The sequence below is a fragment of the Mus musculus genome, chromosome 2 (assembly GCF_000001635.26).
Source record: "Mus musculus strain C57BL/6J chromosome 2, GRCm38.p6 C57BL/6J".
In the NCBI taxonomy this organism is placed as follows: domain Eukaryota; kingdom Metazoa; phylum Chordata; class Mammalia; order Rodentia; family Muridae; genus Mus; species Mus musculus.
In genome coordinates this window covers 180,238,794-180,360,743 of record NC_000068.7, presented here as the reverse complement: position 1 = coordinate 180,360,743, position 121,950 = coordinate 180,238,794, and the positions used below count along the sequence as shown (strand labels likewise).

Genomic DNA, 121,950 nt, shown 5'->3' with positions numbered 1-121,950 from the left:
GTCTCTAGGAGCTGCTCTTTGACCACATCTCCTGGGGCCACACTTACCATTATGGTATCTTCAGGTTATGGAAGCACATCCCAGGTGAGGTGGGATTTTCAGTGTGTGACAAATACCCAAAAGAAATGATTTAAAGGGAAAGCTTTGTTTTTCTGGGTGTGTGGGGTTTGGGGTTTTCATTTGGTTTGTCGTTGTTGTTGTTGTTGTTTATTTGTTGTTTTGGGATGTTTTGGTTTTGAGACAGGTATCTATGTAGTCCTGCCTGTCCTGGAACTCTCTATGTAGTTCAGGCTGGCCTTGAACTCAAAGATCCACCTGCCTCTGCTCCTGAGTGGTAGAACCAAAGGCTTGAGCCACCACACTCAGCCCGTATCAGAGGCTTTCATCCATGTTCAGTCTCCATTGCTTTCACCTGAGATATGATGGAGCTTGAGGGTGGAGGTTCCCCACTCCTCACAGTCGCCAGGAAGCAGAGAAAGCACACTTGTCCCAGCAGGCTTCTTCCTTCTCCCGGTTTGTTCCATTTTGACCCCCAGCTGGTAAGAAGGTGCCACCCGCACTCATGGCAAACTCCCCTGACTTAGTCAGCCCCTCCAGAGACAGACATGCCCAGAAGTGTGCTCCACTAACTGCCTATGCGTTCCTCAATCCAATCGATCAAGCTAGCAATCAAGATTTAGCCGTCTTCTAGGAGATGTCTCAATTGGCAGAATGTTAGCAACACAACCGTGAAGATCTCAGTTTGATCCCCAGAACCCAGGTCAAAGGCTCAGCATGGCAGTGCACCCCTGAGATCTCAGCAGCAGGGCCCTAGAGTTCCCTGGCCAGCCCACTACCTAACTAGGGTCCCAGGTCCCAATGAACCCTATCTCAAAAAGCAAGGTGGACAGCTGTTGTCCTAAGGAATGACACCTAAGGCTCACTCTGGCTACTGTGTGCCCATACACACATGTGCACATGCAACAGGAGTGGCACACACACAAACATGCACATGTACACATGAGAGAGAGAGAGCAAGAGAGAGAGAGAATGGGGAGAGAAAGAGTGAAAGAGAGAGGAGGGGAGAGAAGGGGAGAGAGAAGAGAAAGCAGGAGAGAGAGGAGAAACAGAGGAGAAGAGGGACAGAGAAGTGGGGAGGGAGGGAGGAGGGGGGAGAGAGATATGCTCTGGCTATATCCAGTCTTCCTGTCCTTTATTGGAAACAGGGCCCAAGCTGGAAGCTAGAAAGAAAGGAGGCCCCATGTCCTAGAGGTAGAGCCATGAATTTGAGAGACCGGGATGGACTTGTCCTGAGAGGCTTATGCAGGAGAAAGCTCTCCTACTGAGGCAGAGAATTGCCAGTTTTCCCTTTTGCATGGAAAGCCACATGGCTCTAGTGGGACTCAATGCCCACATTGCTCATCTTATGAACAGCAGCCACCACTTGAGGACTGGCCCTGCTGAAACCTGCTCCTCGCAGTCCCCAGGAGCTACCAGCTATTAACTCACTGCCATCCTCTGGCCGTTTGTGGTGCTGCCAGAATGCTAGGAGGGCTGGAGCTGCTGGATGTTAAGGAGTGGCCACAACCTTCTACAGACATCCCCAAAGCTGCGAGCCTATTGCACTCATGGTTTTCATCTCTGGCCACGCACTGACAGCTCCATCCCTCCCTTCCTGCCACTGTTGCTAGAGGCAAGCCAACTGAGGGATGTAGCTCTTTACCCAAGAGCAAAGGCTCAGCCCTTAATCCGACCCCCAAGGGGAAGCCAGGGACAGCTGAAAGAAAGTAGGGAGTGCAAAGAAGAACAGAGGGGAGGGAGCAGACAGAGCCCCAGGTAAGAGGGGTGGAGGAAGCATCTTAGAGATGGAGTCTGAGTTCCAGTGGAGACCAGGAAGGGCTGGTCCTGAGAGACTCTTGCAGGGGACAGCTCCCCCACTGAGGCAGAGAAGTGCCAAGTGTCTCTTGGCAGAGAAGACTGGGACTCAGCTGCAGCTCAGCGGTTGCAGTCTCAGCACCGACTGAGCCCAGGGTGACCGACAGGCTAGGCCGGCCTCCAGGTACTGCACCAGCCCTGCAGCCCCAGCTCTGCAGCCAGCACAGCAAGGAATTCTCAGAGCAGAGGTTGGAGTTGGGGGAACCAGGCAGAGCCTACAGGACTCTGCAATGTATGAGACACAATGTGGCCCAGCAGAGAGGGTGTACTGTTAAGTCACCAGGCACACAGCGAACAGAGAAGGTACTCATCAGGGCTTCTATGCCACACAAGCTACTGGAACCTCAGGACAGTGTCCTGAAGGCTGCCAAGACAGCCACTGGCTTACACAGCTCAGGTATGAATTATAACTAAGCATGCTCACTGCCTGCCAGAGGTGGGACTCATGGCCATGACCCTCAGGAACAAAGGTAGACATATACCTGTGCACACCTGTGTCCCAAAGGACCCATTTAGAGCATCATGGTATACACAGAAGCAAGTGTCCATGTCTATGCAGTCTTCCCCCATAAGCACATGTCTATGCAGTCTGCCCCTTCCTGGTTGCTGCAACCCCACTGAAACTTGTTACTGGGCCAACGGCCTAAGACCACCAGGAGGATCGATGGACATTCTTTCCTAAGAAAGCATTGTCCAGTCTCCAATACAGAGAGACTGAGGTATAACCTTGAGGGAGCAGCCAAAAGAATCCAAGAACCCAGGTTGAAAACCAAGGCTGGAAGACACACACAGATAGGATCTGGGCCAGTTTTCCCTATAAGCCAAGAACAGGGAAGTATCCAATCAAGGAAAACTCAGAGAGCCAACCTTCCCATGAGCAGAGCCTTTGAAGGAGGCCACACAGGTAGGAGAGGGAGAACGAAGGTCTGAAAGAAGAGGGATAAACTGGGGCTCTCCCTTCTTGGTACAGGTCTGGCCTGCTTTGGAGAAATGTTTTAACAGAAGCCTGGTGTATCTGGCTCGCACAGAAGTTCCTTAGACAGTTGTGGCCAGAGGGCTCTGAGCTTGGCGGTGCAGAGCCAAACATATCAGCAGTATCTGGAGAGGGCATGAGAGCATCCGGTTGTATGTATTGGTTAAGAGTTCCTTTGGCTCAATGCTGAGAGTGTCTCTGGGTCCCAGAGGGCAGCCAGGTCCTCTTCAGGATGAGGACACGGTTTCTTTCTGCCATCTGTCTACAGGACACATGGCAGAGGCTCTTTTCCTTGGGCTTTTGAGCTAACGGAGACTTTTGACAGCAGTGGCTTTGGCATCCTTCCTTTTGAGGACACTGAACTCATGTCTCTGCTTCATGCATCTGAGCAGAGGCTTTGGGCCTCAACCCAGCCATGAGTGTGAGCAGCAGTCTGAGTGTGAGCCTGATGAGTACCCTGGTGTTTCTGAGCATCTGGGCCCTGGCCCCTTTCTTGTCATGTATGGATCCCTGCTTTGAATTGTGGCTTATTTGGGCTGTGTTCTCTGAAGAAAAAAAAAAAAAAATGCCTGACCTAGGGCCAATCAGCATAAAATGGGACAAACTGAAGAAGACTGTCAGTCAGCAGGCAGGGGTGTGGGGCCTTTCTGCCCAGTGATCCCACTAGGCCAAGTCAGGGTGGAAGACTGGGTAGGAATCGGTGCCCCACTCATGTGGAACTGCTGGGCCCTCTGACTCACGTCTGCCCTAAGAGAAGTTCTGACCACTCTGGGATACGTGGGGACACCCAGCCAGTGTGCACCTCCTACAGAAGCCTGCACTGCCCAGCCTCCCCTAGCAGAAGAGAAGCCTGCTATGGAGGTGACCCTCACCCACAACTCCTTCACCCTGGCGTTTGCTGATGACAGGAGTCTCGGCAGCCGTCTGCATGGAGCCACTGACCAGGACGCGGCTAGGCTTGGCCTGGGAATTGCTTCGTCAGGAGGTTCTTGTACAACCTACGAGCCTGTTGGAGCTTCGGCCAGCACAGTGAACATCTTGGGGTGAGGAAGGGGATGGCAGCTGGCCTGATGCATCGGGCCTCGCACAGCCTGTGGAGAGGAATGGAGGTGCTTAAGCCAAACTCTCACTGTGTGACAGAGACCCTCAGGGTCACCTACCCAAGATCCAGCCCTTACCAAGACCCAGGGTAGGGCTCACAGCCTTCCTCATAATGCTCATTCCAGCCCCCTGTGGGCACTCTGAGCAGGATTGTGATGTCTACCCCCAAGCAAGCTGCCCCTTTGACCTCAGTGTCCTCCCTAAGCCACCCCGGATCAACATCATCTGTATCTGTTATTGTTAGCTCTAAGGATGGCCTCAGCTTTTCCCAACTTTGCCCTCTCTGGGGCCATTGGATCAGTGTGCCTTGCTGGACGAGGTCACCAGGGAAGTAACTGTCTCCTCAGTTTTTATTGACAGAGAGCTCTAGGGTCAGAGGACCCAGCAGGTTTACAGAGTCTTAGGGATATAGAGTAAAGTCCCTGAGCCCTGACAGTCGCCAAGGAAAAAGGAAGGGCAACTACCGTTCAGTGAGCAAGACGCGGCCCCAGCCTCTGAGCCTCTGCCAGCACTGACTGGAACATACACGAGGGTATCTCCTATGGTCAAAATACACTCAGAGAAGTGCAGGGTGGGACTGTGTTACAAGGTAAGGAGCGGGGTTCAGCAAGAACCAAGAAGTAAAGGGTAACACAGCCATACAGCCCTTCTAGAATCAACCCTGGGCTCAGGTTTTCACTGTTCAGACACCAAAAGGCCACAGGCAGCAGGGACAGAACAAGGCCACAGCCCATTCCTTGTGATGTTGGAGATGGGGTTGCAGAGATGATGGTGACAATGGTTATGATGGTGATGACAATAGTCACAGTGGTGGTGACAATGCTGGTAATGATGGTAGAACTGGTGGTTATGGCAAAGGTGATGGTGGTGATAGTGGAGGTGGTGGTGGTGATGATGGTGATGGTGGTGGTGACGGTGACATGATAATTGGGGTCAGAGCCAATCTGTTGGAAAGTAACCTCAAGAGAATAAGTACCTCCCCTTTTTCCTGGCCTGTTTCCGGCCTGCTATGTAAGGGCCAGTGTCAAATCCCTTAAGGGTCTTCTCAGTCCCAGTACTGTCAGGGTGTCCTGGGGAGTCTCACTCCTGAGCGTAAGATGACAGCACAACCCTCCAGGCTAGCAATGGGCAGTGACCACACGGGTGGTGAGCACACAGGCAGCCCTCAGGACACTGCAAAGGCATGAGGGAGTCTAAGGGTGACAAAGGCAGAGGAGACGCAGATATCCCATCGTGTCCTCACTTTCCATGATGTAGCCGCATGTTCTGCGTGGGGCCAGGAGATGCTAACCCAGCTGGAGGACAAGGAGCCTTCTTGCCCAGTGTTCCAAAGGTTGGTGTTTTCTCCACCAACCCACTCTGTGCCACTCTGGACCTAGGAGCCTATTCAAGCCCACATGACCAGTGCCCTCCAGAGCTCCCCAACAGGGAAGCAACAGGCACGTCATACTCACTCCCCCTCCCCACAAGGCCGCTCCCACCCCTGAGAACGCTTGGCCCATCCAGCTGCCTTATCTTGTCTCACAGTCAGACCACCCACCAAAAGCCCAGGCCAGGAGCCAGAAGACAAGATACAGCCCACCGTCCCCACCAAGCCCACATTCCCATTATATCCTGACTCTTGCTGTCTGTGTCCTCTGCCTGACAACTCACACCTCTGGTATCAGGGGGGCAGCATCCAGAGGACCCGAAGGGTCTGCTGATAAGATCGCAGCCTCCATCCAGAGCCTGAGAGGTCTCTGATACGGTGACAGGCTGAGAGGGATGGGATGCCATTACACAGGACACCTGGGGCTTGAGCGGTCCAGAGAATAGAAGCCATGTGTGGAAAGACCTGAGGCAGAAGCACACTTAGCCACAGACACACCCTCCCCCGCCTGGCAACAAATCCCCCCTCCCGGTGGTGTCTGGGATTTAGCTCTGCCATTCCTGATAACAAGGAGCCACCTATCAAGTAGGTGACCAGACTGTAGACTGTGGGAAAGTCATCTGAAGAATCTCATCCTCTGCAGACAGGCAGCCTGTGGCGTGGGACGGCTCCGGGTGGTAAGCGCGACAGATTCCCCACATTCAGGGGGCCTGGTAGTTTCCAAATTTTAACTGTAAAATGTTCCCATGGGGAAGTGCCTAAGAGGCGGGGACTCGGTGACAGGGTCTGTCCTAGATCAGGGCATACCTCGGTATGTTTCAGGCAGGTCAACCTAACACTGCCCACACTTGGTCCCAGGGAGCAAGGCTGTTGGTCCATACACATCCTTGCATATCCTCAGAAGTCAGGAGGCGACCACAGAGCCAACAGGTAACTAGACAGCCAGTTCCTGGAGGTTGTGATGGGAAGTTGGGGTACGCAGCTCATAGCCAAGGCTCCTAGCAGGGTTAAGCAAGGAGTGGAAGGAAGTCCGCCACCAGAAGAGAGGGGTGGCCAAAGGATCCCCAGGGAAATGAAGGAGGGACCTGTGGGACCCTGAATGTTGGAGCCTTCAGAGCCTTCCCATCTACTCAAGTATCTTCTTCAAGGAAGGGTTGAGGGGCAGTATACTGGAGGCCCTGTGCCCTCTGCACTTTGCAAGATCTGGGGACCTGAACCAGCAGAACACTTTCTGCTCAAGAGAGCTGACCCTGCTGGGCACCTCCTGCCAGACCACTGTCTCCCGGGATGGCTCTGCACGCTGTGCTTTTCCCTCGTTCTACTTCCAACACTGGAGGCCCCACCCAGGCCAGGTGATCCCCACCCAGAGCCAGGAGAGTTGGCTCTGCCTACCCTATCTACTTAGAGGCCCTGAGGCTGCTTGTGTACCTGGCCTCATTTTGGGGGCTCTCACTAGGGCACATTTGTGACTTAGAGCCACACCTGGAGTGAGAAAGACTCAGGACTCCTCAAGCTGTCGCAGCTGTCAGATACCACGAGCAAAGGCACATGAGCCACCCAGAATCAAAGAGAAGATTCTGGTCCTGGAGCTACATGAAGAGTATCATGTAGCCAAGAAGCCCTAAGTGCTACATCACGGGCCAGTTTTTAGTAGGACTGGGGTTTCTGAATGACAGCTCCAACCATAAGGAGATACCACTTACTCACACCACCACCAGCAGACACATCAACCTAGACACACACACACGCACACGCACACGCACACGCGCGCGCACGCGCACGCACACGCACACACACACACACACACACACGCACGCACACGCACACGCGCGCGCGCACACAGAATAGTAATCACACACTATGCACTGATGCCTCCAGTGGCATGCCTCAGGCTGCCCCCTGTTGGTGAGATGTTGCACTTACACCAGGAACACTCGCCAGCCCCTTCCAGGCTTTTGAGCAACCTGGTAAGGATCCACACTCTCCATTCTGAATTTTGTGACACTGTGGGGCACTGCTGTGAGCCTGCTTGCTCTAAACATCTCTGCCGTCCAGGTTCAGGGGCCTGGAACCCTCCAGACTACACCCCAAGGATGTTCGCATAGCTAAAAATGTTTCCTTCACACAGTGCTCTATAATAAATGAAAAGCTACAAAAAGCTTCCTAAAATTTTCCTTTTGTAAAAACACAGGCACCAAAGGGATTGGGCTGTCTGGCTGTACTTCAGAACGTGATCTGCATGGTAGCGTGATGGAGCACACCTGTAATCACACACAGCTCTGAGGCAGGAGAATGGTGAGCAAAGCTAACCTGGACAACCTAGTGAGACCTTGTCTCAAGAGACTCAGGTCCGGTGGCTCATATTTGTAATCCATCACCGTGGAGGCTGAGGTAGAACTGCAGGTTTGAGGACAGCCAAGGCTACAGAGTGAGACCCTGCAGCAAAAACAAATAAAAGAAAACTAGGCTTCTGCCTGCAACCACCATGTCTGAGAGTCACATCCAGGGACCTGAGCCATCAGAATGTGCAATCAGGGCCACACTGCTGGACCAGCATATTCAGACTGTCTCACACAGTGTTCCCAAGGGCTAGAGTGCACCATACAGGACATGCAGTGAAACTCTGGGGTTGAAACTGTCGCTGAAGGAGTTCCTGGAACAGTCTGCAAACAAGATCAAAAAGGAGGATGTGGTACTGGCAAACAGCTGTCCAGGGAGGGAGAGCCAGAAGGGTGAACCAGACCTTTGGTCTCTTCCCACCTTGTGAGGATGCGGTCACCCCACCCTATCCTCATCAGCCATCCTCTGGATGACTCCTCGTCCCAGAAACTGCCTGAGCCAACATTAACTCAGAATTCATAGTTGGGTTCCTACCACTGTAGACAAAGACGAAGTGTGTCTCAACGCTGATTTGGGGAGCTGGGCATATAACTTAGTGGAAGATTGCTTGCCCAGCATGAGTGAAGCCCTGGGTTCCATCCCAAATATTAAATAAATCAGGTGTGCTAACACATGCCTGTAATAAAAAAGATCTCTGATTCTCCCTCCTAGTGGTCTCCTGGGTGATCCCCCCTGGTGATCCCTCTACATGGAGCTCCGACTTTCAGTCACCCATAGTGACTGTATCTGGCACCAGTCTTGGGGCAGGCAGATGTGCACCCCCTTTTCTTCATTACTCTCATTGCAAAGCTGGCTTTGTAGAAAGAATGGTTCCTCCTTCAGCCTCCCCTAAATGCACTTGGAAGGAATAACAGCAGCGGAAAAGTCTATGCTGAATGCAAGCAGGCCCCTCAGGCCACACCACCAGGACCACAGCAGAATGCTCAGAGTGGCAAGCACTAGACAGCGAAGGAAAGGTCTTGGGTTTCCCCAGGCTCGGGCTTTTTCCCTGGACCCTTCCTTTCTTCCTTCTCTGCAGAGCCCTGGGTGGGTTACACTGAACGTCACATAGATTCTCCTCTCTGTTCAAGGCTGTCTCTCCTGCTCCTCAGCTCTCCTGCTTTAACACAGAGATCCTATCTCCTGCTTCAAGAATTCAACTGCTCGGGGCTGGAGAGATGGCTCAGCAGTTGAGAGCACTGACTGCTCTTCCAGAGGTCCTGAGTTCAATTCTCAGCAACCACATGGTGGCTCACAACCACCTGTAATGGGATCCAATGCCCTCTTCTTGTGTCTGAAGACAGCTACAGTATACTCATATACATAAAATAGATAAATAAATCATAAAAAAATTATAAAAATTCAACTGCTCAAAGATGAGGTATGTATTGGCGCTACTCCACCATCCTGCCTTCTGGGTCTGGGTGAGGTGGAAGGGTGTTTGGCTTCCTAGAGGCAGGGATGAGACTGGGACTCAGCAATGCTGGAAGAAGGAACAGATATGAACATCATCCTCTGTACATATACATGTAACTACGGTTGCACGGATGTGCCCTTGGTACACATGTAATAGCAGCAGAAAGCAGAAACCTGCTTCCACGTCAGCTGCCTGGTGCCAGCGTGAGATGCAGCCATCAGGAGGCAGGATGGTCTACTGCCTCTGTGTGCTGCTATCCCAGCAGTGTACAGTGACATCGAAGCTATAGCCTGAAGTAGGCATTCATGGATGAAATGTCTACGGTCATGAAGTTTCTAAGACAATGTGTACATGACAAGCTGGCTGTCAACCTTCACGGCTAGCCTTGGGGAGAAAGAATTATGAACAACTGGCATTCAGCTTCCCTTTGCTGTCTGTCCAGAGGGGAGCCCTGCATCCCCTAGGGTCCCACTAGAGCCTATAATAGCCAAGACAGCTGCCACATGATAGGCAGGGCTGGTCGCCTGCTCACATCCTCCAAGAACCCTAGTATTATCTCCTAACTTACATTTCAGGAGGGCAATGTCACCATAGTCAGTGCTGTATGTCCCTGGACATTTCTGATTTCCATGCTGGCCAAAGTCAACATGACTCCTCATGTGGTGCTGGGTTTCCAGTCTTACTCTACTGCCCCCTGGTGGTCCTTCTGAACCAAAGGGGCTTCTGTGAGGCATCAGGAAGGCCAGTGCTTCCTCAGGTATTGAATACCACAGAACTTTTGACCTTGGCCCCTCCCCTGATGGACTTAAAGACTAGGCAACATTCCTGATTGACCCCAGGCCCATCTTGATAGTGTCATTAGTCCAGTCTTGGTGGCGGATAGTGAGCTGACCTCCCCATTCCTATAAATCCCAAGGTGTCCAAGACAGGTCTCTAAGTAGAGAGGCATCAAGATATTCAGGACAGAGTCACTGCCTGCTCCTTTCTGGGCAGAAAAATGTGGCAGTGGGTGGTATAGTACTGCCCACCTGGGTGTGACCCTTGAGAGAGCAGCCCCCTTGCACAGCTCAGGACTCTTTCCCTACCCACCTTCCTTCTTGCCCTACCCAAACACAGCAACCAAGATCATTGCAGCCATGACGTACCCTCCTCATTTCATACCAAAAAAATGAAGATTTGTATCTACACATTCTGGCTGCAGTTGCTTGGACTTAACATATATGATAAGTACACATAAGCAACCCAAAAAAAATTCAACCAGGGAATTCCTGCAGCTGACAAACACCTTTACTAAAGTGTTTGTACAAGACTAACTCAAGTAAAGAAAAAAATCAGTAGCCCACAAATGACAAATGGCCTGAGAAAGGAATCAGGAAAACAAGATCCTTCATGATAGCCACAAATAATGTAAAATATTGGGTAACTCTAACCAAGCAAGTGACAGACTTGTATAACAAAAACTTCAAGTCTGTGAGGAAAGAAAATGAAGAAGCTATCAAAAGATGGAAAGATCTCCCATACTCATGGATTGGTAGGATTACCATAGTAAAAATGGCCACCCTACCAAATCTACAAATGCAATACAATCTCCACCAAAATCCCAATGCAATTCTCTATAGACCTTGAAAGGACAATACTTAACTCCATGTGGAAAACCAAAAAACCTAGGATAGCTAAACCTAGGATACTCCTGTACAATAAAAGGACGTCCAGGGGCATCACATCCCTGACTCAAGCTGTACCTCAGAGCTATAGCAATAAAACCACATGGTATCGGCAGAAAAGCATTGGCTGATCAATGAAATCAGTGAACACCTGATTTTTATAAAGAAGCCAGAAATACACAAGCGAAAAAATTTAAAAAGCATCCGCAATAAATGATGCTGGTCTTACTGGATATCTGCATGTAGAAGAATGCAAATAGATCCATATCTATCACTCTGCACAAAACTCAACTCTAAGTGGATCAAAGACCTCAACATAAAATGAGATACACTGAACCTAATAGAAGAGAAAGTGGGAAATAGCCTTGAACGCATTGGCACAGGAGACAACTTCCTGAATAGACATCAATAGCACAGGCACTAAGATCAACAATCAATAAATGGGACCTCATGAAACTGAAAAGCTTCTGTGAAGCAAAGGACACTGTCAATAGGACAAAACCTACCGAATGGGAAAAGATCTTCACCAACTCCACATTTGACAGAGGGCTAATATCCAAAACCCATTAAGAACTCGAGAAAGTGGATATTTTAAAAACCAAATAATCCAATTAGAAGGTGGAGTTCAGATCTAAACAGAATTCTCAATGGATAAATCTCAAATGGCTGAGAAACACTTAAAGAAATGTTCAACATCCTTAGCCAGCAGGGAAATGCAAATCAAAGCTACTTTGAGATTCCATCTTACACCTGTCAGAAAGGCTAAGATCAAAAACACAAGTGACAGCTCACACTGTTGATAATGTGGGAGGAGTAAGGAGAACACTCCTCCGTTGCTGGTGGGAGCGCAAACTTACACAGCCACTTTGGAAACAGATATGGCAGTTTCTCAGAAAATCGGGAATTGATCTACCTCGAGACCCATCGATACCACTCCTAGGCATATACCCAAAGGATGCCACATCCTACCACAAGGACACTTGTTCAACCATGTTCATAGCAGCCTTATAATAGCCAGAAACTGGGAACAATCTGAATAATGGATAAAGAAAATGTGGTTCTGAGAGAATTCCTCAGCTGTTAAAAAAAATGACATCATGACATTTGCAGACAAATGGATAGCACTCAAAAAAAAAAATCCAAAATCCACCCTGAGTGAGGTAACCCAGACCCAAAAGACAAACGGTGTGTACTCACTGGTAAGTGAACATTAGCTGCTAAATCCACAGATCATACTCCAATCCACAGACACAGAGAAACTCATGGATCTTCTTGGGAAGGGGAAAGAGCTTTGTAGGTGGACTGGGGGTGGATGGGGGTGGGAACAATAGGGATCAGGCTGGGGGAGGAGAGTTCTGGGAAAGGCGACTGGAATTGGAGGGGGTATTGGAGAGGCAATGCAGAACCCTAGTGCTGTGGAAATGCCCTGAGGGTGAGGGTAATCCTAGTGAATTCTGCTAGTAACAGGGAATACTGAGTCAGAACTAGCTGTCTTCTTTAACCAGGCAAGGCTTCCAGCCCTGGGACTGAGACATAACCCAGCCATAAATCCTTCCGCGTACAATCTGTCCTGCCTGCGAGACATGCTAGGGTAATGGTGGTGTAGAACTTGTGGGAATGGCCAACCAATGACTGGCCAAGTTGAGGCCAACACCACAAAAGGGAACCCACAACTGACAGTGTCTGGAAGGCCAGGAACCAGAGACTGGACAGCCCAGAGACTCGGGAGAGAACCAAAAACGACTGGCAAAAAAGACAATAAAGTAATTCCTAGTGATACTCTGCTATCCTCATAGATCAGTGCATGGACCAACTGTCAACAGAGGGATGCTTTCCAGCAACTGACGGAAATAAATGCAGAGGCCCACACAGCCAAGCCAACCAAACATCAGGCATGGCCAGGGGAACTCCAAAGAAGATGGGAGGAAAGATTGTAGGAGCCAGAGGAGTTGAGGATGCCACAAGAACACAACCCACAGAACCAACTAAGCAGAGCCCACAGAGGTTCACAGAAACTGTAGCAACAAACACGGACCCTGATGAGACTGAGCTGGGTCCTCTGCATATACATTATAGTTGTGTAGCTTTGTGTTCTAGCAGAAGACACAACAGTGGGAGTTTTTTGCCTGCTCTTGGGGCCCTTTTCCTCCTGTTGGGTTGCCTCATCCAGCCTTGATATGAGGGTTTGTTCCTGATCTTATTGTAACTTGTTATGCCATGTTTGGTGGGTATTCATGGAAAGCCTGCTCTTGGGGGGGGGGGGCATAAGAGGAATGGATCTGGGGGAGAATGGAAGTGGGGAAGGAACTGGGAGGAGTGGAGGGAGGGAAAACTGCCGCCAGGATATAATGTATAAGAAAAGGGAGGGAGAAGGAAGGCTAGAAAGAGGGAGGAGAAACGTGGCCCATCTGTCTCCTTCCACGCTCAGTGCTCAATGATACTGTGTGGCCCTAGTGAAACTTGCTCTCGCATTTTCCATGGGGCTGGAAGCCCACTGATCCTAGGACCTAAAGCCTCGTGGCTAGCCAGCTGCAGGGACCTCCTGGCAACAAACCTGACTCCCCAAACCCTGCAGGCCCCACCTCTCAAGGAAATGTTCAGTATGGCCACCAGGGGGCGCCCGTCGCACACTAGACACTACCAAACAAAAGCAGGGCCACAGGAAAGGCCTCTCAGCGAAAACAGGGACCCAGAGTGCTGCTTGCTATCTAGCTGAGCTACCAGGTAGCAGGACTCTGCCTGGGGGTTGAGATGAGAACACCCCAAGCTCCATTCTGCACTGTTCCCACCCAACCAGCCCAGGTGTGTGCTGATTCACCTCACTTCGGGGTGTCCATCAGGAACACGCTCCAAGAGGAAGCCTCCAAAGCTTATCAGAGTCCTGGAGACCTACTAGGTGCAAGCATGGCCAGAGCTGTCCCTTTGTGTAGAGTTACCCAGGCTGACCATGGAGTAGGGCCCACCATCTCCTCTCACTGCAGAGAGAAGGGGTGAGAACAGGAAGTCTGTAGAACAATTCAGACCTAAAGGGCCAGGACAGCTGAGCCCCATGCAGAACCAGAACTGGGTCTTCCTCTGCACAGTACCCTCGGCCTTCTGTGCAAGACCTGTGGGGAGGCTCGGTGGCTGATGGCCAGGATGGTTTTCATAAAGAAAGCACAGTCCGGATTCTAGCCTGGACTGGGCACAAGGGAAGCCAGCAAGCATGCAAGGAATCCTCTGGGCTTCAGCTACCAGAGTCCTCAAATCGGCACCGCTCCCTCAAAAGTCTTCTTCCTGCGTGTGCGCGTTCTCTGCCAGGTGTTCAGCCAACATCCTCTGTTTGTCTCCTTGACAGAGGGCCAAAGGGCCCCTCAGGCCTTAACCTATTCCCATCTGCTCAGGAGGATGAGAAGGGACCCTCACCAGACAGTGGCTGGGCTAAAGTGAAGGTGCTAGGGGCCAGAGCAGGCAGGCAGGGCTTCTGGAGAAAGCCACGCCTGACACAGATCTCCTCACCCACTCCAGAGGCTACAGTTTCCTGGGGACCCAACCTACTTCCCAAAGAGGGCAGTTCTGACAGGTGGGTGCCAACGTAGCCCATCCTGACACTCTGGGCTGAGAACTACTCACCGGCATGCCTGACCCTTGATATCTGCCAGGGACCCCAAAGGCCCTAAGAACTCCAGGTACCTCTCAGGTAATGCTTGGGGGGGCGTTGAAATAACTCCTACCAATCAATTGGATATGCAGGGTGGATTCAGATTTCTGGAAGGTGCTACTGTTTGACATTAATTATCAGACATTCATAATAATGTGTTCCAGGAAGTTCCACCGCTATATTTAGTCTGCTGGTTTTCCATGCCAGCCAACATTTCCCGGAACCTCTTTTAGAGAAAGGAAGTGAGCCCAAGCCCCTGGTACTCTGTCTGTGCACATAGGCCAGGGCCAGGGTTCCTAGAAAGAGCCCTCACTCTAGAGATCCAAGGCCTCGGCTTCCCTTCCTCTGAAGCTGATATTAACATGCCCACACTCACCCACCCTCTCACCACAGCATTGCTCCATCAGCTGATAAGCTCAGTAAGCAGTCTCCGGGCCTACAAGATGGGATGCCAGCCCAGGGCATCTTAGCTCCCCAACTTTACAGCATACACACACACACACATGCACACATATACATACATACGCACGCACACTCACACACACACACACATACACACATTTACATACACACACACATGCACACATATACATACACACACATGCACACGCACACATGCACACATATACACACACATGCACACACATACATACACACACACACATGCACACATGCTGTCCATACTCACTCTTAAACATCTGCAGCCTGGTCCTCAGAATCTTGGAACTAAAGCAAGGCTGCACAGACAGACATCCTGACATCCTGAGATGTCAGAGTGCCCACTCAGACATGGAGGAGTCAGCAGGAGGTTTAGGGTCCCACTCAACATAACCTCAGATAGGTCATCTGCCTTTGCGGGGGCCTTGGTTTCCATTCTGAGGGTCCCCAGCAAACTGGGTGACCTGTGATGTGTGTGTTGTCTGATGGGGTTGAGATTCTTTAGTTTTGTTATGCATGCAAGTTCTTTTATCTGATTCTGGGGGTGCTGAACAAGCTGCATAGCCAGTCTGAGGCCTCTAAGTTCCTTATCTGTAAAATGGGGGCAATAGCAACCTCTCCTTATAGGCAGAGTAATTGTTCTCCAGATATCCCGGAATTTGTTAACAAGTCACCTAATGTAGTCTCCCCACCTTAGGTGGCAACAGAATTTCAAAGGTGTGACTGTTTAGGGCATTGAGAAAACAGATAATATTAGCTCAACCATGGCCGAGGCTGCAAAATGTAAGTAGGGGAAAGACACCACACAGGGCCTATCTAGCCTTCTCAGGACCCACCAGGAAGTGCCTAAGCTAGTCTGGAGACAAGGTAACACGCAGGTGGGGCTCAAGGCTGGGTGTCAGGGCAAGTAGGAAGATTAAACTGTCTTAGAAACAAGCTTTCCCCATGTAGGCCAGGCTGGTCTGGAACCTGTGACCCTCCTGCTTCAGCCACCCCAGTGGGAATGACTGGCAGGTAGCACGGCTTCAGGCAGGAGATTAAGTTTCTATGAGGCCCCAGAGACTGAGAATTCCCTAGAGCAGTGGTCCTCAACCTTCCTGAGGCAGAGACCTTTTAGTACAGTTCCTCGTGTTGTTGTGACCCCCAAGCATAAACTTATTTCCATTGCTACTTCATAGCTGACATTTTGCTACTGTTATGAACTGTAATCTAAATATGTGTGTTTTCTGGTAGTCTGACACCACCCCTGTGAAAGGGTCATTTGAGCCGCCAAAGGTTGAGAACTGCTGCATCGAGGCTCCCTCACATGATGCCCCCTATTTACTTAATTAGCAAGAGGGTGACAATGATCACCAGAGCACACCCTCCCTAGGGGCACCTCAAGGGCGCTGGCCTGACTCTTGCTCTTCTGGGAGCACAGATTTTCCTCTGCCTGCTTTGGCCCACAGTGAGCAAAGTTCCCTAAGTTAGGATGCAACACAACCCCAGGACTCAGTTTTCCTAGGAAGGAGCAAGGACAAGGGGAGAGAACCAGGCACACGGGGTTCCCTTGGCAAAGGAAGGGCTACAAGGCAGGCATGGGACTGGGAGGGACAAGAGGAGGGGCCACAGGGCAAGTGTCAGCAACAGACACAACTATGAGGAGCAGGGACGTTAGTCTGTGCAACCTGAACGAGTTGCACCTGGAGGCTCAGCCGGCTCTGCGAATGGGGGTCCACGGTAACCTATGAACTGCAACCTCCACTGAAGCCCAGTGCAGCCTGGGATCTCGAGGATACTATGACGGATGGCACGGTGCTGTCGCTGCTGCATGTAGCTCCCTAAAGTTGCTTTCTGGCCTGGAAGGACCTGCCCTGCCCCAAGACTTATCCTTTTATGGCAGAATATAAGGCACCCTGTAGATCACAATCCCATCCCACCAAAATCCTTTACTCAGCCAGGTCTGGAAGGGCTGCCATGAGGACACTGAGGCAAGATCTGCCCTAACGTCAGCAGAAAAGAAGTATCTCTGAAGCCAGGCTACAAAATCAGCTCGCTCAGATCTGGGAGCAGTTTCCCAGAGCATGACTGGCCACTGCCTCCTGGGAACTGTGCCTAGCAGGCTATGTATGCCTCAGCAGGAATCTTCATCCAGGCTGTACTTCCTATGAAATGAGAGTCCCATGTGCAAGGGACAGCCTCCGCTGCTTACTCTCCTACCCTGGGACTCAGCTTCCCCTGAAGTAGCAAATGAGTGATAAGGGGTAGGAGGTCCAAGTGGTGGCTCAGAGCCAGCCCAGGCCGTCCTTTGTGGAAGACCTACCTGGCTCAGCTGCAGGGAAGGGTAGGGATCTTAGGAGCTCTAGGGAACCAGCTGGGATGCTGGGCCATCACCCTGACTTTATGGCTGGGTGATCAGTGAGTCACCACCTGTTCCAGGCTGTACCATGCGCCACCTCTCAGGGAGGACCCTCGCCCTCCTGCTCCAACCCACCCGCGCCCAATTGCCAAGACAAGCCCTCCATTCCATCTGCATTTGGGGTGCCGCAAAGGTCAGAGCCGTCTGTGCCGGGAAACGCCTTCTCACTGCCGTGGCCCAGGCTCAAAGTCCACGGCTGCCTGTTTGCTGTGCCAGGGCATTTTCCTGGGAGGTGTCGGTTCTGGCAGAAGAGGCAGAAGCCTACAGGCAACGATGAGTAGAAACCAAGTACGGGATCTAAAAAGACCCAGATGAGATCCACAGAATGGGCAAAGGGGCTCTCAGTCTATGGGCAGTGGGGTAGCTGATGTAAAAAGGCTTTACCCATGCAAATGGTGAAAAACACAGCTAGCCCTGCTTCCTTGCCAACCCTGCGTCCTCCAGCATTTTGGAAGGGACCCGATAGCCTTTACTAGACAGCACAAGCTGCTGCCATCCACAGAAAGCCCATTTGTGGGAAATCTATCAATGTTTCCATGCAAGTGTATAGAAACATGGCTACAGAAAAGGAGGGGTTAATTCTACCTTGGACTCCTTCCATCTGGATCCCACGGGGCTGGGCCTGGATGTCTAACTGAGACCAGAGGATTATCAGTGGGAACAGTTCTATAGGGTTTCACCAAAGCAGAAGCAGTTATCAGGCTACAGGCAAAGCCAACAGAGGAAAGACTCACCCTTCCACTCCCTACAACCAAGTGTCTCCTCCCAGCAGATCCTCTGTGAATCCCCTGCCAGGCTCATTTACACAGAACAAGCTTCTCTTCCTGAATGGATGGAATGAACCCTACCACCAGCGCCTGTCATTTTTCAGTCCCTGAGAGGACAAAGGAATAGAGGCCTTCAGCAGGAACCAGACTTCAGAGGAGACAAATTGACAGATCCAGCACAACTTCCACCCAGGGCACCAGACAGCCCTGCCCTGAGCAGAAGCAGCTCCAGGGCAAGGTGAATCACATTTTCCATTTCCAGCTCTGGGGACACAGTCTGTGTGGCATGGCCCAGAGAGACTTGCAGTCCTGCTCAAGTCCTGCAGCAAGTGGTCCAAGCTGCAGAGACCGAGACAGGACGCTTTGAAAAGGGGAAGTCTCATCAGGAGAGATTTGCCTTCTCAGTGAGATGTCTGAGCAGAGGTTGCATCAAAGGAGTCCCATGGGAAAAAGCAGGCAGCAAGGAATGGTGGGGCTTTGCAGGGCAAAGAGTGGCCTCTCAGGTTGCTACAGTCATGGCTACCAGCTTGGGGGGGGGGGGTTGTTTGTTTATTTGTTTGCTTTGTCTTGTTCTGTTTCACACGGCTGAAACTAGCATTGACTTTTCCAAGAAGCCCAGGATGATCTCAAACTTCCGGTCCTTCCTCTGCCACCTCCCAAGTGCTAGGGATCTCACAGTCCTTGGTTTTGATATTTTTATTTTCTCATAAACCTTTCCAGTTTTTAAAGCAAAGTGGAGCACCTATCATGACTGCCTGTTTGCAAACTAGCCTAAGCAACAGCACGGAGGCATTCCCCAAGCAAGGTACAGGAATGGGTGGGCTTCTCTGCCTCACAAAGACCCCTACAGTCTAAAAAGGCAAAACTCCCTGTCCCTCTCCCCACAGCCCTCCCCACCATGACACCTGCGTTTACCTCCCTGTGCCACCACACACCTTCACCTCCCATGAGGTTCAGGAGGTGCTCGATACTTCTGTGTGCTCACTGGGTGTTGCCACACACACACACACACACACACACACACACACACAAGCGTAGAAAGACTCTAGGAAAGAAAAGCTTGCTCACCCTGGGCCATAGCAGAGACAGTGGTCCCCAGTGAACACGCTGGGTGCCGGGCATTCCTCTCAGCACCCAGAGCCACCAGCTAGAGAAGCCAGGCCACCCGGGGGGGGGGGCTCTTTCTGCTTGAGCCCCAACTGACAGCTGGTGTCAGCGCTGGCGCCACCATGTCAGTGGGATGGGCCCGTTCTTCAGCTAGCAAGATGCCAAAAGCTCGCTTATCTCTCCTCCAAAGGAAGCTGCACCAGGCAGGGGCTCCAGGCCTACGGGAGGTGGGAGGACCAGGTTTTCTAGTAAGATTCATCTGCAGAAAACTGTTTTGTAGATTTCCAGTTGCAGCTGTAGCTGCTGGTGAGAAATTCCTCCTCAGGAGAAAGGCAACTTCCAGACAGGGTTCAGAGGCAGGCACAGCCTGGGACAGACTCTAATGGTGGCTGGGCAAGGCAGACATCATGGAGAACAGTCAGGGAGAAATGACTACCAGTCTGTCAGCCCTGGAGGTGGAATCACAACCAGGCGACTACTTAGTGAGTCCTGGGTAGGCTGGATGCACGAACTGGGGCTGCTCTGAGGACATGAATGGCCCAGTGCTCTTGCCTGAGAGTTCAGCAAAGAGCTTGGCGGCTCAGCTCTGTATCCTCCCTCCCAAACCTCTACATGATGGAGCTCAGACAGAAAGTGAAGCCACAAGAGGGCTTAGGGCACTTCTCACTGAGTGTCAAAGACAATATGCTCCCTCTCTGTTCAGGCTGGCAGGCCAGTCTGCCTGGCAAACCCTGGCTCAAGCACATTCTCTCTCTCTCTCTCTCTTTCATTATGTGCTTTGTGTGACTTTTACAATGTCTACAGGCAAACCATATAAGAACACTCCCTCCCCTCATCTTTCTTACCCAGGTATCCACACACTGTTTATTTTAAAAGAAATAATATGTATATACATAGACACATATACATATAATATATATATGCACATATAATCCAGTCACATATGTACACACACATGTGTTCTCTCACAAGGATACACAATCACCTATGTGTGCTGCTTGTACATGTACATTCACATGCCCACACACACATATGTCCAGACTCACATGAATGCACGTCTGTAGACACACACACACATTCTCAACACACACACTCATATTCATTTAACACACTCATATCTACACACTCAGACATACACTCTCTCACACACTCTCTCTCTCATACACACACACACACTCTCTCACAACACATTCTCAGTCACACACACTCTCACAAACACTCACACACTTACACACACATTCTCAGTCACACATACACACACACATTCTCAGTCTCCTCTCTCTCTCTCTCTCTCTCTCTCTCACACACACACACACACACAGAGTTAAAATGAGAATAAAAGGCAGGCATCTGTCCCTCAGCCAATCAACCACCCTTCTTCTATCTAGACTACTCGGCGCTTCGGAAACCTTTTAACTTCCTCGGGTTCACATCCCAAATCTCCACCAACAGGAGTTGGTTGATGGCTTCTGACACTTCCGGAGTCAGTACACTAAGCAGACACAACCAAAATACGATAAACCCCTGCTCCTGGCCCTGGGGACTGTGGTCTTGAGGGACAGGAGTTGGTGGGCTGTCCTCCTCCACAGACCTGGAAAAAAGCAACGAGGCTCCCAACAGACATCGTGGAGCCTCCTTAAAGCACGCAGAAGTTCAACGCCCAGTACAACTTCAGTCAGGAGCCCGAGTCCCTCTGTGTAGAATTCTTGGGGAATAAAGTGGGAGGCGATCAGAAGGCTGTAGCTTCCTCGGCTCCTTCACAGATGAGGCTAAAAGCAGAGAAAAGAGAGAGGGGGGAAGGGAGGAGGGAGGGGACGGAAAGAAATATTTACAGATAAGAGAAGGCTGAAGTACCCTGTGTACTATGTGGCTAGCACCACTCTGAGCGCTTGCCCATTGCCTGGCTGCACTCAGATCTGTACCCCTTCTCCCCTCCCCCTAGCCGGACCAGCTCCAGGTCTAGCCAAGTAAACCTGCCCAGAAGATTTAGTAAGGTCAAGAAGTAGAGGAGGCGGCTTGAGTCCTTTCCACCAGGAACAACCTGACTCAACTCACATAGTCTGCCTTGCCACAGCCTGGCAATGCCCAACCCAGCCCTGCATAGGCCAGTACAGGCCAGCACAGGCCAGCTGATCACCCCCAGACACTTGAACATAAAAGTGGGAGAGTCAAATCCATTTACATTATAAGTTATCGCCAAGGGTACTCACCAGCCCTCTTTGCATCCCTGGGATAGTCTCTGAGCACCTGGCAAAACCTGTCTCTCACTGTGGGGAGACAGGGGGTCCTTGATAACTGTGGGGGACAGAGGATGCTCACTGGGGTAGTCCAGTTGACATGTGGGCTCAAGGTGCTGCTGACACACCACAGTTCACCTAGGTAGTGGAGACCGTGCCCACACATTAGTGAAAGAGACTCTGTATGCCCAGCAGTTAAGTCCTCGCTAAACCTATGCTACTTCAAGACCCGGCTGGTCCTGAGCTGACTGGGGAGTATCCTAGGCTGGAAAGCCCCCCCCCCAAGTATACAAATAAATTAGCATTGCTGTGCCTCACTTAAATTCTGGCCAATTTTTAGATTGCTGCAACTGCCCCAGACCTCAAAGCCTCTGGGTCACTGGCTTGCCATGTTCTACATCATGCCGTTCACCCAGAGCTGCAGACAGCTCCCGGGGAAGAGTCTCAGAATGCAACAACCAACAGCTCTCCATCTCCCCCCGGCCCTCTTAGCCGCCAAGCTCTAAGACTATCCAGATGGCATATTATGGAAGAAACGTCTTCACCGACCTGGCACCTGGTAGGAAATGGGTGTTTTAAGTGGCACTGTACACAGCTCCCCTTTCACGGGTACCTGGGTAGGATAGGCTCTCGGAAAGCGTCAGTCCCTTCCTAGGTCACCCTAATGCTGACCAGGAGATTCAGCCATGAGAATCCTCAGCTTCTCCTATGGACCTCCAAAAAGCTCTACAGACAAGATAGCAGAGTTGCCCTTTCACACAGGGTCACCTTGAGGGCTAAGGTGAGGTCAGCTGGATTCCCAAGCATCAGAATCTCTCAGGTGAGTCAAACCTTGTTCCTAGCCCATCCACTAAAAGCATCACACCAAGCCCCTCCTACTGCCAGATACAGTGTGCCTGGTGATGGAACCTGTTGTCCCCTCACCTATACTGCCACTCAGCTTTAAGGTGTCCTTCCTATGTGCACAGAATATTTATCTATTGGGGGATTTCACTGAATGTCTGCTTGTCCTCACATTTGGGGAAAGGAGCTGAAAAAAATAGTGGGGGTGGTAAGCTAGCTTTCTGCACCCTAAGAAGTGGGCAGCAGTACTCACTGAAGGTATAGCCCTGCATGCTGGAGGCCTCCCTGGACCCCCAGGCTACCATAGGAAGCAAAGGAAGCCCCCAGACTTTTTCACAGCAATCTGATCTCTCACAGAGCAATGGGGTGCCCGTGGGTGGACCTGGAGGAGCCAGTCCAGTCCCAACTCTGCACCTAGGCAGCCCTGCTTTCAGGGGTTACCCTCAGGTTAGACTAAGGCCACCTCTGTTTGCACTCAAAGCCTAGTGGCCACAAGCATCATGCCAGTGAGTACAGGCAAGGTGTGTGCACACAGGGCTCCTCCACCTGGAGGCAATCATTAAAAGGTCTCCTGTCCCAGGTTATTCCCACTGCAGAGGGCAAATGTCCCTAAGAGCAAACACGGCCCAAATGCGATACATACCCCAGACGTCTAAGGGCCCTCTAGGGAGTCAGTCTAGAGGCCCTGACGCCCCCTTATCCCTTAACAATAGGATTGTTTTCTTTTCCTTCGATAAATGTGTCTGCATTAACAGTTCCCAAGCTCGAGGTGGGGGGGGGGGGCTGTTGGGCAAGTGACAGCTGCAAATGAAACCCAGATCCTGTCAGGCTGGCAGGAGGTTCCTCTCCCCGTCCTCCAACTTGGCCACTCAGGCTCTCTTAATCCGGAGATCATGGATTAAACTCAGTTCAGATTGGTCACAGGGTCACGAACACGCCAACCCCCCATCCCTCTCGGAGAATATGGGATCCTTATCTCAAAGAGCTGTCCTTTCTCCTTACCTGGCTCAGTCAGGTCTGCCTGCTAGGCCAGGGGAGCCCGAAAGACTGGCTGAGGCTCCCACCTGCCTAACTGCCCTTCACTCTGGGGCCAGGGCTTGCTCATTCTCCCACCTGACCAGAATCAATCAGCCTCTGCCCGGAGCCTGTTGAGGGCCTGCCACATGCACACCTTACGGCAGCTGCACAGATGCTTAGTCCCACCAATCCCTCCCTGAAGCCACTGTGAGAGGTAAGTGCTATTATTACACAAAGAAAAAACGGCTAGCCAATGAATGCTGTAAAGCCTTGCCACAGCAAAGCTGAGTCCCCTGCAGAGTCTGGCTGCTTCCTGTCCGTGCTCCATCCTGCTTTCCTCAAAGCTGACTTTGGGACTCTGAGTCTGCTGAGGGGCCTGACAGAAACACCTAACAATCTGTCAGTGGAATGCTTGAAATGAGCCATGGGAAGTTATGTGGACCCTGGGGGTGTGTGTAGGAGTTTGGTGAACAGTGAAGAGAGGAAACTCTCTTTTGGTTGGGGAATAGCAACAAGAAAGTCCTGTGGATAGAGAAACAACTACAGGGCTGGTGGTTCCCTCCTGGAACTGGTAGGCGGGATCATGGCATCAGAGCTGACCTCTGGGGGAGGGACAAGATGGAGCTAGAAGGACCTAGGGTTTGTGGTTTGATCTGAGACTTCGCCTTCTTCTCCTCAAGCAGAAGGATCCAGTTAAAGGGTCAGATATTGTCACAGCCAGTGTCCCACCACTGTGAGGCAACCTGATCTGGGCAAAGGACACCCTGCAGCCACTTCTGCCCCTACTCTCTGAAGAGATGAGCCTACTTCCCTGTCTAGACCTGGGCACTGACAGGACTGCCTCTGTGGGACCGAGGAGCCTGAGAAGGGTGGATTTCCTCCCCTTTCCCATATCTATAGAGACCAGGAGTCCCTTCTCAATTCTTCATTTGTCTGAATCAGCATGTTGAGTTATCAGTTGTGTGACTTTGGATAAGTTAGTGTTGTTCCTCTGTGTGTAAACAGGAATAACTTCATCTGCCTTATTAAGACTGAGGCAACAATAAAATGTGTCACAGAACAAAACCCAGCACCTGTGTCCTGTGGTTCTTTCCACCTTGTGGACTTTACTGAGTTTATCCCACCCAAAAAGCCCAAGTCCATCTAGGTCCATCCTTGCAGGACCCTAGATCTACTACTGATTATCTGGGGAGAAGAGGATTCCGTCCCCAGCAAGTGATTCCCCTCACTTTTCATCCTGGACTTGGTGGAGTACATGGGGAAATCTTCCCATTTCATTTAAACATAATCAGGAGGAAGCTGGAGTGCCGTGCTGCCCACTGGTCAATGCCAACTGCACCCAGCAGTCTCCCAAGATGGGCACCTGGACGTCCTTCCTGCTCCAAGACGCTTTGCAAAGAGGAAGACCTGCACAATGGAAGCCTAAAGAGTTCCGAGGAAAAGGGATGCCAAGACTGGAGACCCAAGTATTGCGCATCCCACAGAAAGGAGAACCATGAAGTCAGTGCTGGAAGCATCAACCAAGAGCCCTGACTCAGCCCCCACCTCAAGGAGGGAGGAAAAGGGGAGGCCAGGAGAATGCAGTGGGAGGTAATTTGAAGCAGGAAGCACTGGCAAGCTCCCCTTCCCACGACTACCCGAAGTCAGCTTCTGCTCTGCACCTCCATGGCTCAGATTCTGGGGCCTGTGTCAGGACAGTCTGTACCATCCCCAGGCCCAGGGTGCCCCCCTCACTTCCACTTGTGACTCACAACTAGATCTCCACACGCTGAAGAGAGCAGGTTGCGTGGACACCAGTGTGCAGGCAATGTTCACTCCTTTCTGACTAATAAACTAATCCCGCGCTGAGCGGCAGAAACACTGGACACTGACTTCAAGGTTAGTAGGTGTATTTCCCTTATCTCAGGAGCTCCTGCCTCACCCACGTATCTGTCTGCAGCACCCGGGGGGGCCAGCATGAGAAAGTGAGAAACATTCGCTGCCATCTTCGAGCCCTCCGGGGTTGCTGCACCTTCTGGCCACTCTTCATCTGGAACTCCTAGTAAGGTAAGCCGGAGGACATAAGTCACAACAAAACTGAGCTAGGTGCTCTATCATCAGTCTCTTGCTGAAAGAGACTCTTGCCAAGTTCCTCAGCCTGTGAAAGCCGCGGGACTTGGAGTCTAACAGTCTTCAATTGTGGCCTTAGGACTCTACTCAGAGTTCGCTGGCGCTGGTCAAACAGCGAGTGGTCCTCCTTGTTCAAAAACTCAGTACTGTGGGGTTCCTGGTGGACTTCGAGTCATTGCTGATGAACAAAATACCCAGTGAGAGAATAGCAGCCTGAGCCCTGCGGTTGCCATTGAAGCTAGATTCCCACGTAGGTTCGGGCGTATAGGGGGAATCAATCGCAAGCCAACTTGGCTCCAGCACCTTGTGTCCCTAGATTCAGAAGGGCCTCAGCCACAGGACACTAAACCAGCTTTGGGCGGGAGCTCGGAATAGACGTGGGGCGAGGACTGGCACCCGTGACCGTAGCAACAAAGTTCTAGACGGTTCAGAGCTGCTGCTGTCCCAGGAGTGCTCGCGCTCAGCCTCCTCCCACCCCCTGTTTGTTCGGGCTCAGCCGAGGGTACGCGGGCGAGCTGTGGTCTCAAAGCCGGACAGCAGAGCCTGTTCGGGTCACGTGGCCCCGCGGCTGGAGCCCCGGCGCTGACCCTGAGCGGAGGGAGGGACCGACTAGAAGAGAGAAGGGGCGGCACGGCGGGGGCGGGGCAGCCCAAGTTCCCGGGATTCCCTACAGAGCGGCTCTGTGGAGACCCAGTCTACAACCCACCGGTCACCCTCCCTGGGCCAACGCCGCGCCTTCCTGTGAGGGCTTTGGCTGGCGATCTCTGCGCAAGGCAAGGACCTCGTTCCTAGGGTCCTGCGCCTCATCTAACCCTGTCATTCCACCCAGAGGAGCCCGGGACCTGCCCTGGTGAACCGACTCAAAAAAGTGGAGTGCCCAAGCGGAGCAGCAGCACCTGCCCCGGGCGAGCGCAAGAGCTGATGGAGGGGGCCCAGTGATCCTGCCCTAGACGTCTGCCCGTCTTTCTTCTCTGCAGGTCAAGCTCGCGCGGGGAAAAAAAATGTACCAAAGCTTGGCGTTAGCCCAGAGCCCCGGCCAGGGCACTTACGCCGACTCCGGAGCCTTTCTGCACTCTTCGGGAACCGGCTCCCCGGTGTTCGTGGCACCCACTCGCATGCCCTCCATGCTGCCGTACCTGCCTTCGTGTGAGCCGGGCTCGCAGGCTCCCGCGCTCGCCGCGCACTCCAGCTGGACACAAGCAGTTGCCGCTGATTCCTCAGCCTTCGGCTCCGGAAGCCCGCACCCGCCAGCCGCACACCCACCGGGAGCCACCACCTTCCCGTTCGCTCACAGCCCTCCGGGGTCGGGCAGCGGCGGCAGCGCGGGGGTCCGGGACGGCGGCGCCTTCCAGGGCGCGCTGCTGGCTCGCGAACAGTACCCGACCCCGCTCGGGAGACCCATGGGCGCCTCGTACCCCACAACCTACCCAGCATACATGAGTTCCGACGTAGCCCCTTCGTGGACCTCCGGAGCCTTCGACAGCAGCATCCTGCACGGTCTGCAAGCTCGCCCTGGTGGCCTCCCTGGCCGCAGGACCAGCTTCGGTGAGTACCGGGCTGGGGCTGCCCGGTGGACCTGGCTCTAAAACTAAGGCGCGCAGCAATAAACCCGCGCGCTACGAAATGCAAAAATCCGAGATGCGTTCTTCTGCAGTCAGGGCTTTTCTGCCTAGTCCGACCACGCAGATTCCCGCCTAGAATTGCTAGGACACAGGAAACTTCATGAAACACAATACGATGAAAAACGCTCGATACAGAATTCTTTTCTCAGCACAATAGCAAGAAAATAATATATTTCTGCTTTTCACCCGACCAACCCCCCCCCCCCAAAAAAAAAGCATTCTGGGTTATGTCGATTTGGAACCTACATTTAAAAAGTTTTCACGGGAAGTTTTGGAAAGTATTTTTTGGTTTTAAGACAACCTAGTTCCAAACTTAACAGCAAACCTCCTGCTTCAGCCTTCCAAAGTGCTGAGTTTACAGGCATGAGCGGAGCTGAAAATGAATTTTATAAAGCTTAAAACAGCGATTATTTGATAAAGTCACCACAGCCATCTTGTTCTGCAACGTTCCATCTTAAGAGTTCCATACCTCACAGGAACATAGGTTAGATTGGATTCCAAGACTGTTGATCGTGGAATCATTTGTCTGGCTTTCTGAGTATTTTTTGAGGAACAGACACAGCAAAGAGGGCCAAGCTCTGTTTGCAGCCTCTGGGCCTTGTTGAAACCATGCCTCCAGCTACTTGGAAGCTTGGGCCCCTGATTCACAGCCCCAGACAGGTCTCAAGCTGACCTAGTACAGTTAGTGGGACAAGGACAGCCCCTGTGCCTTTTACCCACCTCCAGCCAGTAGATGACTGATCCTCCCTGCCCTGAGCCAACGTCTCACTGCTTGCATATGTGTGGTCCCTTGATGTCCCTGTGTCTTGTCTTCTGAGGGAGGACAATGGTTGATCCCACAACAAAGCTGGCAGTAGGCCCTTGTAGAATCTCAAATCTCTGTCTCCCAATCTTCTGACCTTGAGGCCTGTTCTCTTTTACACTGGAGATCCTTGAGTGGGACAGGGGAGGGAGAGAAATAAGGCTCTACCATCCATTTCCTTCTGCCTGCTTCCAAAATGTATTAAAAATAAAAAGGCTGGTGTGGAACCTAGTTAAGAAAGGGACCATCTCAGGCATCTACCTTAGAGTGTGGCTTATTTACACTCTTGCCTTATAAAAGCAGCCCTACCTAACAAATTTCACTGAAAATTAAATATGACTAAGTATATAAATAAATAAATCGCTCTTTAAATGAGTAAGTTTAAGACACTATAAAAGGAGGCCAAGCATAGCAGACACCCTCAGGCATCCTGGTGGGGCAGAGGCCCCAGTCCACAAGCTTCTTGTCCCCACAGTACCTGACTTCTTGGAGGAGTTCCCTGGTGAGGGCCGGGAGTGCGTCAACTGTGGAGCCCTGTCTACACCACTGTGGCGCAGGGACGGCACCGGACACTATCTATGCAATGCCTGCGGCCTCTATCACAAGATGAACGGGGTCAACCGACCGCTAGTGAGGCCCCAGAAGCGTCTGGTGAGTGTGGCAGGGAGAGGGCCAGGGCCACAAAGGGGATAAAAGGACAAGCTGGCTCCTACAAACTCAGCAGTGTCTGGGTTCCTGAAGGATGGATTAAAGATGGGAGCACAGGCACTGGAGGCTACCCAGGGCTCGGATTGGGCCAGGCCAACTCATCTCCTCTTGGAGTTTGAAAATATTCATGGGACTGTCAGGATCCAGGCAAGGAGTCCTGATAGGGCCCTGGCTCAGGTCTCACAACCCACTGCAACATTGTAACCTTACAGCCCATTGCCGGTTACTTGGTACTTGACAAACAAGATATGTTGCAAAGCCACTTGCTACTCATTCACAGAATGTCTCAGAATCCGTTTTGAGAATGAGTCTGCCCTGGATACATATACACAAATACAACCCCTGGATACAGTCTCTGTGGGACCCTGAGGGAGCAGTCTTGCAGTAGGACTGTGTTGGTGGTAATAGTAAGTGGCAACCTAGTCCTGAGTATTAGAGGTCTCAAGGTGATTCAGCACAGATAAGGCTGGGGTGCACTGATGCTCGTGTGTGAGCCTAAATGACAGGGTCTTTGGATGTGTGTTCTTGGGAAACATTTTCTGCCTATGCTTCAAGGGTCTCTAGGAAACCAGGCTTCTGCCCTTTGCTTAGCTGGATGGTTAAATCTTATTTTCACTTTTGGTTCTTTCCAGTACATGGCAGCACAGGTGTTGGGGATGTCAGGGTTCAGGCTTGGGTCGCCAGAAGTTTCTGAGGCAGGAAGTATCTTTGCTGTCATCTCACAGGCCAAGTTATAAATATGTGTTTAAGTTGGAGTTGGCAGCTTATGCTCTTGCTATGAAGACTATGGTGGGTTCGTGGGTCTCAGACCTGAACAGGACTAGTCCTGAGTACCAGGCCTTCCTATCTAAAAATGTGAACCCCTTATGAGTGCCAACATCTCTGCCTGGGAGCAGGCTTCTTACCCTCCAAGTTTCAGAAGGCCCCATGTCCATAACAGGCAGTGCCTGAGGACTGGGCCCAGCCTGTCGCCTGTGTTGAAGGTGGTTCTGAGTGCATGAACTTGGGGCTGTACATCTCAGTGTTGTGGGCATGAGAGGCCCTGAGATGGGAATAAACTTGTGAGCTCCAGGATACAGGTAGGATACAAGAAGGGGACTAATGGCCAGGTGTGGTGGCACACGCCTTTCTTTAATCCCAGCACTTGGGAGGCAGAGGCAGGCAAATTTCTGAGTTTGAAGCCAGCCTGGTCTACAGAGTGAGTTCCAGGACATCCAGGACTACACAGAGAAACCCTGTCTCGAAAAAAAAATGGGGGGGGTGGGACTTAGGGAAGTCATGCTTTCCTTGAGCTGGGGTTTGGTATCTGCAGGCCCATTCTGTCCAATACTTTGCTTCTTGCCATCTGAGGGGCCACCTCAGAGGCTACTGTGCCCTCCATGAGCTGCCCACCCTGGTCCCTGTGACATTCACTAATGAGGAAACCATAGAGACACAGCCCAGTCATGGAGGACTGCACCCAAGCCTGAGTGCAGTCTCCCCAGGCAGCAGACCTGCCCTGTCTCTTGCTTGACTCTGCCCACTCTCCTCTGTGCCAGGATCTGCACTGGACACTCAGACACAGAGATAAACAAGGAAGAATCAGGCAAGAGTCCCTGTCTGGTCTGGGGTAGAGGGATGTGGGCCCCTGGCCCCAAACCACTCCTGTCACCACTCATACTCCCATCTCAGTTTTCTGTCAGCAGACAAGGGACAAAGTTAGACTTAATCTGCTGTGTCTTCTACAGAAGAGGGTACACTTGGACCCTTTCGAGCCTTGGCCTATCCCCAAAGCTCCAGTTGGCTCTCTCAGCCAATCTTGGGTAACTGCGTTCTGGGCAAGGAAGCCACTCTGCAACACTTTGTGTTGCAGTTTGCATTTTCAAACAGCTCCCCTGCATACATGGCTTGACCCCCAAACAGGGTTCCAGCCACAGTCCCTGTGTGTATGCCTTAGCAGGGCTGCCTTTGTCCTCTCCGATGCATGGAGCCTGGCACTTAATTTTGCTCTCCTTCAGGTGAACAGCCATTAAAGATGAACTTCTCTTGAAAAGAACAGGAGAGAGAGAGAGAGAGAGAGAGAGAGAGAAGTGCATCCAGGAGAGCCTGCCTGTTGCTGGCATAGACAAAGAAGGACAGATAGAGGGTGGAGGGGGGTGTTGAGGTGGCATTGGGGTGTGGCAAATGGGAATGTGCCCAAGTGCTCAACAGAAAGAGAAGGTTCAGTCGACCTGGCTCCTCAATTTTCTGTGGTGCCTTGACATGTCTGAACTTCCGTTTTCCTTCTGGGCAATGACTGACAGTTGTGAAGTTTGAGGGAAAGGCAAGCACTTCTCAGGTAGTTATGTTTTCCTATGGTTTTAATTTTATGAAAGTAAAAGATATTCACCATGAAAGATTCCAACATGGTTTCCAGACTTTTCTCTTGCACTTCTGATCATGTGGAGATACCGTGCACCTTTCTCCTGTGTATGGTCTGCACATAAGACACATACTTTTACTTCTTACCTGCCATGTCTCAGAAGGTTCCCATAGTTCCTAGCTGGTTCATGGAAAAAGAGAGGCCAGAGGCCAGGGCTCCCCAGAGTCTAAAGGTCCAGCAGGAACTGACAACTGCAAAGTGCCAGTCACCTAGTTAAGTGTGACTTCCAGATAAAGATGGATATCTTACTAGTCATATTCTAGGTACTGCTGAGAACACTCTTATAGCTGCTGTTCTAGAACTGTAGTTGAATTTTCAGTCCTGAACCATAAAGAGAACAGATGGGGATGGGATCAGATGTACTATCCAAAAGGTACTGTCCAAAGTGGGGACAGAATGGTACAGTCTGATGACAGTAGTGTCACAGCAAGGCTGGGCTGTGAAGTTCAGGAAGGACTTAGGGTCCAGGTGTTTAGATGGAGCTTTTGATAACAGAGACAAGATCCCATCACACACTGAACTGTGAGCAGTGCAGGAAAGGTTCAGATCTCAGGCAGCTCAGGAGACATTGAGCTTGGTGAAGACAGTTTGGCCTTCTGGGATGATTCCCCAAATGCAGCACAGGAAGCCCATTCCTTGCTCCCTCACCAACTTCATTAGTTAGGCCCAGATTTCTGTGCTCAGCTTCCTCTCTAGCTCAGGGCCCAAGCTCCCCAAACACAGGGAAGTCTGAGGTCTCTGGTGGGGTTCAAGTGTGTGAAATCAGGGGACTCCAGGCACTAAGCACAGCAAGGGTATATACACATAACAGATAGGACCCTGCACCCTCTACTCAATACTCTGGGTACTGGGGATATTGTGGGATGTGTGGGGTGTTGTCAATGTGTACTCTGAGCTCTTGGGAGACAGGTTTGCAAGTTGATTAGCAGGACCCTGAGAGTTAACCTTTGTGCCTGACCAGGCCTGACTTCCTCAGGACTCTGTGGCCTTCAGGACACTGATCCCAGACAGAGGTGCCGGTTAGATCAATCTGGCTATTGATCAATAATCCATAGCTGTATTTCTACACTAGGCCTTCCTGGGCTCAGAACTCCACAACTAGACTCTGATTGTCTGTTACATCTCAGGGATGGGAAATGCCCAGAGGTGAAGGGATTGGTCCTAGGACCAGAAGGCCAAAAAGTCAAAACTTTGTAGAGCAAAGGACATTGTGTCCTGCCAGATACGTCCATGGCAGACCTTAAGCCTTCAGCACCCAAGCATCTCACTCAACCAGAATGGCCTGATAACTGCTGAGTCTAGCTTCCATCCATCCTGTTAGTTGTCGTTTACTGCCCCAGAGGCCCCCAAGTCTGCATCAGAGTTCCCTAATATCTGGGCTCACCCCAGTTCACTTGCCCCACAGTCCTCATCCCGAAGATCCGGCCTATGCTGCTCCAACTGCCATACTGCCACCACCACCCTCTGGAGGCGCAACTCGGAGGGCGAACCAGTGTGCAACGCCTGTGGCCTCTACATGAAGCTCCATGGGGTGAGTGGCAGGGAGTATCTACCTCTATCTAGAATCATGTGGTTGTCCCTCTTCCCAGAGAGACAGGATGGCCCCTGGCCCCTGGCTTGAACATGTTCAGGAAGTGTTATACAAGTGTTGACTGTCTGCATACCCACTCCTCTGGGAGACCAAACTGTTACCTCCATATCTACTGTACAGACCTGACCACTGAGGTTCAGGGAGCTCGCCAGGGCTTTTCAGCCTAGGATAGATGCTGGACTCCCAAATCTTGCCCTCTCTGAACTCCACCCCTGCCAACTGTCAGGCAGATGGCATGGCACCCAAGGGAGGAGCTGACTCAACAGGCCTGTGCCTTTAGGTCAGCCCAGCATCTAGGAGGGGACTGGCTCTCCAGGGTAGTTCAGGAAGGTGACTGTGCAAGGGTCCGGGGGTGAGAAGGGACAGGGAGCAGCCACCAACCCTTGCTGTCCCTACCAGGTGCCAAGGCCACTGGCAATGAAAAAGGAGAGTATCCAGACAAGAAAACGGAAGCCAAAGAACCCTGCCAAAATCAAGGGCTCCTCAGGTAAGCAGGAAGTCAGGAGGGGCCATTCCCGGGCCACTCCCAGGTCTCTGAGTCTCAATCTAACCCAGCCCCAGATGGATGTCCTTAGTCTTGCTGGGGGAGGGGCCCATGGACAGATGTGGGGTGGCTGAAGCTATACCTGACCCTCCAGCATTCAGTAATGTGTGACTTTAAGAAGTCTCTGAATCTGGACAAGGACAGGAGAATTGGCCACATGGTGAGAAATATGGTCAGGTATGGCACCTTCTGTAAATGTTCCACACCCCCCCTTCCTTCGCAGGATCCACAGCAAACACCACAGCCTCTTCTCCCACTCTCCTCAACTCTGAGAGCTCAGCCACCACTTTGAAGGCAGAGTCCAGTCTGGCATCTCCAGTGTGTGCTGGGCCCACTATCACCTCCCAGGTAAGGAGGATGAGGCAGGGGAGTGCAAGAGATAGATCCTCACACTTCTCTGGAGAACCTTGACTCTTCACCAACTCCGATCCCATCAGAGCCCCCTAAGACCCCTCCCAGAGCTTTACTGCACACATGGCCCTCAACCACCAATATGGTGGCCTCTTCCCTGGAACTGTGTGTGGCATGGTCCTGGGCCCTGCAGGTCTTACTAGTCCTGCTCCTCAGTGGACTTTGTGCTCATTCTAGGCTCACGGGCCCTTAGAGCAAATCACCCTGTGCTGTGCTTCCTAGACCCAGAGAGGTGCTAGACTCCTCCATACTCTGTTCCATCCACCTGCAGGCCTCCAGCCCAGCGGACGAATCCCTGGCCTCCAGCCATTTGGAGTTCAAGTTCGAACCTGAAGACTTTGCCTTCACCTCCTCGTCCATGAGCCCCCAGGCTGGTCTCAGTGGGGTCCTACGTCAGGAGACCTGGTGTGCTCTGGCCTTGGCCTAGGTGCTCAGGAAACTGTCACCACAGTACATCCCAGGAACAGAAGTTAGTTCCTGTGTCAGCAGCCCCAGAGGTCCCTCACCACTATGCTGGCGAAATTTTCTGTGCTGATTGCCTGGAGAAAGAAGCAGGCTGGTGGATGAAGGGTTGGAGCCTCAGCCGGGGTAGTAATGGACTCCCTAGACCCCCTCATGGACCTCTCTGCAGCCAAGATGACTGGAGATATCCACCAATTACTTGAATTTAGCTCTTGACATCGATCGTCAAAATTTACAGTTTGTAGCAGCTGGCAAAGGTTCATAGTATCCCACAGTAAAATCTGATCCAAGTGAAACAAACATACTCCAGGCAGGCAATAAGAAATAGGGCCTCTGGGCCCTCGTCGTCTTCATTTCCCGTGTTTGACTCTGTACGACTGAGAGAGCACACTCTTGCTTACAGACGCAGGACTGCCAGAGACCAGTGTACAGGTTGAGCACTGTACCAGGACACCGCCCCAAGGCAAACGCATCCCTCCGGCCCATCATCGCAGACTTCTGTATTTATTTGTATGTTTGTTTCCAGGCCAGGCAGTAAAGGGCCTTGTTCTGGCAATCTGCGTACTAAGGTGTTTGCTAGTGGGCAGACCTGCAGAGACACTGTTGGAATTGGGTGATGTGTGACCTTGTGGCCTAGCTCAGCCATTATTCCAGCAGTTGGCAACACAGCCCTATTTGTAGCATCTTCTTCACCCAGGTCACATCAGCTGGTGGTGACTTTGCCCAAGGCCTGCAGGTCAGTTCTAGGGCCCTGGTACAGGGAGGTGACAGGCAACAAAAGACAGGTGTTCTATATGCCGCATTCCCACAGGTTTTAGCTCAACGGGCTAATTCCTGGCCATCCCAGGCTTCCACTCCCCAGTGAGGAAACCAAGAAGCAAGGGAGTCAGGGATCATCCACCCATGAAGGTCACCCCTAACCTGTCTCCTGCGTGGACCCTCAATCCTTCCTTCCAGTTCAGCTTGAGGGAGAGGCAGTAGGCCCTGGTTAGAAGGAAATCAAGAGGCAGTAGCCTGCAGCATTTGCAGGCATCGCAGGGGCAAAGGCAAGACATGCTCTTGTAACTAGCTCCAAGCAGGCATACCTCACCACCCGTGTATCTGTGGAAGAAAGCCAGCTGCCTAGGTGTCTGTTATCACATCCCAGAGGCTGGAGTAAGGAGAGGAGGGGACTAGAGACCTGGACACAGGCAACACCGTGTGAGCATCTCCAAGCACCCATACCCCAAGTGTGCACAGATGCAGACAGGACCACAGCTGTGCACAAGGTCATAGCACCATGTTCTCGATACAGTGCTGTTCCTAGGAGCTCTGTGTGTTCCTAGTGTCCTAGCCTCAGTTTCCCCTTCTGTGATTAGAGAGGTGTCTGTGAGCACATCCGTAATTCATGTACCTTTGAGGTGGTTCAAGGCACTCACCAACCTAGGAAGGCTTCCTGGAGACAGCCACAGTGTAAGGCACAAGGCAGATGGCACCCCCTTGAATGGAGAGGAAGGGAACTCGGGAAGAGAGGGGCATGAAGACATAAGATCCCTTCCACGTTGGTTTCTCTGCCTTTCTTTGTTTCATTCGTTTGTTTTTTGTTGTTGTTATTTTGTTTTGTTTTGTTTTTTGAGACAGGGCCTTACTATGTAGCTCTGGCTGTCCTGGAACTCATTATGTAGACCAGGCTGGCCTCAAACTCACAGAGACCTGCCTGCCTCTGCCTCCTGAGTACTAGGATTAAAGGCATGAGCCACCTGGCTTCCTTTTGCTTTCTCAGTTTTTAATTTATTTATTTCATCCATATGAGTGTTTTGCCTGCATGTATGTGTGTGTATCACATGCATGCCTGCATGTATGCTTGTGTATCACATGCATGCCTGCATGTATGCTTGTGTATCACATGCATGCCTGAATGTATGTGTGTGTATCTCATGCATGTCTGCATGTGTGTGTGTCACATGCATGCATGTCTGCATGTGTGTGTGTCACATGCATGCCTGGTGCCTTGGGATCCCCTGGCACTCGAGTTGCAGGTGTTTGGGGACCATCTTGTGAGTGCTAAGAACTGAACAGATCATCTGAAAAGGCAGCAAGTGCTCCTAACTGCTGAGCCATTCGTTCCTCCAGCTCCCTGATGCTGTTTTTTAACTAAGGAGCTGACTGAGGTGAAGAAGGCTGTAGGTTCATCACTGGGCATGGTTACTGCTGCTAAATTTGAGTGTCTTCCTCTTTAGGAGGAAGCCAGTGTACCAAGTCCTTAATATAGCTACCAAGCACCCCGCCACTGCCCTTCCTCCTGACTCCCATCCTCATCCTGCCCGCTGGTCATAAACCACCAGATGAGCTGTACACTCACTCAGGCCAGAGCAACTGAGAGGCTTATCTGAACAGCAGGATGGAAAGGAAAGCCCCGCTGTCTGCTGCCTGTAATATGTTCCATCTCCATCACCCCAGACCCTGAAGCAGAAGGGGCCACAATACCCCAAGTCTGTCTCTTCCTGGCCAAAATATTTTTTGTTTTGTTTTGTTTTTCAAGACAGGGTTTCTCTGTATAGCCCTGGCTGTCCTTGGAACTCACTTTGTAGACCAGGCTGGCCTCGAACTCAGAAATCCGCCTGCCTCTGCCTCCCAAGTGCTGGGATTAAAGGCGTGTGCCACCATGCCCGGCCGAAAATATTTTTTTAACCCTCATGATTTGTCCTGAAAAGACAAGAAAAGAAGGAAGGAGACCCATGCAAAGCAGAACACATGGGGCACAGAGGTGGGGAGACCAGGGTCCCGTCCATTGGAGTTTCTTGCCAGAGCCCTCTGGCCAGGGCCCTGCCCCATGACTGGAGCACAGAAGACAGGCACTCCTCCTCCAGGCTGGTACAATACACTCCTCCTCAATTCTGGCATCTTGCTGCAGCTTGTATTGGTGTGTTCTCTGTGGATGCAAGGTGACATTGACCCCTAGATGCTTCATGCCAGAGCATCAGGCACCTGACCCTGAGAGCTGTCCTACACCAAGAAGCCAAATACTGACTGTACTGCCTCAGCATTGAACTGAGACCTAAGCTTGCACACAGCCCAAAGGCTAAAAAGGTAAGCCTGCCAGAAAGTGGAGCAAATTCTCCCTGGTGTTCATCTGAAAGCCTGGGGTCTCAGAGAGAAAAGTTTAGGGGAAGAGGCACGTGGAGTGCAGTAGCTTCCTGTTTGACCAAGTAAGGGCATTTCTTAGAACAGACTACTTGCTACTGTCAGCAGCATCATGCCAATCTCATCAAAAGATTGAAGGCGCCATGTTGCAGAAGGGGCACTGAACATCCACAAGGCCCTCCCACTGTCTTTTTTCACAGCCCTGTGGACAGTTCTAGGGGCTCAGGCAGCATTCCTTAAGGTAAAGTAAGCGGCCTGGGCGGACAGGTGAGAGCTGATGCTCTGTGGTCCCGGTTCCCTGTGTTTTGTCAGATATGGGCCTACAGCTGGGAGTCCCTCGGAGTCTCTCTAGTGCCTCTAAAAATAGACCTGAAAAAGCAGCAAAGGGAAGACTCCAACCCTCTTTGGGACCCAGCTAGGGCAGGGACACCAGCTAACAGGGAGACTCAGAAGTGTCAGCCGCACCTCCAGTTCCACCCTGGTGTAGCTTAGAGTGCATCACATCTCACATTACCCTATATTAATGCCAAACAGCCAACCAGACCAGGCCTATCCCGTGCATGGACCATGTGATGCAAGGAACTAAGCCCCTGCTGTGCCCCCTTCATTCCCTGTCTACAGGATGAGGAGAAGCCAAAGAGACTGTTTCTTGTAGCTGCCAGGCTTTGGGCGGGGCAGTTGTGATGCCTTAATTTCCTATACAAACACTTGGGTAAAGGCTGACCCTGGCCTCAAAGGGGGAGGGGGCTGACTAAGCCCTTCAGGAGCAGCCCCCTCCCCTCTGGGCCCCAAACGCCGCCAAGATGTTGACACGGACGGCTCCAGCGGTCTTATTTATTATCTGATAAAGCAAGCTCGGCACCGCTGGTGGACAGCGTCTGGCCGCTCTGAGCTGACCAGCATGGGGGAGGAGGAAGGCGGTACTGACAGAGGCGGGCCCCAGCCTCACCCTAGGACAGGCCTCCACCCTGGACTCTGGGACAAGCCATGTCTTCTCCTCCCCCACCATTGGCCATCTGGAAAGGATCTCCCTGCCTGTCATATACACCTGAGCCTGTGCCCACTTCTGCAAAACTCTGTTGCCTTGGGTTCCCAAATCTTCTAGCTATGCCCTCCCATCCAGCACCCAATTACCGTTGCTGTCTATCCTCCATTCCCTGTATTTGGCCTGGAGCTCAGACTTTCTATGATGTAGGTTCAATCCTGCTTCTTTGCCTCCAAACACTACTTCTTCAAGATTCAACTCTGCAGTTATGACTAGGCCCCAGGAACCCTGGACTCCCATTCCAGGTCCACACTGTTGACTAGGCCCCAGGAACAACCCCCCTCTATTCCAGGGCTCCCCTCCGCAAGCAGCTACATTTACTCTCAGGTACAGGAGACACTTGCCAGCATCCCTGCCTGACTCTAATGCCCTTCCTGACTCTTGTGTGTCTAACCAGTAACATGGGCACTAAGTGACCACCTCCTCCTCCAGTACTTTTGGGAAGAATGAAAAAAGCAGGATCAATAGAGTCCTGTCACCGTCCTTGGAGGTCAAGTGCTCCAGCCAGCTCCAGAGGCCTCTTGTAGACAAATTAGCATAATCATGCATACACATCTGTGTGTATTTGTGGGCCTAGGCATTGCAATGTGAGGTGATAAGTTCTCCTTTTGCTGTGGACAAGATCCCATGAGGCTACCTCTCACTAGGAAATGCTGATTTGGGTCTCATCCATCACTTGTCATCCCAGAGCTGTCCTTGGGCAGAGGAAACATGGCAGATATCCAAAAAGAAGGAATCTGATAATTACTAGAGGGACTGTGTGTAGCTGAGCTCTTAAAATTCAGACTTCCAAAACTGGGTACACGCCTTTAGTCCCAGAACTCAAGGCAGCGGCAAACAGATCTTTGTGAGTTCGAAGCCAAGCCGGTCTACAGTCATGGCAACACAGAGAACTCTGTTTGAAAATCAAAACAAACAAAAAAATTCAAAAAACAAAACAAAAAATATTATTATTGAGTTGTAATATTTTGTTTGTTTGTTTTTCTTTTATTCTTTCATATATTACATCCTGACTGCAGTTCCCCTCCCCTGCTCCTCCCAGTCCCTACCCCTGCCTCCCCTCTCCCCCAGATCCTCTCTTCCTTTGTTTCCCTTTGGAAAAAAAGAGCAGGCCTCCCAGGGATATCCACCAAACATGGCATAGCAAGTTACAATGAGATCAGGAACAAGGGGGCTGGAGAAATGGGTCAGTGGTTAAGAGCACTGCCTGCTCTTCCAGAGGTCCTGAGTTCAATTTCCACCAACTACATGGTGGCTTACAACCATCTGATGTGTCTCATATAAATAAATAAAGGCAGCTACAGTGTACTCATATAAGTAAATAAATCTTTAAAGAAGAAAAAAAGATCAGGCACAAACCCTCATATCAAGGCTGGATGAGGCAACCCAACATGAGGAAAAGGGTCCCAAGGGCAGGCAAAAAGAGTCAGAAACACACCCCACCCCCACTGTTAGGAGTAGCCACAAGAATTGTTTGTCTGGTTGATTGATGATTGAGTTCTCACGGTATAGCCGTAGCTGGCCTGGAACTCAAGCTGTCGACCAGAGTGGCCTCAAATTCAGAGATCCTCTGCCTTGGGTTTTTGTTGTTGTCGTTGTTTGGTTTGGTTTGGTTTGGTTTGGTTTGGTTTGGTTTGGTTTGGTTTGGTTTGGTTTGGTTATTCAAGACAGGGTTTCCCTGTATAGCCCTGGCTGTCCCTCACTCTGTAGACCAGGCTGGCCTTGAACTCAGAAATCCACCTGTCCCTGACTCCCAAGTGCTCAGATTAAAGGCGTGTCCCACCACTGCCTGGCTTGTTTTGTTTGTTTGTTTGTTTGTTTGTTTTTAATGATTCTTTCCATATTCTTTTTAGATTTGTAACCGATGTGAGTACACTGTAGCTGTCTTCAGACAAACCAGAAGAGGGCATCATATCCCATTACAGATGGTTGTGAGCCAACATGTGGTTGCTGGGAATTGAACTCAAGACCTCTGGAACAGCAGTCAATGCTCTTAACAGCTGAGCCATCTCTCCAGCCCTTTTTTTGTTTTTTTGTTTTGTTTTTTTTTTGTTGTTGTTTTTGATGTTGTTTTGTTTTTGTTTTTTTGTTTTTTTTTTGACACGGGCTCTCTCTGCTGTACCTGCCACTCATCAATTAGGCTAGGCCAGCAGGCCAATGGGCTCTAAGGGCCCACCTTCTCATAGCACTAGCCAAAGATTCTAAGAACCCGCCCTCCCACAGCACTAGCCAATGGGCTCTAAGGACCCGCCCTCCCACAGTGCTAGCCAATGGGCTCTAAGGACCCACCCACAGCACTGGGCCTATAGACACACGTTTCTGTGTCTAGCTTTAAGTGGGTGCTGGAAATCCAAACTAAACTTCAAGTCAACTTGATAACAAGGAAGAAAACAGCAAAGGTGACCTTCACAGGGCTGCAGAAGCCAGAGTCACTGCCTCCTTATCCAAAAGGATTGGAACAGTGGTGAGGTAGACTTCGGGACAAATGAGACACAGCCACTGGTGTCCCAGCCAGATCCCCACAGTCCCTCCTCACAGAGGATCCAGCAAGGATAGATGGGGGTCACTCATCTGCTTGCTTATAGGTCCCAAGCAGGCCATCAAGGTGACAATACCATCCTCTCAAAGAAGTGACATCTCCTCCTCAAAGAGAGCGACCTAAGATACCTCCCCCTCACCTGCCTGGTCACATCTAATCTCAGGGTTGAATTTACAATCCAGCTCTCCAAAGAGACCACTGGACAAACTATTCAACGTAACAATCTATGAGTCCCCAGAGCCTTTTGAGACCTGCCACCACAAGTATGTCCTTGAAAGAGGATTTGTCTTGATGGAGTTGTAAATGAGTCAGGCAGGGAAACATCAGGGGGGAAAAAAAACAAAACTGAGAGTAGTTACTGTGGAGTGCACACAAATGTGGAGGCTTCCATCATGTGCCTGAGTCTACAGAGAGCTCTGGGAAAAGTGTGTGCAGAGGCTGTGGCCTGTCCTGTGCCAGTGCGTCTCTGCCATTCAGGGACTAAGATCTAGGATCCAAGAGGTCTTCTGCCAGTCCAGTAGGAGGCAACTGGGAAAAGCAAGTCCTCCTGCCAGGCACTTCTCGGAGGTTAAATCCACCTGGGTTCTCCCTGGGTGAGAAAGAAAGAGATGGAGAAAGAGAGATGTGGGAGTAGGGGGATGAGACAGACAAGAGAGTTGAGAGGGGGCAGTTAGAGATAGGGACAGTCAGAGAAACAGGGGAAAGAGAGAGACAGACAGACCAAAAGAGAAATAGAGAGAAAGCAACAAGAAGAAAAGCAGAGAGGAACCCCCACCATCTGGCCCTAGCTCTGTGGACCTGGCACTCACTGGTCCATTTGTCACTTCTGGGGCTGTAGAGCACAGGAGGAAGAAAATGCTGGCCTAGGGCTCGTGGAGAGGGTCAACTGCCCACATCTGAATGGAGTCAACGGAGACTAGCCAACTCTTTGGGTTTCCCCTCCCCTGCATACTAACACCTTTGGCTAGGGTGGGGAGACAGCAGGTCCCACCCAAGCCTCGGGTGCACAGACTTTCCTAAATTCTGCACCCCAGGGCCAAACTTTTAAGCACAGAAAACCCTTCATACTGCAACCTCCTTAAGCCAGCAACATGTGCTAGGAATGATCCGACCACAGATGGGTGGCTGCACTTCCACGTGGCTCCGTGGGGAGCCTGACTCTCACCCTCCTCCAGAGCCTCACCAGGACTTCTGCCTAAGATTTAAAAGATCTTGGCCTAGAAGGTAAGATCTCCAGCCTAGCAGACATACACCTTATACCACCCTAGAGAGAAGGCAATGCCCGGGGCCAAGGTCAGAACAGCACACTGCTGCTATCAGGACTCTATAGAGAGCCTGGGTGAGCCCACAGCCACATCCTGATGGGTTGGCAGTTCACCTTGTTCATTTCACAATTGAGCCAGGAAGCTAAATACTAAAATAAATCCTCCATCTTTTCCCAACAAGTCCAGAGACTCTCAAAAGTCCTGCCTGGTGGTAACAGCTAGGGAGAACCCAGAGAACTGCAGCAGGCACGTGCTGCAAGAAACAACTGGAGCCAGGACAGAAGGGGACACAGCAGCCTTGCCAGGCATACGCAGACTGCTTAGACTTAGCAGAGTACAGCAGATTTAGGACACTAAAACTGAGGGCTGCCTTGGGGTGGGGTTCAGGGGCTACCAGGGATCGTTGGCAGTTCTCAGCAGCTCTGTGCCTAGGAATCCCTGTCTGCAGAGGTGTTGGTGACAGACGTGGGCTTACCATAAGAGCAGCGGTAGCACACGGGAGGCCTGGCAATGCCCTAACCGCTCCACTGCCATCTTCATATCCTTGAACAGGAGCCATGCTTCGTTCCCAGACAGAGGCCAGACCAAAGCCACAGCTGCTGCCCACTGCCTCCTCTTCTTGCCTTTTTGCACTACCTTAGGTCTCAGCAGCTTAGTCATGGCCCCACCATTGCTGCTAACAGCAAGTAAATGAAGAGGGGAGCTCTCCTGGGGCAGTGTGGCCCCTGCAGCCTGTGTGTTGCTCTCAGATCCTAGAACGTGCCTCACGGGGTATGTGGTTCCCTTGTTGGCTTCTACTGTTAAGACTTAGCCCCTCTCAGCCGCTCACTGGCCCTCCTCAGGCCCTAACATAAGCCTCCCACCCACCGAAAAGGAGGCTCCTGACATCTCCCTCAATGCTGCTTCAAGACTGACCATAAAGTAGAGGTTTGATAAACTCCTGCCCTGGTGTGTTCCATGGTCTGTGTGCAAGTAGACAGAAGTGGCCCTTCCTTGGTCACTCTGTCCTGCTGAGGGGACTGGGACCTATACATCCTCCAGAGCTGCTCACACTGCCCTGCAGAGTGGAGCCGCAATTAGAAGCACCGTCAGCCGGACAATGGGTTCCAAAAATACCCCCAAAGGCAGGCAGGACTTGCCCGTGACATCTGTAAGTTCTGTCCTGCGGAAGTTATAAATACAAAATAATGTTAATGCGGAGTCATTTGTCATTTGGGGACAGCCCTGTCCTTTGTGGGACAAGGGATGTTTTTCCAGATTTGTAATTTATTGCTTTTTATAGTTAAATGCAGCTACAGGCAAAAAGAGGAAAAGAAGGGGAAAAAAAAGCAGGGTTTCCCCTGGAGCTGCCAGGGTGGGAGCTAGGCTGGCTGGGTAGGACCACCTTTACCCTAGCCAGCAGCTGTGGGAGGCACTCTATGCCCCTCCAGTCGACAACCCACACACACAGGTAGCAGGACCACCAGGAGGCACCCTGGGCCCTTAGGGTCTTCTGATCCCAAGCAGCCAGTTAGTCATTAGACCTGCCTCTGCCCAAAGAGGGGGTCTCATTCTTCTCTTGGTCCTAACCCCTCTGGCCACCAGGTCCAGACCACCCTCAGAGTGACATGACAACATCCCTCACACCTCCCTACTCCATCCAACAACTCCATCTAACATCTGCTCTCGTCCTTCTGCACATCTGTACTCCCAGGGTTTCAGATCACAGGGAGGCTCATGTTCCCTCAGCCTGGGAAGCTGTGCCCACAGCTGCCTCACAGATCCTGGGCCTTCCATTTCCTCATCCTTATGTACTGTGGCCAAGTTCCATGTCTCAGTCCTTTAGGGAACCTCTGGATGGCCCTTGTTCTTCACCCTCTCTGGGCTGGAGAGAGTGCCTATCATGGTCTATGTGGCCTTTTGCCTTTCCAGAGTGTATCTTGCTCTTACACGCGTTCTCGCGACCGGCCAGGAAAGACGCAACAAACCGGAATCTTCTGCGGCAAAACTTTATTGCTTACATCTTCAGGAGCCAGAGAGCAAGAGAGCAAGAGCTCTATTGCTTACATCTTTAGGAGCCAGAGCGCAAGAGCGCTAGAGTGCAAGAGCCAGAGCAAGAGAGAGAATGGCGAAACCCCGTCCCTTTTTAAGGAGAATTATTCTCCGCCTAGGACGTATTACTCCCTGATTGGCTGCAGCCCATCGGCCGAGTTGTCGTCACGGGGAAGGCAGAGCACATGTAGTGGAAAACTACCCTTGGCACATGCGCAGATTATTTGTTTACCACTTAGAACACAGGATGTCAGCGCCATCTTGCAACGGCGAATGTGAGGGCGGCTTCCTACATCTTGCTCATAGCCACTTGTTATTGGCGTTACTGCTTTTCAGCAGGCCTCCTGGAGGTTCAAGTGCAGGAGACAGGGACCCATGTGTTCCTTTGTCATTACCCCAGGATCTGATAAGCTTAGCATACAGAAGATGCTCCACAGAGCACTGTTTTGGAACCTTACTACCTGGTCCCCAACCCCAGAACATCCCAGGTACTAAGCACTCATGAAGGCAGCACTTGCTAACCTGTAATGGGCAGTTAGCATGAGGGCCAGGAAGCAGTAAAGCTGCTTAGTTACCACCACACCGACCTAGCCCAAGAGTCTGAGAGTGGCAGCCAGGTGACCTGTTGGCCCCACTAATCACAGGCAAAGGTGAAAGGTCATAGATCCTCCAAAGAGTAATAGCACCAATAAAGGGCTCCCTGGCCCTCCCAACTGAAAGTCTTCTCAGAGCTGTGGTGTCTCAGTCACAAGAGCTTCCATAGCTGGCGTGCCCTATCTGCACTCAAATATGCCTCTGCCTGCCCTTACAGCCTCCCACTGCCTCCTTCCCTGTCCCCAAGTCTGAGCTAGGGAGGTCCACTTAGGCTCCCTTGACCCTGTATGACCTCTCCTGGGAGGAAACCTTAACCTGGAGACTATACTATGGCCTATGACCCCTAGATTCCAGCTCTGCTTTAAACCCCAAGAACCAGAACCCAGGAGCTGGGCTCAGGAACACAAATGAAGTCAAGAGCGAGTGATTTGAGTTAGGTAAGCTTGAAATGCTGCTGAGGCCCTGGGGTTGGCCAGGGTTCTCTGCCTGTGGTTACCACAGAACTCCAAGGAGGTCCTGAATCTCCCTGAATCTCAGAAGAGCTTAGGAGAAGAGTGGAAAGGGCTTGGGAACTCTGGATTATTGGGACAGAGTAAAAACCCACAGAAGATTCTGAACCTCAAGTGTGCTGGGTTCTGACAAAGTGGACCACAAGATTATCTCCTCTAGACTCCTGGTGGACAGACCTTAATATATCCAGGAACTGGTATGCTCATGTGGTCCATATGGAGAACAGGAGGAGACAGTGACCAACCAAACAAGCAGATCCACCACAGTGTCACTTCAGAGCCTTGGGGACAGAGCATCTCACATGAGGTACTGGGAAGCTCAGGCCTGAGAACCATTGGCATGGCACCAACCAAGGAGCTAGCTTCTGCCCCATCCCAGGAAAATGATTGTCCCATTGAGAGTATATCTGTATTCTCCAGGGACCATCGTGTCTTCCTTCCCCACCCAGAATGTTCCCTCTTTATAGACAGTGCAGTCTTCGTTACAGGAAGTTAATGAACAAGTTGGACTCAAAGCTCTCTTAGGGGTTACTAGGTCTCCTCTAGGGTAACTTAACCTCTAACTCCATCCTGATAGTGATGAGTCCCTTTCTGAAGAGTCAGCAGATGGTAGCCATTCCCACCTTCAGGATGGAGGTCTGATTGGGTGGGACAAGGAGCCTGGCCAGGGTAGGGAGGCAGCTCAGTGTGGCATTGTATATTCTATTTCAACCTCAGGATTGTGCTCTTGAAGCCAGCCTGGCCCACAGAGCTTGGCACACAACCATGCATGCCTTTGACACAAACTTAGGTATCCAGTCCTACTGGCATGTTGGAGAACAACATGGGGCATGAGGTACATAAAGGATGTAGAACACATGGGTTCAAAGCCACAGGAGGCCACTCCTCAGTGCCTGGCCCAAGAGTGAATCACAGAACCACCTAAGGAGACCACACAGGCTGAACCCTGCTAGAAAGCTGCCCTTCCATAGCACAGGGAAGTGAGATACTGCGACTCATGGCAACAGTGCCTGCCCATGAATGCTGGTTCTCCTCAGTCCATGGATTTTGTCTATACAGCCTGAGAAGTGTTCATCAGGCATGACCCTGGTCCTAGACCAAGCCCTAGCCTCCTGGACAGGGAAGTCAGACCCAGTGACCTTGGGGACATCTGCCTTAGGTGGGGTGCCTGGGGAACCCAGTACAAAGGTCCCAGAGAAAAAAAGAAACAGCCATAAACCAAAGGGCAGCATTCTACTGCATGCGAGGCAGATTCAGGCTATGGTTGGTGCCCAGTTCAGGGGCCCCTGTGCCGAGAGCTGCCCAGCCTCCCAGTCCCACAAGAAGGGTAGACCAGCAAAGGCTGCATATAGCTGTAGAGCCCCTGCTGCTTTAGAGTCCTCCCATCAATTCCCATAGCAGTTTCCTGGGTGACTGTGTGCCAGTATGAGGGTGACTCCCAGGGTCACCCTGAGTTAGATGTGCCTCAGAGCTCTGCTATTTCCGGGACAAGCCTGAAGCCTCGTCACAGTAAAGAATTCTGGGTAGCTCCCCAACCTCTGGGGTTGGAGCTTCAGTATGGTTAAGATACAAGGCTAGGCATAGTGTCATCATGTGCCTTAAGTTTCAGCACTCAGGAGGCAGAGGCAGGTGGATCTCTGCATTCGATGTCAGCCTGGTCTACAGAGCAAGTTTCAAGATAGCTGGGGTATACAGAGAAACCCTGTTCGAAAAAACAAAAAAGGAAAAGAAAGAAAAAAGGGGAAAGGAGGAAGGGAGAGGAGGAGGAGGAGGAAAAGAGTGGATGGAAGGAAGACGAGCTGCTAAAATGGGTTAACATCAGAATAGTGAGCTGAAATGCTTCACATATTCACCCAGCATCCAAAATTTCTGAGCCCTGCCTCTAGCTGAAAACTCCTCAGGTGACAATCATACAAGTACATAGGGGCACCGACCTGTGCTCTGGAGCTTCCATTCCATAGGACAGTACCAGGGGAAAGTTTACACGCACACTCACACACACACATTCACACATGCACACACACACACACACACACACACACACTCAAGCTCACACACACTCACACATGCATGCAATCATGCACACTCATGAATACATACACACACTCACACACACGTGGGGGTAGGGATGGAAAGCCTAGGGATGATAATAAGGGGTCTGTGGCTCTGAAGACACAGTGAAGGTGGGAGTCGACAAGCATGGAGTAAGGGCTGCAAATCTCTGAGGTGGCGCTCCCCAGCTTGAACATTTCTGTACTTGTGGGGAATCCCACAAAGATTCAAGAGCAGCAGCAGAAGCCAGGTGTGGTGGCGCATGCCTTTAATCCCAGCACTCCGGAGGCAGAGGCAGGCAGATTTCTGAGTTCAAGGACAGCCTGATCTACAAAGTGAGTTCCAGATCAGCCAGGGCTATACAGAGAAACCCTGTCTCGAAAAACAAAAACAAAGAGAGAGAGAGAGAGAGAGAGAGAGAGAGAGAGAGAGAGAGAGAGAGAGAGAGAGAGAAGCAGCAGCAGTAGCAGAAACACTGTTAAGAGATGGGTTCCAAGAGGGAGCAGGGTTTCCTATAGGTATGTGTAGCATCTGCTTGTCCAGGCTCCTGGGAGCAGAGTTTCACTGGGTGTCCCTACAAGATCTGGAGGCTGGACTGGTCCCAACACCAGAGGCTCCTGTACTGGGCACCACCCAGTGACCCTCCTGTTTCTCCCTGACGAATCCCTTGCATCTACCTCACAAAGGACCCCCTGACAAGTTTGTATAAGCTGAAACAAGCCTGTAGGAATCTAAGACACCAACTTGTCCCAGGCCAGTCCTTCCTAACCAATTTTCCCCTAGATAAGATCTTCTTGTGCAACCTGGATGATACTGCAGCTTGGGATCTATAGAGCACTGGAATTACCCTCTAATTGTAACACCCCAGCATTTGTTACTTTATATCACACAATACTTGAAACAATGTAAGAAAGGAAAGAGTTTTTTTTAATTATTATTATTTGTAATTTCTCTGGGTTTTATTTAGTTCTCATAGTAATGAAGGCATAGCTAAATTCATGGTGGCAGAAGTGTGTGACAGGTTCCTTACAAGAATCAGAGAACCTGGCTAGGCCAAACCCTGAGATGAGTTTAGCCTTCAAAGTTCTACTTTTAAAAGCTCCACATTCTTCTTAAGCAGCGCCCCCAGCTGGGGAACAGTGCTCTCCCAAGGGAACAGTGCTCTCCCAAGGGAACAGTGCTCTCCCAAGGGAACAGTGCTCTCCCAAGGGAAAACATGTTGGAATCCAAATCCCTAGGACCTCCGTATGACCTCTGAAAACAGGGTCATTGCAGACACAGTAAGGAAAGACAAGGTCATGGCAGACGGGGAATGGTCCTGGTTCGATGCGGCAGGAATCTGTAAGAAGGGAAGTTAAACACAGTCTGTCAGGGAGAGCACTATGTAAACGAGAGACATATAATGTAATGTAATGACATGTAATGCTTCTACACCCATAAGAGGATACAGAAGTTCAGAGCAGACTCCTCAGCCTTAGGAGGAGCCAAAAACATAAATACATATACATGCATACATACGCATACATCAAGAAAAAGGAAGAAATAATCTTTCATTATGTTTTAACCCAGCACATCCAAAACATCTCAGCCTGTTGTCTCCCCAGGAAGTAACAAATGACATAATTTAGCATCTCTGGGTCATTCCGGTCCATGCAACCACTGTATTGTCTACACTGAGTCACCATATAGCAGGACCAGCCATCCCATGGCAGCCACACATGCTGTGTGAGGACAGCACCCAGATGGGTTAGGTCTATCTCAGTCTTCATGTTTGGGCCAGAATTAAGATTAAGGTAAGCTGAGCCACACCAAGGACAGTTACAAATGGCATACCCTGCCAAGCTGGATTCTTAGGTCTATCCCTGTGAGAATGATGGAACTGGTCCAGCTAAAAGAACAGGGTCTAGGTCAAGGGGTTAAATGAAGAGTACAGGCTGTGCCGGGAAGCAGAGAAAGGGGCTGGGGAGTGGGGAAGGGAAGGAGTGAGCCAGCTTCACTCAGTTCTATCCTTGAAACTCAGGTGCAGGAGACAGGGCCTTCTTCTCACCTCGAGCTCTGGACAGCAGACCTCTTTGTTACCATTCCTCCACTGAAAATAAAGGGCCGCATGAGCATGTGGGAAGATGAGGCCTCCTCAGCAATCCCCCATCTCAGTGATGGATAGGGTGGGTTTTCCATGAGGCCTTCCAACCAGCACCCCAAAATGCTTTGGCCACCCAGGCAGGGTGAGGGTCGTGCCAGGCTGTGCTGCCAGGCTGAGCTGTCTGCTGATGGCCCTGGCCAGCAGCCGGGGAAGAGAGACTCATATTTTCCTATGAGGAGGTTGGCCTGGCAGCTGGGAGGCCATGCTGATAAGAGAACCCTGGGCCTGCTCTCGTGCCTGCTCTCTGAGCAGTAGTTAGGAGCAGAGCACATGCAGAGAGGAAACCCTAGCCAAGATCCACCTCACCCTACTCCTTAATGCCTCTGTACCCCTGCCACCTGCTAGGCTAAGCGGGCATGCTGGATATCATCAAGGCATACTGGGTGCATGCAAGTACTCAAAGGATGGGTATATATGACAGGAAAGGGGAAGAAGGAGAGAGGAAAGGAGAGAAAGCTAGGCTCTTTGCTAAGGGAAGGACCTGTCCTGTTCTCACAATCAGTTGATAAATTCTATAGTGAGTAGCCCACAGAGTGCCTTGCTCACTGGCCAGAATGCCACAGTGGAAGACCTAAGTCCCAAGCAAGTCTTGACCCCCGCCATGGGTCCTTCAAACAGCAGGTTGCCCAGAGAAGGACCTGTGCAGTGTATCCAGGAGCCAGAACCCAAACTAGCTCCACCAGTTCAAACCCCAGCTCTCCTCAGCAGTGCTGTGTGGCAAGCTACTGATCCTCTCTGTGCCTCTACTCCATAAAACAGCTCCGAGAAAGGCCAGGGCACTTCAGCTTAAGGAACTTGGGAGAAGGCTGTGGGGAAAATAGGGATTCCTCAGCCCAGTTAGCTTCTGCAGAATACAGAAGTCACAGGCAGAGCCAGAGGACCTGGGGGGCCTGGGCACCAGCCCTACGGAAACCACGCAGAGCCCAGACAGACCTGCATTATGAGCACCATGTTAAGGGGAGCTGCACAGATGAGATTCCCAGGATGACGTCCTGGAGATCGAGGCCTCCTTGTGATGGTACAGAGGTCTGGAATGGACCCACAGCCCAGCAATCTTCTTGGAAGTTAAAGTTTTTTGTTATTTGTTGTGTAGCTCAAATCTAGTGCCTGTGGCTCACCAGGAAAATGGCACAGAACAACACCCAAGCCCCTTCTGATTCTAGTTTCTAGAGTAGGATGTTCTCTGGGTCCCCAAATAATTACATGTTAGTTTAGAAGAGAAAGCAAGCAGACCTGACCCAGGACATTGACCTCCTCACTTCCTGCTGGGAGAATTTTGGGAGAGAGCGTAATGCGAAGAGCCCAGACTCCCACACAATGTTCACACATAACCTGCCTCCAAGCTGACCTCTGTCTGGTGGCTCCATTGTCCCTAGGTAGTGTATGTACTTGCCACAAGCATGGTCATATACTCAGGGGGTCCCAGGAGGCTTGTCACTGCCTGTACAGGATGGTGAGAAAGCTCTCAGACATGTAGGATACCCTCCAACCAGTCAACAGGACTAAGCAAATGGCCAGGAATGACCACCGGGCTTCTGTCTCACACAGCCAGAAACAACAGCTTCTGAAAGCTAGAAAATAGCTGCTGAACCTCCAAAAGCTTCTTTGATAAACCTAAACCAAGCTAATCTTCACACCTGCTGAGCAACTTGCAAACACAAAGACTCCTGCTTTCTACACACCACACTGGGCATCACTACACTAAGACTTATACAAGCAGCTCCTAGCCCCTAGACCAGTAGTGCCCCCATTACACACGCACACACACACACACACACACACACACACATGAGAGAGAGAGAGAGAGAGAGAGAGAGAGAGAGAGAGAGAGAGAGAGAGAGAGAGAGTGCACATCTCAGGCTCCCAGGCATAGTCCCAGAATCTTGGATCCTCGCACAGAGGATTTACATACATATGATACTCAGCAGCAGCAGGCTGATCCTGGCTTGCAGGCATGCCAGGTAATCTGGGGGTCATCCATTCTGAAGGAAGGGAGCTCATATGGGGTGAGAGATGTGAATGTGAATGGGCTACGCTAACCAGGTCCATATCTCATAACATCACCCAGTCAGCACCGACACCAGGAATTAAATACCAAAAACCTGGGCTCTGCCCTACTCAGGATGGCCAGGGACAAAAGCTGACCTTCCAGACAAGTCTTGGGAAGTGCTGGGCCACTTGGGAGGCTAACTACCATTGCTAGGAGCTCATTAAAGAAATTCTGCATTCCCCGTCGTGAATCCTCCACAGAATAGTAAATGGTTTGCTGACTACATTTGTTCCTGAGGTCCTAACAAAGTCAGCAGAAATCTCAGCTGTGGCCGTGAGACAGATCCAAGTGTGGGCAGGGCCTTGCTCAGGCAGAGTCATACTGTCCACAAAGGTATCAGGGAGGGTCAGGAGGGTCATTCTGTTTCTTCTAGCTCATGGACACTTGGGGTAGCACTCCCATCACCTCCGTCTCAGTGGGACTCCCATTCATCACAGCATGGGCACACTCACATTTGATTAGGCTCCACAATGACTTCATCTTTCCTCAATTCCATCTGCAGAGACCCTGTTTCCAAATAAGGTCATATTCTTGGGTGCCAGGGCCAAGGACTTCCCCATGTCTTGGGTACCAGTCACGTTCTGGACATGTGGTACAGCTGTGAGAGAGGCAGGCCTTCCATGCTGGAGCTCAGAACTGGAGAGACAAGTGACAGCCAGGGAAGTTGAGGCAGGGAAGTGAGGGTTGGGTTGAGGGTTTGCTGGTGTCCAGAACACATTGGCTCGTTTCTCCCAGGCAAGTAGGAACCACAGAGGATTTGGAAGAGGCAAGAGATAGGATCTCCCTCGGGACATACTGATACTGTATGCAAATGGACTTCAGGGAGGCAAGAAACCACAAAAAGATGTGGTCACCCCTTGTTGGGGTGACTGGGGCTGCCTGAAGACATAGAGGATTCCCAACCTGCATCCCCAAGAAGCCGGCATCATGCTCAGAGCACAGCTGGTGCACAGCTGGAGAAGCACAGGACTGTAAGCATGAATAAGTGGGACCTTCAGCTGTGGACACACAAGCCCAGCTTCTCAGAGGGATCTTCCAAGCCAGAGCCGTAGCCCTGTGGAACAGTAGCCAGGGTTCTTCATATATACACCTTACTCACCCCTGCCTGCCTTCCTGTCTCCCTGCCTACTGCCTGCCCTCCCTCCCTCCCTCCCTCCCTCCCTCCCTCCCTCCCTCCCTCCCTCCCTCCCTCTCTTCCTTTGGAGAACAAGTGACCCACAGACTCTATGCTGCTGGTCTGTTAGTGCATGTCTAGGCCTTCCTAGGCTGCCACTCTCACCCCTTCCCTGTCACCAGGCCAGAGGCTCCATTACTCCAGATGCTTTGGGCAGAGCTCAGCAGCTTTCAGACCCTCCATATCTTCCTCTATAAAAGAGAAAGCAATTGCTCCCATGGCAGAAAACCCAGAGGGACCACACAAGAAGAAGAGTATCCCCTTATCAGCATGCATGTGCCAGGTTAACAATTGGTATTCATCAGTGTGTGTGACCGTCTCTGACATGGAGTGGGTAACTGAGGGAGCTTCACCTTCCTTCTGAACCCTCGGGTGACCTGCAGATGGAAATCCTGACATCAGCCCAGGAAAGTGAAAGTGATTCTCACTGAGTTTCCATTCTAGCCCCATGCTGTCCCACTGTGCCCTAGCCACTGTGGTGCTACCTCTCCAGCCAGAAAAACCAAAGCCTTTCTAGTTTTTTTTTCTTTCTTTCTTTCTTTCTCTTTCTTCCTTTCTTTCTTTTCTTTTTTTTTTTTTCCTGAGACAGGGTTTCTCTGTGTAGCCCTGGCTGTCCTGGAACTCACTCTGTAGACCAGGCTGGTCTAAAACTCAGAAGTTCGCCTGCCTCTGCCTCCCAAGTGCTGGGACTAAACCAAAGCCTTTCTACAGAGGCCCCACATCCTCTGTGCCACTCTTCAAGCTCCCCATGACCCTCCACTAAACATGTCTAGGGTAGGGAAGCCTACCTGAGCAGGCCAGTGTCCCATCCTTCCTCATTCTCCGTTACTATGTCTCCTCAGGAGGAGGAAGATGGCAACTTCCAGCCCTACCCTATGTAACAACTGTTAGACTTCTAATAGGCAACCCTGACCTAGCAGCCCCTCAACCTAGCAGCCCTATAGGAATGTGGCCCTTACCCTTTTCCAAAGAACATGAATGTATTTTAAAAGGATGTCACAGTCTGATGAGGTCCTGCACACCTTTAATTCTATCACTTGGGAGACAGAGATGGTTGTCTCTTTGTGAGTTTGAGGCCAACATAGTCTACAGAGCAAGTTCCAGGACAGCCAGGGCTTCGCCGAGAAACCCTGTCCAAAAATAAAAGGATGTCATGGTGCACAGCATGCTGGGCTGCAAGGCTTAGCTGCCAGCACTCTGGTGCCAGTTGTGGGCTCTGAGACCAGGCAGCTGGCCAGACACTCAGCAGCTCATCGGCACTGGCACACTCTCAGCCTGCACCCTGGATGCCCTTCGATGGTTATGCACAGACATAACCAGCCCAAGTCCTCCCTCCTGCCTGTCCTCTGAGAAGCTTTGGACATCACACAGCCAGGCCTGGCCAAGACTCCCTCAGAGACCCAGTGCTCACCCCATGGCCCTGCCCACCCGGACAGGAGGGAGGTGGGGCTTCTTTCCTGTACCCTGTCTCTCCTAAGAGCTCTTGCTCCAGCCTTTGATCTTCCATAAGCTCTGTGGCTTCTGCTCCCTGTCCACCATGACATTGACAATTGTTTATTAGTTCTGAAATAGCTGAAATCATGTCAAACATTCCGCATGTTAGAAAAATGTTTATGAAGTGTTATCATCGTTTATGTAACCGTGCGTGTTGGGAAAGAAGCGTAGATGCTGCAGACCACACAGGCCAAGCCCAGCCTGGCCATGCCAGAGGAGGGACTGTATTCTGGAGGGTGCCCAGATTCCCCAGCTCTAGGAGCAGATGCTGAGGCCAGGGCATTTCTAGGTCCTGCAAAAACCCCAGCACCTGGTCCAAGAGTATGGGATACTCCCTCATTCCCAGGCTTCATGGTTTCAAACTTTCAAAGTTTCACTGAGCTCAGTCAATGTCTAGCTCCTCTGGGCTTTGGAGGGTCCTGGCAGTGACACCTCTGTTTCAGGTAGATGCTTGGCTTTCCTGCCAGTCCTAGAGAGGATGCTGAGGGCAAGTGAAGGGCCTATGCTGTGCCCCATGTCACCAGATGGACTCCAAGGAAGACCTCACAGCCAATCAGATAGACATGGCATCTGTCCCGCCCAGCCCTTACAGAAAGCTAGATCCTGACCCTTGCTGTCATCTTGTAAGAGTTTTTCTTCACGAATGCCAAAGAAACACATGGTCCAAGTGTGTTGTTCCTGAAGAGTGAATAGGAGTGGCCAGCATGTGCAAAGGCCCTGGGGAGAGGACAGAACAGAAAAATCAGAGTGAAGACAAGGCACAGAGAGTCATCAGACAGCAGGGGACACTAGAGCTGTAGGAGCAGTGGTAGGCAGGGGGTCCCACGGCACAATTGCTAGCATAGATAGCCTGGCCTGAGACACAGCTGCTGAGGAGCACTGGCATTGCTTGGCTGCTGTAAAGTCTCAGACAGCTCACTTTACCACTCAGAGTCTGTTTTCTGGCTTTACATTGGGACAAACACCTACAGGAATGGCTAAGAGCTGACAGGAAGTATCAGGTGGCAGAAAAGCAGCCAGTGCTCTCCTGCTCTCTGGCAGGAAGGTGGATGATGTCACTGCCAAAAGGCACTTCACTATGTCATTCTGAGGAGCCGCCCTGCCTGTGGCTACAGACTTACCCTCCTCTAAAGAAAACTCATACCCACAAAAGCCCTGTGCACAGATGTCTATGCAAACTCTACTCATAGTGACCGGAAAGAAACAACTTGTACACCCACCACCGGTCAGGTGAGGCACCATGGCTCATCCTCACAGGGTTCACCAGATAAGTGACTGCTCACTGACAAGAGGGAATACTATTCAGCCATAAACAGAAACAACACTCAATAGCGTCCTGATCAGAAAGCAGGGAGAAGAAGCTGCAAGAGAGTGCAGTTTTCTATGAGGTCCAAGGAGATGCAGATTAGCTGTGCAGTGGTCACATCTATGGAGAGGGGAAAAAAAGCCGTATGCCTAACATTTGTACCTAATCACTTCAGACCAGGTCTGACACACTATAAATCATTTACCATGCCTGTCACCAGGCAAAGATTGCTATGGTGAAGAGGATTCTGGGAAGAGGGAGAGAAGGAAAGTCTTAAATCCTGCTCGAAACACCAGAAGAACTGAAAGCAGGTAACCACTCAACTCTCATACCTGATGTTCACCCCACCGAAGTGGAGATGACCCTCACACCCTTGGAGAGAGGAGTAGACAGTCAGAGCACTTCACACAGCCAAGTGTGAGCCCAGAAACATGGTGCCAAGAAAAAGAAGCCAAAACCCAGTAGCTCATGCTGAACAATTTTAGTCACATGAAGAATTCAGAGAGGTAAACCAGGAGTAGGAGGGAGTGGGGAGCAACTATTGAAAAGTCTCCACTCTCTCTTTGGTGTAATGGAGTGTTTGCAAACAGCCAGAGGTGGAGTCAGAACTTGAGAATGTAGTAAATGCCACCGACTGTTCTTCTTGAGGTCCTAAGTTCAATTCCCAGCACTCAAAGGGATGCTCCAAAGCTGATGTAACTAGACTCACGCGATCTGATGCCCTCTTCTGGTGTGTGACAGAAGTGCATCCCAAAAACCCACATACATAAAACACTTGATCAAGTGACTTGCAAGTTTTGGCAATGCTTAACCCTCATGTGCACACACCCCTGGGCTCCTCATCATGGCCCAGAGAGAGCTGAGAACAGACCTCATGGGATCCACCTTTCTCCTGTATAGATTCCACATAGAGCAAAGACACCGGGCTCCAGTAACTGCAGCCAGCCAGCAGTTCCCAGAGCAGAAAGACCCCTCTCTCCCAGAACAGAGTATCAAGAGCTCTGGAAAGGCCCTCAAGGCAGGGCTGTGGCTGCGGTGCCCTGCCAGGACTCTGCTCATAGGCAGTGCCTCTCAAGACAAATTTGTTCCTTTCAAGCAGGGTCACTCAAGCTAATCCTGATGATAAAACCTTAGGATAAAATAAACGTCCTCAGACAAGGAGCATATGGCAAATAGACCTTCCCACTGGAAAGAGCAAAAAAGAGCGCCCCTCCTCCCCACTGCCCCCACCCCCAGTAGTCACTCTAACCTGCGAGAGCCAGGTTTTTAAGGAGTTCTGCTCCTGTGGTGCACTCTCCTGCCCAAGGATGTCCTAGTACTTGCCCACACCAGCCCCATTATCACAATATACCTATGTATCCCACACCTCTGCTTTCCAGACAACCCCAAGAGAACATTTCCGTGGGAGTTTGAACTTCATCGAGAGGGTCATCAGAGGGGAGACCACACCCCACATCCCATCCAGGGCACTGAGACCCAAGGACAAAGACAACTTCTCCCTTCCCATATCTCCATTGTTTAATTGTTTTTAGGCCATAAAATTCTGACTTTAATATTTTCAACTCTTGTTTCTCATAAAACAACATTAGTATTTCTCTAAAGACACGCAGACCATTAATGTATCTTTATGATGTGCTCGGGATCCTTGGTGCCTGGACCATGGCCTGCTGACACCAGACCCTTGCCACGCAGCATTAGTTACAACATCTGGGTCTGACGCCGTCTCTGCGTGCATGGCAGGGCAGTGCAGTTTTACTATCTGTGACGTGCCAGCAGACAGCCCGGCCCAGTCCTAGGATCTGCTCGCTTGTCACTAACACCTCCTTGTCCCCTCCGACTGCCCTCCTCCAAAGTCACAGATCAAGTTATCCTGACCGACAGTCATTTACAGTTCCCATCACAAGCTCATTAAGTTCCTCCAACTCCAGGAAGCTGAGGCCACTCTAGGCAGACACACAAGCCTGGGAGCCCTGCCATCACAGCCCCAGGCCAGGGGACAAAGGAGCAGAAAAACAAGTCCGCGCTTCCCAGAGTTGAGTCCACAAGGAGGCCCAGAACTCTGCCCAGAAAGGCTGCCATATTACCTGCCGATGTTATCCCTCAGCCCCCTTCCCCTCTGTTAGATAACAGACTAACTAGTCTGGCCTCGACTAGTTAGGAACAGAAGAAGCTGCTAGGGAAAGAGTTTGCCTAGCCCAGGATGTTCTTCCTGTGACCCAACACTGTCCAGGAGCATTCCTCTCTACTGCCTTGTCAGCAACTGAAACTACAGAGGCCAAATGTGACTGAACCATCTATGGTTTGCCCCAACCCCTGAGCCCCAGGCAAGAAAAGTCAGCCCAGCATACTGGGATCTCCAGAAATATAGCCAAAAAGCCAAGACAGGAAGGGTCAGACTGGATACAGCTGGCGCGGGTCTTGCCAGAGCTAAGACTTGGGCCAGACTTAGCCAGGCATAGTTGTGTACACCTTTAATCCCAGCATTTGGTAGGCAGAGGCAGGTGGATCTCTGAGTTCGAGGCCAGCCTGGTCTACAGAGCATGTTCCAGGACAGCCAGGGCTACACAGAGAAACCCTGTCTCTAAAATTCAAAAAGATAAAAAAGGTTGGGATTCCAAAACCTTAGCAACCAAGAAAAATACCAGCCATTTAAACATTTTTACTTCTTTTTGTTTGTTTTTGGTTTTTGAAACAGTGTCATACGACACAAACTGGACTCAGACTTACTGTGTATCAGAGACTGGTATTAAATTCCTATCCACCTGCCTCCACTTTCCAAGTACTGGATTATAAGCATATGTTCATACTTGTATATCAATTGAATATTTTTAGATAAGTGTGGATTCACAAATTTTTCTGCCATCCCAGAGGTCTCTAGGCAGACCCCTAAAGACTGCTGAGCGTTCTCAGCCATACAATTAAGCCACCGAGGAGTCCGATTATTCTCCATCCTGGGAGCTGGAGAGAGAGCTCAGTGGTTAAGAAATAGTAGTTAAGAACACATACTGTGGGGGCTGGAGAGATGGCTCAGCGGTTCAGAGCACTGATTGTTCTTCCAGAGATCCTGAGTTCAATTTTCAGCAACCACATGGTGGCTCACAACCATCTGTAGTCAGATTTAATGCCCTCTTCTGGTGGGTCTGAAGACAGCAACGGTGTACTCATATAAATAAAATAAATAAATCTTAAAAATATCAAGAACACATACTGCTCTTGCAGAGGACTTGGACTCTGTGCCCAGTACCCATGTCAGACAGCTCACACACAACCACCTGTGAGTCCAGCAGCAGGAAAACCAGACACCTCTGGTCTCAGAGGGCACTTGCATATACATACCCACCACAAATATACACATAATTTTTAAAAATAATAAAATACATATTTTTAAAAGATCCTTTTATTTGAGAGGGCTGGGTATGTGGCTCAGTGGTGGAGCCCTTGCCTAACATGTGGGAGGCCCTGAGTTCATTGACAAGTACCACAAGAAAAGAAATAAAACTTTAGCCTCTTGATGGTTCCTCAAAAATTAAGCATAGGGCCACCATGACACATCATGTCCACACCTAAGTTTGTGTTTGTACCAAGGCAAATAAATGAAAACAAACATTCACCCCAAAAAAAATGTTCATCCCTGCCCACAAGTCTCCTGGTGGCACATACCTGCGGCCTCAGCCCCCAGAATGCCGAGATAAGAGATCAATGACGGCCTGAGCTGTCCAGTTATCCTCTGATAGCCACAAAAGCCTTTCTTTTTCTTCTTCTGGGACAAGATCTCACTTTGTTACCCTGGCAGGCCTACAATGCTCTATGCAGACTAGACCAGGCTGGCCTCGAACCCATGGAGCTCTACCTACCTCCTCCTCCCAAGTGCTGAGATTAAAGGTGTACACCACCAAGCCTAGTCATAACAGCCCTTCTGACAGCAACAACCAATAATGGAGTGAGAATATTATGCTACCCACAAGCAGTGTCTTTAGCCCTGAGATGGAGGGCAGCCCTGCTGAGCACAAAAAGAGACCAGAATATTTAGGTGAAATGCCCAGGGCAGGTAGATCCACAAATAGGCAAGGTCTAGTTAGGTGTCAAGGGAAAGGTGACTGCAGGTAGACCCAAGACCATCTCTGAATGGTTCGTGCTAGAGGGGCTATGCTGGCAGAGAAGGTTCTAGAAAGCTCATCCCAAGCAGAGGGAGCCCTGGCAGGAGACAAGAGGGACAATAAAAGGAGGCTTTGGTCTTACTCAGCTTCAGTGCTTGGCAAAAAGGACCATCCTTACAAAGCCTGTGTTATCAAAAAGTAGCCATAAAAATGGGTACTGAGATAGAGGCATGTGGAGGGCAGATGAGAGAGAAAGATGCCTCTCCTTCCAGTGGCCTCCCCAGCGATGTGTGTCTCCTGTTGGATATGTAGCTAGCTGCCATGAGAAAGTCCCTGCCCCTGCCCCTCCCACACAAGCCACCAGAAGCGTCTGCAGGAGGATAGAGACAGAGGCCCTCCTCCGGGGCCATATTAATAGGTGACACATTTATCTGGGGGGCTAGGGCTACAGGGCTGGGCTGGCTTGGTACTGGCAGCCCACCCAACCTCTTATCTATTAGTCCACTAACACAAACATCAGTGGCCCGGCAGCTTTTAAAGGTGTGCTTACAGGCAGCTGTCTTTGAAGCCTTATCTTTAGCCCTCCCTGCTCAAGGATAAAAGCCCAGGGCCGCCTCACCTCTGGGCTGGGCTTTCTGCCCCCAATTGGCTCTGGAAGTCAGGCTGGGGCCATGAGAGCTTCAGGGGCAGTAGCCTTGGTGTCTTAAGCATCAGCAGAGGTCAGAGGATCCCTCCTTGGGCCAGGGGTCGCCTACGTTCTCTGAAACTTGGACCACCTGCCCACTCTGACTTACTCTCCAGCTACAGACAAGGGCCCCAGAGCTGCCCAGACTCTGATGCTGTGCTGCCTCACCTGCTGATTGGATGCATTAACAAAGGATGCTGATCTCAGCCTTCAAAGAGGGTCACAGATGAGTATACTGGAACTTACCCGGAACATACTCTACATGCTAATTCTAACTGTCAAAAGTGTCCTGAAGGGCCGGAGAGATGACTCAGCAGTTAAGAGCACTGACTGCTCTTCCAGAGGACCTGGGAATCCCCAGCACCCACATGGCAGCTCACAAGTTTCTGTGGCTCCAGATCCAGGGAATCCAATAGCCTCACTCAGACATGCATGCAGCAAACACCAAATCACAGGAAATTAAAAGGGCAAAAAAAGTTTCCTGAGCATGAAGATAAGAGCAGTTTCAGTGGTCATTCGGTGTCCAGAGCCAGAAATAAAATCTTGTAGGACATCAGTGATGTGGCTGGGGGTGTGGCTTAGTTTGTAGTGTGGTTGCCTTGAATGCCTGATGCCCTGGATTCAATTTCTAGCACAAGAGGAGGTGGGAAGAAGAACAGGAGGAGGAAGGGGGAGAGCAAGAAAGAGGAGGAAGTTTGAGATCCAACTCAACAGAGCAGAGGAGCAGTGGCCAGAGGGGCCACCTTTCTTTCCTTCCCCCTTTCTGTTCATCCCTGTTATCCTATTCCTCCAACCTTGGGGTCCCAATACTGTCTCCCCACATCATCCCCTGGTTCTTTGTACATCTATTCCTGTTCTCTGCTTCAATTTGATTATACGTAATCTGCCCTACACGCCACCAAAGGCACCCTGAAGCTGCCTCAACCAATACCCCAAGCACTTCCACAAGCTGGCGTAGCCAGAATGGACAACCTTTTTTGGTTGGTTGGTTGGCTGGTTTTTTTTTTTTTTTTGTTTGTTTGTTTGTTTGTTTGTTTTGGTTTGGTTTTTTTGTTTTTTTGTATGAGCTCCTAAAGAAGAATCTCATGGTGCCTTCCTGGCCTGCACACAGTGGGCACTCAGCAATGTCACCCCATTCCTCACCTCCAGTCTGCACACAGTGGGCACTCAGCAATGTCACCCCATTCCTCACCTCCAGTCTGCACACAGTGGGCACTCAGTAAGAACATGTAGGGGTGGTTTTTTATGCTAAGGTCCTATTCCCCAATTGGTTCTTGATCTGTCAGTAAAGAAAGCCATGGGCCAATTGCTGGGCGGAATGGATAGGCAGTACTTCCGGGTCCCTGGAGGCAATCAGAGAGACGCAGGGGGAGAGAGACATATCTGATGAAGAAAAGTTGACCAGCCATATGATGTTTCATAACAGACTGGCCACACAGGCCACTCCTGTAGTCAGGTGACCAGGGGCATTTAGCAGGGCGTAGATGTCACTGAGCCACTAAAGTTTAGGGCAGGTGGGAGAAGCAAAGATAAGAAATTGGTAAGGGCATGCTTTTCCAGGTGGGAGATAGTAGCGCCCAGCAATTATGCCAAGAAGGCAAGTTGAACATGAACAACTGTGTATGTGTCTTTTGTCCAAGGATTCAAGAGAAGCCGGTTGGGGGGCTGGTAGTGAGGCCAATCCCAGACCAAAGGCAGGTAAAGAGAAACTACGTGCAACAAGGACACACTACCCTTGCCCCAGTCTCCACGCAGTGGGCAGTCAGTAGAAGGCACACCAACCCTATCCCCAGAAGGCATACAGTGAGAGCTCAGTAGAGGGAACCCCACACCTGCCCCAGTCTGCACACAGTACCAATAGTAGCAGGCTGTAAACAGATACCAGTGAGCATACTCAGTGTGATCCTATGACTACAGGACAGAGGGTAGCCTACACTAGTACTCACCACAACCACCCATGATGCCTGCCTCAGTATCCTAATCCTAAATTCAAGCCTGGGCTCTAAGGAACAGCTAGGCACAGAGGAAATGGGTCACACCCCTCTCTCAGTCTGGAAAATGGAGATTTTCCCATCCGTACACTCAGGGCCTCTTCACATGTAGCCGCTGTTCCCGTGGACTGGCCTGTGTCCCTGAAGACTCACACTGCCCTCTCCTCCGGGAGACACGGTCCACCTAGCTTATCCTCCAGGAAGGCCATGGAACCCTCCAATCTTGTAGGACCTGAACTCCACAGCCCCGCCCTTTACCAGCTTCTGCAGATAGACATGGAGGGGACAACATCCGACTGCATGTGACATCTCAAGCATCTAGTTCCTAATTGTAACTGATAGGAGAGAGAACCAGGCTGAGGCAGGAGAACTCCAAGTTCAAGGCTGGACCTAGAAATGTAGCTCAGTGGTAGAGCACACAGCCTAGGGTGTGAGAGTCTCTAGAGTCCATCCCAATATCACCCAAACCAAAATCCAAATTAAACAAATGAGGCCAGCTCAAACAACTTAACAAGATTCTATCTTAAAATGAGAAAAGACCTAGGGGTGTATCTCAGTAGTTGTTTGACATGTACAAGGTTCTGGGTTCAATCCCCAGAACCACAAGATAGTAATAATAATAATAATAATGATGATGATGAAAAATAGTTTTATTTGCAAGTTTTTATAATTCGTTTACTTAATGTGTGTGGCTGTTTTCACTGCATGTGTACTTGTGTGCCATGTGTGTGCCTGGTAATCACAGGGCCCAAGGGACTAGAGTTACAGGTGGTTGTTCAAGAGCCACCATGTGAGTGCTAGGAATTGAACCCAGAGAAAGGCACCCTGTATCCTAACTGCTGAGTCATTTGTCCAGACCATAAGTTTTAATTTAAAAAAAAAAATTGGGGGCTGGAGAGATGGCTCAGCGGTTAAAAGCATTGACTGCTCTTCCGAAGGTCGTGAGTTCAAATCCCAGCAACAACATGATAGCTCACAACCATCCATAATGAAATCTGATGCTCTCTTCTGGGGTGTCTGAAGACAGCTACAGTGAGCGAGCAGGGCCGGAGTGAGAAGAAAGTGTCTGAAGACAGTTTCAGTGTACTTACATATAATAAATAAACAAATCTTTTTAAAAAATGGAAATCAAGGGGGAAGCTGGTGAGGATCAACCTCACACACAGCTCCCCTATGTGGCCCCTCTTACACCACCCCCAGGAGTAAGGGGATATGTTGTATGCACAAAGGTTTGTATATGCTTGGCTCAGGGAGTGGCACTATTAGAGAGTGTAGCCTTGTTGGAGTAGGTGTGTCACTTTGGGTGTGGGCTTTAAGACCCTTATCCTAGCTGCCTGAAAGCCAGTATTCTGCTAGCAGCCCTCAGATGAAAATGTAGAACTCTCAGCACCTCCTGTGCCATGCCTGCCTAGATGCTGCCATGCTCCTGCCTTGATGGTGATAGACTGAATCTCTGAACATGTAAGTGGTCCCAATTAAATGTGGTCCTTTATAAGACTTGCCATGGTGTCTGTTCACAGCAGTAAAATCCAATCTACAACCGTAACTAAGTATGTTCTAGTTTCCTTTGTGTTGAGGAAAGAAAGGGCTTATTTAGTTTATACTTCCAGGTCACAGTCTATCCTTGAGGGAAGTCAGAGCAAGAACTTGAAGGATGTTGCTTGCTCTCTCATTCACACGTTCATGATAGCTGTTATACAAACAGCCCAGGACCGCCTTCCCAGTTAACAGTGCCACCTACAATAATCTGAGATTTCATTATAATCAAAACAATCCCCCATAGGCTAATCTGATTTAGGCAACCTCTCAATTGAGGCTCCCTTCTCGGTTGGCTCTAGGCTCTGTCATTGACAATTCAAACTATCAAGGACTATGTACATGAGTGTGTACATAAAGAGAATACATGGGGTAAGGGGGGTATTATGCACTCCAACACACAGCATGTGTACTGTAGTCAGACCTTGTGCTCTGTCAGGACCAATGCTTTGCCCCAACACTGCACAACATTGTATCCTAGAACCAGCCATCTCCTGACACATGGGTGGATGGATGGATGTGTGGATAGGTTCATGAATAGATGCGAGGTGTCTAGAGCCTGCTCAGATCTTGGGTGGACATAGTAAATATGAAAGAGGCCCTTTCCAGAGGATAGGAGGCACTGGACTTCTCTGGCTCCAGCTTGCCCGGAATATGGAAAGGGGCAAGGAATAAGAAGCTGTGGGTTAGGGGTTCCTACACACACTTTCCAATGCAAAAGACCCCTGAGACATCGTAAGTTTCACACTTTCTCAGAACAGCAAGCAAAGCCTCTTCAAGTCCTAAGGCAGTGAGGAGAGCTTGGCCTCCTGGACCAGCCCACTTCCAAGAATACTTCCTGCAGGCCTTACCGCCACGGCAACTTCTGACTCCACAGCATCTTCCCGCTCCACAGGTTTCAGGTTTTGCTCAAAGTCACCCAGGAAGGGTGAAGGGTCTGGTGAGGCATCCACTAACCTGAGTGCTCAGAGAGGGTTGGTGCTTCGTATAGGCACAGGAGGAGTTCATGCTAACAACTGAGCAAGTCACGCTGGCTGGTCTTATGTCAATTTGACACACAAACTAGAGTTATCCAAAAGGAGAGAACTTTAATTGAGAAAATGCCCCCATAAAATCTGGCTGTAAGGCATTTTTAATTACTTATTGATGGGGGAGGCCCCAGCCCATTGTGGATGGTTCTATTCCTGGGCTGGTTGTCCTGGGTTCTTTAAGAAAGCAGGCTGAGAAAGCCAGGGGAACCAAACTAGTAAGTAGCACCCTCCACCACTTCTGCCTCAGCTTCTGCCTTCAGGTTCCTGTCCTGCTTGAGTTCTTGTCCTGACTTTCATCCATTGATGATGAAGAATGATGTGGAAGTTGAGCCAAATAAGCCCTTCCCTTGGGGCTGGAGGGATGGCTCAGCAGTTAAGAGCACTGACTGCTCTTCCAGAGGTCCTGAGTTCAAGTCCCAACAACTACATGGTGGCTCACAACCATCTGTAATGGGATCTGATGCCCTCTTCTGGTGTGTCTGAAGAGAGTGACAGTGTACTTATACATAAGATAAATAAATAAATCTTTAAAAAACAAACAAACAGGCCAGGCGGTGGTGGCACACGCCTTTAATCCCAGCACTTGGGAGGCAGAGGCAGGCAAATTTCTGAGTTCGAGGCCAGCCTGGTCTACAGAGCGAGTTCTAGGACAGCCAGGACTATACAGAGAAACCCTGTCTCGAAAAACCAAAAACAAACAAACAAACAAACAAAAAAGCCAGGCGTGGTGGCACACACCTTTAATCCCAGCATTTGGGAGGCAGAGGCAGGCGGATTTCTGAGTTCAAGGCCAGCCTGGTCTACAGAGTGTGTTCCAGGACAGCCAGGACTACACAGAGAAACCCTGTCTCACAAACAAAAATCAAATAAAAAACAAAAAAACAAACAAAAAAAACCAAACAACAAACAACCTTTCCTCCCCAACTTGCTTTTTGGTCATGGTGTCTCATCACAGCAATAGAAACCCTAACTAAGACAGCCATCTAAAAAAAAAAAAAAAAAAAAGCCAGGCATGGTGGCGCACGCCTTTAATCCCAGCACTTGGGAGACAGAGGCAGGCGGATTTCTGAGTTCAAGGCCAGCCTGGTCTACAAAGTGAGTTTCAGGACAGCCAGGGCTATACAGAGAAACCCTGTCTCAAAACAAACAAACAAACAAAAAGACAGCCATGATGCTAGAGACCTCATCAGCCACATAGTCAACTAGGCTGGACATCAAATGGCCTCTGCCCTGAAGGTTACCAAGAGGAGTTAAGCCTTAAATAGTTCCAGGTCACTGAGAAGAGGGAGAGGGTCTGGTGGGACTAGCAGTATACCTACCAGCTCCGAGGCTCTGAAACAAACCTCATCCACTCAGAGGCTACAGGACTGCCCCACCATCTGCTCCACCTCCACAGCCTCTGGTGGGCTCCAGACCAGCAGCTCCAGGCAGACTGGGAGCCAGGGAGAGTGAAGCAAGTTTGACAAAAGGACTCAGTGAGCAATAAGAATAGAACTAGAGTCCTAGGCCTGACCCCGCCTTGCGGCTTGTGAGCTGTGGGTATACCTTCACGATGCTCCCACCATTCATTCCAGGGCCCCCTCACATAAGGGAGGGTCCTTGGGGAAGGCACTTCACTGGCCTCAGTTTTCCCACCTGTAAATCAGAAAAGGTTTATGGGGGATATCACTTGGCCTTCAGCAAAGCTGGACCAAGGCAGTTGTTAGCATCACTGTCACCATGGCAACCATTCCAGCAAAGCTGGTGAGGACAAAGGGTACCACGATGATGCTCTCCAACACCCAATCCAAACATGACCACAGGAGAAGGGGTCAAAGGTCCCTTGGTGATGTTAGGATCCAGATGGATGTCACCAGTAGGTGAGGTGGGCGGCTGAATATATACAATTCCGTGTCCTGTCCCTAAGTACCACCCTCCCCAACTTAGTTGCTAACAAGGTCACAGTGAGTAGATGTTGGCTCCGGTATGACAAGGACCACTGGAGGGAGAAAGTCTGAGTGGAGGAGGCTGTGTTTGCTAAGACCCTAGCACTACTCTAAAATGTAGCTCTATATGTTCCTCGAGTCAGGGCTTCATGTATGCTAGGCTGGTCTCAAACTATCTGTGTAATCAAGGATGACGCCCAGTTTCTGATCCTCCTGCCTCTACCTCCTAAGAAGTGAGATTAAAGACATGATCCACCACGCAGTTTACGCAGTGCCCAGAATCAAACCTAGGGTTTAATGCATGCTAGGCAGGCACTCTTCCAACCGAGCCACAACCCTTAGCCTGTTTGTTTGTTAAATGTATATGGGTACACTGTAGCTGTACTGATAGTTGTAAGCCATCGTGTAGTTGCTGGGAATGAAGGTTGCTCAATCCGGTCAGTCCTGCCCACTCCTGTCAACCCCACTTGCTCCCGTTGGCCCTCTTTACTAATTTTTTAAAGCCTGATTTTATTAGTTCATATGATGGTGTACACCTGTAGTAAGGAGTTCTTAAGATCACTTGATTTCAGGAGTTTAAAACCAACTTAGACCACATAGCAGGGCTCCTTCTCAACAAAAAAGGAAAAGGGTCAGGGGGGTGGGGGGGAGGAAGGAAAGAGAAGGAAGGGGGCAGGGAGAAAACAAAAGAAGGGAGGGAGGAAGGGAGGCAAGGGGGGAGACCAATTTAGGCCTGGTGCACACCTGTAATCCCAGTGGAAAAGTTCAGGACTAGCCTGAGCTACACCCAGTCTCAAATTTAAAAAATAAAAAAATATTTCTTTTGAGACATGGTCTTCTGTAGCCCAGGCTGGCCTCAAACTCATGGAGGCTTGCACCACTACACTTGGTTTTCTGTACTGCTGGGCATTAAGCCAGGGCTTCATGGATGTACAAGCACTCTACAACTGAGCTTCGTACGCCCAGCTCCTCCGTTTGTTTTTTTTAAGAGCTGGGAATGTAGCTTTAGTGGTGGACCAGTGTAGGGAAACCCTGCTGCCAAGGTGGAAGTTTGACATTACGGACAGCCCTGAGCTCGGACTCCCTTTGTCCTCCGGGCTTCCACTTCTCTGGAGGATCCGGGACACCACCTGAGGAATGTGGTGCAGTCCTCCACCTGGGATTCCTGAAATGCCTCCCCATGCTAATGAGGCAACTCAGTGCCTTAGTCTTCACTCAATGACCTTTGACCACACCCTCACCCCCTTTCCCAAAACTATATAACCCTTGTCTCACCCCAAATAAAGTGTATGGGTACATGCCCACCCCAATAAAGAAATACGCACAAGCTAAGGTCGTCTCAGAGAGCCGTTTCATTGAAAATCTCAGAGAAGGCCTTTGCCTGAAAGATCCCAGGAAAAGGCCTTCTCCCCTCCCCACCCTCTACCCCCACCTACTACCCCCTACCCCCCCACCACACCACCCCCTACTCCCACCCCCTACTTCCCACCCTCTACCCCTACCACCCCTATCCCCCATCCCACACACACACACACCCCTCCATCTGACCCACCACCTCACTCCCAGCCAGACCAGGATCCTGCCTGGCCCAGACTCCACTTCATCCTTCCAGCCCAGTGTGCTGCATTTGGACATGCTGAGAGGAAGAAAACAGAGGATGCAGAACCACAGACCAGCATGTATAAGGCCCTGGGTTCTACCCCCAACACAATTAAAAAAAAAAAAAAAAAAAGAAAAGAAAAAGAAAATTCAGCCATTAAAGTCCAGTTGTATTAAACTAAGCCAATAGTGTTTAATTACAGGATGAATATGCCCAGATGAGTCCACCCACAACCACAACCAAGAACCTGACAGTCCCATCACCCAAGAAGCCAGTTCCTGGGCTGCTTGTCTGAGGAAATCCTGTTCTCTACCACCTAGTCTGCGCCATCTCACGTGGAGCAGAGGCATGGACATCAGAACCCAGCCTCTGGATCAGCGAGGAGTTTTCCATTTCAGAGCTTGGCTCCGTTGTTTATTCCCTGGCCAGCCCAGTTGCAATTGGTTATAAATAAATACAGCTGCCAGGACATCAGTCTGGCTGCTGGGCTGCAGAGCCAGTGTGTGTGAACTGACCTCTGAGAAAGCAGTCTCTGTTAAGTTACTGACAGGTTAACACTGGTTAACACCACTTCCCTGTTTATCCATCAAGCCCCAAGCAGGGTCTCACAGCTGAGTGCCTACTGAGGTAGACCCTGGCAAAAGCTTTAGCTGCAACCTCACCTCAGGGTTCCTTCTGAGCTGCCTACAAAGCATACTGTGCAGACAAGTCCCTGGCCCGGAGAGATTGTGACCCAAGTCACAGAAGAGCTAGGATTCAACTGGCTGGGGCAGGACCTGGGGACCAAGGAAACGGGACAGAATTGCAGGGTCCAAACTTCAGCTCTGGTCGAGAGATAAGCCTACACTGCTGGCATGAAGCATGTGGCTTTTCCTCCCCACAGAGAATTCACCAGACCTGTGTACACACACCAGGGCATGTACACACATCCCCAGGCATGCGCACACACAGTCCCAAGGCATGCATACACAGCCTCTAGACATGCACATTCAACCTCTAGGCATGCACGCACAGCCCCCAGGAATGTATGTACAGTCCCCTAGACAGATACACAAAGCCTCTAGCCTGTAGACCCTGCCACACACATCAGAAAAAGTCCATACACATAGCACAACATAGCACCTATCGAACAGTCACGAGCTGAGGAACTACAGCCAGCTGCTTTCAAATGCCAAGACTTGTGCACCAGACCTGGCTGAGCCAGGGGCTGCTGCACAATGTCTTAGGCTAGGGCCGACAGAAGACAAAGGTATACCTCTCGTGGTCTTGGATGAAGAAAGTCCAAAAGCAGATCTGATGACAACCTTCTGTCTGTGTCACCTGGCAAAGTGGGGCAGAGCTCTCTGCTCTCTGTAAGAGCACTGGTGCTATTCATGGGGCTCTGTCCTTTATGTCCCGATTGCCACCCAAGTCCCCAAGTACTACAGCCTCGGTGTTAAGAAGTCAACATATTGGGGGAGGGGGGGGTGCACTTCAGACATTAGCCAAAAACAGGCAAAGCCTCTGTCTACTTGCACACAAGTCCCCTTTCTCTCAGGCTGAGCCCACAGGGAACATGCCCTCTCCCTCCTGTGGAGCCCATGCAACGAACAGATACACACGTGCTGAGCAGGCAGACACCTCTCACAAAGGTCCAGACAGAAGGTAAAGAATATGCAATGTGTCTCTAGTGCTCTATAGCCTAAAATCTTCCTCTTCCTGGAGCCTAGACAGTCATCCTTACCTAAGACCATCCATTCTCACCCTAAGCTCAGGGCCAGCTGCCAGCAGCAGGAAGTCTTCTATCCTTCAAGACCCAAGACTTCCTCCTCTCCTAGTCAACGTGGTTGCTCTACAGACCCTCATTACCTACCTTCTGTGGCTCCGTGTGTGAGCGAGGGAGCCTGCTTGCTTCTGGGCAGAGTCAGGCAAGCTGGAGTAAGAGATGTTGAAAGGCACGTGAGCGAGAGAGAGAAGGGGGCAGGGCATCCATAGCCTCAGAGGACTCTGTTTCCTGCAGGAGTGCAGCCACAATGTCACTGTCCAAGCCAGCCCCTGCCCTATGTGTCACGCCATGGTTCTACTCATCAGGGTCATCCTGAAATCCAGAGATGCCCATCCACTGTGATACCCACAACCTGAGGCTTAGCCCCTAACCACCTCTACCAATGAGCAGAAGCCAGCTGTCTGTCTCAGGAAGGCCACAATGGGTACTGCAGAGCCCCAGACCCAGTGATGTCTCTAAATAGTAGTCTCCAGAGGCTCACACCCTGGGTGTTTTGTTTTGTTTTGTTTTGTTTTGTTTTGTTTTGTTTTGTTTTGTTTGTTTAATCCACAAAGTCAGGACTATTGAACTCTATCTATCCAATGTCATTCTGGCCGCAGACTAAAAATATAAAGGTTAGACAGGAAAACTTCACCTGCTCAAGGTCAACCCAAGGCAAGCTGGATGTAGATAGCATAAGGGTCCTCTAAACATCTGACTCCCGAGTGGCAAGGCCAACAGCATCTCCCCTTCCTTCATAAAGGCCCACACAGCCTGCCTGTGCTCTGGGCTGGCCAGTACTCCTGTCCAGAGTCACACAGGATGCTGCGGAGATGGTCAAGCTGAGGCACCCAGGCGGCTCGGATTAGGGAGAAACAATTCAGCTCTATGCACATGGCCAGCCGGTTCTTCCACTCTCCCAGAGATGGCCAGACCAGTCTGGCGGCTTTAGTCAGTCCCTGCCTCCTTGCAGCTCCCGGCTGGGAGAATCGGAAACCTGTCAGGCGGGTTTGGTCAAAATTCTGTCTTGCAAGTTCATACTGCTCGCTCCTATCTCTCCCGGGTGGGGATCACTGAGGACCGAGGCCCCTGGAGGTCCAAGGCTGGCCAAGTGGCCATGTGAGTACACGATTACAGCAGACAGGGCCCTTCCAGGAGCCGGGTGGACTGGAGTCGTTGGGGTGCTCACCAAGGGGGCTAGAGACCCAGCTCAGGCTTCATAGCAGGAGGCCGGAGACAGGAAGCAGAAAGCCTGGGAGGCGGGAGGCAGGGACAGGCAGGCTGGCCTGCCTTCACTGTGTGTGGTATGGAGGACTACCTGATGCCTGGTCCTGGGGACCAAGCAAGGAGGAGGAAGACTCAAGGATTTCCTGGGCAGCAATTTGGGTGCAGCAAAAGCAAAGCCAGGTATGACACTGTGGCCCCCATCTCTGCAAGGGGTTCCAGGACCTAGAAATAGGCTGGTGGCCAGCACTGTGTCTTGGATCACTCACTGTCCCCTTCCTTGTGGGTCCAGAGACTTTGCAGCCACGGAAAAGAAAGGAGCACAAAGCCAGGTCCAGCCACCCATAGCTCAGAGCATGCCTGGGGACATTGTCAGGCCCTAAGATTGAGGCAGTGGCTCTAAGTACTTCAGCAGGCATTGGGAGACAGTAAGATCAATCACTAGCCTATTCCGTCCCCCGCCCCCAGGCCTGGAAGGCGGGAGTCAGGTTGCAGGGCCCTCTGTTACCTGACCTGTTACCTAAGCTGCCTTATTTTTTTACTTGTGCCCTGGTAGGCAGTGTGCGCACAAGCATGGGGCGTGCAAATGTTCGTGCCCACCTGCCTGTGTGTACACAGCCATCCTTAACCCCGTGCAAGGGGTGTGCGTGGCGGGGGGATGGGCTGAACTTGTGCAAAGGCGTTTACTTTGGGCATGGACTCAGATGTGGGTTTCTCAAACTGAAAGCGTTGTTCTGTCTGTGGTGGCTGCCTGTCTATCGGGGCCTATGTATCAGAGAGATCCAAAGCCACCAAGAAAGCGTCTCTCGATAAAGCCCACCACCCGACTGACCAAAGCGGTTGCTAGGAGGTCTTTTTGTGTCTAGGCCATATCTCGTGTGAGCTGGTGATTGTAGATATATAACATTTCTGATCTCAAGTCTCTATCAAATAGGAGCTTCTATGGGTGACCATGATGAGATGTGGGAACACATGGGTTAGAAGCACTGTGTTCCCTGCCCAGCCCTCTCTGGAGCACACATGGAAGCTCCCGCTACATACCAGGCTCCTTCTGCCTCCCCAGTCACCACTACCAGATTTATGAATGGGAAAACCAAGGCACAACCAGACAAGTAGCTTGTCTGAAACCACTGTGGGATGCTTTGTCCGTCACAGCAGCATCCCACACAGAGAATGAGATGAGATGGACCAGCTAGACTCTGGTTGGTTCAAATCCAGCTTCTGCCTTCTTGCCTCTGGTCTGCCCCATGCCTGCAGGCTGATTCCATAGCATGAGATGCTCAGTACATCCTCCAAGGTCAAATGGGCTCCAACCACGTTCTGGTGGTGTTGCTTGGCCCTGCCAAGGTAGGCCAAGTAACAGCTTGGCTTCCTTGGCTAAACGCTGGGACGATGTTAGCTTGCCTGAGCCAGAAAATCCCTAGTGAAATATAGGTACAGAGGTACAATGTGCAACAGCAACTGCTGCTGTTACCACCGCTGTGGTCAATGCTGACTTTTGTGGCTACGTAGGCCACATCTGGTCTAGATGAATAGACCAGACCATCAGACCATCCTTAAAGACACAAAACCAGGTCTGCTGAGAGTCCTCGTCCCTTGAGGGCCTGATAAAAGACAGGGGGCTAGGCATTAAGGACAATCAGACAGGGTGGCTGTCATTGGCCTCCTCTGACTTAGCACTCCTGAGAGGGAATGAAGTCAGCTGCCATTACCCACCAGTGACATGGCCAGTCAACAGGAGGAGTCCAGGGCTCCAGCTGCCCCAGAGAACAACACCCAGATATGGCCACTGACCTAACACTTGGGCTTTGCCACTGGGCCAAATGACACTAGTCTTACTGGGAGCCACAGATGGGACCATGAGTCTTTATCTATAAGGAATGGATGGCACCTTCCCTGGGAATGGTCACCAAGACCCATGGACTAGTAAGCACTTTGTGACCACTGTTGATGACAGGCCTCTTCTCTAAACTCGGGAATGGATCTGACTTCCCAAAAAAGGTCTTTTTGTTTGTGAGATTCCGGTTGGTCATAATGAGGGAGGGCACTGTTAGCTGCCAGGGGTCTATACGTGAGGGAGATAAGAGGTTCAGGGTTCCCTCTGTCACACACAGAGTTTGTGCCACCTGCCTTCTGCCTGGACCATTTAATACTAGTGAGAGTCAGTCTCACAGAAAACTCAGTATAGGACAGGGTGCGTCATTACCCCCAGATGAGGAAACATGGGCTCAGGGGGTAAAGCAACTGACCCAAGACTAAGAAGGACAAGAAGCCTATTCAAAGCCCAGGCCAGCACTCGGGGCTGAGGTAGGAGCTCTCCTCGGGGACCTCAGCCTGCTGACCTGCTGACTGACTGGAAAATCCCTGCCTCTTCTCAGAGGCCACTCAAGGGGAGCTGTGGGGGGCAGGTGAAGGGTCTGAGGTTCAGGTGGGCTCTCTTGGAGGCAGGTGAGACTGAGGAGCAGGTGGGGACCCTGAGAATCAGGTGGGAGCTCTACAGAACAGATAGGGGCCCCATTGAACAGGTGTGGGGGGATCTGAGGTTCAGGTAGGGCTCCTGAGAGGAAAGTAAGGGCCCTTGCAGTACTGGAGGCCTCACGAAGCACATGGGTGGCCTAGGAGGTAGATGGGGACCCCGAGTTGCAAATAGGGGCCCTTGAGATGTGTAAGGATCCTTGGAGCAAGTGAGGGACTGGGAGGGGCAGGAACGGGAGGGAACCTGAGGTTCAAGTAGGCTTCCTGGGAAGCAGGTAGAGCTTACTGTGTGTCTTCCCTGTGAGGACTGTGACAGAAGGCTTCTGCTGTCCCTCAGGCTTCCTTGCTGCGCTCTCTCTCCTAGGCTCTGACAGGGGAGGCGCTCAACTCAGGGGCATGCTCTATTTGGTTCCCGGGAACTGCACTGAGTTGGTCTGAGGAGCACTCCACCTGTCCACACAGAAGCCATACCTCACATCCAGCCTCCTTCCTCTCGGCAGCTTTGACTCCTCACAGACAAAGGGAGGCAACAGTAGGCCTGAAGGTCTGTGTAGGTGGCAGCTGCTCCCAACTTTGTACTTGCCTCCTCAACTGCCCAAGGAGCAGCAACAAATGGAGCAGAGGCCGATCCAGCAGCCTTGTCCCTCAGCCCCTCCTTCCTGAGAATGCGGTGCCTCACAGACCTTCCAGCCTGGATGTCGAGAGTGAGGGGTCCCCTTGCCCTCTTGAGGACCCTGAGGTCTCAGCTCACTCCCATCACCTCACAGGTCCAAACCCTCACACTCTCCTGGGTATCACCCTTCTGGATTTAAGGTGGCACCAAGACTTACTCTTGTAGGCTTGGTCCCCTTCATAGCTCCTTACACCTGGATGCAAAATACAGCCTTGGCTTCTAAAAGGACCCACACTCACCTGCAGAGTTCCCTTCATTCCCAAGCTGCTGGTCACCATCTCTAGCCTAGACTCACAGAGCCTCCATTTCCTTTCGCTGCCTAAACCCCCAACACTCCAGACTGGTGGGAGCTAGACCCAGGCATGGTAGGGTCTACTTCATCTGAGTCATATGTATCTGCTGTCGGTTTACAGCACTGTTACCCAATATGCAACAGGACAATCTTGCTTGGTCTTGTCGTGGCCATGGGTCCCTGGGTAGGATGCATGCACCATCTACATCTGAGGGAACTAAGCCAGTGAACAGCAGAAAATGCAAGATTGCCCTCGGGACCTTGAGAGTCACAGCCAAGCCGTGTGCTTAAAGATGGGCCGCAATGCACAATGAAGGCAGCATATGGACCCAGATCCCAAATAGGTATCTCCCAAGCCTACAGGCACCTCAGGATCCCTTGCAAGAGTTGCTTCAGTCCATAGAGCAGGTGCTAGGAGCCTGGGAAGAGCCACCCGTTGGGCAAGTCTGGGTGGAATTACAGGTGTCTCGGCTCAGCCCCTTCCTAGCCCTGTTTGTCCCAGCCAGCTGGTTTCACCCTCTGGGCCTTTAGCAAGGTAGAGCCTACACAGCTGAGCATACAGGCCCAATGGAAAACATCCCAGGCTCACACCGGGTGAATGAGCAAGGTCTGAATTCAAATCTACTTCCCCCGACCCCCAGTGAAAAAGATGGAGATGGAATCTCTTTGAACCTTAGATCTCCCACTAGGAGAGAAATCCCTTGAGATGTTTTGAGAATTAGATGGTTCTGTTGAAAGTGATAACTGTATTGAAATCAAGAGAGAAAAAGGCAACTAGAGTCCCGTAAGCTAAGACTGGGGCCCTCAGCCTTGGGGTGGTTAGTCTCCCAATTCTTCATTCCCACATTGCTCACCCACCAAACACAGAGCCACCAACTGTCACCTCTACCACTGTAGCCAGCTATGGGGCAATTGAACGCCAGGTGAGTCTGTAAAACCAGTCTGGGAGCTCATCTCCTTCCTGGTTTCTCTCCTCGTTCCATAGGTGTAGCTGTCTTTGCTCAGTGAGTTCCTGTGGCCACGGGAGCCACTGTGTGAAGTGGAATTCATTATACTTCAGGATCCCCAACTGTCTCTTTTCCCCACCCCTAGCCCAGCCTCCAGAAGCCAAGGCTTATACCCAATTCTCTGACCCCATGCATATTCTAGTATTAATCATTTCATCCCCAGCCTTTATCCGTTCACTCTCTGCCTCTCCCCCCAACAGCCCCTCACAGGGAGCAGATGTGCCCCACGTGTGTAAAGTTTACATACCTTCCAGACTATAGCCCCTACCTAAACCAACCCTCTTCCCACTCCCCTCTCTGCAGGCTGGACACAGAAGGGCAGTAGAGGTCCCAGGCCTCCTCACAGCCAGTGCAGTGTGGCCATCGTACAAGGAGTCATGGATAGCTTCATGGAGTCGCTGAACAGGCTGAAGGAAGCCCATGAGAAAGAGGTCCTGGGTGAGTGAACATTGTGCTCATAGGAAAGTGGTCTTGGGGGTCTTAGCCTGTCAGGGAACTTCCAAGTATCCTCTCTAAAGCACAGGGAGTCTGTCTGGAGAACAGAACCTTGACTGGAGAACACAAGCTGCAAAGCATTCGGATGCCCAGCCTAGACCCCCTTACCCAGAATATCTTTAGACCATGCCCTATGGTGTGGATCAGGAGAGGGGCATGTTGAGGGGTCACTAGCAACACCTCATGACCACAAGCTACATCCAGCCCCCAAGCATGTCCCTGCTGTGTCCTGTCAGAAGGCTGGCAGGTCTAGCCTAATAGCTCATAACCCAGAGGGAGAGGTCGCTCACTCTAGAGGGTCCTAAGGCCATATAAAGTGTCTTTGATCCTGAACAGAGACCTCCTCCTTCCCTCCAGCCCCTGATAAGTTCCTCACTGGTCAGAGTTCCCTTGACCCACTTCACTGCGATTACAGTTCAGACCTTGGTGGCCTTTGGAAAGGGCCACATGAAGGTCAAAGAAGCAAGACACTCCCCCAAGCCTCAGAGAAGAAGTCTTCCTCAGAATCCCTGGACCTACCCTGGTTGGGGTCAGCCTCACTGGCTCCCAAAGAACTGTGTCAATGAGAGAAGGGTCTCGTGGGACTTGCTCTGAAAGCCTATAGATCACACAGCTAGTGTTATGGGGAATGTTCCAGAAGCAACAGAAAAAAAAAAATGCCTACTGGGTGCACTTGGGGATTCAAGCTAGGGTTAATAGGATTTGAGCTTGGGAGACTTGGAGTCAGCACTGACCAAGAGGAGACTAGGCCACTCCCTAACAGAGGAGTGGACCTTTTTTGGCAATTGGTTTGGGCTGGCAGGCAACCCTCATTATACCTAATGGACTTGGCTGGGTACACAGGAACTCAGGGAAGGGCAGAGGCTTCTGAACCCCAGGGGCTAAGAACTTGCAGCTGCTGAGAGAGTAGATGGCTAGCCCCACCCCCAAGAGATTATGTTGATTTGAAGACTAAAGAGAACCTAACAAGTAGGAAAAGACAGGTACCAGATCTACCCAACCCATCCTATGCACCCAATAGACAGGTCCAGGAGAAGTTAAGGGTGTATGTAGCTTCCCTTCCCTACCCCTCAAAAAGTAGCCCCTCTTGGATACTCTGCCCCTCCAGATGGCCAGCCACTTTTAGAACCAACCTCTAATCAGATGCTAAGCTAGAGTCCCAGGCCACAGCTCAGGAAACCAGGACATCTGGGCAGAGGTGTAGATGGGGTGTCCTCTCCACACCTTTCCCAGGGTCTGCTTCCAAGAGTCAGGCGGATATCAGGGGTCTGGAGATGCTAACCAGGGCAAGAGTTTCCATGGCCCGCCTCAGCCCTACCCCGGCTGTGAGGGGGCAGCTGGGCGGGGCCTGACTTGCACTTTCTCTGTCCTCTCTGCCAGGTCTGCAGAACAAGCTTCTAGAACTGAACTCAGAACGGTGCCGGTGAGTGAGCCCAGCCCAGCCAGAGGAGCAGATGGGAGGGCAGCTATCCCCACAAGCCATAGTCACCAACACTGCCCATGAGGTCCCAGGATGGCAGCTCACCCAGTGTCCCAAATGAAGAAGGGAAACTGAGGTTTAGCATGGCAGGGAGGGGGCAGCGAGTCCCTTGGCCAAGGTGACATACTACTCAAGTGACAGACCATTGAGACATCAGTCTCAAGCGGTCTGACATGGCCCTCCACTTGGGAACCAAGGGAGACTAAAGCAGCAGTGACAGCATTTGTGAGGTCCAACACGTGGCCTCAATTGCTGTGGTTGGCCTGTATGTCACTCTCCTGTGTCTAGACCATCTCTGACTAGACCAGTGGTTCTCAACCTTCCAAATGCTGCAACCCTTTAATAGAATTCCTCATTTTGAGGTGACCCCCAACCATAAAGTTATTTTTGTTGCTACTTCATATAACTGTAATTTTGTTACTGTTATGGATTGTAATGTAAATACCTGTGTTTTCCAATGGTCTTAGGAGACCCGTGTGAAAAGGTTATTCAACACCCCAAAGGGGTCATAACCCACAGGTTAAGAGTAGCTGAACTAGACCAAAGTTCATACATGCCATAGCTAAGGTAACACAAAGAAAAGCCTAGACAGGTCCCCACAGGGAGCTGCCCAGGAGGAGCACCAAACCCAGGCCACGCTGGGCACCACGACCAGCAACCCACCTCAGCCGTTTGCCACACAGAGATGCACAGAGAGTAGAGGAGCTCTTTGCCAAGAATCACCAGCTCCGGGAGCAGCAGAAGGCACTGAAGGAGAACCTGCGAGTGCTGGAGAACAGGTGAGGGAGCTCTCCCAGCGTCAACCGAGCGCCTTCAGCACAGACCAAACCAGAGTCTCCACTGCAGGACTGTGCAGAACCTTAAGAGAACCAACCTCCTTTGCAAGATCCCTTTCCAAACACAATTACAGTGGGCTGCTGAGCCCTCAGCAGGAGGCAGGCCTGGGACTCCATGGAACACAGTTGGGAAAGGCAGGACACATCCTAGCAATGGGGCCTGAAGGATCCAGAGTGTCTGCCTCAGCATGGCTTCTCTTGTCCCTAGGCTGCGGGCTGGCTTGTGCGATCGATGCATGGTCACCCAGGAGCTGGCCAGGAAGAAGCAGCTGGAACTGGAAAATGCACACCTGCAGAGCCTGCAGCATCTCTGCATCCTCAGTGAGCCACACCCACAGTCCAAGAACCCCAGGGCCAGCCCAGCCCACATAGAGCCACTGGGAAAGAAAGAGATGTGATACACTCTGGTTCCCAGTCACATGGGAGGAGGCCCCTGTTAGCCTGTGTCTCTTCTCCTAGGCTGGGGTATCCCCACTAACCTGACCTTCCTGGGGGGGAGCTCTAGGCACAAGCTGGGGTACAGGTTTCATCCATTCTGCAAACCTCAGACTGGGGCTTACTTAACACTATCCCTCCTGCAATGTGCCAGGCTAGAGCAAGACAAGGAGGGCTTTCCTGAGACCTCGGGAATCCCTGTCCCCCCCCCCTGCTCCACTACCACTCTCACTGCCAATACTCTTTGCAGCCAATGAGATGAATGGGCTGAGAGAGGAAAACAAGATCCTGAAGGAAGAAGTGAAGCGGCTTCGGAGTCTGGGGTGAGTGGGGAGGCACAGGCCCAGACACCTGCTCAGCAGGCCTGCGTCTTCCTAGAACCCTGCCCCACAGAGTGGCCTGGCTGCCCCAGGCAGGCGCTATTGCATCTGCATCGCCATCATTGGTCCTGTTCCTCTCCAGAGACAAGACTGCACCACAGGCCTGGGAGGGCACCTCAGAGCCCCCGTCACCCTTGCCGCTCCCCTCCCCCAGTAGCTGGAAGGGTACCACTGAGAACCCCCCAGGAGCCCCGGAGGAGGCTGAGGAAGAGCAATCGGGCACAGGTATGCAGGGTTGGGGTAGGAGGAGACGGGGGGGGGGGGTGGATGGAGACCCAGGGGGGATCCCACAGCATCCCCCTAGCTCCCTGTCACTCCTCCTCCCATAGATAAAATATCAAGCCACAAGACATCCCCAGTGTCCAGAGTCTCCCCAGCTGCCAACCTGCCAGAGCCACGGGCTCTAGACATGGTAAGGATGTAACTCCTGACCTCCCTCACACTGCGTGCCTTCCAGGCAAGCGGGCTGGCAATATCATCCCACTGTGTGAGAGGTACTCACTACCAGCTTCACATCCCCAGGCCACACAGGAATAGTGAGCTTCCCATGAAGTAGGGGAAGGCAGGCCTGGGTGAGGTGCCCCGCCATGCTGACCTACCCATCCTGTACAGACCCCACAGTGCATCTCCAACCAGCTGCATTCAACGGTAGCCGTGGTGCGGCCTGGCTCCAGGGCCTGCCCACCAGACAGCGGTTCTGCCGATGGGACACCCCCGCCATCCACGAGAAGCACCCCACCCAGCCCAACGTACGAACATGGTCTCCCTGTGGACAGGTGAGGTGTCACCCCCACCACTGGGAACAACTCTTTGCTGGTACCCCATAGTAGAGGAGCAGTCAGCAGCCTGGGAAGTGCTACTCAGCATCCCTCCAGGTACCCCACCTCTTCCTGGATTGACTTTTCTAGACATCTGGGTTGGTCCACAGCTCCTGAGTGACTAGGCCACAAGGGAGTCAGGACACTGGTATGCATACACCTTGGCTAGGACTTCAGAAGCCCTATGTAAAGCCCGAGTCTCACTGCCTAGCAGAGCCAGTGGGGCTGTGAGGGATGGACAGGAGGACCAGACACTCCAGGGAGCTAGTGCCTCCTCCACAGGATCTTCTAGTTCACTTTCTGTTGCTGTGGTAAACAAAACCTCTGACCAAAAGCAACTTAAGGGAGGAAAGGGTTTGTTCAGCTAACAGGTCAAAGTTCATCCTGGAAGGAAGTCAGGGCAGAAATTCAAGCAGGAAGGTAAAGACAGGCCTGCTTGTTACTCTGTGCAGCCTTACCTCTAGGGGGGACTTGCTCACAGCCAAGGAAATACAGCAGGAACAATGGAGGAGGATGCTAGCTACCTAGCTCCCTTATGCAGGCTAAGAGCATCTACCTACCCACCAAGGGCTGGGCTCTCCTACTTCAATTAATAATCAAGACAATCTCCCGTGCATCGGCCAATCACATCTGGGCAGTCCCTCAACTGACACTGTCTTCTGAGGGAGCAGTTAGGCTGTATCAAATGACATTTAAAGCTAACTAAGACACAGGAGAAGGCCTAGGATCCAGTGTCCCCACCTTGGGTCCTCTTTGGCAAAACTTTCTATACACAGTGGCATCCAGAGCCGGGGCCTGAGAGCTTTCCCTCTCCCATAGCCATGTGATGTCAGGTGGCTTGCCTGACCTTCCCGGGCCTCAGCTTTCTGCTCCATGAAGTGGCATACCTTTGTCTTCCCTCTGGGAGCTCACTCAGCCAGTCCCTGCTAGCCAAGGATCACTAACATCACTCTTCTCTTCCTCCTAGCTTCTTACGGGCCTCCAGGCCATCAGCCATAGCCTATGAGACCCTGAAACACTCCCTTCAGACCGATCGCCTCTGCCTCCTGAACCGACAATTGTCTCTGCGCCTGCAGAGCCCCCACAGTAGCCCCCTGGCTTCTGCTGTGGCTCCCCATAGCCCCCTGCCCCGAGGCCTGAAGGCTAGAGAGGCAGAGGCATGGGAGGAGCCTGGTGCCTTGGTGGGCATGCAGGACCCACGGCTGGAAGGGGCATTACACCTGCTTCTGGTCCAGCAGCACCTGCGGGCACGGGCACGGGCAAGCACTGCCAGGTTGCAGGTCCCATCTGCACCAGAAGAGATGCCATCTTCCCCACCAGCGGGCTCGGATTCTGAGGGCTCTGACAGTGAGGCCCCCAAGCCAGCTCTGAGTACAGAGGCCCAGCCTGATGGGTGGCACCCTCAAACTACAGGCCAAGGTAGCTCCCAGAGGAAGGAGACACATGTAGCCACTCAGGACTGCCCCCCAGACAAGCCTCTGGACCTCTCTGACCGAGGACGGTGTCGGGACATCTCCAAGTCAACTGGCCAACCTTTGCCACTCAGCCCTAAAATTGTCTACACTCCCAGCCCCCAGCTGCCCACCTTGTCCAGACCCCTGGTTCCCAGCTCCCATACTCTCAGTAATGTCAGCACAGAGACCAGAGCTCAGGAGTCTGAAGAATACTCTACTCCCAAGGTAAGGATCCCAGCTCTGTCCTCAGCCTCTATGCAGCTCCACTGCAGGGTAGGTAGTATTGCACCTCCTTGGGCTGCCTTCTTCTCTCTGCCCCACCAGCTAATACCAAAGAGTAGCCTGTCTTGTTCACACTCGAATGGAAAGGACTGAACACCTACGATAGTCTGAAGATTGAGCTATACACAGAGAGAGAAGAGAGACAGACGACAGACAGACACAGAGAAACAAAAGAGAGACAGAGAAAGACAGAGACAAAGAGAGACAGAGACAGACAGACAAAATAGAGAAAGAGAGACAGAGAAAGACAGACAAAATAGAGAAAGAGAGACAGACACAGAGACAGACAGACAGACTCAAACCATTAATTTGCCTCTCCCAGGATACCTCACACCCTCTCCCAGGAGTCTGTATGGGCCTGACCTCTCCTGGAAGGACTGCAGAGGAGGCTGGAGGAAGGCCACAGCCAGGACCTCACCTGCAGAGGCCTGACACTGGTGGGACCACAGGTAATGTTAGCACTCAGAGCACTTCCAGTCAGAAGTGATGTGCAGTGGGAAGGGATGTGAATGGCAGCCTGCAGGCCTCCAGCAGGGTCTCCCCCACTGTGGATAGAGGCTGTGAGGTCCAGAAGACGTTGTTCTAAGGGAAGGCTCCAACTCACAGGGCTGAAAAAGCCAAGCAGGGAGCTACCTAGCAAGTGAACCTAGGTTCAGAACTCCGGCAAGATCCCCGGGGGCAGCCCCTCTATGTCCTCATCTGAAGAGTCATTATTCTTTCTTGTCCTGGGACTGCATGCCCAAGACTGCCAGTCTGGCTGACCTCATTCGTGTCTTTTAGAGCCAAAGAAGGTCAGAGCACAAAGGCTAGCCCTGGAGCAACTGGAGGAGTCAGACACATCAGACACCAAGGTGGGTCCTCAGTCACTCATTCAAGTTAGTCCTGGCGGATGCCCAGGCAGGAGAGGGTGTCCTTTGCCCTGAGCGTGTCTCCTTCTGCCCAGGCGGGCCTGATTTCTGAGGCAAGTGCAGAGCCAAGCATGCCAGGGGTGGGGCATGCTGAAGACCACCAACAGAGTCAGCAACAGAAGAGGAAGCGGGCCTCAGACCTGCAGGACAAAGGTACCTACCTCCGGGAGGGGAAAGCGGGGCCTGGAATGTGATGGGTGTGTCTCTAGACACCTGGAGAATAGCATCTGGGTTCCAGTTGGAGCCTGATAGAAGCCCCGAGCCTCTTCAGGAAAGGCCTCTGTGAATCCTGGCCAAATGACCTCCTTGAGGTAATCCTGGGCCTTAGCTTCCTTCCCTCAAGAAGACCAACACCAGAGTTCCATAAACTTAAGAGTTAAGAGTGCGGCTGAGAGGGTCTGGGGTGCAGCTCAGTTGGCAGAAGGCTTGCCTAGCACCCCTGAGCCTCTGGAGCTCACATCCCACACATAAAGAAATAACATCTTCCACAGAGAACAATGCGTTGGTTTTTGTTCTGATTTGTTCTTTTGTTTTGTTCTGAGACAGGGTTTCACTATATAGCCCCGACTGGCCTGGAACTTTCTCTGTAAAAAAGACCAGGCTATATCCTCAGATTCACAGACTGACCTGCCTCTGCCTCTTGGGTGCTGGAATTAAAGGTGTGCACCACCACCCCCAGCCACGGGAACAATGTAAATTACATTAGGATCCTCAACTGCCACAAGGCCAGCCTAGGCAATATGAGCCCCAGTCTCCAAAAGAGAGACAGGGAATTGAAGACAGTTATACCGTGCCCTGTAAGCAGCTCCCTGGTGCTGGCATCTTTGGACCCTCTTGTGACCCTCTGGGCAGCCACAGAGGCACATCCAGCTGGCTCTGGGGTATGTGTTCCTTCAGTGTCAGGGCTGCTCACATGTTTGCCCAGGGCGGTACCTTTGAGTTCAACTCTGTCTGATAAGATAGCAGACTCCCAGCCTGGTCCTGGGTAAGAGTGTCAGGACACTTCCTCCTCCGGTGCACAATGGTGAGTCTTTGAACACCTAAGCTAATATGCATGTACCCTATGTTTGCCCAGGCTACAGCTCAGCAGGCTGGGCTGGGGCCACCACAATAAGCCATTGTTGCCGGAAAGGGACTGACCGCAGCCTGTGTTTGCTCCGAGTGGAGGCCAGGGTTTCTGTGTCATTTCCAAGCACTTCCTGCTATGTACGCACGGGCTGGGGTGTGGTCCACTGAGTTACCAGAGTCTCACCTTCTGCCTTTCACGTTGAGTAAGACAGCCAGTGAGAACAGGCTCATGTCCCGTGAGGGTCATGCTCCCACTTTGCCTAGCAGGATGTCACACATCCTAGGATTAACTCAAGCCATGCAGAATGGGAGGGGTTTGTAGCTGTCTCTGTCTGTGCTCTGACCAGCACATAGACTCAACACCACTTGACACACATGAGGGAAACTGAGGTTCTGCTCCATAGACCCAGCATCTCAGAAGGTCCTGGGTGTTACTTGCCCAGACCAGATGCCCACCCCTTGTGGTCATAGTCCCAGCCACGCTGGCAGTGAGAGAGACTCTGGGGTTAGGCTCTGTGAGAGTCAGCCCTTTGGTCATACTTGTGGGTCTCCTCCCGTGCTCCAGCCAGTCACTACCTTGTCAGGAGCAAGAGTGGCCAACAGACTTCACCAAGTTGCGTTTTCCTGAGCCTAGAAGTAGAAAGCCAGAAAAACCGGCTGCTGCCATCTCTATTCTAACTTCATCTTTCCCACAGCCCCCAAGAAGCCATCCCAAGGGAAGAGGAAACCGAAGGAACCCCTGACACCGGCGGAAGGTCCCAGGAGCCCAAAGGAGGACTTCAGCCTCTCCCCCATTAACAGCTGTCGGGAGACCTAACTCTCCAGACTGAGGGACACTGCATTTGCCCAGAGGTAGCTGTCACAGACTGTTGCCTGCACAAGTCAAGCCACACGACCTGAAGATAGCTCGGAATAGTCAATGCCCATAAGCTCCGCCTACATCCAGAGGGGCTGGCCAGCCAAGTCTCTTCTCAGGTTTCTGGGAAGCTCCTCCCATCTGAAGGCAGGGCGGGGAATAGGGGAGCCTCAGCCTAGCCCTGCTTCTTTTTCTGGGCAAGGTCCCCACCTCCAGAGGAGATGGAGGTCCCAGACTTTTCCAGGCTAGGAAGGACGCTTCAGTCAGCGCGGTCTCAGGCGCCCCCTTGTGGAGTCTTGGCAGATGCAACCAAGACTAAGAATTAAGAATCAGCCCTGAACCACTAGATCCTGATGGTATTGAAGAAACTTAGGGAAATACCTGTGTATGAAGTTTAAGAGCTGCCATTTCCAGGGCAAAAACAGGCACTGTTGGCAAAGCACCAGTCAGGGTCCAGTGTGGGGAAATAAGGGAGAAAGAAGCTGCCTTGGGGAGGTCAAGGAAGGTGGCACCTGAAGCTTAGATTTGGGTTTTGAGGGTTGAATAGAAGTGTGCCAAGCAGGCAAAGTTCCTAGCATGCTCTTATAAGCATCTAAATATGTGCCAAAAGGTCAGGGTGAAAGCCAAGGAGAACTCACTTGACCATAACTGAGTGAGGAAGGCTGGAGCTGGCCAAACCAGGTAGAAGGACTACAGCATAAAAGGGAACTGTGGGTATAATTGTAAGAGCCTGAAACTTCCAGAACTGGAGAAACTGTCACTGGGACTGGGTGAGGCCTGGGCTTAACAGAGTACCATTCTCTACTGAGCACACCTGAGAGGCCCGAAGGACAAAATTCCAAGGGACAGCCAGGTGTGTGTGTGTGTGTGTGTGTGTGTGTGTGTGTGTGTGTGTGTGTTCAATCAGTTACAAGATTCTTCAGCTTTTTCAAATTTGAATAAAACACAAGCTGTATGTTTTATCCACTTTGACCTCCTGGTCAGGTTTGGTCTGTGAGGGAAAAAAACCCACAGTACCACACCCAGGAAGAGGCCAAGTTCCTGTTTAAATGTCCCTCAATCACCTCACAGGTTTGTCTGCCAATATTGGGGTCTAGCTCTAGGGCTATGTCCACACTCATGGTACCCTGCCAGGAGCACACCTCCTTGTCATCCCTGTCAGACAGTGGCTTCTGTTAGCCACGATCAATTACCCATCCCAAAGCAGCTTAGTCATACAGCTAGCACCTCATACTACCAGAGACCAAAACTCAGAAAGGTAAGCAGCCTGAGTGTGAAGGACACCACCCCAGGTCAGCAGACACCATGACCCCCTGACAGAAATTACTCTCTCTGGGAGTGCCCACCACTCAATGGACCAAGCCCTGCGTTCTACTAGACAGGAAAACTGTCCACCTTGTCACTGGTTCCTGGCAGGGTAGCTAGGAAAAGGCAGTGGAGAAGAGGGGGGTCAGAACAGAGTAAGGGTAAGCCTACTTGTTCAGGGATGACAGGGAGATGCCATGGATAGAGGGGGGTGTCTGACAGAATCAGCCTGCCTGAGCCTTAAAAGCAGGGAAGGAACTGGCAGTATGAACTCCTATAGGTAACACTACCGATGGCTTCTCCCAAGGAAAGAAGCCACTTCCCAGGGATCTCTCTCCCTCAACCAACTCCACTCCAGCACCCATTTTAAGCAGCCACAGGACCAGAGCAGGCAGTGACCATAGACCAAAAAGAACATTGGGGAGATTTTCCTTTGTGTTTCTTCAATGATCCATCAAACACTTTAAAGACAAGAAGTCGCCGGGCAGTGGTGACGCATGCCTTTAATCCCAGCACTTGGGAGGTAGAGGCAGGCAGATTTCTGAGTTCGAGGCCAGGCTGGTCTACACTATACAGAGAAACCCTGACTTGAAAAACAAAACAAAAGAAAGATAAGAAGTCCACATAGGTTGGGAGCTGGAAAGAGCAGGTGATGGTAGGGTGAAGACTCTGTACAGGGAAGGGCCGACATACACACACGGTACTGAGCCAGAAGGGTTTGTATACTCGAGTCCTGGACATCCTCCACGAAGGAAACTGAAACTCCAGTATCATGCAGACTCAAGACCACGTCCATGAGGCAACTGAGATGTCAGCTGCCCTCAGACCATAGACGGGTGTCTTCAGCAGTCAGTGAGGAGGCCAGGCGGCACAGCCCGGAAGTTACAGGCTCTGGTGGAACATGGATGGATACCTGCCCAGAAGAACCCCAGGGCTGAGGGAACACCCCGGAGCAAGTGACCACAACAGGCCCGCACCCTGAGTCTGCAGCCCATAATGAACATTCGCTGAAGGGTGCCCTGTACACCGAGTCCTGGACGGGAGAACAGGACACAGGTTCCGTGCACCTACCGACCTTGCCGTGTTTAGCCACGCCAAACCTACAACAGACAGAAGACTCTAGGACTCAGGGGAGCGCCGGGGCAAGCCACATATCGCTAGCCGATCGAAGGGCTCAGAGGAGCCTCATTTGCATGCAGGCGCGCCGCAACCAATGGACAGGGACCGCGGAACTATATTTGCATATGGGCGCGCCGCGGCCAATGGGCGGGAGCGACGGGGTGGTATTTGCATACAGGCGCGCCGCAACCAATAGACAGGAACCGCGGAACTATATTTACATATGGGCGCGCCGCGGCCAATGGGCGGGAGTGACGGGGTGGTATTTGCATGCAAGCGCGCCGCGGCCAATGGGCAGCTGCGCGGCGGCGCGGCGCGGCGGCGCACTCGAGCATGGCCGCGGCTGCGGCGGGAGGAGCCCCGGGTCCGGCCCCCGGCCCCTCCAGGCCCGCGCCGGCCGCCCGGAACCCGCCGGCCGTGCCGCGGAGGCGCGGGGACTCCCGGCGCCGTCAGGCCGCCCTCTTCTTTCTCAACAACATCTCCCTGGACGGACGGCCCCCGAGCCTGGGTCCCGGAGGCGAGAAGCCAGCGCCGCCGCCGCCACCGCCCACCGAGGCCCGCGAGGCGCCCGCGCCGCCGCCCGCTCCACCTGGAGGCCTCCCGGGGCTGCCAGCCAGGCCCGCGCCCCAGGGCCTGCTCAGCCCCACGACGGCGCCCGCCGGCCTTGGCCTGGACGGGCAGCGCCAAAGGTGAGTGGGCTGGACGGGGGCGGCTGCACGCTGGGGTCAGGGTGGTGGCCTAGAGGCCTAACCAGCACTCCGGCTGTGTGACCTATGGCCTTGGCAGCCCGGGGCACCGGTGGTGGTGAGCCAGGTCCCTCCTCCCAGGTTGTGGGGTAGTTGACCTATGGGTTCGGGTAAGCCACAAGCTCGGCAGACCTGGACATGGTTGGGATGAGGTGGGTCCATTCACCCCGCACACAGGTATGGTCACCTGGTACCCATCAACTTAACACTCAGAGGTCTGGGTGAACCGGAATGGTCAGCCCAGGACACAGGGTCAAGATGACCAGCCCAAGATCAAGGTGTCGGGTAATTAGGGAAGAGGGTTCTTCAGCCCATAATGCAGGAGCCAGGGTGGTCCAGGGATCCTTCATTCTGGTACTTGAGGGCCCATCACCGCAGCGTGCAAGAGTCAGAGAGGCTCGCAGTCCCGTCTGTCCTTGACTGGGACTGAGGTGATGTGGCAGCATCAGTCCAGAATACAGGAGATGAGTTTGGGATTAACTGAAGCTGGTCAGCCTCCAGAGGGAAGGGATAGTCCCACTAAAACTGTCAACTTCTGGATATGGGGTCAGCTCTTTACCTTGAAAGTCCCACTAAAGCTGTCAGCTCCTGGATATGGGGTCAGCTCTTTACCTTGAAAGTCCCCTGAATATGGATTTCGGAGTTCCCTTGGTCTAATTGACTCTAGACACATCCCTCCCCTGGCTACCCTACACAGAGACTCACAAACACTTTTTACAGGCTGTGTGCCCAACTCAGCTTGTGGGCCAGGGTCTTACCTACCTGGTCTCATCTCTACTCGGCCTTATACACCTGACCACCTCCCTGCCCTCTGTCCCACACCTGCTGGACTCAGGGTCTGCAACATGTAACTGTTCTGCCTCCCCTGCCTGGATCCTAGGATCCTTCATCCTAGCCCAGGACAGCTCTTATTCCTCACTACTCCCCCATTCCCTGGCTATGCTTACTTCCCAGATGGCCGTAGCTACCAGCACCATGTGGGTCTCAGCCTGCTCAGCTCCCTCTTGCATTCTCAGCCTTCACCTAACGAGTGACAGCGGGAGCTAAGTCTGGACACTGAGGTCCCTTCTGGGCAGGCCCCACTGCTATATATCCGAGCTCCTGCCAGGTGGCTGGCTCCCAGGTGTGGGAAGCCCTAGGCAGGTCTGTGATGGGAAAAGCTGTCTGACTTCTGACCCTGCATCACATATCTGTGGCCAAAGGACCTCAACTTTCTGTGGCTACCACCTCAGCCTACAGGTAGGGCCAGGTCATGCTTCTCCACAGGACATAGAGGGATACAGTGGGGACAAGGGGTCAGTTTGTCCCAGAGTGTTAGTTAGCTGGACCCCCTTGAAGAGCAAGCTGAAACATTTGTGGTTGAGGCTCCCTTTGGTACCCACGCCGTCCTAGCTCTTCCAGCCATCCGTCTTCCTAGTTCTGCCCCACTTCATCCTGAGAGTTGTTATCCTTGTGTGGTCACAGGCCTTCAACAGGAGGACGGTCTACCCCAGCTCCCAGTCTGTGGGTAGGAGAGACAACAGTGGCTGGCCTCCTGAAGGCTGTCACAGTGAGTGCAGACCAGCCATCCTCCATCCGGTAGCTCTGTGACCTTGAACAGCTAATGGATCTCTTACAGCCTCAGTCTCCTGCTCTGTGGAATAGGCTGACAAGAAGCTTTTTGTCCTTGATCCTACTTTGGGCTCTCAGGAGTATTTTCTAGCAATAGACAGAGTCACTGCTGGTTGTCTGCACAGGGCTTTTGAGCTGTTTATTGTCTCTTTTACTGCATGCCTGGAAGGAGGCTCACCTCTAGGCTCTATGGTCCCGTTCAAAGTGTGTATTCCAGCTACTTGCCCACTGCTGCCTTCTGGTTAGAGAGCCTGTGTGTGCACCTCTAAGGCCATGGAGAAAAAGGAAGCTCCCAGCAGCAGCAGCACTTTTCCCCCCAGCCCTGGATGCCAATCACTGAAGGTCAGGCTGTAACCTGGAGGTGCTCCTGACCCTGTACAGCTTCCACAGGCCTTGGGTGCCGGTGGCTTACGCTGTGTTGATCCCTCTCCTTGTCTCCACGTGGGGCTCCTCCCTGCATGTCCTCACGGGTTTATCTTGTCCTCCTTTCACCTTGATCCCTTCCTAGAGTGTCTGTAGCTTAGGCCCCTAAGGAGGCTTTTGAAGGATCTTTTTGGGGAACTACTTCAACTTACAACAGCCCTGCTTAGTACCTGCTGGAGAAATGAAGAGGAAGGGAAAGTCCCCATAGGCAAATGACTTTGCAAATTGCAACCTAATTGCACCCACCATTAGAGAACTGGGCCTAGAGGCAGGAGACTGTGTTCTGCTTTGATCTCAAAGAGGGGCCTAGGCCAGCCCTGAGTAGCACCTGAGCCACTTAGAGGAGCCATTGAGCAACTTGGCACCTGGGTATTAGTCTCTGCCCAGAATCTGCTCACTCGGGGCTGAAACCCACTGGAGTAGTCAGTCGCCAGGACAACCCAGCTGCTGACCCTGCCTCTGAGGCCCCACTCTTTCTCTGTGAAGCTGCTGGACCACAGGCCTCTCTACATGGAGTGCTGGGACGGAGACTCACCAGGAGACCATGGGGTATTTTGCTTATTTGTTTGGGTTTTTAGCAGATACAGGTCTGTGAGGAGCTAAATGGTGTGCTCGGGCAGGGGAACAGAGCCCCGGGCTCTGACTGAATGCTGTTGTGCTTGCTTAGTGGAGGAGGGTCCCAGACTCCTGAGCATGCTGGCCAGGATGGGCTCCTCACTAGGGACTTCTCTGCAACCTGTCATGTGACGGGTGGTTCCTGAGTCTGTCCCGAGCCTGCACAGCCCATCCACTCTTCCTGGATTCCTAAAGGGCACAGAATCAAAGCCACGGGCACGTGATCCTGCCTAGACCTCTCCCCATCTCCCAAGTTCCAAGCAAGGAAGCCTGTCACATACCAGTTGTTGTTTAAGGTCTGTAGTTAGGTTTCAGGTACCAACTGAAGAACAGAGGAGGGTGGACTTCAGAGGCAGCAGCAACGTTGCTAAGGGGCAGCTCTGAGCTGTTAGGACAGCTGAACTGCTCAGCGGGTAAGCCCTCTTAGCTAGCACCTTCCCTCTCACTCCTGACCCCTGGCCTCTTCATCCCACGTCACATGTAGAGGGCTCCAGTCATTGCCATGCAACCATGCCATGGAGCTGGAGCAGACACTGTCCTGTACGTCTGCAGCTTGAGGTACTGAGCTTGGGACTTTTTAGTTGTCTGGAGAGTGTCAGCTGAGGCGACAGAAAGTCCAGATTGCTCCTCAGTGTTTATCTGCTTTTAGCTATTCTCAAATTGAGGTGCCAGGCACATGTGAACAGTACAGGAGTCCCCGTGTATTTGTGGACATACAGTACATGCCACCGTACGCTCCATGAGCAGCCCCTGCGTTTCCACATACCCTCCTCAGCTGTCTCCTCACCAAGACCCCCACCGCTACATAGAGTGTCATATTATGCATCATATACACAGACATCCCACATGTCAACCCTTACTCTGGCTCCCGGTGGGGGCAGGGCAGGGCACACCATGGGGTCTGATTCTTACGGTGTCTGCACCACAAGAACCTGGCCCTTCTTCAGAGTAGCCGAGCTATGCACATGGCCCTTCCTCACCCTTCCTCAGAGTAGCCGAGCTATACACATGGGCCTTCCTCAGAGTAGCCGACCTATACACATGGCCCTTCCTCAGAGTAGCTGACCTATATACATGTCCCTTCCTCAGAGTAGCTGACCTATACACATGGCCCTTCCTCAGAGTAGCCGAGCTATGCACATGGCCCTTCCTCAGAGTAGCCGAGCTATACACATGGGCCTTCCTCAGAGTAGCCGACCTATACACATGGCCCTTCCTCAGAGTAGCCAACCTATACACATGGCCCTTCCTCAGAGTAGCTGACCTATACATATGGCCCTTCCTCAGAGTAGCCGAGCTATGCACATGGGCCTTCCTCAGAGTAGCCAACCTATACACATTGGCCTTCCTCAGAGTAGCCGAGCTATACACATGGGCCTCTACTCCTCTCTTGCCAGCTGTTTGATTTCAGACAAGTTGAATGGCTCTGTACCTCAGTTTCCCTATCTGAAACTGAATAAGAGTAGTGCCTACCTGGTACAGTTCTGATGATTGGGTTTACAAATCGCATGCTTGTGAGGAAGGAGAAAACCACAGGGAGCAAGATGTTGGACCAACTGGGAACATTGTGCAAGCTCCCAAGGGAGCATGCCATCCCTAAAGGGACCAGAAAATAGCAGGAAGAGCAAGCGGGGCGCCTGAGGAAAGATCTGCCACAGCTCTCCCACACTGTCTCTGAGGACTTGCAAATGAGATCCCAGGGCCACGATCAGCCACCTGGTTTTGCCTGGATAATTAATTACCTCAGCGAATGCCATGCCAGGCAGATGGCCCTAAGGGCCCCAGAACAGACTCTTCCCTCAGGTCCCACATTCTGTTCCACCACAGGCCAGCTGCTTTTCCCTGTCCTGTGCTTCCAGCCCTTAGCTAATCCTCTCTGGGCGAGTCTGCCCCCACCACCCACCACGAAGTGAGCATCCTTCCTGCCCTAGGCCCCTAGCCTTTCCCTCGGGCCATGCTTCTAGGCAAGGTACCTGACCCACTCTCCTCCAGAGCCTCTGGGTGGTGTCTTGTTCCTAACACAGGCCCGGATGTAAGTGGCCATGTAAGAAAGAAGGGAGAACCATGAACAGTCTGGGAGCCAAGGCTCTCTATGCCATCCCCACTCCTGTGTGAGTGTCACAGCCTTTGACGTGCTGGTGTGAGATAATGGCTATATACCTGTTTCAGCAACAAGCACAGGCAAGGATATGGTTCAGGGATCTTCATGGCTCTGCCTGACAGGTAGGTCCTGACCATGCCACACCTCATGTAAGCCAACTATCCTGCTGGAACAAGACCTCAGTTAATGATGCTGCAGGGACAGTATGGATCTGACATTAATCAGATGCAGATCTCCAGAGTTCATGCTCAGGAAATGGCTACTGCCAGACGTTTGGCATAGGCCAAGGCTCTGTGTACAATAAGCACACAGCAGTCCTTCAGGGCACCCTGGGAGCCCCTTTTCACAATGAAGTCTAGAGCCATTCCAAAGCCCCTGTAGACAGTGGGCTGGTAAATTAATATGTGTGGATGTTTTACTTGTATGTCTGTCTGTGTACCATGTATTTGCTTAGTACCCACAGGGGTCAAAATAGAGTGTTTGATTCCTTAGAACTGGTGTTACAGATGGTATTGAGCCACCATGTGGGTGCTAGGAATTGAATCTAGGTTTTCTGGAAGAGCAACCAGGGTTCTTAACCACTCATCTGTCTCTCCAGCCCCAAGCAGCAGACTTTTATTTCTCACATTCTGGAAGCCAGAAGCCCAAGAAGGTATGGCGGGCTCCCTTTGAGGCCTTACCCTTGGCCTCATAGACTTGTCCTCCCTTGTCATCACATGGTCCTCCCTCTGTGTGTCTGTGCCTTAATCTTAAGGATACCAGTCACACTGGATTAAGGGCCACCCCAGGTAATCTCTTTAAAGGCCATATCTCCAAGCTCAGTTATGTTCTGAGGCCCTAGGGTTAATATACAAATATGGGGGTGGGGCACATAATCCCACCAGCACCCCAGTGTGAAGGACCTGCTTCTTACGGGGCATGCTCAGATCTGCAGGTGCCTAGACTACAGGCCCGGGGCTCTTTTAGAAGTTTCTGGTAGCAGCTGAAGTTCAGCCTGTGTGGTAGTTCAGCTTCTCCATATGAACCTACTTTCCACATCTCCACACCTGATGGGAGATGCTTTTCTTGCCCTTGAGGATAAGCGTTTCTGAGCTGCAGTCCCTTGGACCTTTGGCATATCAGAGGCTCACGCTGAATTTCCAGGTCCAGCCAGAGGACTTCCTGATAAAGGAACTTGAGCTTAGTTGCATCAGACACAGCACAAGTCAGTGAAGCCTTTAATGTTGTAAAAGAGCTCCCCACCTGTAAATCTGGAAGGACGGACAGGCAGATGTGATTGGGAGCTCTCAGGGAATACTGCACTGGGGACTGACTGAGTCTCCCCTGTCTGGGAGACCCTCTGCACCCCGCAGCCACAGAACCCTGAAGGAAGCTGTAGAGAGGTCCTGGTCTTGAGTCCTTGTTGGCATTCCTGCCTGGGGCTTCTGGCTCGAGGCCAGCCTGGGGCTTTCCTCTCCAGGTACCTGGAAGTCCTTGGATGTCAGGCTCACCTCACCTCTGTGTCTTCAGTATGCCTTTGCCTGCTGGCCTCCAACACCACTGGAGGCTTCTTAACTATGACATAGCCACTTTGTGCTTTGTGCCCACTGGGTGAGAGGAACTTGGTACAGATTGAGGCACAAGGACACCATGCGTACGTGGAGCATCAGTTAGTACAACTGAGGCACTCTAACTGCCATCACCACTGACACCATCCCCACCAACAACTGCCACACATCACAGTACCACCACCATCCCCAGCAGTAGCTCCACAGCCATCAACATCTGTACCATCCCCTGCAAAGCCTTCTCCATCATCACTGTTCTGAGTGGGTGGTTTTCCAAGTGTGGCAGTACTTGGCCTCATCTGCTGCACTTTCAGAATGTTTTTGGTGAAGAGCAAGATTACCCATGAATCCTGCTACAGGGAAGAGGGGAGAACCGGTGTCTGTGCCTTGGCAGTTGTGTGGCCTGGAGAGCCCTTTGGCTGCTTTGAACTTGTCAGAAGGGCCACACATTTTGCACAGGGCAGACTATTAGTTGGCAGAGCTGAGACAGAGAGGCTGTCCCTCGTGCAGTCATCCCACAGGCAAGTGGCTCAGCTCTTTATTTGAAAATGCCTGCACAATTGCTGAAGTCCAGGCAGGAGTGGACTTATATATATGTTCCATATATAAGCTCATATATGTTCCAGCTTCTGTTTAGGAAGCCTCAGACTGTATGCCCTGGTGAATTCCTTGGCCAGATATCTACTTTCAGGACTCTCTTGGAGTGAGGACTAGTGAGAGTGTTTGACATATATCATTAATCCTTCATAGCCCAGGCATCCTGCACACAAGCTGAGTCAGGTGCATTTGACAGGTGTGTTCTAGGGTCTGGAGTGTAGCTTAGTGGTAAAGCAACTTGTGTACCATGTGTGAGACTCAAGCTCTTCAACATGAGATGCATGCACTTAGATGCACGCACATGTATACACATTCAGATGCTGTAGCAAGAAGTGATGGAATCATGGCATTTTGTGACCTTTTTTTTTGGTTTTTCGAGACAGGGTTTCTCTGTGTAGTCCTGGCTGTCCTGGAACTCACTCTGTAGACCAGGCTGGCCTCGAACTCAGAAATCTGCCTGCCTCTGCCTCTTGAGTACTGGGATTAAAGGCGTGCCGCCATGCCCAGCTCAGGAGTTGCTTTTCTATGTAATCCCAACAGGCAGCAGTGGAGGTTGGAGGATTAGGAGTTCAAAGCTATTTGCAGCTACCTATTGAGTCTGTGTCCAGTCTGGAGCACATGAGACCCTGTTTTTAAAATTAAATAATAACAAAACAAAAAGAGATGAGGTCTCATATATATAGCCTTGGCTAGCCTCAAACTCACCATTGTCCATACTACCATGCCTAGCTGTTCCTTATTTTTTCTTTAATAACATACCACATGGCTGATAATAGGAGAATAAAGATGGGAAACTATAGCCCACTCAAGTCTAGTCACAGGCCCTCATTTTTAAGGAGGGAGTCACAGTGTTTGGCATACCTCAGCCTCAGCTTGAGGCTCCTGGTGACTCTGTGCTTTCAGGGAGCCCTGGCACAAACTTGTCAGTGGCGAGGTCTTGGGCAAGCTTCAAGCTCAGAACACAGACCACCCCTTCCGTTCCCACACTGTAAGCTTGTAGCTTGGCTGTTGCTCTCACTAACTGTGTCCTGGAAGAACCAGACGATCTGTAACTGACTAGTCATTTGCCCATTGGGACTAAAGACTTGAATTTGTTGTCCTGGTCTCATTCGTCGGCCTGAAGAAGCCTCTCCTGGCACACAGTGCTGGGAGTCTGCCTCCCTCGTCCTGGCCTCCTGAGTAAAGGCACAGGGGACCCAGGAGCCAACATGACCCACAGGGATCAGTGCTCCCAAAGCAGAGCTGCCATCTTTCTTTAGTGACAGTCACCAACAGGTCTTCCTGAGGGACAACATGGAACTAGAACCCCAAGTCCACAAGGAAATCTTAGTTGTACATTTGGAAAAGAATGTTCTAGACCCAGAAACAGCTCCTGGGAGGGGTGTTTGTGCATATTTGTGTATGTGTGTACATGTGTGTGTGTGTTTGTGTCTGTGTGCATGCATATGTGTGTACATGTGTGTGTGTTGCAACTGCCATGCACCAGTTGCTCTCCCTTAGGACAAGGACTTCCCCAGACTGCAGTCTTGGTTCACCGGGTCTTGAAGCCTCTTGGTTTCATGCCCGCACTCCCTGCATATTCCCACATGACTTCAGTTCTGCTCAGGGACCTGCCGCAAAGGCTTCCTGGAGTCTGTGTACTGTCTCTTCTGAGGCCATGATGTCTTCCTACAGGAGACGAGTCACATCTCAGCGCTGTTCCCTTGAGTTTCTGGAAGACACAGTGGGATGTGCCTCGGTGCAGAGGTATATACCCTACCTGCCCCTGCTCCAAGGCCTCTGACCCCAGGAGCCACAAGAAAGTCCAAGGAGGGCAAGAACGACCTGCTTTTTACCTTACAGAACCAAGCATGCATCTGGATCACCAAGACACAAAGGCCTGAAGAAAACCCACTTCATCAAGAACATGAGGCAGTATGACACAAAGAACAGCAGGTGAGTGAGTGTAGGGCCAGGCCCGGGAAGGCCACTGTGCTCCCTGTACTGTAGGATCAGGCCGTGTCTCTGGGGGCCAAAAATATGAGACCCAGGCCCTGCCCCTGTTGGCAGCAGCCCCTTCTCCATCACCCGTTGTCCCCTGACCCTCTATATTGTTGAACACTGGCTAGCATAGCCAGGCCAGCAAGCCACCACTGTATAATCCCAGGGAAGAGCCACCAGCTGGACACAAATCTTAAGAAAAAGAGACTAGGCACCACTGTATAATCCCAGGGAAGGGCCAGCAGCTGGACACAGATCTTAAGAAAAAGAGACTAGGGAAAGCAAAAATGCCTCCCCCCTCCCCAAATGTGCCCAGGATAGAAGGTGCGACCATATTTGGGGCACATATACAGGATAAGGCATGGCTATACTTGTCAGCACTAAGAGTTCCATTGGGGACACACAGATGGAGATGAGGTATATTGGGGGACATATGGGAGGCTTAACTCAAACTAGTATTTGGGTCCCCAGAACAGTGCTAGGCTAGAATCTGGGCAGCTGCATATGCCTGCACTGGTGCAAACACACTACCTGTCACTCTGATCTCAGTCCCTTCCCTGCTGTAGGTCACCGTGATAAGTATCCCCAGGAACTGTTGCTGCAGGACCTGCAAATCCTAAGTCCTGAGACCACAGGGTGGCCTATGGTTATAGCTTTGAGCATTCAGGGGCCCCAGTCCTAAGCCCCCCTAGATAGCTTAGTTCTGTATTATATCTAGGTGTTCTCTATTAGCAGTAAACCTTGTGTTTGCCTGTACTCTGTAGCCTGTTGCCAATGAACTTGGCAGCTTCCTGTGCCCTCTCTTTGTGCGAATGAAGCTGCCCTTTCCTGGGTAACCTGTGCTCCTGGGAGCAGGGAGCTTCCTAAGCAGATCTAGGGAATCTGGCCCAAGTGCTAAGATGCCAGACCTGGCTTCCGGAATCCAAGTCCCCTTGGTGGCTCTGGCAGTTTCCCATCACCCAAATGTAGACAGGACAGAGTTCCTGCCCTGCTCTGACCTCGGCCTCCCACAGGATTGTACTCATCTGTGCCAAGCGGTCCCTGTGTGCGGCCTTCTCAGTCCTGCCCTATGGAGAAGGCCTACGGATCAGGTAAGAAACTGCCCATGCTGCGAACACGGGTAAGCCCTGGTCCTGCTGAGCACAATCAGTGTGGCCTGCTCTTGAGTGTAGGCTGGGGCCTTAGACTCATGGGGCCAGCATATCGTCTCCCTCCACAGCCCAGGAGTTTGCATTCCAGGTTCTTATCCCCGGAGCCACGGGTTCTGTCCAGACTATCTATATGTGTGTGGGATGTGTGTGTAGATGGATGGATAGATAGATAGGCAGGCTACATATAGGTTGGCTATATATAGGTTAGCTATATACAGGTATGTATCAGTAGGCTATATATAGGTTGACTGAGATATTCCTGAACCTCTCTCAAATAAGCTCCTAAAACCTTGTGACCAGCCCAGGCAATTGTGTCCTGAGTATAATTCAGGGAAGAAGGAAACAGCTGTTGGGGCGGGGCAGTGTTGTGTGTGACCCCACAGAACAATAGTCGGCACAGAAAAACCTCCTGTCCAGAGTGGGAGATAGCCAGTTCTCAGGATCCCAGGCCAGCTGCTGAACTGTGTGACTACAGGTGAAGGGACTGAGGCACCTGGGAAGCGAATTTAAGCCAAAGTCTGGTAAGTTTTCAGGGATGTTCCAGAGTGGTGGCTCCCAGGTGCTATGACAGATGACATCTATCCTGTCATCCACAAGGCAGGAGTTAAGATACAGGCTGCCCTCAGGCTAAACCTTCTGTCATGTACCTCCAAGGTCATGCCCGCCCCCTTCTCCTGTTTTGAGGACTTTGTGGCAGGAGCACTCTGTGTGGGTGGATTCCCGGTGGGCCGAGCACCCACCCACTGACCACAGACAGAGGGACTACAGCCCTCCCTCTCATATACATTGCAGTGACCTGAGGGTGGACAGCCAGAAGCAGAGGCACCCATCCGGCGGCGTTTCTGTTTCTTCTGAGATGGTCTTTGAATTGGAAGGCGTTGAGCTGGGAGCAGATGGAAAGGCAAGAGCCCTGTGGCCAGCCATTGGCCAGCAGAGTTAGGCAGACAGGTGCTGCACATTAAGGCACAGTATTGGGAGCAAGCCACACCCCGTTACACCTGTCACTAGCTGGCTCATGCCACCCAGAGAAAGTGCCTAAGAGTACACCATACACAGCCACTGCTAGCTGTGGGTAACCCAACTGCTCCCCTGGGTTCTCCACATAGAGCCTTGCTTCTGGACCAGTAAGTAGGCCAAGGGTCTTCCAAGACAGAGACTAGCCTGGCCACAGACCACAGATTAGGCATGGAAGCTAGTGCTCTGACCTTGAAAGTACCCACTCCGACTGGGTAGCAGCATGGCTTCAGGCTCCTCACTGGAGGGCAGAGGGAAGCAGAACTTGGTTGTACTTTCTGGCCTGGGGAGCAGAACTGAGCTAATGTGATTGCTTTTCCAGGTCGTGTCTTATGCAAAGTTCCTGTACCCTACTAATGCTCTGGTTATACACAAGAATGACAGCCATGGCTTGCTGCCCCAGCCTCGGCCCAGCATCCCCAGGGCTCCACCAGGTTCAAGACACAAACCTGTGCCTACCAAGTCAACACCAGCTGGCACAGAACTAGGTAGCCAAGGTCTGGGCTAGGCACAGCCATGGGCCAGACAGCAGTATAAGCCACACTCATGCCTCTGCACCAAGGCTTCTCAGAGGAAAGGATTCCAGATAATGTGGCCCTAGGCTCTGCCTGAGTCAGGCAGAAGAGAGGGTCAGTGTGGGACGGGAAGGGGGCAGGCTTTGTCCAGGCATCACTTCTTGGACCTAAGCCCTAGCTGGCCTGTGACCTGGAGCACCTCTCAGACCTGAGCCTTGCCCTCATGCCTCTTCATTGGCTGCAATGGGAGAGGGGAGGTGTGGGTTCTGATCAGGATCTAGGCTGTCATTGGCTGCCTCTGCCTACAGGAAGCGACGGGGGAGATGCAGTGGAATACAATCCCAACCTCCTGGACGACCCACAGTGGCCGTGTGGAAAACATAAGCGTGTACTCATCTTTGCTTCATACATGGTGAGTTCAAGGTTCAGGTAATACACTGAATGAGCACCCTCCACACCAGAGACTCAGCCATCTCAGGGTGCCTTGTCCCCACCCAGCACCAACAGGTAGTGGGAAGGGTTGTAGCCAAGGGCAGTGTGCCCAAGCAGGACAGCCAGTCATGCTGGACATCTCCTGCAGCCAGCTCTGAACGCCTGGCAGGCTGGGCTTATCCAGAGGATGGACAGACTGAGCCATGTTAATCCTCTTTGAAGTCCCACATGCTCATGTGTGTACCTGCAGGCTGCAGGGCATCCATTCCCAAGCATCTTGGCCCACTCACCTCTGCTCTGTTACAGACCACCGTTATAGAGTATGTGAAACCTGCAGACCTCAAGAAGGATATGAATGAGACCTTCAGGGAAAAGTTCCCTCATATCAAACTGACATTGAGCAAAATTAGGAGGTAAGGGAGGGCTAGGCAGATACCCCTTCCCAGCCACCTAACCTGGCTCTGGGCTTTCTCCATGTGTGCTGACAGCCCACAGAACATGGCATAGCCATGGAAGGGTGACTGCTGTCTCATGACATGGATTTGCCCCAGCGTCATGGCTCCCATCCCACCCACAGTTTAAAACGGGAGATGCGGAACCTTTCTGAAGAGTGCAGCTTGGAGCCTGTGACCGTGTCCATGGCATATGTGTACTTTGAGAAGCTCGTACTGCAGGGCAAGCTCAACAAACAGAACCGCAAACTGTGTGCTGGAGCCTGTGTTCTGTTGGCTGCCAAGATCAGCAGTGACCTCCGCAAGAGTGAAGTGAAGCAGCTTATTGACGTGAGTGTGAGGTGTGCACCAGCAGGCACTGGGCCTTAGACGGGGACACAGATGGAGCTAACCCATTCACCCTTTGTTTCCCTCACTGCAGAAGCTGGAGGAAAGGTTCCGGTTCAACAGGAAAGACCTCATTGGCTTTGAGTTCACGGTGCTCGTGGCTTTGGAACTGGCCCTGTACCTCCCAGAGAACCAAGTGTTACCTCACTACAGACGCCTCACCCAGCAGTTCTAGCCCAAACAGTGCACCCCAGAGGGAGGCTGCTTTGGCAGGAAGGCTGAGTAGCTTGGCTAGAGGACTAGTGTTCCTGTCCCTCCTCCAGTAACTGCACTTGCCCCTCACAACCCACGGCAGCTTGGCTTCCTTGGAAAGTTTTTAATTTTGGGGCAGAGCACGCCTTGACCTCGAGACGCTCCCTGTTGAGGGTTTTCCTGAAGCAAGTGAACAGTGTGGGGCTTGGTTTGTTCTTCGTGTGGCGAGACCAGCCTGGCTTATGTTGTGAATCCTGAGGGCCAGCCTTCCTTCTGCCTACCCATGAAACCATTCCTGTAGAGACCTAGGTGTCCAGACCTTCTGAACTTGCTACAATTGTCAGGCTTCTGTCTTCTGGTGCCTCCACCCAGGCAGTTCCCCATCAGCACTATTTTATCTTTGGTCAAGATACAGGATAGGGCAGACACCTTGATTCTGAGTCTGCTCTCACTGCACCTTGTTAAAGCATCTGCCACTGTGAAACCCGTGTCACATGCACAGCAGTGCTTTGGCCAACCCCTGCTGCCTCCTGCCAGCACAGCTTTTCCCTGTCACTGGACAACCACTGACTGTGGGCTCTTGACTTTCCTAAGCAATATCGTGATGGAGAAAAGTCATTATAACTTGAGATTTGGTCTCTATGGGAACAGACAATGGCCCATTCAGGCCTGCTGCTGACTTTGAACCACACTTGATCCTCAAGCAGGAAGGCACCGATCCTGCTACCTACTGTCAATGACTACATGTCATCAGGCCAAGTTGCCCTGTGCCACTGTCATCACTCAAGAGCTATCCTCCACCTCCCCAGGCCTGTTATCCTTCCCTAGAAACTGGTCACCAGCCTGGCAGACGCCAGCCACCGCTTGGTTCCAGTCTCATGTCCCAGAGATGCTCGTCCTCAAGCCTGACACCGACCACCTAGGTCTATCGGATCAGTAACAGCTCAGACAGGAGCTCAAAGGATAGTAAATACGTTTTAGCCTGTCCATGCTTATGCTGGTGTAAGCATGCCACGTTCTCAGAGCATCTTTAGGTGCAATAAGTCGTTCCTGCAAACAGGTTATCTTCAGGGCAGCCCCATCATTTTTTTTTTAAATGAACTTAGATATATATGGCTGACTGATGGGATAAATGTTATTTAAGCTTCTAGATGTAGTAAGGTGTATTCATTTTACCAAGCTGGTCTGCTGTTAGTCCTTCCTAAGCTTCGCTAAGAGCTGCTGGTTTGTGGTATTGAGCACTGTTAAAGCCAACCCTTAAACCAAACACGGGCTAAACAGAGTCCTATAGACTGAGTCCAGAAATCTGAGGTATATCCATGGTGTCCAGCTGGACTGTGACCCAATGCCACAGACCTGGTGCTGCACCCGCAGCGCTCAACAGGACACAGCTGTGTCAGACCTCAGAATGTGGTGTATGTCCAGTAGGTTATGAATGGAAGGTGTTAAAATGTTTTTGTTAAAGTAAAACTGGTTTTTGCAACATACTTCCTTGCTTGTCTCCTTTCAGGTAAGTGTGCGGCCCTTTTCTGGTCACAATAAAAACACCAGCCCTACATAGTAAAAACAGCAAAAGCAGACTTAACTGTCACAGGTACTTAAAACTTTTATTTGTAACAAATTCCCGATTTCTTCTGCTCAAAAGTTCCTAACAAAGGGGAAAAAGTAGTATTAAAAGCTGTATCTCTTGGGAAGTCCCAAGCCACTCAACCCCAATGTGAGATTGTCCCCCACACTTACTTTGAGACAATTCCATCAGCCTTAGCCAATCGGAGAATAGAATCATCTGACTCGCCCTTTAAAATTAAAAATAAATACCTGAGTATCCACACAGAGCTGGCTCCCTGCTTAGCAGGCAGAGCATGCACTATTAAGCCCAAAACCATTCCCACAGGAAGAAAAGGACACCACCATCAGAGCTCAGATGTCACATGAACAGTACAAGGCAGACCAGGTGGTAGAACTCACCATCCTGCGAATGGCCCCGCAGATGCCATAGGTTTTAAACTGGCCATTAAACCGGCCTGTGGTCCTATCAACCTGGGTTAAAAAAAAAAAAAAAGAGGTTGGAAGATTCGACCTCACCCCGATGTTAGTAAACACACCAAGAGCCAGGCTGAGGCCTGAGGGCCTCGTAATTCCTTCCCTCAGGAACCGTCAGGTTCCCAGCTCACCTCGGCCACGTTCATCTGGATGGACGCGTGGTCCTTGGCAGCAATGATGCGGTTGCTTGCGGAGCTGGGTAAAGAGATGCACAGTGCGTTTAATAGGTCGCAAAAGAACAGTGGATGAATGGGAGCGGGGAAAGCGGGCGCGAGAATGACGGGCCCGCAGATGCTCACCATTTCCGCGGCACGTACAGGTCCACAAACTCGCCGGCGTCGTTCTGCATCCTGAGGCCGTCCCTGCAGAGTTACCACGCAGGTCTTGAGACTGGTCAGGCCCGCACTCCGAGTCTGCGGGCCCAACCAGACCCATGGCCCGCAAGCACTCTCGGCCATGTGACCGCGACCTCCCCAACTGCGCCCAGCCCGGCCCAGCCCGGCCCCGCTCGCACACAGCCCGCACCGAGGCCTACCTGCTCACTTGTCCAGCGAGAGCGCAGAAAGGAAGTAGCTCGTGCCTCCGCAGCACTATTGGGCAGGAGGGCGGGTCCTCGGTAAGTGCTTCCGGGTCAGGGTACTCGTATCCACCATACCGGAGGCCTGTTTGTGTGTTTTAACTTCCGCTTCCGGTGCAAAGAAAGCCTGGCTCTTTCCGCACAAAGCACAGGCATCGGTCCCTGTCTCCGCCTCCAGCCAAGACATGCCTTCTTCCTCAGGCCCCGCCTCCATTGCGGAGTCCAGCCCCTCCGTCCTCCGCTGGAGAGGTTGGACTTGGCTTGTCTTCCAGCCGCCCTCGAGGCTAGCTTGTCAGAGGGAGCCCAGCCGCTGCTGGATCCCTGACTCCACCGACCTGAGGCGCCGCCAGAGCCTGGGAGGGGAACGAGCGTGGCGGAGGGAGGCGGGAACGGGAAGACCAATCCTCCGAAGAGGAAACTGAGGTTGGATCAAATGAGCTGGACCGCTGGCTTTCCGCTGCACATTCATTCTCTTCAAGAACCCCCTACTCACCCTGCGTCCTTGCCATCCTGCCCCTCCTCGCCCCAGGCCCTGCCCTACTCCTCTGGCTCCAGCCGCCACCCGGTCCACACGCCTAGGGAAGTGAGTCTGGCCTGAGAGTGCACGCCTTTAATCTCAGCATTCGGGATGCCGAGGCAGGTGGATTATCTATTTGAGGCCACTCTGGACTACACTGAGTTCCCGTCTCGAAAAAGGAAAGTTCCCAGACCACAGTCACCATAATGCTCAGTAAGCCTCTTTGTTTACGAGGTCAGAGAGCAGCCCGGACACAAGACTGCCCACGCTGTTGACGACTCTCCTGAGATTACATTTCTCCGTGAGTGAATCCACTGCTCACTCATCTGTAGAACTTTATGCCTGATATCTCTCTGGGACTGGAGCTGCAGTCTGGAGCTGGGACATACACCCAGTTACATGGTCTTGGGGAGAACCTCCCTGCCATGTGCACACTGACTGGTGATCACCTTCCAAGACTGTCTGTCACGGGGTCTGGTGAAACCGAGGCTACACTTTCCTCCTCACACCTGGAAACCAGTAGTCATGTATGCATTAAGAGTTCCCGCGCAGGGCGTGGTGGCGCACGCCTTTAATCCCAGCACTCGGGAGGCAGAGGCAGGCAGATTTCTGAGTTCCAGGCCAGCCTGGTCTACACAGTGAGCTCCAGGACAGCCAGGGCTACACAGAGAAACCCTGTTTTGAAAAAAATAATAAATTCCCGCGCAGCAGGGGTTATCTTTCAGATTAGGCACAGACACCTTACCCAAGCACCTGTTTTCACAGAGAGCTCCTTTAAATGGGGGTGGGGAAGAGGAGTTAAAGTGGCTGTTTTCTACTTGGTCAGAAAAACACAAGCAAATGACCTTGCAGGTGTAACTTTTAATAAGAGAAAAGGGGGGTTCCATGCTAGACCGGGCTGCACAGTGGTGTATTTTGATTGGATAGGACTTTTAATAGCTGGACTTTGGTAGTCAGCCTCACGAGGAGGAAGTGACCATATAAGGGAGTAGAGTTTGGTGGCTAACTTTAAGAATGGAATCTATCGTGGTTTTTTTTTTTTTTTTTTTTTTTTTTTTTTAAGCAAGGCAAAAGGAATGGGCTAGAAGGGCAAGGCTAGCTGGGCGTGGTGGCGCACGCCTTTAATCCCAGCACTCGGGAGGCAGAGGCAGGCGGACAGCCTGCCTGAGTTCGAGGACAGCCTGGTCTACACAGTGAGTTCCAGGACAGCCAGGGCTATACAGAGAAACCCTGTCTCGAAAAACCAAAAAAGAAAAAGAAAAAAGAAAAGAAGTGAGGATACCAGAGCCTCTGACCTTAGGAAAATCACTGTTCATATCATCCATAAGGCATGTGGACAGGGGTGGTTTTAGTTTTGAGATCTGCAGCTGCTCTGGCTGCATCCGTGCATATTGAATTGAACCCTCAAGGCCTCCTTAGTGGCCACAGATGAAGCAGCCGATGTGCCAGGAAGGAGAGCATGGCCAAAAGGAAGCCCCAGAAATCTTAGTAAACTCCACTCTGCAAATTCAGCACTCCTTGAAAGGGCTGGGACTGGAGTCAAGTAGAAAAGCTTAATGCAAATGATGCTAGGCAGAATGTTCAGAAAGGTCTAGCCTGTGGTAACTGCCAAAAACAATGCCCAGAGCCCACCTAACATGGTAAAAGTAAGATTCGCAAGGATCAAAGAAGTAGTAACTCCACTGCACCTCCAAAATAAATGAAGCAGGAAGGCTGCATGAAGCCCACAACAAGGAAAATTCACATGGCCTGGTGTCCATTCAGTGATTGTCAGATTAGCTGGTCACTAGAGAGAGAGAGATCCAGAACTCACTCAGATGTTAAATTAGCAGACAGGGCTGTGATAAGGGCTTTCACAGAATGTACACCATCTGTTCCAGACCTTTGGGAGAGGCAGGACACTGCCTGCCTGCAGCTTGGCACTAGGCAGATGTGGGCAGAAGATCAAGAGTTTGATCTTAGTATACAAAATAAGACCTTGTCTCAAAAATAAAAATATATATATAAAGAAAGAAAGGAAGGAAGGAAGAATAGGAAAGCTCAAATTTTTAGCAGGAATAAAAGAGTCTAAACTACTAAATAAGGGTCCTCAGCAAGGTGGGGCAGGGGACAGCACACACCTTTGATCCCAGCAGTCAGGATGCAGAGACCAGCAGATCTCTGAGTTGGAGGCCAGCCCCATGTACAGAATGAGTTCCAGGACAGCCAGGGTTGCACAGAGAGACCCCGTACCTTGCCCAGCATCACCCATACTATGCCGCATGTGGCTGACAGCACTTACTAAGTCCTGGTCCAATGTGACAGTGAAGTCATGCACAGGTAAGCACAGTGTGCTCATTAAATCAACTGGTGTAACGGTCGAGTCAAGTCGTTCTAGTTCACCTGGCTGCTTTGCTCTTTGTCCAGCAGGGTTCCTACCCACATCTGGCTGAGGAAAACATGAAACAGAGCACGTGTTCAGTACCCTGATCTTTCTGACTTAAGTCTTGGTCTTCTGTAAGATGTCAGTGAATAACCTTCACAAAAAAAAAAAAAAAAAAAACAGTATTAAGGGGATGGGTGTGGGCAGTGCAGGTTCTTAGGCTTGTGGGAGCAACGGCCTTTACTCCCTAAGCCATCTCATTACTCAGGTAATGACAGAGCTTGCCTCTCACACTGTACTCACTGTGTAGACCAGGCTGGCCTCAAACTCACAGAGATTTGCCTGCCTCTGTCTCCTGAGTGCTGGGATTAAAGGCATGTGCCGCCTCTGCCACCTCTACCACCTGGCAGTTTTAAACCATAAAAAGCATGGGTACAGACAGTGTGACAGTTCATGCCTCTAATCACAGCACTTCCCTTGTTTTAAAACTGAGACAGGATTGCTGCTAGTTCAAGGACAGCCTGGGCTATAGAGTGAAACCCTGTCTCAAAAAATAAAATAAAATAAAATAAAATAAAATAAAACTAGAAAGTATGAAGGGTAAGGTCTGAGGAGATGGCTCAGTGGTTAAGAGCACTGACTGCTCTATAGGTTCAGGGTTCAACTCGCAGCAACCACATGGTGATTCACAACCATCTGTAATGAGATGGGATGTCATCTTCTGGTGTGTCTGAAGACAGTGTACTTACATAAAACAAATCTTAAAAAAGAGAAAGTCGGGCTGGTGAGATGGCTCAGTGGGTAAGAGCACCCGACTGCTCTTCCAGACTGCTCTTCCGAAGGTCCAGAGTTCAAATCCCAGCAACCACATGGTGGCTCACAACCATCCATAACAAGATCTGACTCCCTCTTCTGGAGTGTCTGAAGACAGCTACAGTGTACTTACATATAAATAAATAAATCTTAAAAAAAAAAAAGGGCTGGTGAGATGGCTCAGTGGGTAAGAGCACCCGACTGCTCTTCCGAAGGTCCGGAGTTCAAATCCCAGCAACCACATGGTGGCTCACAACCATCTGTAACAAGATCTGACGCCCTCATCTGGAGTGTCTAAAGATAGCTACAGTGTACTTACATATAATAAATAAATCTTTAAAAAAAAAAAAAAAAAAAAAAAAGAGAAAGTCGCCGGGCGTGGTGGCACACACCTTTGATCCCAGCACTTGGGAGGCAGGGGCAGGAGGATTTCTGAGTTCGAGGCCAGCCTGGTCTACAGAGTGAGTTCCAGGACAGCCAGGGCTACACAGAGAAACACTGTCTCGAAAAACCAAAAAAAAAAAAAAAAAAAAAGAGAGAGAGAGAGAGAGAGAGAGAGAGAGAGAAAGTCTGAGGAAAGTCAGAGCATAATATAAATGCAGTTTGAATCCCAGAGGACAGGAGGCAGGAGATAAACAGTCTCTGAACGTTTTACAAATTCAATGGAAACTAACAAATTTTCAAGTGGCCAGGTGGTGGCCGTGCATGCCTTTGATCCCAGCACTCCAGAGACAGAAGGAGTCAGACTGGTTTCTGTGAGTTCAAGGCCAGCCTGGTCTACATAGAGAGTTCTAGGACACCAGAGCTATCTGGTGAGACCCCAGTTTCAAAAAGCAAACAAACAAAAATGAGTGTCTCATAATGATTATATAACTGCATCCAAACCGTGATGACTGTCCCCAGTTGTCAGCTTGACTACAACTGGATTGAAGTACAGTTCAGAAACAGAGGACACCCATGCGACCTGGATATGTATGTGTGTGTGTTTCTATATGTGAGTACTGTGACCCACGGAGGCCAGAAGGAGCTGAAGCCCCTGGAGCTGGAGTTACACGCAGCTGTGAGCTGCCCAGTGTGGTCCTCTGGGAAGCACTCTTAACCTGAGAGAGCCCTCCACCCACCCACAGCTCCTACTTTGCTCTTCATTTTGAGACAGCATCTCACTTAAGTTTCCCAGACTGGCTTTGAACTCAATTCTGTAGCCTAGGCAAGTCTCAAACTTGACATTCTACTCCCTCAGTCTTCTAAGTAGTTGGGATCATAGGTCCATGCCACCAAAACAGCTAGCAAAACAGACTTGTTTTGTTTTGTTTTGTTTTTACAAAGGGGGAGGCCAGGAGTGGTGACACATATCTTTAATCCCAAGCGGTGGATCTTTGTGAGTTCAAGGCCGGCCTGGTCTACATAGTGAGTTCCAAGCCAAACAGGCCTACATAGTGAGACCTGATCTCATAAATTAATTAAAAATTGGTGAGGGTGGAAGGTGGTACCAGGAAGAAGACTGAATCAGCAAAATGCTTTCTGCACAAGCATGAGGACCTGAGTTCAATCCCTAGAAGCCTGACGTGGCAACGCACACCTGTAATGCCAGGACTGTAATGTAAGGTCCCAGAGGCAGAGACAGGAGAAGTCCTGCAGCTTGCTGGTCAGCTAATCTAGTGACGCAGCAAATTCCAGGCTCAGCAGGAGGCTTTGTCTCACAAAGTGAGTCAGAAAGTGACTGAAAAAGCTACCAACCTCTGGCCTACACACACATACATCTACACACACAAACACACACATTCCTCTGGCCTGTACACAGATACACCTCTTGCCTGTACACACACACACACACACACACACACACACACACACACACACACACTGGCCTATACTTATGTGCGCACGCGCACACACACACACAGGCCAGAGGTCAGCTCTGGGTGTTGTTGAGACAGAGTCTCTCATGAGTTTGTATCTCAGCCAATTTAGCCAGTGAATCCCAGGGGTTCATCTGTCTCCACCTCTCCAGCACCCCAGCATGGAATTGCAATTCCACCTTCAGGGCACACAAGATCCTTTCTATAAAAATAATTTGATGCACAAAATTCCAGACCCCCAAAGTAAAGAAGTAAGTACCCCCCACTGGAGGAGCGGAGTGAGTTTCTTTCTCCGCAAGCCCCTAAGGATCTGCAGGAGAGGAAACTGCTCACAGCAGGTGCCATCCTGAAAGGTCTCTTCACACCCCCTTGTACTGTTCCTTGTCGCCACTAGGGGGCATCCAAGAACCATTCTGGAACAAGAGCAAGCTTACACGGTTCAACCTAGCCGCTTCCAGACTAGCTGAACTCCTTCACCTAAGAGACAGAACCTCTTGTAAGATCTCCAGGGTGGGAATGGGGTCAGAGGCCAAGTAAGGACCCCAAACTTCAGACGCTGTTAAGCAGATACCTCCCTGCAGAATCTCAGGCCTCAGAATTCAAGCTGCTGCTTCAAGGCAGTCTTTTCAGGCAGGGTTCCTGAAGGTCCTCGGGTCTCCTCCCCAAGAACACTGCTCTGCCTCAGTGAACCCCATGTGTCTTACATGATCTCGACCGCTTACACCACGCAGGGAATGTGAACAGTCTTGTATGATCTCAACCGCCCATGCCATGCAGGGAGTAGGGCTGGCTTTGTACTCTGTTGCTTTTTAGTTGTTGTAAAGAGGATGCTTTCTTATTCTTATTATATTTTACTTTTTTTTTTAAAGATTTATTTATTTATTATATGTAAGTACACTGTAGCTGTCTTCAGACACTCCAGAAGAGGGAGTCAGATCTTGTTACGGATGGTTGTGAGCCACCATGTGGTTGCTGGGATTTGAACTCCTGACCTTCGGAAGAGCAGTCGGGTGCTCTTACCCACTGAGCCATCTCACCAGCCCTATATTTTACTTTTTATTTATTTGTGGGCGTGTGAATGTATGAGGATGCACAGATGACATCACCATCATTATCATCACCATCATCAACATCACTATGATCACCATCATCAATTTTCTAGTTAAAAGGCTGGGTGGGCCGGGCGGTGATGGCACAGGCCTTTAATCTTAGCACTTGGAAGGCAGAGGCAGGCAGATTTCTGAGTTCAAGGCCAGCCTGGTCTACAGAGTGAGTTCCAGGACACCCAGGGCTACACAGAGAAACCCTGCTGTCTTGAAAAAGAAAAAAAAAAAGAAAGAAACGCTGGGTGGATAGATCCCTAGTCCTGGGTTGGTTACTCTGAAAGCCCCCATCATGTGCAGCTCTGATCTGGGTTATCGGGGTCTCTGTGTGCAGCACACCTCACTGGGTTCCCTATATCTCCTGAAGGCCCACCTCCATCCCATACGTGTAAACTGAGACTTCATGACAAAATGGGGTAGCTGTGTATGGGCCAAGTGCTGTGAGCTAGGTCAGCATCAAATGCAGCTTTTGAGAAAAGGATCCAAGTTGGGCAGTGGTGGCGCACGCCTTTAATCCCAGCACTCGGGGGGGGGGGGGGGGGCAGAGGCAGGCAGATTTCTGAGTTCGAGGCCACCCTGGTCTACAAAGTGAGGTCCAGGATAGCAGGATAGCCAGGGCTATACAGAGAAACCCTGTCTCGAAAAACCAAAAAAAGAAAAAAGAAAAGAAAAGAAAAGAAAAGAAAAGAAAAGAAAAGAAAAGAAAAGGGAAGGAAGGAAGGGAGGGAGGGAGGAAGGAAGGAAGGAAGGAAGGAAGGAAGGAAGGAAGGAAGGAAGGGATCCAGTTCAGGGCAAGGAAACCTTCCTCACAGGCCTGAACTTTGGTCAGGATAAATAATGGGTCCAGGTAAGGGGCAGGCCTTCTCCTGGAATAGGTCTGACCAGGGGCTTCAGCCCCCTCTTCCTCAGGCCCCTCCTGGGTGAAGGCTCTGACAGCCAACTCAGAGAGTGGCTCCTGGTGCCTCTGCTTCCTAGCCATGGTCTGCAGCACACAGACAGTCATATAACCCTCTCTCTCCCCTAGGTACACAGGGTTCAAGTGAGGCCCCGTTAGGCAGTGCCAACAGAGAGTCAGCCCTGCTGTCTGGGGTCTAGAGGAACTCGGTACCCAGCTCTGAGCCAAACAACAGGAGAAGAACCTCTGCAGCCCAGCAGTCCACTAACTCCAACAACAGCCAACAGCTCTCTCCAACCGAGGTGCACTGTCAGGTCCAGAGTCATGCCCCGCCTCCAGGCTGACCTCTGACCCCAGGCACAGATTGCCCTGACTCTGGGTCGCTCCGTTCCCAGGTAGAGCGGAATTGGAATGAATGTGAAGCTCTAGGACTCCGCTCTGGACTGTTGCCACTACCAGGTCTTCCCCTGGAGACAGAAGCGGTGTGTGTGAGCCAAGCAAGCAGATCTAGGCATTGGGAAGAGCGGGGGCTGCCCCCACAGGGACATATCCCCAGTGCTGTGAGCCACTTAATCTTTTTTATCAAGCAAGTTTAGTAGTTGTGTGTCTGTTTCCTCTTAGGTCCTCCCCCTTGGCTCTGGTGTCAAGGACTGTGTGTTTGTTCACAGATATAATCTACTTCTTGGAATGTCCATATGTCTGACACTCTGACTCACTGACATGATTTCCTGGAATGGTTAACATACACCTCTCTTCCTGTACCCTCTAGCTTTCCTTCAACCTAGCTGATGCATGTAGATTGTGAGGCTGAGTCTCAGCCAGTGAGGGGCAGCCATAGCACCCCTTGTACCAGTCACATTAGGGGTGTGAGGCAGAGGCCAGTTTAGAATGGATGTTCTTGCCCACAAGTGAAGTTTTCCTTGCTGTGACTCCTAATTTGAGTGATAACTTTATTTTATTTTATTTTATTTTATTTTATTTTATTTTATTTTATGTTTTGGTTTTGTTTTTTTCTCTGTGTAGCCTTGTCTGTCCCAGAACTCAGTCCATAAGTCAGGCTTGGCCTTGAACTCATAGAGCTCTGCCTGCCTCTGCCACATAAGAGCTTGGCTCAAAGGCCTGTGCCACCACCTCCCCGCTGAGTGAGTGAGAATTTCTTAATTTGTGACCCCATTCTTGCCTGTAACAGCATGGGGGCTTGCCCAGGGTTCTCGCCTTCCTGAGGAGGTGCACAGTTCCCTTCCCAGGGAAGTGCATCCAGGCCTGTTGCAGTGGTCCCTGGGCCCTGAGTGTGTAGTACTCCCTCAGCTAGACGAGAACCAGGTTTTCAACAGTGCAAGGAAGGACACGGGCAAGAGCTGTAGTACTTGAACTCTGTACACAGAACAAAGCAAGGGAGACTGTGGAGCATGGAGGTACTCCGTGGTGGCTGGGTCATCCTGGAGGCTGAGCGAGAACGAGTGGGAGATGGTGCTGATGGTGGAGCCCAGTCTGAAGTCCCAGGGGTATCCTGGTGACTCCAGCCTTTTGGCTGTCCCTTTGGACCTCATCAGGACTTTGTGCCAACACACCTATTGCTAAGAACCACCAAACACAGAAAACTGCCCTGTAAAGAATCAGTTGGAGACCAAGCATTCAGAACTGGGGTACAAGAAACCTCCATAGGAGTGTTGAGTGTTGGACCTCTCATCAACTACGAGAGTGTAAGAAACCTTCACAGAAGAGGGTGACTCAAACTCGGTACGTGACGTAAAACTTCCCCGAATAGCTCTTTGAACCTCATGCTCAAATACTGAGCAGAAAACACCCACACTAAAGGCAAGAAGACACAACAAATGTCAAAAGTCCTGCTGCTGTATTTGAAAAGCAGTGGAATGCTTTAAATGGGACTTAATGGGCTGTCCTAATAGGAAGATGGAAGACTTTTGCTAGTGAGAGTGATTTGACCTGTGCAGACCTGGCTTAAGAGGTTTCAAAGGATAAGAATTTTAGTATGTAGCGTAGAGACTGTGTTTGTGGTTTTTTGGTGAAGAATATGGCTATGTTTTGCCCGCATCTAAAGAGTCTACTTGAGGCTAAAATGAAGAGATTTATATTAGTTGCATTGAAAAATGAAGTCTCAAAAAAAAAAAAAAAAGCCCAGCAGAGACTTTGTTCTTTGGTTAAGTCTCATGAAGAGCATTTTAAGCAAGTATAGCAAGCTGAGAAAGAAAAAAATATAAAACATAGCCAAGCATGGTGCATGATGGTGCACACCTTTAGTCCCAGCACTCAGGAGGCAGAGGCAAGCAGATTTCTGAGTTCGAGGCCAGCCTGGTCTACAAAGTGAGTTCCAGGACAGCCAGGGCTACACAGAGAAACCCTGTCTCGAAAAAAACCAAATATATATAACATGTGGTTCAAATATTAAAAGGGCACCGGGAAGTGAAATGGAGCTGAATCCTGTGTTCTAGGAGATCTCAGATTGAGGGAGTGGGACTTTGGGGCAAGATCCTACCCAACTAAATTTAGATCAGGCATGGCAGTGCACACCCTTAATCTCAAGGAACAAAGCCAAACAGATCTCTGAGTTAAAGACCATCCTGGGATAAACCAGGTTCTAGGTGAAGAAAAGCTTAAATCCTGCCATGGTGGTACATGCCTTTAGTCCCAGCATTACAGGAGACAGAGCCATGGAGAGCTCTGAGTTCAAGGTCAATCTACAGAGCAAGTTCCAGGACAGCCAAGTTTAGGCAGTGAGGGAGTTGGAAAACAGAAAGCTGGTAATAGAATAAGGAGGGCCATGTACCAGTTCCTGCAAGCAGCAGCACTCGGAGGCTTTGGATATGTGACTCTGGCTCTAGAGTGAAAAATAGAAGAGACTACTGGGACAGTTGATGCTGTGAAAGGAAATAAAACTTGAGACATGTTATTCATGTAATTTATGTCAAATAGCCCAAAGAGTTGTTTGTGAGCTTTGAAACCTGGGGCTGAGAACATAGCAGAACAGGCCAGGACATGCCCGGGCAGGCCAGTTGTTACATGTCCTGACTGGCCTGGTACCTCCCTATCTCCCGCCCTTCTGACAGTCTGTTGATGTTTAAATGAACCAATCATGTGAAACCACGCCAATTCCTCCCCCAGCCCCACCCCTTTTTTTTTTTTAAACCCCTAGCTTCCAAGCCTCGGGGTCAAAACCACTGTCTCCTGTGTGAGATACGTTTCGAACCAGAGCTCCGCCATTATGGCTCCACCATGTGGTCAACACCTCTCTCTCCTGTGGGAGATATGTGTCGGCCCGGAGCTCCGTCATTAAACTACCTCATGCTTTTACATCAAGATGGTCGTCTGTTCGTGATTCTTGGGTGCGCGCCAAACGGAAATTGAGTGGGGGTTTCCCCACTAGGTTCTTTCAGCTGCTTAGCTGGAGCTAAGAAATTAGTAGTGATTAAGAAGAGACCAAAAATAAAATTGTCCATTTCATCCAGATTTTAAAAGAGAAGAAGAAGAAGAAGAGACCAACATCACTGAGGGGAAATCTTCTGGGAAGTGTTTTGTTTTCTGAGAGCACAAAGAAGCTGAGTTCCAGAGATAGCAAAGGTTGTACCTTGTGCTGCAGCTGTACTTGGTAATGTGTAAGAGTCACTCAGGTGGTACTGCTTGTGAAGGAATGAAGGGGTCATGAAGAGCAGCCGAGGCTTGGCACTGTGAAAGGCCATGGAAGGCCGTTGGTGAAGGTACAGCCTCAGTTGTAGTTAACAGCCCAGGACTTAAGGGGTCATGCAAAGGATCTGAGGCTTGGCATTATGGAGAGAGCCTATGAGAGGCCATTGGCAAAGCCTAGTTGCAGCAGAAGACCCCAGTGTACTGCAGATGCCAGTGCCATGGGATGACCATCAAGAACAGCAGAGGCAGAGGAGTGGACAACCTGTGCTTAGAGTGCTACAGAGGGCAGTGCTGGAGAAATGATGCCAGCCCTTTGGGGGAGCCCAGAAGATCATGTGTGGATCCCAGACATTGAAACAAGAAGCTGTAACATTGAAGTTGCTTTGGAGACCCCCAAGATGTTTGAGATGGCGGAACCATGGGCTATCTGCTGAGTAATGCTGCTAACAGAGTGGAACCAGCCCAAAAGAAAGAAGTTTGTTACAGTCAACAAAGATGAAAAAGGAGTTGGAGATCTGAAGACTGCGTTGACATCAGACATGGAGATGCAGAGTTTGGAGTTTGCCCAGCTTCGTGATTCAGGGATCACAGTTAAGTGATTGGATGGATCTCAGAAGAGACTTTGAACTTTGGACTTTTGACATGGTTGAGACTGCTATAGACTATAGGGACTTTGAAAGTTGGACTAAATGTACTTTTTTTTTTTTTTTTTTTTTTGGTTTTTCGAGACAGGGTTTCTCTGTATAGCTCTGGCTGTCCTGGACCTCACTTTGTAGACCAGGCTGGCCTCGAACTCAGAAATCTGCCTGCCTCTGCCTCCCGAGTGCTGGGATTAAAGGTGTGCACCACCATGCCCGGCTAAATGTACTTTTTAAAATATGCTATGGGGCTGGAGAGATGGCTCAGAGGTTAAGAGCACTGACTGCTCTTCCAAAGGTCCTGAGTTCAAATCCCAGCAACCACATGGTGGCTCACAACCACCCGTAATGAGATCTGATGCCCTCTTCTGGTGTGTCTGAAGACAGCTACAGTATACTTATGTATAATAATAAATAAATCTTTGGGCCAGAGCAAGCAGGGACTGAGCAAGCAGGGCCGATTGGAGCAAGCAGAGGTCCTAAATACAATTCCCAATAACCACATGAAGGCTCACAACCATCTGTAACAGCTACAGTGTACTCATATAAAAATACATAAAAAATAAAAAAATTGTTAAAAATAAAGAAATAAATAACAATGTTGTTTTAAAAAAAAAAAAAAAAAGCTGGGCATAGTGGCACACGCCTTTAATCCCAGCACTTGGGAGGCAGAGGCAGGCGGATTTCTGAGTTTGAGGCCAGCCTGGTCTTCAAAGTGAGTTCCAGGACAGCCAGGGCTACACAGAGAAACCTTGTCTCAAAAAACCAAAAATAAATAAATAAATAAAATAAAAAATAAATAAAAAGAAAAGAAAAAATATGCTATGGCTAGATATGACCCCCATAGATTCATGTGTTTTAACAAGCCTATAGGGGCCAGGGAGTAGAATGTGATGGTTTGTATATGCTTGGCCCAGGTAGTGGCACTATTTGGAGGTGTGACCTTGTTGGAGTAGGTGTGTCACTGTGGGCGTGGGCTTTAAGACCTCACCCTAGCTGCCTGGAAGTTAGGCTTCTACTAGCAGCCTTCAGATGAAGGTGTAAAACTCTCAGCTCCACCTGCACCATGCCTGCCTGGATGCTGCCATGTTCCCACCTTGATGATAATGGACTGAACCTCTGAACCTGTAAGCCAGCCCCAATTAAATGTTGTCCTTATAAGAGTTGCCTTGCAGGGCAGTGGTGGCGCACGCCTTTAATCCCAGCACTCGGGAGGCAGAGGCAGGCGGATTTCTGAGTTCGAGGCCAGCCTGGTCTACAGAGTGAGTTCCAGGACAGCCAGGGCTACGCAGAGAAACCCTTCTCGAAAAAATTTAAAAAAAAAAAAAAAGTTGCCTTGATCATGGTGTCTGTTCACAGCAGTAAAACCCTAACTAAGACAGATGAGGAGTGGGTATGCCAGCCTTTCATTGATTAGGAAAATTCCAAATGTCCTGTTTCCCAAGGGGGAACTCAGTATGCTCAGTGCTGGGGGAAGGTTCCATAACTCTGCTCCCCATAAAAACAGATCAGGGGGCTGGCGTGGTGGCGCATGCCTTTAATCCCAGCACTCGGGAGGCAGAGAAAGGTGGATTTCTGAGTTCGAGGCCAGCCTGGTCTACAAAGTGGGTTCCAGGGCTACACAGAGAAACCCTGTCTCGAAACAAAAACAAAAACAAACAAACAAACAAACACAAAAACAGAGGACACTGACAACCACCTGTGGTGTACTACCCAAGGTACTCACACTATTACTCTGGACTGGTAAAATGTATCCAGTGGGTGACAACCAACCACCATTCTTTTTTTTTTTTTTTTCTTTTTTTCTTTTTAGAATATTCACTCTTATTTTTTTTAAAGATTTATTTATTTATTATATGTAAGTACACTGTAGCTGTCCTCAGACACTCCAGAAGAGGGCGTCAGATCTCATTACAGATGGTTGTGAACCACTATGTGGTTGCTGGGATTTGAACTGGGGACCTTCGAAAGAGCAGTCGGAGCTCTTAACCACTGAGCCATCTCACCAGCCCACCACCATTCTTTTAACAAAGGAAAGTAAGAAACCAAAGGGGAGCTGTTCCAAATGATTTGGTGTCTTCTTCTGACTGCCACAGAGTCCAGGCACACACATAGTGAACCAACATCCATGAAAGGCAAAGTATTCATACAACAAACACACACACACACACACACAAATAGGAATGACTGGGCTTACATTCTTTATAGACAGGTCCTCCAGAATGAAAGGTAAACACTAATGTGCTGAAGTTGTTGGGCGTATTGACTAATACAGCAAGAACCCTAAAGTAAGGAGTGTACCAGGTAACTGGTTAGCCCAGATCTGCGAACTGTGTGCTTTAAACGGGGCCTTGACTCTGATTCTAAATAAGCCTTTGGTGTAGCACACGTTTAGTGAGAGCTGGACTCACAGGGTATAATTGACAGGAAGAGTGCCTTGTTATCACTCAGATTCTAGGTACCTTTTTATTTATTTATTTATTTATTTATTTACTTACTTACTTACTTTAAATGAATACACTGTAGCTGTCTTCAGACACACCAGAAGAAGGCATCAGATCCCACTACAGAGGGTTATGAGCCACCATGTGGTTGCTGGGAATTGAACTCAAGACCTCTGTATCTTAATGCTGCCTGAATACACTGCAGCAAGACATGTCCCTGGACTCCCAGAGGGACAAACTCCTGAGATCAAGGGGAACAATCTAGCATGTGACTTTGCTAAGGAGGCCACTTAGTAGAAATTTCCCTTTTCTATCTCACCCACATCTCTCCTCCTACCCTGAGTTCCCTGCCCTGTGTCTACCCCCAAGGTAAAACAAGGTAGGATCTACAAAGAGGAGGGGGCGGTTCTAGCGAGATGGCTCGGTGGTTAAGAGCACTGACCGCTCGCTCTTGCAGAAAGCACAAGCTCAATTCCCAGCACTCACAACTGCCTGTAAGTCCTGGCTTTCATGGGCATATAATTTAAAAATAAATCATGTAAAAAGAAAGAAAGAAAGAAAGAAAGAAAGAAAGAAAGAAAGAAAGAAAGAAAGAAAGAAAGAAAGAAAGAAAGAAAGAAAGAGGAAATGGCTTTACCTAGTGTACTGGCTAGTTTTGTGTCAACTTGACACAGCTGGAGTTATCACAGAGAAAGGAGCTTCAGTTGGGGAAATGCCTCCATGAGATCCAACTGTAAGGCATTTTCTCAATTAGTGATAAAGGGGGAAAGGCCCCTTGTGGGTGGGACCATCCCTGGGCTGGTGGTCTTGGTTGAGCAGGCTGAGCAAGCCAGGGGAATCAAGCCAGTAAAGAGCATCCCTCCATGGCGTCTGCATCAGCTCCTTCTTCCTGACCTGTTTGAGTTCCAGTCATGACTTCCTTGGTGATAAACAGCAGTATGGAAATATAAGCCAAATAAACCCTTTCCTCCCCAACTTGCTTCTTGGTCATGATGTTTGTACAGGAATAGAAACCCTGACTTAGACACCTAGACAGACAGAAAATGCAGCCTATGCCCTGTGTGTGAAGTGCACTGGGACCATCACACCCCCTGGCACCCTCCCCTCCTCTGATAGACGACAGTCTTAGTCACTGTTCTACTTCTGCGAAGATACACCATGACCAAGACCACTTTTATAAGAGAAAGCATCTAACTTGTTTACTGTTTCAGAGGCTTAGCCAGTTATGACAGGGAACATGGCAGCACGCAGGCAGATATGGCACTGGAGCGGTAGTTGAGAGCTACATCCTCATCCTTAAGCTCACCCAGTGACACTTCTGTCAACAAAGCCACACCTCCTAATCCTTCTCAAACAGTGCCACTCTCTCTGACTAAACATTCAAACATAAGGGCCTATGGGGGACGACAGTCTTACTGAGACAAGGAAAAAGGGCAAGTCAAGCTCTAAAAAGACATTTCGCCAAACTAATACTTGAAACAAAATTACCCTGACAAAATGTCTCTCCATCGCCCTCCTAAAAATCAGGACTGGCCCTTGAAGGGACATGGAACTGACACCATATGAGATGGTCTACCACTTATCCTTCTGAATCCTACTAGAGGTCTGCAACCGTTAAAGCCAAGAACCGGTTTCTCAGGGACTATTACCTTGGACTGTGGTCTACTCTGCCCTTTCTTGGGTAGCAAGGGCCGTTAGCCCAGGCACCACCATCCAAGTTTCCTGCCCAGAAGCATGAGCCAGGTAACTGTGCTGACCAAATTCTGGGGAGAAGGAAATGGAACCCTCTGGGTAGGACCTGACCAAGTTCTGCTTGGCTGCACAGAGCCCGAAGGGTCTAAGAACATGCACTCAGGCCAAAAAGTGACCCGCAGTCAAAGAGATGACTACCAAGTCTGGCCAAACTCATCTGAACATGAAGGAAGGACGGACCAGTCTTTAATACTCAACACTCCTTACTAAACCACCCTACACTCTCATCCTGTGACATCTCAACCTGGTGCTGTGCTTGCCAGGGTCATGCAGGTCTTGAGTTCCTGCTCCTCTCTTGCAACCTTAACTCTCTGAGGCTATTTTTAACTCAGGATACTTCAAAAGGCAAACCTATTAATTTCTTGTCACAGGCTCACTTTAAAAAAAGACTTTAGTGACACTCTTGCTTCTAATGCAGGCAACGGACAGTGTTTTTTACTACTAATGTAACCATGTAGCCACAGCCAACATACTTCTATCCAATTTGATGAATGCTTGGTAATACCCTGTGGGGACACAAAAAGCCAAAGACAACTCTGGGATGGTTAAGTGCCTTTGTCTCTGCAGAACTCTGGAAACCAACGTAAACACAGTGCTGTGAAGAGCCCATAGAGACTGAAGGGACACTCTGTAGACCACTCAGGATTAGGAATGGGCTTATAACCCACCCTCCTAGGGGTGGACTTACAAGCCACCCTCCCCACATGCTATGAAAGCCCTAATGGAGGAATGACAGGTAATAAACATGCCCACTGCTCCTAACTGTCTGCATCAATACTGTCACCCAAATGCCTCATAACAGCATGTCCCACACCAAGAATCCTCAATATTCAGACCTTAGGGACCAGGACAGAGCCCATAGGGAAATCTACCCTAAAACAGGTAAAGGGGCGATCACTTACCCCCAGATTACTTCTAACAAATCCTTACTACTCCCTTGCTCAAGTCCAAACCTGTTCCCAATGTTCCATCACTTAGACCCCAAAATTATCTGCTACTGACCAATATCCTCAGCTAGCTATACTGGAAGCCTAAGACTTAAGACAGACCTTTACCGGGCAGTGGTAGCTCACGCCTTTAATCCCAGCACTTGGGAGACAGAGGCAGGTGGATTTCTGAGTTCGAGGCCAGCCTGGTCTACAAAGTGAGTTCCAGGACAATCAGGGCTACACAGAGAAACCCTGTCTCGGAAAAAAAAAAAAAGTGGTTATTATTTGTGTGTGACTGGATGGTCAGAGACTCAAATAGTCCCCTTCCTGTTGGGGTGGCCCTTCAATCCAAACGGCATGCACTGTGTGATGTTCCTCTTCCAAGACTGAGGGGCCTAAAGCAATGAGTCCTGTTGTTTCCTGTGAGGCCCTAGCTACCACTGAGCTCCCACCCCCAGGACTAATCGCATCTCGTGCTTCTCTAGGTGGGAAGATCATTGACCCTGTGGGCAATGTAATAGGGCTTAGTGTTGGGCAATGTGCTGAAGAGATGACCAGTCACGCCATGAGATACCTAGTGAATTGTAGAGGATCCTTATTTGAAATCCTATCAGTGGCTTAGAGTGACAAGTCCTTTAGTCCCATTGGCTACCTCTTTCACTACAGCATTTAGATGCCCTCACCTTCCTAAAGTCCACTCCCGCTAGAAGAGGGATCTGTTAACTCCAGGAGACTCATCAGACTCCCATATTTATACAGATGGTATACAAGTGTCCCAGGGAGCCCCAAGTAAATTCAAACCTCAAAACCAAATAGCAACCAATTTCAACTGAGCCTGTTCTGGTGGTCAACGGTTAATAAAACTGTAGATTGTAGCGAGTAAACCCGTTACAAGCATAAAGGATTCCTTATCGATACTGGAGATGCTGTCCACAAAATGGGCTAGCAACTTAGTCCTAAAGAAATGGCTCCTCTTCCCTTCCCCCCCCTCCTTCTACTGCCACCTTCCTCTCTTTCTCTCTCTCTCCCAATAAATCTCTCACATGTGGGGAAAAAAAGGAAAGAAAAGAAATGGCTCAGGATTAACAAGATTATAGCTAGAAAAGGCAGAGTCTGTGTGTGAGGAAGACAGTGCCACTTGTTCGTTCCAAACAATGTTGTTCTGTATGAGACCGTCAGCGTGGCTCTCCAGGGGCTTGATGCTCTCACCAACAAACCAGCCAGAACTGTAGGAAGAGATGACTGATTTACCAACTTCATGGAACAATGGCTTGGATAATGGAATGATGACCTCAGTTTATAAATCTATAATTATAATCTTATAATCAACATCTATAATTATAATAGTTGAGTAATGGTTCTAGGAGGTTGTCATAGACAACCTTGTGTTGGAGGTCTACTCTGAAGGCTTACAGGGGTAGCCAGTGCCAACAGCCTCCACCCAGTGCCCACATAGCCCCTTCCTTTAGAGCCTCTGAACAGAATCTGAAGAATCTGTGTGTATGTGTGAAAGAGTTAATCATTTTTATCTATCAAGCATGTTTAGTAGTCTTATGCCTGTTTCCTCTCAGGTCCTCCTCTGTTGTTACTTTGTCGAAGACTGCGTGTTTAGCCAGATGTAATCTGCTTCTTGGAATGTCCATATGTCTGACACC

The 121,950-nt window shown here is 50.9% G+C and overlaps 4 protein-coding genes, 3 long non-coding RNA genes and 1 other non-coding gene across 23 annotated transcripts; 4 read left to right on the top strand and 4 right to left on the bottom strand.

Annotated features, from left to right (window-relative positions):
* Nucleotides 1-14,252: 14,252 nt before the first annotated feature.
* Nucleotides 14,253-24,327, top strand: Gm52543. 3 transcript variants are annotated; one of them, XR_003953987.1, is made up of 5 exons: nucleotides 14,253-14,496; nucleotides 21,745-21,963; nucleotides 22,167-22,224; nucleotides 23,342-23,478; nucleotides 23,945-24,327. It is a non-coding gene; the product is annotated as a predicted gene, 52543 (long non-coding RNA). The 3 variants fall into 3 exon arrangements; XR_003953986.1 differs by having other exon boundaries at nucleotides 22,060-22,224; nucleotides 23,948-24,327; XR_003953985.1 differs by having other exon boundaries at nucleotides 22,060-22,224.
* Gata5os (GATA binding protein 5, opposite strand) lies at nucleotides 20,012-27,887 on the bottom strand. The gene is made up of 5 exons (NR_045877.1): nucleotides 27,716-27,887; nucleotides 26,801-27,076; nucleotides 26,423-26,562; nucleotides 21,378-21,542; nucleotides 20,012-20,936 (listed from the first exon to the last, which is right to left on the bottom strand). It is a non-coding gene; the product is annotated as a GATA binding protein 5, opposite strand (long non-coding RNA).
* Gata5 (GATA binding protein 5) lies at nucleotides 25,241-35,656 on the top strand. 2 transcript variants are annotated; one of them, XM_006500554.4, is made up of 7 exons: nucleotides 25,241-25,310; nucleotides 26,351-26,918; nucleotides 28,273-28,448; nucleotides 32,312-32,437; nucleotides 32,897-32,984; nucleotides 33,265-33,389; nucleotides 33,724-34,470. In XM_006500554.4, exons 2-7 carry the CDS (start codon nucleotides 26,375-26,377, stop codon nucleotides 33,877-33,879), a joined length of 1,215 nt encoding a protein of 404 aa, XP_006500617.1. In that variant the 5' UTR covers nucleotides 25,241-25,310; nucleotides 26,351-26,374; the 3' UTR covers nucleotides 33,880-34,470. The 2 variants fall into 2 exon arrangements, with proteins under 2 accessions (XP_006500617.1, NP_032119.2); NM_008093.2 differs by lacking the exon at nucleotides 25,241-25,310 and having other exon boundaries at nucleotides 26,065-26,918; nucleotides 33,724-35,656.
* Nucleotides 35,657-47,978: 12,322 nt separating this feature from the next.
* Nucleotides 47,979-70,049, bottom strand: Gm29943. Of its 5 annotated transcripts, XR_375431.3 has the most exons (4): nucleotides 65,899-66,986; nucleotides 64,506-64,610; nucleotides 51,718-51,901; nucleotides 47,979-48,411 (listed from the first exon to the last, which is right to left on the bottom strand). It is a non-coding gene; the product is annotated as a predicted gene, 29943 (long non-coding RNA). The 5 variants fall into 5 exon arrangements; XR_867153.1 differs by lacking the exons at nucleotides 64,506-64,610; nucleotides 65,899-66,986 and adding an exon at nucleotides 69,957-70,049; XR_867154.2 differs by lacking the exons at nucleotides 64,506-64,610; nucleotides 65,899-66,986 and adding an exon at nucleotides 69,828-69,907.
* A 794-nt stretch (nucleotides 70,050-70,843) lies between these two features.
* On the top strand, nucleotides 70,844-85,498 carry Rbbp8nl (RBBP8 N-terminal like). 2 transcript variants are annotated; one of them, XM_006500651.2, is made up of 14 exons: nucleotides 70,844-70,967; nucleotides 75,823-75,957; nucleotides 77,395-77,437; nucleotides 78,178-78,273; nucleotides 78,539-78,651; nucleotides 79,016-79,088; nucleotides 79,228-79,370; nucleotides 79,475-79,557; nucleotides 79,758-79,921; nucleotides 80,931-81,642; nucleotides 82,022-82,148; nucleotides 82,480-82,550; nucleotides 82,643-82,760; nucleotides 84,371-85,498. In XM_006500651.2, exons 2-14 carry the CDS (start codon nucleotides 75,897-75,899, stop codon nucleotides 84,490-84,492), a joined length of 1,926 nt encoding a protein of 641 aa, XP_006500714.1. In that variant the 5' UTR covers nucleotides 70,844-70,967; nucleotides 75,823-75,896; the 3' UTR covers nucleotides 84,493-85,498. The 2 variants fall into 2 exon arrangements, with proteins under 2 accessions (XP_006500714.1, NP_766619.2); NM_173031.3 differs by lacking the exon at nucleotides 84,371-85,498 and having other exon boundaries at nucleotides 70,865-70,967; nucleotides 82,643-83,098.
* Nucleotides 85,499-87,253: 1,755 nt separating this feature from the next.
* Nucleotides 87,254-102,205, top strand: Cables2 (CDK5 and Abl enzyme substrate 2). 3 transcript variants are annotated; one of them, NM_145851.2, is made up of 10 exons: nucleotides 87,279-87,644; nucleotides 96,270-96,341; nucleotides 96,438-96,530; nucleotides 97,589-97,666; nucleotides 98,519-98,627; nucleotides 99,063-99,228; nucleotides 99,564-99,667; nucleotides 99,994-100,100; nucleotides 100,265-100,469; nucleotides 100,561-102,205. In NM_145851.2, exons 1-10 carry the CDS (start codon nucleotides 87,289-87,291, stop codon nucleotides 100,699-100,701), a joined length of 1,431 nt encoding a protein of 476 aa, NP_665850.2. In that variant the 5' UTR covers nucleotides 87,279-87,288; the 3' UTR covers nucleotides 100,702-102,205. The 3 variants fall into 3 exon arrangements, 2 of the variants coding, with proteins under 2 accessions (XP_006500692.1, NP_665850.2); XR_001782621.1 differs by lacking the exon at nucleotides 98,519-98,627 and having other exon boundaries at nucleotides 87,254-87,644; XM_006500629.1 differs by lacking the exon at nucleotides 96,270-96,341 and having other exon boundaries at nucleotides 87,254-87,644.
* A 94-nt stretch (nucleotides 102,206-102,299) lies between these two features.
* On the bottom strand, nucleotides 102,300-103,365 carry Rps21 (ribosomal protein S21). 6 transcript variants are annotated; one of them, NM_001355518.1, is made up of 6 exons: nucleotides 103,287-103,365; nucleotides 103,061-103,123; nucleotides 102,893-102,956; nucleotides 102,687-102,758; nucleotides 102,459-102,514; nucleotides 102,300-102,366 (listed from the first exon to the last, which is right to left on the bottom strand). In NM_001355518.1, the coding sequence occupies exons 2-6, from the start codon at nucleotides 103,108-103,110 to the stop codon at nucleotides 102,357-102,359; spliced, it is 252 nt and encodes an 83-aa protein (NP_001342447.1). In that variant the 5' UTR covers nucleotides 103,111-103,123; nucleotides 103,287-103,365; the 3' UTR covers nucleotides 102,300-102,356. The 6 variants fall into 6 exon arrangements, with proteins under 6 accessions (NP_001342447.1, NP_001342446.1, NP_001342450.1 ...); NM_001355517.1 differs by having other exon boundaries at nucleotides 103,061-103,174; nucleotides 103,297-103,365; NM_001355521.1 differs by having other exon boundaries at nucleotides 103,061-103,144; nucleotides 103,297-103,365.
* On the bottom strand, nucleotides 103,133-103,208 carry Mir3091 (microRNA 3091). The gene has a single exon (NR_037274.1). It is a non-coding gene; the product is annotated as a microRNA 3091 (primary transcript).
* Nucleotides 103,366-121,950: the final 18,585 nt, after the last annotated feature.

Coding starts and splice junctions, on each gene's coding strand:
- Rps21 (NM_001355518.1), bottom strand. CDS start 103,110: ATGCAGAACGACGCCGGCGAGTTTGTGGACCTGTACGTGCCGCGGAAA. Junction 102,957..103,060: donor CTGTACGTGCCGCGGAAATG/GTGAGCATCTGC, acceptor CTCTTTACCCAG/CTCCGCAAGCAACCGCATCA. Junction 102,515..102,686: donor GCGGGGCCATTCGCAGGATG/GTGAGTTCTACC, acceptor TTAATTTTAAAG/GGCGAGTCAGATGATTCTAT.
- Gata5 (NM_008093.2), top strand. CDS start 26,375: ATGTACCAAAGCTTGGCGTTAGCCCAGAGCCCCGGCCAGGGCACTTAC. Junction 26,919..28,272: donor TGGCCGCAGGACCAGCTTCG/GTGAGTACCGGG, acceptor TTGTCCCCACAG/TACCTGACTTCTTGGAGGAG. Junction 28,449..32,311: donor TGAGGCCCCAGAAGCGTCTG/GTGAGTGTGGCA, acceptor CTTGCCCCACAG/TCCTCATCCCGAAGATCCGG.
- Rbbp8nl (XM_006500651.2), top strand. CDS start 75,897: ATGGATAGCTTCATGGAGTCGCTGAACAGGCTGAAGGAAGCCCATGAG. Junction 79,089..79,227: donor AAGCGGCTTCGGAGTCTGGG/GTGAGTGGGGAG, acceptor GTTCCTCTCCAG/AGACAAGACTGCACCACAGG. Junction 82,551..82,642: donor CAGACACATCAGACACCAAG/GTGGGTCCTCAG, acceptor CCTTCTGCCCAG/GCGGGCCTGATTTCTGAGGC.
- Cables2 (NM_145851.2), top strand. CDS start 87,289: ATGGCCGCGGCTGCGGCGGGAGGAGCCCCGGGTCCGGCCCCCGGCCCC. Junction 98,628..99,062: donor AGCTGGGAGCAGATGGAAAG/GCAAGAGCCCTG, acceptor TTGCTTTTCCAG/GTCGTGTCTTATGCAAAGTT. Junction 100,101..100,264: donor ACATTGAGCAAAATTAGGAG/GTAAGGGAGGGC, acceptor TCCCACCCACAG/TTTAAAACGGGAGATGCGGA.